We start from the raw sequence: 116,295 nt of genomic DNA, 5'->3' as shown, positions 1-116,295 counted from the left end.
TCCATATACAATTTAAAGGAGTATTTGCTTTCTTGTCAAGACTTAGATGAAAGGATGGATACCACTCCCATGTTTGTGCATTAAAGGTGTAATTTTTAAGATTTAGGAAGATCCGTTTGCAGAAATAGAATATAATATTGTTTTTGTTACCTTTGATTGAGATGTTTATATCTACAGAGAGTGTAGGTTCTCTTCAACAGAGTCTGCCATGTTTCTACAGTGTCCCAGAGAGGACAGACCAAACCTCACATCTTTTGCGAGTTTGGCTGCCGCTGTTATTTCTCCTGTATGCTTGGAAGGGGAAGGTGAGACAAGCAGTATTCAGTTGGTTGCAATCTACAACCTCACCGCTAGATGCCACTCAGTCCTACACACTAGTCCTTTAAATATGACACTACATCTAAGAGATGGACAGCATAGATTAGCATTAAGACTGGAAATGGGGGGAAACGGCTGGCCTGGCACTATCAAAGCGAAGTGACATGGAGTCTGCCCCGCTTACCTGACATCTCATCCTGCCCAAGAAATACTCAAGCACATGACCTTCTGTAAAACCACAAGTTGTTGTTCTTATACTCTTTTGGCAGACTTTGTTGCCATTGGAAAGAGCAGCTAGCAGTTCCCCTTGTTTCCCATATGCCAAAGGTAAGCTAACGGTCAAAAACAATGTAACTAAAGAGGCAAACTCGTCCCTTCGATACTTACGATTTTGCATCTAACTTCTGCTTTACAACACTTCAAGCTGCACTTTACCAACAATAAATGACATTAAAGTTAACCACAGTAAAGTATATTTTAACAACACCAATATAGCCAAATTTAACACAGCTAACATTCTCTCTTAGAACAGACAATAATCAAAATTATTTAACAATTATTCTCATATATTATTTAACCATAAGTGTTTTTTGAAGCCCATTTGGCAAATTGTCTCTTCTAAGTTTTGGCAAGAATTAGAGCAAGCATATTGCCCAACAGATATTTTAGCAGATATTTTAAATAGTCATCGATTAAAATTGGAATTTCAATTAATAAACTATAAAATAAATCAATAGATAAATAAAAAAGCAATAATTGCAGAACCTGCACCGTCTCATCCGTCTTGCTGCATTCTGTTGAAAAACAGTTTTTTGGGATGACGTGATGAGTATTTCTAATCTCAGGATGTCTTTTGTCACATGTTTTTTTTAACAGAGCGTGCTCACATTTTGCATTTCTGTCAAAGATGTTTAAAACATGAGGCCTGTGTTTGCTTGCATAGTTTGCCTCAATGCCACACAATGCCTTGTAACCTGAGGCACTGAGCCAGCTGCATCACTTAGATTAAACTGCATCACTTCACTGCAACACTGACATTTTACTGCTGCAATTACTCTTTATTCCAGCACACTGCAATGCTTCAAAATGCTTTTTTGTTTTCTTGTCTTTATGCCTTTTCCCCTCTTATATCAGTGTCATTTGACCTGTATGTCTAGGCTATATAAACATCTCTCTGTGGCTATGGTATATGAGTTTGCCAACTTTACAGCATCCAGCAAAGTTCACAGTTGAGAATATTCAAACTGTAATGCAAGGAAACAAGAGTAAGGAGCTTACATTCAGTCCCAGGCAGGCTGAAGGGCTTACAGTCCAGAGCAAGGCCACTCCAAAGTAGAAAATCAGCTTGTTGCAGACTCAGAAGTAGTTTTAGGCACTTTTCTGCCTTATTTTCCTTTCCCAGCCCCGCCTTTTCACTTATCTACTTTTCTATTAACCCCTTTCCCTCTCTCTTTACTCCTTTCTTTTCTTCACCTCCCCTCCTTTTCTGTGTTTTTACCTTTCACCTCTACCGCTGCTCAAAAAAGACACAAACATTCCCATAAACAAGACACAAAACTGCACAAAGTGTCTCTCTCTGCTCAGACAAACACATTTTAGTTAGAATCTGCCTCTGAATCCACACAGCTCCATGTCTCCATCTTTCTATCTCCCTTTCAGGTCTTTCTTGCTCAGACACCTGATCAGCCCGGTTTCACTCTGAGGTGCTCTCCAGTTACCCTCTCCTCCTGATTGCTGGTCTCAGGGCAGCGCTCCACCTCCACTCTGTGATGTACCAGTACCACAGTTTTAGCCGAGGACCCTGAGCCAGGATCAGTTGTTGGTGTAATAGTTGTAACAGCCAGCCAAAGACTTTCTCATAAGCCTCCTGCATTATTCACTGGCACCTCAGAGCACATGCACAGGACGACACACACAAGCATGCACAAAACTAGAGAATAAAAGAGGATAAATAATCTGAAAATTACAGAATTTAATGATGCAGGTATTTATATTATTAGAGCTAAAGGACTTCATCATACTTGTTGCAAAGGCTGGTTTTCAGTTGAGCTAAAACACTCAACTACTGTATAAAGAGGTCATTCAGTAGCGTGCAGATCCCTGCCAGGCAACAGATCATGAAGCACCTACTGCAATTTCACCCCAACTGCTAGATGAAACCTGTGGGGATTTGCAAAGTTCTAACAAGATTAACATGACCCCCACATACGTTGTCCCTAAGCGAAACAAGATTTCAAACTGATGCAGATGTTGATCACTTGTGCCCCCTAGTGGCCGGTTAATAAAAGTGAGACGTCGGCTGTCGATGGTTGTATTAAACAGAGCAGTCAAAAAAATAGAAGTACTGCCTCACAGTTGTATGTCTCCACCAGCCAGTGAATTTACAGTTTACATCCACGTCTGTCCGGACTAAGACTATTATTATTATTATCATTATTATTATTATTATTATTATTATTACTATTATCATTATTATTATTATATTACTCATATAATGTAAGTAGTTATCTGACAGTTGTGGTGGTATTGCAGTAGTTGATTCACCATCTGTTGCCTGGCTGGGATCTGCACTTCCCACTTTCTGTTACTGTGAAACTGTCAAATTTTCTTTAGTATCCAAAAGGGGAAATGTATTTGGTCAAGGGTACATGCAAGGGTGAAAACAGTACAAAAACATAACAAAAATACATAGAGACGAAGACCTTTAATAGAGAGCATACCTGGTTCTCATCCATTGTTTTTTCTCCTGCATGCAGCACCTTGTATGAGGACAAAAACATACATTTACATACAGCGTAACTGTGTCAGTAATAGTTAGTGATTGCACAGACTGCTATGGATGTTAGATACAATGATAACAGCAGGAAGAGAGTATTGATTTGATCTTGCAGCCTTGATATCACACTCTTCCTCTGTGACTTAAGTCAGATTTCTAGTGAAATTGATGAGTTTGCAATAACTACACAGCAGCTCAGCAAGGAAACTGTCTACTAGGAGGAAGTTTATAAATGACTGTAACATGCATTACACACTCTGTCATTCATCTTTACTTATTTGTATTTAATGCAGTAACAGCAGTGTGTGAGATTCAGGTGACTCTATCCATACACCCCTCTGTGTGTCCATGTTTAAAGCTTCATTCAGCTGTAATGTGAAGTCATTACCACACAGAGGCAGTGCTGAATCAAGCTGATGGAGTAAACAGGATCTTCCTGTTTTCTTAGAAAAGCAGACCGGTGCTTAGAAAAGCAGACCAGTGCACTGGAGGTCATCAACTGTTGCGGATGACTTGTTGCCACGCACGTCGCAAGGCTCTTCTTAAACTAAAGCAAAGAGGACACGCTTGATATACTGTATATTAATAGAAATTTCTGCATCTGGAATTAAAGTTGTCATTTCTCAAAAAAAATGTACTTGCAAGTCCTGTAGAGAATGTACAGAAAATAAAAGTACTCATTCTGTGGGTAGAGTCCATTTATTCTGACACATGCTAATACTCTACTCTGTAACAAGAATGCCGTAAAAGTTTCAGTAACTTAGTGGCAGCAATTAGCTGCTAAGTTGCTATAAATACATTTCAGTGTTATTACTATACTTTACGTTTTTTCAAATCTTTTTTTTTTCCCCAAAATTTAATTTTGTCTGAAATTATGTTTGAAAATACACATCATCATTTTAATGAATGCGTACAAATGGGATATCTAAGGCTAACAGAGATTTTCCAAATGCAGATACTGTTGTTAAATGCAGTTTACTTTCACATACAGTCGGTCTTGGATCACCCTTAAAGTGTCTTTGAAATAACACAAATTGTATTCAGTGTGTTGTGCCAAATGAGAATAAAACTAAATAAAAATAATTTTCCTTTATGCAAATCACACCACCATTTACTTTTAATGTATTCTGCAATATATTGTAAGACAAATAACTTTTCTGTCTAACTTACTGAAACCCCACTGAGTGTTGTTTTCAAGATTCACTCCAGTCCTGCTGTTTTCTAATCTATTCTGTGTTTATGTGAGCACCATAGTGACCTGACTCCATGTATCACCACCCTAGAGCCTATAGCTGTTAGTTTGTTGGCCAAAACAGTAGTGTTAGATGACAAAAATACTAATCTAGCACACCCCCTGGCTACCCAGAGGTGGAGACTAGAAACCCAAGCTGTAGATCTTTATTAACACTAACTGCATCACTGTGACATCACTGGATGCAGGATGAACAACAGATTTTGCAGCATTTAAACTCTTTCTCTGTCAATATAACACACACTAATGAATGTATTGCTTCAGCTGACTACATTTACCATCAATACGGACTGGATAAACACATGAAAAGTGCCAGAGTACCTAAGAATTATACAGTACACGAGTAAATGTACTTTCCTCTGCTGTTTGTATCACTGTGTCGTCTCTATGACTTACTCTTAGGACACTTTTTTCATTATTCAGTGTAATTCTGCAGGAAAGAGACAAATTAAGGCCTTGCACAGTTTATCTTACAATTGCCATGCTTAATTGTTCAGAGCATGTAACTACAGGAAAGCATTTTTGATTTATTGTGGTGAATCTTCAAAAATATATGTAAAAATCCGTATTCACAGCTTAGTACAGAATATATTGTATCTTGTAAGTACTTCAAGTAATACAGTATTGCCTCAGTATAACATCTTTGTACTGGATCAGGTCAGAGGACTTCATCTATATGACAAGCAGCGCTCTCCTTTGCAAAACAATGGGGTGAAAACTCTCTGTGCTGGAGGAAGACTTGACAAAACCCCAAGTCACCTGCAGAAATTTTTCCTGGTATATGAGTTTAAGTCATATTCAACCAGATTTATTCATTTATTTGTTATTTACTTTTGAGCAACTTTTTCCAGTCCTTGTTTTTTCTTAGTTGAATACAAGACAAAAAGTATTGCATTGTATTTATTGATGTTTTACACAACGTCCCAACTTTTTTTTGGAACTCAGGTTGTATAATCAACAAATTAATGATGATTTAAAGATTAAACTAACCAGCATCTAAAGTAAGTGATAGTTAGTTAGTTCCACTTTTACTAGCTGTGACATTAAAATGATGCTTACTCAGTCAAGTGATGTCATATACATTATTCTGAAGTGGGCCAATGTCCATAATGAGTCCTAAATTAAGTATATTTTGATTAAAATAGGCTACATATGTACTAAGAATTTTAAATGCACTATTTTTGTTGCAAGCTGTTGCGACAGTTGACTGTGGTTTCGATATCATTTCAACAGGATATAAACCTGTGTGTGATTATCTCATCTCTGACTTTTTTTTTTTTTTAATAAACTGCAAGTAGAGAGATAGAGAAAGCGCAGGTGGGCGTGTCAGCTGTCAGAGATCACATGACCCGGAAAATGTGGGGCTTAATTCCTGTGTTGGACTGCTCCCAGCTGCTGAAGCTCTGCCCTTCGCAGTGCAAACCTTTCATCTGCCCCATCACGACCCCCGCGGCCCGGGCGGACTTTCCTCATCGCACCATGTCAGGTAGGACACAGAGAGGCTCCGGCGACGCCCACAGCCGCCACACTGACACCAGAACACGGCCGCTCCGGACCGGACCGGGGCTGCGAGAACTGCCCTCTTCTCACCAAATATCGCGAATTTATTACACGTTACGGAAAACAGCAGCGGTTTCGCTCACTGCTGCTTTAATATGGACAGAGACGAGGCAGTGATGTTTGATGTTAGTACAGATGTTTCTGTGAACATCTGTCAGGTTGTGATGATTTATTTGATGAGTTGCTGCAGCGGTTTGGACCACAGTGAAGCGTTATAACAACACACAGAGCACTTCCGGTGACCCATTTCAAAATAAAACCGTTTAGACCGCAACCGATGTTGAGCAACAAAATGTGAAAGAATTCTGATCAGAAACAAAATCCAGGATTTTCATAAAAAGGCATATTCTGAATTGAATTTTGCTATTTCATCTTGGCTCTAGTCTTGAAGAGTTTTAATTATAGCTCATACTGGACTTTTGAGAATGATACTAATATCACTAAATAGAGCTTAAATTGAACTATTATCATCAGGAGTACAACCATCTATTATTTTCATTATTGATTAACCTGTTTTATCAATTAGTCAATCAATTATTTTTTGTCTAAAAAATGTCATAAAATGGTGAAAAATGTCTTGTTTTGTCCACAACAACTATTGATTTTTTTTTGTCATAGAGAACTAAAAAAAACAGAAAATAATCACATTTTAGAAGCTGAAATCAGCTAATTAATTATTTAAATAGTTGGTAATTAATTTTACAATTGACTGCAATTTGATTGCTTCACTGATGAAAATTGTGACAAATGTAGTTGGATATTTTAGTGTTGAAAAAAGCTTGTTTTACTGTCATTTGTCTAATTTACTTTAAACAAAACGTTTCCATGTTTCTACTTCAATTTATTGTACGTTCTCGGTCAACAGTCACAGCACATCAAAATATCTAATAAAATAATGTTGGTTTAGATCTATAGACCTTTTACGTAACAGCCATTTTGACATTAAATAATACAAGTGTTTACCAGTGATACTAACTAAGGTTCAGTTCCATTTAGGTCAAACAGAATCAGAGTGCTGCTGTGGTGCATGTTGCCTCACTGGAGAGTCTCTGCTACATTTAATTAGTATCACTGGTAACTCCTGTGTTTAACTTATTATTTCATGTCAATATGGGTGCTGTGAAAACGGTTTATCACAGACGTGTCGTATGTTCACAGCCACAGAGTCAGAGAGAAGTCAAAATGGAAGTGTAGATTGTGACACTGCACAGCTGGGTGTCACAAAGTGTGTTAGTGGAAATTACTCACTGCATTACCAGCATCGATAATTTCTCCATGTAAATTGCAGAGGTTAGCTTAGCCAGCTCAAAGACAAAGATGAAAAAAGAAACTGCTGGCTGTAGCTTCATATTTACAGCACAAACATAAGAGTGGTATTGATTTACTTTTCCAACTCTTGGCGAGAAAGCAAATAAATAGGTCAGATTAGATTCAGACTTTATTGTCCCAGAGGGAGATCTGTTTTCACAGCCAGTCCAACATAGAAACACACAGATATAAACACAGCAGCAACATCATTTGTTCAAGTATATTATTAGAACTATTCCTTTAAGGTGTCACATGCATCGTTGCACAATCTTGAGGCCCCTTCATGTAGAGCAGCCCTGTATTAAAATGTAGTTTTAAGAACTTTATTATTTCAGTTTAAACACATTTACATGGTGCATTTTTCTAAATATATTTGTGCTTAATCAGATTACAACCTTATGATGGAAGATTAGGGCCACATTAAAGAAAAAAAAGTCTGCTTTTTAAGAATAATGTTGACATATCGAGAATAAAGTCGAACTTTCAGTATTAGTGCCACACATAAGAAAAGAATAAAGTTGAAATACTATACTGAGAGAAAAGTCAGAATACTTAATTCTTGACCTTTCAACTTTATTCTTGCCATTTTCACTTTATTCTCAAAATGCAAAATTTAATTAACCTTCCTTCTCTCATTTTTTCCCCTTATGCCTTGCCCTAATACTCTTCCCTTCATATTAATGCTGAAATGATTAGCTGATTAATTGATTAGTCTAGCATCAGAAAATTCATCATTTTGATAATTAATTCACCAGTAAAGTTATTTTAAGCAAAAATGGCAAATATTAACTTGTTTAAGCCACTACAATGTGAATAATTGCTATGCTCTATGATTATAAATGGAATATCTTTAGGTTTTATACTGACATTGGACAAAAACAAGATATTTAAAGAAATTATCTTGGCCTTTGGGGACATTTTCAAGACCTAGAATTGAAAAAAATTAACTGAAAACAAATACAACTTTTAAATAAAATTCTGTTGCACTGTTGCAGTCCTATTATTATTATTATTATTATTATTATTATTATTATTATTATTATTATTATTATTATGCACAGATAGTGGGAGAAATGCTGACATTAAAGGGTTAATCAGCCAGACCTAGCCATGTTATGAAACTGTCCTTTTTTTTTCACTGTCTAGTCTATGGTCTTGTGCACACCTGCTGAAAAAAGTAGAACTTCTGTCTGTTCCAAATATGTCTAACTTGCCCCAGTTCTTTAAACTTAACTTTTATTCCACAACTCAAGAGTGCTTTTATTTTTTAAAGAAGAAGCCATTAACTTCCTGTGTTACTGTGGTGTATTCGGTTAACTTGACTATTTGTTTCTCTGTGCGTACGTGCGCCACAGTGTGTGGCCTTTCTTTCTTTCTAATTCTATAAACGGCACATATTGTCACATCCTTTACAGTATATTACTAGTAGTGTACTACTATGAAAAATAACTAGAAAAGCTACTCTATGATAAAGGACTGGTAACAGTATCTATATACAAAAATGCATGACATGAAATTACATCCAGGAAACAGTGTTCCTATGTTTTACTGGTCCTTTTACATGCAATATTCATGCATTTTGTTTATATAAAACAATTAATTTGACCTATAAGCATAAGCATATAAAGAAATGTATTTTTTCACGGTTATTCATGAATTTACTCAATTATATTTTAGAATCTGTGCACCATTATCACTATTTTAAACTGATTTACCAGAATTAGTTATTCATAAACGCCTGTCTTCATAATTATGAAACTTATCAGAGCCAGAGGTGTGGAGGTCACATGGTTACGTAGCCACAGATAGCTCAGTGGGAACACAGCACATGCTTCCTGTATGGCCTTGCAGGCGAGGCAGGCCTCACACTCTTTTGATAGTCACTTCATAGTTCCTTGACTCAGATCTTAGCAACCGTACAACACCGCCTCCCCTCCGGTCAGGTTTCCCAGAAGCCCCGTGCAACACACGCATTCAGCCTGATGAATACTATCTGCTGGCTCTGGGCCTACTTTCACTCCAGCAGCGACACACTGTGCCCCCTGCTGTCATTAATGCATGGTGGGGGGGGTGGGGGGGGGGGGGTCATCAGACACTGAGCTACACACAAAAGGCCTGCAGACGAATTGGACACACTGGTACTGGTGGGTTAGACAGTGCAGACAGGACGGGACAGTGGATGTGAGAGTTTTGTTCCTGTTTGCTAAAAGGGGAAAAAATAGGGCTGCAACTAATTAATATTTTCAATGTCAATTAATCTGCCAATTATTTTCTTGATTAATTAATTAGTTTTTTGATTCAGGAAACGGTGAAAAATGTTGATCACATTTATGAGGCTGGAATCAGAGAATTTTGCTTTTTTTCCCCTCAAAAAATTACTCAAACCAATTAATCTCTTTATCAAAATACTTGGTGATTAATTTACTAATCAATTAATTGATTGATTGTGGCAGCTCTAGGAAAAAAAGTTCATAGATTTAATGTAGTTTACTGTCAAATGAAAGGGATACTTATGTTCTGAGTACCTGCAAGGAAGGTGAGCAATGCTGTGGACAGGGATAGTGAAAAAAATGACAAACAATGAAATGAAAATCTATATAAGTGACAACTTATACACCACTTTATCTTGCTGTCAGACAGCCTTTTCTGATGGGGAACCTCTGTTACATCAGTCAAATATTACTCTCTCCAAACCAACCAAACTCCATTGGCAAAATCAATAATTTTACCTCACAGAACACAGGAGTGTTGGTCCACCGCTGCCTCAGCTGATTAGTTTGTTTGCATTATTGTACAATAACGACAACAAACTAACCAATCGAGGCAGCGGTAGACCAGCAACCCCTGTGTTCTGTGAGGTAAAATTTTGTCAATGGAGTTTGGTTGGTTTGAAGAGAGCAGTATTTGTCTTATATAGCAGTGGTTTCTTAATTGAAAAGGCTGTCTGATGGTCAGGTAAAGTGGTGAGAATATTCTAAATATAGCACACACAATCTCGTATTGATTATTTTTAACTGGCCCTTTTTTTAGATGGCTAAAATATGTTTTGTTGAAAGACCATGTCCATAGCAGTAAATTGTTTAGCTTCCAACACCAGCACTCCTGCTGCTTCTACTGTAAATAGCACACTGACTAAATTTAAGTACCTCATACAACCCCACTTAAAAAAAAAAAACTAAACTAAACACTAAACTATCCCCTGAAGAGACAGAGGCACCAGTGGTTTCAGCATCAATGTTATGGTGGAAAGAACACAAAATGCTGCCTTTTTATAATTTCTATGTGAGAACATTTAGTCACTTTAATAGTAAATGTTGATATAAATGCCCGGTCAGTGTCTTTTTAAGTAATGTACACAGAGATAATTGTATATTTACATAACTGATATTTATAAGTCTATCTTAATCATCAGCATGATTAATAGGTCACCCATTGCTGTAACAGTATAGCAGAGAATAAAAGCCAAACAACAGCAACAGTGTGCATGAGAGCTGGGGAAGCACCAGGAGTTCTGATAAATACAGTTTTCATTAACCCTGTCAGTTCCTGCTGGTGTTCTGCCTCCTGTTTATGTGATTATGTGATGTTTGATGCTTAATGGGGGAGGAGGCTGTAAATAATTCACTGCAATTTATTGGTTATCATGCTTTTAGAAACTATCCACATTCCTGGTGTGTGTCTTCGGCCTCAGTGAAAGATCAGCGACCCAGTTTGACTGGAATGAAACCTGAGAAGCCATTGTTGTACTTTGAAGGAACAGTTTGGATTATTTTAAGTCAGGCTGCATGAAATACTTATGCGTCTCCAGTTTGGAGAAGCCGAGAGGAGCACCAGTACAGAAGCTAAGCAATGTACTTGACCTTGATCTGTTTTTTGCATGAAACTGAAATGGTTTAAGACAAGAAAGACATAAAGTCATGGCACTAACTTCTCCATGGCAGCCATATCGATGTGAAATAGCTAAGGCCCCGTTATATGTACTTCAGCAGAGCCTTTTCAGTGAGACAACATGCACAATTACAGAACCCTGACTCTGTTTGACCTGACTGGAACAGAGCCTTTATTAGTATCACTGGTAACACCTAAGTTTACCTACTACTTCATGCCACATGGTCTTTAGATAATAAATGTCAAATGGCTGATGAGTGTGTCCGTCTTTGTGTTTTTCCAAGCAGACCAGGCTTTCGTGACGCTGGCCACAAATGACAACTACGCCAAGGGAGCGATGGTTCTCGGCCAGTCGTTACGAAACCACAACACGACCCGGAAGCTGGTGGCGCTCGTAGGTCCTCATGTTGCAGAACCTTGCAGGTAATCGCTGATGTTGGGTTTAAAAAATCCCAACTCTTTAGCCTTAATTTCAAACACAAACTATATCCAACACGCACGCTGAAATACAAGCTGTTTTTGTTGCAGAGATGCACTGCGGTCCATATTTGACGAGGTGCGCGTGGTGGACGTTATGGACTCAGGAGATTCAGCACATCTGTCCATGATGAAGCGTCCTGACCTGGGAGTCACATTCACCAAACTACACTGCTGGACTCTCACACACTACAGCAAGTGTGTGTTCATGGACGCAGACACACTGGTGAGAAACAAACCTGACAACGGGAGGAAAACATGCACAGCGGCAATGAAAAACAGTGTAAAAACTGTGATCACAACATGAAACGGTCTAAATTTCATGAATTGTTAAAATGTAATCTATTGAACACCTGAACTGCATGTTTCTGCTTTATTATTGCCTCAGACTTCTGCATTTTTCAGCAAATTGCTACTGCGGAAACATGATGAAACTCAAGTAAGTAACCTTTGTTTTATTCAGGTGCTGTCAAATATAGATGAACTCTTTGAGAGGGAGGAACTGTCTGCAGCACCAGATCCAGGTTGGCCAGACTGTTTCAACTCAGGGGTGTTTGTCTTCAGACCGTCCAACGAGACGCACGAGAAGCTGCTCGAGTTCTGCAGCGAAAACGGCAGCTTTGACGGTGAGACACGGGTGTTTTCATCTGTATTTTTTCTTCACCTTTTGTAAACTGGAGGCACGTACCTCATACAACCCCACAAATGGCTAAAATATTGGTATTTTGCATGAAAAGTTGGACATTTTGAAAAAGATAAATAATGGCTAAAATTTCATCGTCTTTCACTAAAGTTACTGGGACTTAGACTGTGCAGAATGAGGAGTTGGACAGAGTTTATTTGAATAAACAAATTGTAGTGTATGTGACTGTATTTGTCTTTTGTTTATAAGCCTTGGCTGTCAGTGGACAGTGTGAACATGAACCGAATACAAGACGGCACCAAACATTTCTACTGTGGCTCAGACCAAAGCAAATCAGCTGCAGGAGCCATCGTGTTTTTGATATGAAGAGTTTGTTTGTAGCTTCCAAAAGTTCCTGTTACCCCTCTCCCTCTACACACGGTCATACGTGTCCTAGTCTTAACTCCGACTCGGTCTTACCTTGTCCTCACACGGCTGGTTCACCTCTGCCCTTTGTCACATACATCTGCCATCTGTTTGTGTGCATAAGGTTCATCATATGTTGTCATTCACTGTGTGCAGCATCCTCTTGTCAACACTTTACAGTTTCTATTTTTGTCAGAAAGGACACAGTCTGTGGGAATGAACAGTATGTGTGTGTGTGTGTGTAGTTGACCATTCAGGTATGTACTCTAGTGTGTGTGTGTGTGAGTGTGTGTCTGGGTTTCAGTAGCCTGAGAAGAAAGGTCAAGAGAGGTAAATGCTATTGCAATTAAACCATCAATTTTTTCCCCAATAAAATTATCTAATTTAATTTATTTGTTTGTTTCATGTCTTTGAAAACTCCCTCTGCTCAATGGAAAAATGCAGAAACAATCTCACATGACTGTTGCTGCCCCAAATGTGGGTTTGTGTATGTTAACATACCAGAGCTCTTAGCTATCTGTGACCTTGTTCCACTTTAGCCAGAAATGTGGAAACGGATCTTCTGAAGTTGCCCCCATAATTCTAAATAAATGATGTAAATGAAAACATACATTTAATAGAACTGACTCCACTTTTCACATATAAATACAACACTTTTTGGTGGTTGTGGTTGTGTCCCCCTCTATGTATCCTGCTCAGTTGTCTGATTTGTTGCCTTTACTAAATCAAAATGGGAATTTAGGGAATTAAGTTAACTGTTTACTTTATCTGATACCTTTGAGGGCAATTCTGGTTTATTTAAACCAGGGACTGTATCATAGAAACTTCTTGCCTTAAGATAAGTAAAGTCTAAGATAGGATTTTTCCAGTTTAATAGAGGCCAATTCTCCTATTTTACTTCATCCTATTATATCTCAGGTTAGGAAATACTAAATACTCAATCTGACATCACTTACCAACATCTATGTGAAGTTGTGAACTTGGAGCTAACAAAAATCTTTCTGTTTCTGATCGTGAACACAACATAAGGAGGTGTGTTCAAATGGGCTCATCTCATAAATACAGTAAACACAACCCCATTTGAACTGTTCATCTGCAATGTCTTTTTGATTAAATTAGATCATAACCCTAATTACCATGGTTACTAAGATAGGATCTGTTAGTTAGGATGTTTCTGTAATGAGATCTGCTCTCTTGGCCAGAAGTGGTGTCTCGAACTATGATTCTGAGCTTATTTGTCTGTGTTTCTGTCCATGTCTGCAGGTGGAGATCAGGGGGTCCTCAACAGTTTCTTTAACACCTGGGCGACGGCAGATATTTCCAAACACCTCCCCTTCATCTACAACCTCAGCAGTATCGCCATCTACTCCTACCTGCCAGCTTTCAAACAGTCAGTGCACACAAACACACACTCATACTGGCTTTCTTCATATGTCCATGTGTAGTCGACTTATTGCCCCGGTTCTGTAGATTTTCTTGTGAAACCTCAGGATGTTTGTTTGTTAGGAGACATAAAGCTTATCCAAGGTCGGTGCAAAGGTTGTGTATTTGTGTGTGTGTGTGTGTGTGTGTGTGTGTGTGTGTGTGTGTGTGTGTGTGTGTGTCTGTGGTCAGGTGTTGAATTACAAGACACTGCTGAAATGTAGGGGAAGCACAACACGTTCAACACAATACATTCTGCCACAACCTGCTTCATAAAAGAGGCCTTACTGTAGCTTGTATACTTTGATTTATTTGAATTTGTGCTGTTTGTGTCCTGTTGTGGGGTTTGTCTCAGTAAGTATTAAAGCAAAATTCCAGGTCCTTAAAATGCGGGTTGGGAACATGGCAACATCAATATACAGAAACTGGAGTAGGCTGAGTATTATGTAGATTGTAAAGGGGTAGTTTTTATTATTTGTAGCGGGGTTGTATGAGGTACTTAGCCATAGTCAGTGTACAGACACAGAAGCTTATCAATTTGTTGCTATGGACAGGGTCTGCAACAAGATGTATTTAAGCCACTTAAATCAATATCAGTTCGAGTGTATTACATATTTATATATATATGCTGACAGAAACTACCATCATATGAGCCAAATATCGCTCTTTCCAAAGCAACCAGACTGCTTTGGCAAAGTAAAAAAGTAATTTTAGCCTGCAGAACATGGGAGCTGCTGGTCTACTGCTGCTTCAATCTGTTAGTTTGTTTTTGTGTGAAACCTGTGTTTTAAAAGTTTAGTTTGGGTTCACCAATGTCACACAATAACACAAACAAACTAACCAATCACGTCACTGATAGAAGCCACTTCCGTGTTCTGTGGAGTGAAATGACTGTTTTTGCTAATGGAGTCTGGTTGGTTTGAAGAGAGCGATATTTGGTTTATATAACGGCGAGTTCCAGTTGGAAAAGGCTGTCTGACGGCAAGGTAAAGTGGTGAAAATATTCTAAATATAGTGTGCAGTTGAACTGATATAGATTTCTTTAGGTGGGCCTTTTTCAGGTGACTAAAGTACGTTTTTCTGCTGACCCTGTCCACAGCAGTACATTGCTTAGCGTCCCACCCTGTGACTACTGCACCTTGTCCAAACTGGGGGCGTGCTGACCACCACTGTAGGTAACAGGTTTGGGCCCATGCCAATATCCATCGCGATGTCATCGGCCACTGCGCCGTCTACCATTGTATAATCATTAAGTTGCGCTTTTGACGTGTGGAGGAGAAAATTAAAAGACGCTCCTGCTGCTGTTCTCTGCACTTCTCCATATCTGGTTGATTATTTTCTTTGTAAATACACCTAAATTGTGGACATTTCCAAACTGACAGAGACCAAAACATGTTAAAGAACTGTCATGTGATCAACAGAGCAATTTTTTACAAACTGCTGAAAGCTAAAGAAAAGCAAAGCAAACTGACCCTTCGCTAAGCCCCGCCCTTCTTAGTTGATGTTTCTACGCCTGTCATGCTATTCATTCTCGCACTGCACAAATGCTGTTTGCAGTGATAACGGAGGCACACACTGATGAAGGCCAGATGGCCGGAAACGCTTTGTGTGATTTTCTGCCAAACATGATCAAGTAAAAGGCTTGTTGGATGATGATATGATTTATTATACTTTTGACACTTGTGTGCCCAGTTTTCCTATGAAATGAGGGATTATTACAATTATTTTCATATTGCAAATCACAGTGTGAAACGGCTTCTGCAAGCGCTTTGTGGTTACATTGTCATTATGACTGATGGTAAACAGATGGAGTAATAATTTGATATCATAAGGGGGAAACTGCATTAGTACCATGTTCTCCAGTCTTTGATGTTGCCTGCAACAACAATCAGTAAGTAGTTTTGGAGTTAATATTGAGTAAAGCTTATTGGCAAATTGTTTTTAGAGACCACAAGAGTGGGTTTGCATGTGTCTTCCACTCTTTTCTGCTGTCTTACATCCTCTTCGCCTGCTGTGTTTTCACAGGTATGGACATGATGCCAAGGTGGTGCACTTCCTGGGCAAAGTGAAGCCGTGGAACCACTCCTACGACGCTCAGAAGGGCGAGGTCAGAGGTCATTCTCTGTCCCCTGAGCCGTCCCAGCTGCATCCTGACTATCTGCTCATGTGGTGGCAGGTGTACGCCAAATCAGTGATGCCTTTACTGCAGCAGGCCTACGGGGACGCTCCCTTCAACAGCGGCTTTGCGGAGCTGAACGAGGACGTAAGTCAGCCGTGGTGCATGTGTTGAAAGATAAACGAGGAGGCTGTGACTGTGTGCGATCGTGTGTTTAGACTGTTGCATAATCATCATGTCCTGACTGTTGAAACCTCTAATTACGAGGTGACCGCTCCTTTTTCTCGCTTGTATTTTGAATGTGTAGATCTATCACGGTTTGCAGTTGCCAAGTGGTGAAAATGCCACATATCCAAGCCTTTTGTTTTTGTTCTTAAGCTCCAGATAAAAATCTTTGATAGTTTTGGTTGTCGCAGCAACAAGAAAAAATCGATTGGTTCCACATTCCTCAGCACCAATCTGTTGCCAAAGTTTGTGTGAGTTGCTGCCGGTATTTCCAGTCGTCTCAGTCGTGTCATGACTGTATGAGCAGCTCGCTGTTGTCTCTGAAGCATGCAGGGTGCCAGTCAAGCATTAAACAACTGTTCAGCGCTTCACAGACGAGCAGGAAGTTGCCATGCTGCCTGTTGTAACAGAGCAGCGGTGAAATAGTTAGTGAAAAAAGGATGGCTGCCAGATCCTCCAGCTTTGCCCAACTGCCTGAAGCTTTGTCATCTTGTGTCACATCGACAAGTTTATACAAGCAAGCACCCCGGCTTTGTTAAGAAACCTTTTACGTCCAAGTGCTGGCTCAGGCTGAAGTTTTTTTCAATTTGTAAGCAAGTCAAACTTAAAACGTAAAACCTTTTTCATTGTTGAAAGTGACACTGTGCCACTTTAAACAACCGAATAGTGCCTCAGTGGCCAAGAATGGCAAGAAAATGTCACATTTATTTAATTTCCCAAAATGTTTTAGGGTCAGTTAGTTTGCAATTTCTGTCTTATTATCAGGACAATATTCTGGGTTGATAAAGCATTTTGAGTACAGGAAAATTGTGAGAAACACAGGCAGAGGGCAAGGTGTCTGCAGCCAAATTCACAGAGGACTAATATTACCCAGGGACCTCTGGTAATTTCTAATAATTGCGGAGGTCATCTGTGAACTTAATCCTGTGCAAACCCACTATGTCCATAATTAGTTAAGTAAAAATTTTACCTTGAATTACCCACCATATTATGTCAAACACAGAGGTCCTGTGATAATATTAATCCAGGTCAGTTTCGCTGTGATTTTATTTTAACAGCTGATCAAGTAGGAAATTTGACCGTGACTTAAAATATATTGAACAGCAGTCAACAGTGTGCTGTGAGACTGACTATATTAATGTTTAAAGCTACTACAATGAGTTTTTAACCAGATATTAAACAGTCTCAGTTCAACACTGTTGCCTCTATATGACCTACATAAGCAAACAAGACCATCAGTGGGAAGGTTGTCTGTTCCTTTATAGGTATTCTTAATGTTTTCTACTGGGACATCAGAGGAAACAAACTTGTGTTTACATTTTTCCCAAGCAAAGTTACCATGAGGACTACATTAGTAAGCTAAAAAGAAAGATGCAGAGATTTTTATTAAGATAATATTATTTTTGATATCATATTTTGTAGTTATTACTACTACCACCTCTGTCCACAGAGGCCTAAAAAATCAAGATATTAAAGTTTATTATAGTAGCTTTGACTCAGATGTATGACCTTGAATTTGAGTTTAAGACAAATAGGTACCAGCATGATTGTGTGACATCTCGGCGGTCTAATACACGCAGCTTAAAAAAGCAGCTTAAAGTCTCCAGTGCACACACACACACACACACACACACACACACACACACACACACACACACACACACAGAGAATGGATTTTTCAGAGAAGTGTGAGGCATCTTTTCAAACTAAAGTTAACAGCATATTTATTGGATTTTTCAGTGGAGAGTGAGTCGAAGTAACTGAAGAATTTCTAATGGGGTTCTAATGGCTTTTTGTGAAAAGAAAAAAAACACAACAGACACAATTAAACAACAGTGTTTTTATATTGCTTAAAATAGTATGTCTAGTAGGGATTTTATACATTTTATTTAATTCTTGTTTGTTTATGTGCTCCCTACTCACTAAAGCCAGTCTTTAGTTTAGTGAAGTGGGCCTTTATTTTACTTCGAAACATGTTACTTGCTCAAGTCATACTCAGGTCTTATCTGCCACAAGTGTTGCAAAATGTCTTTTCTGTACCTTGACTCATCTGATGAAACTCCTGCATGCACTGATTGTGTCGTCAGAGTAAAAAAAGAGTGAGTTCAGTAGAGCAAGGCTGAACTTGGGGAAACCAGTCCTTATAAAGTATTGCTCCACTTTAATGATTCATTCATTCTCCCTCTCTCTTTGTCTCACGCAGGCTGAGCTCCATGAGGATGGGAGAGAGCAGCCGGCGCATTTCGCTCCTCCTCCACAGAAGGTTTCATCACAGGAGAGGAAGCAGCGCTGGGAAGCGGGCCAGATCGACTACATGGGTGACGACTCCTTCGCCAACATCGAGCGAAAGCTTGACTCCTTCTTAAAGTAGCGGGCGGGCGATGACGGAGCGTGACGGACAGAGAGAGCACCAGATGAAGCTCTGTGCGGGTGGGGATTTAAGCACCGCTCAGCCAGTCACAGGGGCTTGATTAGCAGGTGGATGAAGGCATCTGTGCAACGTTCACCCTCACTCTCTGCATCCTGTCAGTGTATGAATGACAGAGAGCAAATCACAATTCCAACCCACTCTTACCGGTCATTGTTCCTCTCGAAGGAAAAGTTTGACATTCTAGGAAAGTATGCTCATTCATTCAAGGGGAAAATTTGCCACACTTTATGTGGATGTTCAGTCAATCAACTGAAGCATTAAATTTGTCAGTGTGTGCTATATTGGCCAAGAGAGATCAGGTTTCCTGCTCGCTGAGCCGCGCCAGCAGTGCCTACGTGTACCAGGATGCATTGTGATCGAGCTCCTGATGCCCACGCAGTTATTACTTTGTTGGTCATAGCGTAGGGTTAGGTGACAAAAATACTCATCCAGAACGCCCCCTGATTACCCAGAGGCAAGCAGCAAACCAAGTCAGAGTCCCAAATTAAAATACGCAACTTTACAAAGAACAGTCAAAAAACGGGCTTTGGTCTCTGTGGGTAATTTTCTCGTTCATGAAAACCATCTGGAGGATGAGTTTTATATGCCTCACCTGTTTAAATATATATCAAGGCTTAGTTATGAATAATTAAGGCCGTGCCAGCTTTGAGTGACAGCTGGGTACTGTCTGGCTCGGCTTCATTCAGCCGCCTCAGCTCCATTCACCTCTTTGTCCATTTTTATGCCTCTGCAGCTGTGGCCTTCAACATGATGTCTTGGGATGTCTGGTTGTCCGTCCTATTCTTGTCTTCAAACTCGGTACAGATGTTCACTTGGACTGGAGGGTGAACTGATTATGTTTTGGAGGTTAAAGGTCACTGTGACCTCAAGTCCGTCCCATTGTCATGAACACCACTCAAGGATGAGCCGATTTGATGAAGACAGCATGTTTCTTATTGGAAATTATTCACACTTAATACATTATATTAATTATTATTCCTTCACTACATGTGAACGCAGGCTGAAACTTGATTAGTCAGCGGAGGCATACAACTTGCCTGTGAGTTAACACAGGCACAGCTAAGATGGCGAGAGCCGGAGCCACATCACTGTGAGCTTCGCTTCAGCTCCTCAGAAACCTGTGGGTGACATCACAGATGCTCCGTCCACTATTTAATTTATCCTCAGTGCCCAGAGGTGTCTTAAGAGGAACAACAGATTTTGCAGCAGAACTCAGCTTTCTCAGTCAATATAGCAGCGCTGAGAAATTTCTTGCTTCGGTTGATTACATTTACCATCAAGTTTGGGTATTAACTAATTACATGTAATCAGGATTATGTAATCAGATTACCAAAAAATAACTGAAATCAGCCCAGATTACATTAAAAAACTGTGTAATTATATCATAGATATGTTATCAAGGATTAGTTGATTATGTTTTGATTACATCTTTAAAATATGGTAATTTTAAAATACTTAAACTTTTTTCATGATAGCCAGTGGTCTGTTTGCTCTTGGAAAGTGCATCTGACATACGGGGTTTCTTAGACAAGTGCTCCACTTTGTGGCTGTGATTTGAGATGTTTTAAAGAGAAAAAAAATATATTCGTGGAACTCAAATTCATGTTTTTAGTATAACATGTAGTATTTTATGCAGTATTTGATTTGGAGTCATTGGAAAGTAAACCAAAAGTGTTCATATTACTTTGCATTTCTTTGTAATCCAAAGCATTACATTACTAATTACAAAACTTGCCGTGTAATTTGTGACTTAATTTCAAAGTAATCTGACCCAACCCTGTTTACCATCAGCACTGACTGGACATCCACTTGAAATGTGGGAAATTTCCTCTTTTAGATGCGAAGATCGACACCCCTCATTTCAGAAGTGAGTGTATAATCTTCCCATCCAACTCTCGGGGAAAAAAGCGAAAAAGCGTGACGTTGCTTCCCAAAATGTCAAACTTTTCCTTAAAGTGTTCTTGTGCATCTGATAGAGATGGATTAAGTCTTCCTAACCTGTGGAACCTTTCAGCAGCAACAGAAACAGAGAAAACGTCTGTGGGAAAACCCTGTGCTTGAAGAGAAATCAGTAAGTTTGAAAGTTGTTTCTGGATTTTACCACTCCTCCGATCCTGCAATAAGTCTATTCAAACCGCTTTAAAGCAGATGCGACTGGCTCACTTCCCTCCTCTCCTCTTCAGCCAGTTATGAAAATCTTGCTTTACTCTGACAGTGTTCACCTCACCTGAGTGCATAGATAAGCGTCCCTACCTGTGCCTCTGACACTCACCAGCTCCCTGTCACTTCAGCTTTGTAACGTCTGGTAATGTTGTATTTGCATGGCACAGAGTTCAAACATGGGTCAGTAATGAAGTCCCCCCATACATCATAAAGTGACGTTGATGTTCAGTTCTGTATGTATTTGTGTGCCCCCCAGACGTCTGCCCTGCATGTTCTCAGTATATCTTTGTGCCATGACCTGTTTTATCACTTCCTGTCTGTAGTGTTACCAGCTGCCTTATTGCCGTTGTACTGTTTACAAAACCTCACTTACTGTAACTGCTGCTAGTAGCACAACAAATTCAACTTTGCAAAGTCCCTCCTTTCCTGTTGCAAATACCTCCTTTTACTTCACTCCAGCTGTGTGCCCTTAAACTAATAATCTATAGCTACTAACGGTCTCCTCACTCCATTAAACACACTCCTCCAAAAGGCAGGCGAGGCTGAGAGAAAAGTTGACATGTGACTTTCTAAATCGTGTCAGCCTGCTAAACCCTGAATATGCATGAGTGTGGAACTGGAACATAATTGTAGTGACATCGGTTAATGCAGGTCTGTCCTACTACCCAGCTGTTAACTGTATGTCCCTGTTGAAGCGCTAATAAAGAACTGGCGAAAAATCACCATTTAGCCATCATGTTTCATTTTCTTCATACTCTGACATATTGATTGAATATATTCATACTATGAAAACAAAATGAATGAAAGTACATAGTTTTTTGCAAGGTGGACCACCACACTTAGCCTTACCATGTCCAATTTCAAATGTGATTACAATAAAACACAAAAAGGATTTTTTTTTTTTTACTATTTTTTCTAAGGGTATGTTAGGCTGCTCTTAGAAAACATGTCCTCCTTTCCATCTTTCAGGGTCATCTGAACTTTGCTTAGTATTTCTCTCGCTCACTGAGGAGGACGAGGCCCATCTAGGGATGTATTAAGGAGAACTGGTTACAACGGGTGCGACCAGCTCTCTTCTGTGCCATGAAAAACATTTGGTGTAGTTAAATTGTTGTCCAGATGGAAACAGTAAACTTTTAGATATTATACGTGCCAAAACTTTGTCATAAAGGAAGGAAATATGGAAGAATTGTGACCCTGAAAGGAAGCGGGGAAAGGGCAATGAGAAGTGGGATCCTCCCAGGAAAATCGAGAGGCTTGGCAAGTCTGGATAGGGCAGCAATTAACAATTTAGTCCCTAGATTCTCAAACAATGATACAAGCACTTAACATTCCTTCTACTGATATCGAGAAATCTTTAAAAATGAAATAAATACCACAAAATTTCAAATGAAAATGCTTAAACTATGAGATTGCTGAAATAAAATATGTTTCGTCTTGCCTGTAATATTTTTGTTTTCATTTCCAGCCTGTTAGTTAGCGCACACATAGCTTTCCAATGATTAGTTACTCGCAAAACCGTGAAGGCAGTTTGGCTACTGTATTTAAAAGTCAGTCATAATGGTGGAACTTGGAGAGCCTAATATTTTCTGAGGTGTTATGTGGTGTCAAAAGTTTGAGAAAAAAAATGGTATAAGTTTTGAGAGCCCAAGTTGACTTTTAAATGTCTCGTTTCGTCTGACCTATGACATAAAACAGGGACAAGCAGCAAGTCCTGACATTTCAGTAGAACTTTCTTAGACCACTTCAATGATTAACTCTCAAAATTGACTCATTTAATTTTTTAAGCAGTACTCAAATGCACAGTATTATTAAACGTTTTCCTCTTTCACCTTCATGTTTTTGTTAAAGTTCTGTAAGTTGCTTTTCATACAGTAGCTACAAATGTACAAGACCAGTAGTCGTTTTTTCTTTAATCCAACATAAGCTAACATACAGGACGTCTTAATCTTCACAGCTGACATGAAAACTTAAAGGGATAGTTTGGATTATTTGAAGTAAGGCTGCATGAGATGCTTAAAGATAACCAGTGTATTACAGACAGTAGATGGTGGTTAACATATTCCCGGTTTGGAGAAGCAGCAGGAGTACCGGTGCAGGAAGCTAAGCTAATGTACTGCTGTGCACAGGATCAGCAACAAAACCTATTTTAACCATAAGGTTGCTCTCTCCAAACCAACCAGACTCTTGTGGCAAAAACAGTCATTTTACCTCACAAGACACAGGAGTGGCTGGTCTACTGCTGCCTTCTGTTTGGTGAATTCAAACTAAGCCTAAGCCACCAAAGTCACACAATAACACAAAGTCAGTCAGTAACAGACAAGTGAACTGATCAAGGCAGCGATCAACCAGCAGCTCCAGTGTGTTGTCTGAGGTTGAATTACAGATTTTGTAACAGGAGTCTGGTCGAGAGAGAGTGATATTTAGCTCTCCTGTTAGAAAAGGCTGTCTGATGGCAAGGTAACGCAATGAAAATATTCTAAATATAGAGTACGCTTAAACAGATTTTTTTAAGTGGCTAAAATTCTTTTTTCAAGGCAGACAGGTCCTATAAATCACAACTGAACAAAAAATTAAAGCTTGCCAAGTGCTGCCTCCTGCCAGGCAATACTGAAATGTCAGTTAAATAGAGGTAGAGATAAAAAAATAATTTTTCAAAATATAAGCAAAGAGTGCAAACAATTTCTGCAGCTGTTAAGATGTGAACTGTGAGACTCAGAAAAAGAGCAGTCAACTGAAAGACAGATCAATATTTGTGTTGCTTCCATGTTAATACAGCAGTTCGGGTCTGCAGTCTACAGCTCCAGCAGAGTTTTGATGTCATTGATGCGGGATGTTTTCCTGTCAGCGTTCGTGGAGCCAAAAGCCTTCTCTATCAGGTCCTGCTTCTGCCTCTGGATCTTCACCATGCTCTCCTCCACTGAGTCTTTCACAATGAACTGCAGCAAAACACACACACACAATAAAAATATAGACACAAGCTCATGTAGTATGAAACGATGGACTATCCAAATAGTTTTTAGCTTTATAATATAAATACATTATGAATCATAAAGAAATAACTTCAACCACATGGTGACAACGTGCACTGCAAACTCATTCAGTTTTTCAGTCGTCACAGTGTTAAATTGAAACCTTATAGAACCTTCTAAGGAAAATTATGCCATACCACAGACAGTGTTGTGCAAGTTCACATTTCACAAGAACCAGCTCAAACTTAAATTCACAGAGATTAAAATGAGCTACTTCATGTTCATACTTCACAATTCTGAATTAAGGGCAGAGTCCTCCGTTTAAAGAAAAGACAATTTAAATAGAAGTTCCTCCTACCGAAACGCTGGAGTCTATATAATGTCATACTAAATGTTGTGTGATATTTATGTTTATTTGTACTCTGTCTGTCTCACTGTAACAGTCCAGTCTGCAGTGTAGCCTAGATCACACCGTGAATGCTGCATGATCAAAGAGGGTTTTCATATCACGTCGACATTTCTGTCCACAATCATACTGAGTGCTCTCCTTACATCTCTGTCTCTGCTGCAAGCCATCACACTTTTTTTTTTTTACCAGTCGACATTAACTTTGCATTCATTAGTTGCAAACTGATTGATTCTGTTCACCAAAAAATGAGCATGTTGAATGATTGGCACTCTTTTTGAGTGTTCATAACTGCACAAGGCTGGCCACGGGCGTGGCAAGCATCACTGCAACGCCTAACACAACACACACAAAACCATACAGAGTCTTTCTGACCTTGGTGACGACAACTTTCCTCTTCTGTCCCAGACGGTGGCAGCGGTCGATGCACTGCTCCTCAGAAGCAGGATTCCAGGCCTAAAACACACAGGTAAATTCAGGCAGAAGTCCTGGACACATTTTATCATTTAATATCTCTCTATTGGTCAAATGCAGTGGTTATTATGATCAAGTTAATTAGTAGATAATGGCCTAAATAATAATCATGTGTGGCATTTGCTATGTGAAACAGTGCTTCTATTCTTGTTTCTTGATTCTGTTCTTTTTCCATTTTGATGTTTTTTGTTTGTGCAGGAAGTGGTCTTTGTTTAAGGTGAGATGACTCACCTCCACTGTAAAACACTGCGGCAAAATCTGAATATGCTGGATAATTAAACACACAAATATGTGCCAGTAAACCTGCAGTCACAATGTACTGTATATAGCTATACAGTAAACCAGGGCACAAACCTGTGGTTGGTATGTGGTTGAACAGTATATGTGAATGTATCTGGTTTCTGGCCAAAATCACTACTTACAGGGTCCATGAGGTAAACATGAGAGGCGGCGGTCAAGTTAAGCCCCACCCCTCCAGCTTTAAGTGACAGTAGCATGATGGTAGGGCTGTCGGCTGCAGAGCTCTGAAACTCCTGGATGACCTGAGTCCTCCTCTTTTGGCTCATGGTGCCGTCCAAACGCACAAAACTGAAACCGTGCTCTCTGGTGAAGAGGAAGGAGCGCAATAATGCGAAGAGGAAAATAACAGAAAAGTAACACAATGGACAATTAAATGGATTAAATTTAGAAATTGTTAAAGAGTGCTGGTGCACTGCTAACAGATGTCTAAAACTGAGCCTGAACCTCTGCTGTGAATGCGTGCTTTACCTGAGTGGAGTCTCCAGTATGGTGAGGAAGCGTGTAAACTGAGAGACGACCAAACACTTGGCGCTGCTGTCTTCACATCGCAGCCTGAGCAGGTTTCCCATCAGTGCCTGCACCTGTGCAAACAAAAACAGATTTCAAAAGGAGGAACTGACCAAGAAAGATGAGTTCTCCTGCTCATGGAGCGGCGCCAGCAGTGCCTACATGTACCAGGATGCACTGCACATGACCTGCTGACACCCACACCATGCTGTGGTGTATCACGCATTTCTGATCATAGATTCTGGAGGACTTAGAGGAAGCAATAGTCATTTTTAAATCAATAAAATAATTTTTGAATCAACATTTTGAGTCAAAGTTGTTGATTCTGTAGTAAGTGACAGTGTAATAAGAGGGAGAAGTGGGCAGTTCCTGTACTTTCCCTTTAAAGTCATTCCACTATGTCTCATACTTGAGGCCTTTTAGAGTTGGCCCTCAACTGAAACCAGATAATTATGGAATGGTGGAATTCCAGGCACTTTGGTATTTGAGTATTACATTTTGTGTTGAGAACTAAAGAAAAGAAATGATCTGAAGAGAAGACCAAAATGATTTGCAGGGAATTTAAAATGAAAGAGTCCAACTCAAGCACATTTCCTTTTATAGTTTAAACAAACGATGTTGTGCATTTTTGTACTATTGTGTGTTTTTGCTATTTTTATCCTCCAGTTGCTTCTGCAGCCTCTCTATGTGCAACGTACCTTCGAGCTTGTCCTCCAGTTCTCACAGTTTGTACTGTTCTCTTCCTCCATTTCCTCCTGTGGAAACTCCACCAGCTCACTGGTCTTAATCTCACTTCGACAGAGGGGACAGCGTGCCACCTCCTACGCACACACACACACACACACACACACACACACACACACACACAGAGCACAGGGAAAAGATGGATCTGTTAATGACTGGCAGCTGAATATCTGAATATAAGGTAATGAAAACGTGCCTTTTAAGTCAACTGTCAAATGAGAACTAAAATACAACCCCTGCCTGTTGAGGACAGCACATGTACCTTCTCAGTGCTGATGACCTGGGCGATGCAGGGCCGGCAGTAAACGTGGGCGCAGTGCGTAATGACGGGGAGGCGGACCGAGTCCAGACACACGGAGCACTCCTCATCAGAGCCGCTCGCCAACACCAACCGCAGCTTCTCTATCAGACGCTCGCGCAGCTCTGCAGGCGTCGCTGCAGCACCTACAAACAAAATATATGCATGTGAAAAGAGGAAAGAAATCTTTCTGAAACATGTACATTCTTTCATATTCTAGCATTACCTACATATTACACATGTTGAGGTGGGATTACATATTCACCTCACGCTCTATATACTTATATAACAGTCACTAAATTATGTGGATGTCCAGTTGGTGTAGTCAGTTTAAGTCATAAACTCCTCAGTGTGTGCTACAGTATATTGACTGAGAAAGCTGAGTTCTCCTGCTCACTCAGATTTCTCGGTCAATAAAGCAGCACCGAGGAATTTATTGCTCATGCATCTGAAGATCTACAAATTAAATCCCCAACACACCCATGGTGCAACCACACAGGAATTTGGAATTTTGTCTGATTAGACTTCTTCTCAGGACGGTCTAACCACAATGATTTACACATTCTTCATAACAAACTGTGGTCCCAACTAATTCCAGCACAGATTCAGCATGAAAAGCTAAAAAAAAAAAAACCCTAGATATTGACCATGCAGTAAACTGTCCATATACTCTGCATATCATCTAAACAGGAGCCATCCTTAAACTGTACAGAAACTGATCCCGCAAACAGCCCTGAAGTGAGCCGGGGTATCAGAATATATCAAAGAAATAAATCATTAGAAACCACCAGCAAGCCTGTTTGCATATCAGGTGACCCCGGGGTTCAGAAGTTATACTATACCGAGGTCTGAGGAAATTTTTGTCAGCAGATCCGGGTGGCAGCAGTGCTGTCGAAGCCTCATCAGGATGGACAACACATCAGCGTAATTCCTCAAGACTGTCCCTTCAGCTACGTACCTGCACACACAAACAGTTTACAGTAAAAAATTCATTCTTCATACACATATGCTCCTGTACTTACACACAGTGACACGTACCTCCTGATGGTGTTTCTTCCCTCGTTGCGTGCCAGCTCGTACTCCTCCCTCTCCGACCGGCTCAGCTCAACCTGCTCCACACACACCGTCTTCTCAGGCAGAGACACCAGGGGGCATCCGTTCACCTCGCTGCTCTTAGTCCGCCGCAGGGTGATGCACTTCACCAGGGTCTGAAGGTTCCTGCATACAGTATCAGTCAGCTGTGTTTATTGACATCTAATCATCAATAATTTAAGATGAAAAATGCTTGTATATTAACCCAAATTTCAAACTTTCATCCAATACTCAGGCTGCTGGGGTTTGTTAGCACAAGCAAGATGTGAGTATATCATCACCTCCTTCAATTCTTAAAAAAAGGAGCTTTAAAATTACCCCCTTAAAAATTTTGAGGGAAAACTCAGAGTCTTTAATAGGAAAAAAAGAGAAGATCTCTTTTCAGAAATGCAACAGATATCTATGTGCAGACAAGACAAAATGAACAGATACAGATATGAAGCATATATTTGGATATGATGACACCTCTGTGATCATTTCACTCAGACTGACTGTACTGCAGTCATCATGGCTCACTTACAACAAAATAGCGCCCTCTGGTGTTGTGTTATTTCACTGCAGTAGAGTAATAAATGTTTCTGTGAGCACTCACTGCAGGCCGCCTCTGTCTCCTTGAGTAACGGGTCTCTGGATCACTCTGTTCCACCACTCTCTCGCATCGAAGGGCTTCAGACGCAGGAAGGCCAGCAGCATCCACAGGTCCTTCAAACTGTTCTGGATAGGAGTACCTGCAGGGATGGACACTCGGTCAAAATGAGTACTTGGTCCCAATTATGTTGGTGTATTGTGTTGGCAGTTGGATCCCAGGCTGCTCCAGAGCAAATAGCTGAACGTGACAGTTGTAAAGCACTTTGAGAGGTCGATAGGCTAGAAAAACACTACGTAAAATTATCATTTATCACCACACTATCTGTGTTAAGGTGCATTAATACCTGACAAAATCCAGCGGCGTTGAGCTTTTAGTTCGAGCACAGCTTTGCTCATTTGTGCATTGGGGTTTCTTACAATATGTCCTTCGTCCAGCACAACCCTCAGCCAGTTGATCCCATGGAGAGGACTCTTATTCTGAAAAGGAAACAAACACATTATAATTGTTATTAAAAGAAGAAAAATGGTGCACATCTCTCAACTGAGTATTACTGAGTGAATTAAACATACAGTCCAGGTTCAGGACAAACATTAATTTGCTGCAATTAGAAGATTTTCCTGATTAAAATACCATGGACATATTATACATAGACGGCACATCGACTGCTTCAGCTTTTTGCACCAACGTTGCTGCCATACTAGACAGGTCCAGACTGACCCGTGAAGAAATATATCGAAACAAGGGACCTTACAGCTACAGATGCACATGTGCCCTGTCTACACTCACCCCAAAGTCAGCAGAGAGGACGTTGTAGGTGGTGATCACGACGTCTTGAGAGGACAGAAACTTCTTGCTCCTATTTCGTTCTGAGCCATAATACAGGTATGTGTTTAGCTTCACGTTAGCACGCAAGTGCTGCTCAAACTGGTCCTGAACACACAAAGGAGAGGAGGAAAACATGACACATGCTGGCTCCAAGGACAAGAAGGTAGCGTTGAATGCGGCAGCCAACATCACTTGTTTTCCTAAACTGTGTAAAATCAACCTGTATCATCAAGCTAATTAGCAGGACAGCACGTTCAAATGCAGTTCAGTGACAGAATCTGTCCTTTTCTGTGTTTTGTTAAGTAACGCTGTATTCCTACCAGCCAGTTGCTGAGCACAGACAGCGGACAGATGATGAGAGTCGCTCTAGCTGATAAGTCCTCTGCACTCTCAGTGATGGATGATTCCACACCTGCACGAACAAAAAAAAGGTTCCCCAACATCTCAAATATCACTGCTACATGAATTAACACGGCATGTAAAACAGAGAGCAGCAGGTAAAAATATACTGTTAAACTCACTGGATGTGGAAGTGGCCGCCTTGGCACTTTTCTTTTTCTTTGAAGCTGTATCTGATGCTAAGCCACCCAGTGCTGCAGCAAAGTCCAGATCCTCCAGCAACACCGGGGCCTCTGCACAGTGAGATTGATGATTTAGTTTATACGAGCCAAATAATAATTCAAGGCAACACTTTATTTACAGCTCAGTAATAACATGGTAATAGTGAGGTAACAGTTTGATAATAAAGAGGTAAATAGATAATAATTAACACCATATAATTATAAAACATCAACTGACGTGCACATTTCACACTGCACAAATATAAAAAGTTCACTGGGCTTGTACCTTTGCTGGGCTTTCGCTTGGTGGCTTTCATCTTTCCTTTGCTTGTGCCTGTAAGTGGAGAAGTCAGGTAAAATCTTAAGTCAGCGGGAAATTCCATGGAAGACAAAAACACGCACACAGCGTGAACAGATATTTAGAGGTTAAATGTTGGTCTACATGAAGGTTACAAATCTTACATGTATCTGATTCCACAATCTTCACTTTGTCCGTTGAATCAACACTGATCACCTCGTCCTGAGGACTGAACCACACAGGAGAAACTCGGTTATGTAAAGACAAACTTATCTGACTCCTGTGAAAAAAGTAAATCACTGGAATAAAATACAAAGAGAAAAGTGAAGGCAGCTTAACAGTAATACCTGAGTAATTACACTTACAGTAACAGAGCAGGCGTGTACATGTGATGTATTCTTACCTTGACCCATGATCAAATTATGCAGTGATGATTAACAAACACAATACTGATATAATCTGAGAATGCCACATAAAATTAAATCAGACTAACCGGCCTGAACATACAGAACCAGCCGCTGCATCACTTCTTCCTGCACCACCACCTGCACTGCTGCTTCCTGAAACAAAGAACCCACATCAACTCTTCTGTTCGTGCTCTTTTTCTGTTTTTCTGATAAAGGATTTCCCTAACATGAGACAAAAAAATTAAAAATCATGAAATCTGCAGGAGCTTATTTATTGAAAGTTGAGTACCTTCCATCTGTGGTTTAGTTTTGGCTTTGAAAGGTGAAGACGGCTTCTCCTGCACACATGTGAGCAAACGCTTTGTAATGGACGAACGCAAATCACTCAGACTGTACATTGAATTAATACAGCACATTTACATGCCGCTATACTTACACATTTCTCCACAGGCAGAGGCTTTCCTTTGTGGAAGTTGGTGAGGATCAGAGCGATCGTTGTCAAAGTTTTCCCCTGGAAAACACAAACAGGAGTTTCAGTGTTGATTCATGTCTGCTTAGATAGCAGCAGTGTGAAGACTGTTAGTGAGGTAAATGTTGTTTTATCTTTCCATCTTTTCACTGGAGAAAACATCAGGTTAACCAGCCTGAATCTCCAGCATCACCACATCACGAGTTAATGAATAAATCAACTGACATTATGTCACATAACTGTCTAGAAGTGTTACTCACCAGTCCCATGTCATCTGCCAGTATTCCTCCGCGGACTCTCTCTGGTATTTCTTTGGCAGAGAAACACGTGAGGCTGTTGTAGTACAGATCGCCTCTCTTCTCCCAGAAGGGAGGCAGCGCAGATTTGTTTTCTCGAGCACACATCCAGGACAGCGCCTGCTTCTGGTGAGGCAGGAGAGGAGTACCCACAGCCTGCAGAGACAGAGGGCTGCGTGGTCACACTGAAGCTGAACTCTGACAGAAATATACAAGAACTATTATTGTTTGGGGTGTTAGATGGTGACTCAGATTCTCCAGAAACTGCCTAATAACAATACAATAATCCTCTTGTAAAAACTTACTTCTGGTAACTATTTTTATTTATTTCACATAATAAAGAAATATTAGTGTAAAACCAGTATTCAACGTATAAGTAACAACATTCAATCATTAGTTATTAACAAACTTTTTGTGGGAGTCAGAAGAAATTCAAAATAAGAGAAATGCTGTCCACAAACAGATACACAAAACACAGACAGATAAACCGATGAAATACGTACCTCGGCTGCTTCTTTCTCTCCATCTTTACTCTCCATCAAGCCTTCAAACAGGTTGTCAAATGCATTCTTCAGCTGAAAGGAAAAAGAGTATGCATACAAAAATGTAATTACAACTACTGGCTTAAGCCTTATTTCTAAGTTTGTTTCACAATGTTAATAACATGAATAATTCCACAGCAACAATAAATTCTTTAACCACTAAAAGGTCCAAACAATAAGGAACTTTGAAAGCCTCAATTACCTAACAGTTTTTTCATACAATCACCTTCATCCACATTTTGAGATCAGATAAGGCGGTCGCTCCCAAACACTGGGTCGGGACCCACAGGTGGGTCACAGGAGATTTTATTTGGGTCGCCAAATAAATAAAAAGACCATGGAAGAAATTTAGGAGTATCTTAATTATATTCTTTTAATTCAGTAGTCTAAAATGTTCTACATCGTTTTCCTGATGACAGGAAATAAAACCAACGAGACGTCCTGTCAGCTGTCCTGTTAACTCGGCCTAAATACATTTATTTCTCATTTATAAAGTTTTTAACATCTGTATATTCTTGCAATAACATGCATCAAGATTAGGGCTGCAGATAATTTATGGACGATCAATCTGTCCATCGTATTCCTGATTGATCAATCAGTTGTTGGTGAAAAATGTTGAAAAATATCGATCTGGCAATTATTTTTACACTAATCAATTAGTTGTTTGGTCCATAAAATGTCAGAAAATAATGAAAATGGATAAATCAACACTGTCACAATCTTGTCAATTGAAAAATAGGTCAAAACGTGAAAACAGATGGTGTGGTCCATTTGATTTCATGTTTGGACCTATCTGTCAACTAGTGATCAATCTGGTAATATCTTTTCCACTAATTGATTAGTTATTTGGTCCATAAAATGTCAGAAAATATTGATCAGTGCTTCCCAGAGTCTAAGACGACGTCCTCAAATGTCTTGTTTTGTCCACAACTCAAAGATATTCAGTTTACTGCCAGAGAGGAGTAAAGAAACCAGAAAATATTTGTATGTAAGAAGTCGAAATTTAGACAAATTGAACTTTTTTTCTTTAAAAATGACTCAAACTGATTAACTGATTGTGAAAATAGTTGCATTTTAACTCAACAACTGATTAATCGATTAATTGCAGCTTTAGTCAAGATAACATAAGGTGATGTGGCAATGGAAGTAAAAATGGTGATTTATACACAAATTAAGTCTTACCAAGATTTATTGATAAGGTCTATTGTGGATTGGATTGTGATGGTTTGTCGTTCTTTGAAAGGAAAAAAGTTTGGGAAACACTGAGATAAGAGATTCTCAAGAGTGCTTCGAAATACAGTATAGCACTGACACCTGACTTTCAGGTTTCCTGACTTGACTATCAATTTACACAAAATGTGAGTTTAGTGAATGTTTTGACAAGACAACAACGCTGCTGGCTACAGACGACACAGACATAATTCGATTCATTTTGTTTTAATATGACAGAATGTCCCTCTGCTATTCTCCTTGACAGACAAATGTACATTAGATTTTTTCTTAAAATAATACCAAATATTGCATTAAATGTTACATAGACGTCATGCTATTCTGTTAAATGTTATATGAACTAAATCTAAGTTGCTTACCTCCTCTGCAGTCAGTGGGGTGGTCAAACCTTTTTTAGATGCCAAAGCGTAAGCACCTTGACTATAGTATGGTTTCTGATTTGCACCTGAAATCAAACACACACGCAAAACAAACAGTGAATTAAGACTGCAATTTTTCATGCAACAATGTGGACTACATGCAAGTGAGACGAGACAGTTGAGTGTGTTTGCGTTAGTACCTATTTGTTTGTTTAGGCCCGTGTTCAGTTTGTATCCGCGGCGTGCCATGCATTCGATCACAGCAGTTCTGTTCTCTTCTTTCCCCCAGAAGGACAGCATCACTGGCATGGTGAACTTGTTTCTCGTCCCTGAGTGTACCACCCTGACACAGGAACAAGACAACGATACACACACACAAACACAAAGTCACATCCCACTACAATCAGCGTGGACCTGCGCTTACAAATCCTCTTAAAAGCACAGAGCATAAATATGAAAAAGGAGAAAGTAAGTAGAAAAAAACATGTAATAAGACAATCAATAACAATCTACCCACCCCTCTACTTTAGCCAGTTTTCTGTCCATGACGTAGGCCATAGCTGCTGCCAGCTCCCGCTTAATGTGACCCACTTGGTTGCCATAAGTGTTGGCGACCATCACAGCGTTGGAGTCGTATGGATTCTGGGGCTCTCGCACTAAACCGACCATTTCTCCTTGATTCACCTGCCCAGAGAGTCGAACACAGATGACTTTAGAGGGAAAGTTCAGAGTGTTTGAAGTCATGCTGTATGAAGTTCTTATTATTAGTCAGTGTATCACCTACAGTAGATGTAGGTCGACACAATCCCGTATGGAGAGGCAGGCAGTGTATGCTTTATTTAGAATATTTTCACTGTTTTACCTTGGTGGTGGACAGCCTTTCCAGACCAAAACCAACCAGACTCCACTGGTGAAATCAGTTATTTTACCTCACAGGACATGGGAGTTGCTGGTCTACAGCCGCCTCGACTGGCCACTTTGTTTGTGTCATTGTGCGTCTAAGCTGTTAAAACATTCAAGTCACACAGTAACACAAACAAACTAACAAATCGAGGCAGTGGCAGACCAACATCTTCTGTGTTCTGTGAGGTAAAATTACTCTTCTTGCCAATGGAGTCTGGCTGGTTTGGAGAGAGAAATATTCGGCTGATAAAACAGTGGGTTCCTGTTTGAAAAGGCTGTCGAACTGCTACGTAAAGCAGTGAAAATACTTTTAATAAAGCAAAAACTTTTTTTTTAAGTGGGCATTTATTTCGTGACTAAAATACATTTTGCCGCTGACCCTGTCCACAGCAGTGCTTTGCTTCCTTCCCCTTCTCTCTGCTTCTCCAAATTGGGGGCATCACTCATAAAACCCCACTTCAAATAATCCGAACTATCCCTTTAAGGTTTTGTCACTCTATATCTGCACTGGCAGATCATGTCAGTTCTGTTTTGGCTCTTTCAGAATAAAGATGACCCTGATGGATGCTCACCACCCCTGTGTAGTATCTGAGGCCGACCACAGTGCCCGTTAGTTGGCCAAACAGCACGCTGCCGTCCGCGTCCGGCTCCTCGGCCGCCGCAGCTCTGATGGCCTGGGACAGAGTCTCTGCACTGGTCTCATCGCGGTCTGCGAAGAGGTCCACCTCAGTGAACCTGTCCCAGCCGAACCTCCACCTGCTGGAAAACATGGTGGCACCTGCAGAATACACACACACACACACACACACACACACAGCTAGCTAACTTAGTTACATGTTAGCTGGTCGTCCGCTATCTTGTCTAGTAATGTGTCTTTATAAGTAATTACAGACCGAGTGTGTGATTTATCTGTAAGTTAATTAAAAGTTGCATACTTCTTCTTCTCGACTTTTCACAGAGGATTATTATTGCGTCTCTGATCACGTCGCTGTTGTTGATGTTGTGCTGCTCGATGAAAGTGTCACGTTAGCCTCCGTTACTTCAAAACTTCCGGTAGTAGCCTTCAAAATAAACTCTTATTGTGTGACATTTTATAATAATGACTACAAATTGTTTGTGGTTGATCTGTAAGACACACGACTTCTGTGGTATTTTTGGTATCTCAATAAATGTTATAATTAGAAATATTGGCAGCTGAAATTAGTTGTTTATTATGCTTTATAGGTATATATATAAAACATTATTATTGTAACAGATGAATATTGCATTACAATTTGTATCCAGTCGAATAAAGATAAGATATTCAATTGAGATCGATTATGAGCATGTAATTCTAATGCTCAGAGTAATCAATATATGATGTGTGCTGGCCAGCATAAGTTATATTTTATTTAATATTTCTCACACAATTAATGACCCTTTAGCAAATGCACATCAAATTTAGTGCTTTGCAATTTAATGAGCAATTTATAGAGTAAGAATGAGTTGATTTACTGTTTACAATAACAATCAAATGATGAATTCTTGGAGTTCATTTTTTTAAGCAAAAATGCTGAATGGAACATTTAAATGTACTTTGGACTATTTTTAAATTACTGTTAAGTCTGAATAACTTTGGGTTTGACTGCAAGAAAAAACTTGTAATATGGGCTCTGATAAACTGTGATCCTCACTGTATTTTTTCACTATTGTCTGCATACTTACTCTATACATTACTCTCCATATTTCTGTGGTGTACCTTCAACGAATACTGTAATAATGGTATTGCATTGCAGTGTTTCCCCTATAGTGTATTTGGCAGGACCCCCACACAGAAATTCAAATTCAAATTCAATTGAAAATAAAAGTTAAGAAAATATATGTTCTCCCAGTCATTTAAGGTGGGCCAGGCCCGTTAAGCCCACCCACCCCCTAACCCTAACGCCGCACCTAATGGATAGCTACATAAATAAATAAATGAATGTATAAATGAATAAAAACAGTTCCACTGCTAAAATAAAAAAATGTGAACACAAATCAGTGTTCACTGTTTTTTCAGTCCAAATGCTCTGTAATCATGGCAATTGGGTCCTTTGGCGAGAGGGTCAAATAAGGTAAAATAAACTGTCATTAGAATGCTCCATAGTTGAGATGTATTTTATTCTGAAATCAATGTCACCTTGCTTCCGGTGTTGTCTCGGTTTACCTTTACAGCTCAAGGTAGTCCACTCAGGAAACTGCAGCTTTCTGCCATCCGTGTTTTCCGCGCCCTTTGCGTTTTGCCCAATGAGCGCTACGGAAGCCGTGAGGTTCCGATTCCGCTCCAGTTTGTTTCTACGACGTTCCGCTTCCTCTCCGCCAGGCTCCTCCCCGGGCCAACCTGAGAGCCAGACTGGGAGAACAGAAAGAAAAGAGACAGGGATAAAGTGTGTGTGATAAAGGACGATTTTTTTGCACCGTCCGGGGGAAGTTTGTCAAATCTCAGCGTCAAATCTTGGCTTCAAACCGGGAGGAAACCAGCACAGACGGGGCGGAGATTTGGGAGTTTGACCGGAGTGCGGTTGATATTTTTGCGGTTGACAGCAACCGGTGAGTTTAGATTTGCTCATTCAACACATATAAGTTACTTTTTACGGTAATAGTGTGACTCTTACTAACTTTTTATGGTACGGGGAGCTTTCAGTCTGAGTGACATGTTCCTCCATAACTGTTGTGGAGACTCTTCTTGTCTGTTAAGGGGATAAAAATAATGTACAGCAGGGACCAGATTCAGATCCCAGTGTTTGTGGGATTCGTGGCTTGTCTGCTTTTTAATTTTAAGTAATGACAGTCTACAGGGACACTGTGTTATTGTAACAACATGTGACGTTAATACAAAACATCTGCGACAACATCCAATGAAGTCAGGTCAAATTCACTTAAATGGGGTTATAAATATCTGGCAAGCAGCTCAGAACCAGGTTTATCTCATAAAATGTGATTAATCTTAAAGTTACTCTGTGTTAAAGCTACAGTACACACCTATTTATGGTTCCAGTGTGGTTTAAGTGATATTTTTCTGCTCAGGGGTTGGAAATGATCACTTTCCTAACCAGAATTGGGGAAACTATACTTTAAAACTCCTTGCTGCTTCACAATGATAAGCAGTTACATTTGAACGCCTCAAAAAACTACTTTCAAAAAGTAGTTCAACTTAGCAGGCGATATACTCGATAAATACAGTAATATGTCAGTATTTTTAGGCTATGCTGTAATATATGGTATATATCTTGAGACAAGCATTTCCTCCTCCAAAAAAAAAACAAAACAAAAAACTTACCATAACTTCTCAAATAGTGATGATCTTCCCAACAGTATATAAAGTAGAGCTGGGTGATATGGACAAAACCAAATACATGTCCACAGTCTATTGTAAAACTGCCTGTAAAACCAGGAAAAGACAACACTTATGCTATATCACAATATAGCAAGGTCCAAAATCCAAGACGATGTCTAGTCTCATATCACAGTATTCATATAATCTTAATATGTTGGCAAATTCTAGGTCAGCTACATCCAAATTATGTCACAGGAAATAATCACAAGCTGAGTCAGTAATCTCATATTGTTAGATGGAGGTACATGGACCAGGGCATGTCAGTTCTTACTTAGGCAGCCTGATGTTGTGTTTTAAGGACATTATAGGGAGTGGTTGTTGAGGTGGAATCAAGAAAACTATACATAATTAGGGAAATTCATATTTGATCGCAGGCATCTTGGTCTCAAAAAGTCATGAAAATGCTTTGTAAGGGATCATGTACAGTGAGCAGGTCATTATTTTGAATTATTAGATGGCTTTGATAGAAACTCAGTTCTGATTGGTCAGTTGCAGCATTCTAAAGTTATTTCTTTATAGCAGACCACTGCTAAGAAGAACAGATCGTTGCTATGGTAAATGGCTGTAAATCCATAAAATCATTTGAAAAGTAATATTTTGCACCAAATTATAGATTTTTTTGGTAAGTAACTATCTAATAAGTGGGATAATGTGCAGTGAACAGGTCATTATTGCGAAATATACCCCTTCAGAGTGACTCAAGTGATCCTACACCATCTTGTCAGGCTTTATTTCACAATAATGACCAGCTCACTGTTCATTATCCCTCACATAAAACCTGACATGGTGGTGCAGGGTGTTGAATCACCCTGAAGTGGTTTATTTCCCAATAATGACCTGCTCACTGTACATTATCCTGCTTATTACACGGTTGCTTGTGTTTTATTGCTCCTCCATGGTCTACGATCAGAGCTGCATCCATAGCAGCGGTCAGTTCTTCATAGCAACAGTTTGCTATACTGAAATAACAAGCCTTAGAATGCCAAAATTGACCAATCAGAATCTAGTATTTAACAAAGTCATTTAATAAGAACATTCAGTTTGCAATTAACCACCTAAACTACATGACAAAAGTAGTTAACGAATGAAAAAGATACTGAAAATTTTAATGCATCACCCAACTACATGAACTGCATGCAGTTAACTACACCCCAACAGTTTATAAATGTGTAAACATACTGACACACTTCTTGTTTCATAGTTTTATTATTTCAAATTCTCTGATTTCAGCTTCTCAAATGTGTATTTTCTGGTTTCTTTAGTCCTATATGACAACAAATGGAATGTTTTTGAGTTTTGGAGAAAATAAGACATTAAAGGACTTCATCTTGAGCTTTAGGAAACAGTGCTTCAAACTTTTTCACAATTTTCTGACATTTTATGGACCGAACAACTATTCGATTGACAGATTAATTGATTAGTTGCCAAGCTCTATCGTTGTTTTTCTAAAAGATGTACATGTGTTAAGTTGCTTGCCACTTCTGCCAAATGCTGACTCCCTGCAAACAGATCCGTAGCTCCCACTGAAATTCATTCAGACACCAGACTTTCCTCCTAGATTCCTGGCAGTGTGGAAGGCTTTAACCATCGTGGAAAGGTGATAATACAATGAAACAATGAGACAGTTTTGACTCATAGCCACTTGACATCTAAAATCTTGATTACGACCTCGCCTGTTAATGCATCAGTGTATAAATCTGTGTCCGTCCACCTCGCCTGTTAATGCATCAGTGTATAAATCTATGTCCGTCCACACTGGTAATCTGCAGCTACACTGAACCGTTCATTCATACACCGACTGTACCCTGAAGCTAACAGACTTCAACTGTGAGCTCTGAGGATGGTTTTGTACCTGATCCAACTTTCTGACAGCGGCCTGGGACTTCACTGGCTGCCAGGTTGGTGATTTGATTGGTCAGTGTGTTGACACAGGGGTGAGGCAGCTGTGTGAATAACAGGATAAGGTGTTCAGTCAGTGTGGGTGTGCAGCTGGGCAGTGTGTTTACGCTTCATTCACCGCCAGAGACCTGTAATCAGTGGAGTGACTGTAGAAGGTAGTGAGTTTAGGTTGTGTGTGTGCACATATATAGTGCATATGTGTATTTTTATGCCTGGCTGTGTGCATCTATATGTGTCTGTGCTAGTGAATGAAAGGGGGTAGAGTGTGTGTTTGTGTGTGTCGACTTCATCACTCCTTCCAGGAAGTCCTCCGCAGAATTTCCTTTTATAGAAGCCGAACACAAAAGGCTTGCTGTCCACTTCCTGTAAACAGCTCGGCGGCTGTGTTTGCCGCGCTCTGGTTGGCTGGCCTCTGGGCCTCGGGGAGTTCCAGGATGAGGAAGTGGGCTTCCCTTGATGGCGGTCAGCCACAGGGAATAGAAAGTGTTCTGATGCAGCGGCAGGGCGGAGAATGAGGAATAGAAATCATAAAGGGCAGAGGGTTTCTGGCAGGCGCAGAGGGACAGCAATGATGAAGAGAGTGTCTGTGATTAGAGAACGGATGAGAGATGTAGTCGGACGCTGTCTGGATAAAAAAAATAGTGTGTGTGGTAACCAAGCATGCAGAGTTGGAGGGAATAAATCAGACAAAATAAAGCATAGAGAGAGGAACATACGTTTTTACAGGGCAGCTGAAGATATGACAGGAAAGGGGGATAAAGATGACATGACATGCAGCAGGAGTCGAACCCACAGCCACTGCAGAGGACTCACAGAAATACCAAACATTTGCTGGTTCCAGTCACTTAAATTTGCTGCTTTTCCCTGTTTTATACAGGGCTCAACAAAAATGGTTGCCAGGCAGAAGCTTTTGGTTGCCAAACTGAAAATATTGTTTTTAGTTACTTTACTCTTTGGGTAATTAAGATACTATGCAGCTATATATGTCACCTTAATATGAAAATGTGATGTCAAAGAAGGTTTAAAAGCTTTATTACTGTGGCCTGTGGTTCTGTAGGTTGTTATACCTTTGAACTAGTGTCACCTTTCGAGTTTTAATGTCTTGTGCACCAAATATTAAAACTTTATTTAGTTTTAGGGTGCATGTTTTGTTGTTTGGAGTCCCTGTTTTTATGTGTTAAAAAGTGGTAGCCAATAATGCCAACTGAAGGCCAAGAATTTAAATGCCAGTTTCTCAAAATGGTTGCCAATGGCCACCTGGCAACAACAGGCAGCAGAGCCCTGCTAACATTATGTAGTTGAAAATTTGTCATTTGGTTTTTGATCTGTAATTTGATGGGCATTTTTGTCTCATTTTTTCAGCTGCCCCCTGAAAGTTGAAGAATCAAATAATCAGTCGGAGGCATCTCAGTCAAGTGAGATTCTAAAATTCGAGCTTTCGCTTTGTTTTGTTTTTTTGTCAGTCAGTGTGCATCACAATAATAGGATAAAACAGAAACTCTGAAAAATGCACAGGTATAACTTTTCAATGAGGAATTATAAATGGGGAATCATAAATGTAGTTTTATATTAGCTGGCACAAAGTGTGACAACATGCATTGGTGGTTAACTGATAAGAGAAGGGGAAACGAGTGTTTGACTTTGAGCCTTTGTTTTGTTTTGTTTTGTTTTGTTTTTTAGCTGCGTTGTACACAGAGCGAGGCAAAAGTATAGCAGGCGGTAAAATATACACTACATTAGCACAAACAACAAAAGTAGGACTATAAGTAGGAGGATGAACACTTTTACTTTCGCTGACTTTGTGAAATTATCATCACAAACGATGAAGATAAGCATCAAAATCCGGGTCTGACTGGTAAAATGTACTCATGTAAGCTGATGTAGGAGTTAAGTGTCGCGTGCTGAAAAGATAAAACAAACTGTTGAAGCTTCAGACTGATCGTCCAATTCCAATTCTACTGTCGAAATTTCAAATCAGGGTTTTGTGTAGACTAAGTTTGATGAAATTTGACGCGGTGCTATCGACACATTTTGGTCAGTACCAAAAAAAAAGAGGTCTACTACCACTCCATGGGCTTGAAAGGTTTAAACACAATATTATGTTAAAAGAATATGTTTTTTACTCTCTTTTACTGCTAATTGTCTTGTGACCTCTCAGATATATCATGTGACCTCTTTGGAGTCATGAACCTCCCCTGAAACTGTTTGGAGACCCCTCTTGGAGAGGCCTGCCCACCACTTAAAAAGATGTCTGATCTAAATGATCAGAACTGTCTGTAGATAATTGATTTTCAGTTTTAGGGAGTGTGCGCTTGTATAAACACAGCAGCATGTAGCCTGCAGCACTGATGTGTGTGTGCACCTGCCTGCTCCCCTCAGACTGAAGTTTTTTCTGCTGCTGCGCTCAGAAAGTTTAGCTCGAAGCTACATGTGAGATGTTCAAGTGCTCACAATGCAGCCCCTGTTGGCAAGAGGAGTGTGTGTTTTAGGGCAGGGAATGTGTGTGCGAGAGGAGGAGCCTCGGGTGTGCAAGTGTGTGTGTGTGTGTGTGTGTGTGTGTGTGTGTGTGTGTGAGAGATGAACAGGAGAATACGCCCAACCCCTGCAGCCCTGTGGCTATGGAATTCCTACTGAGAGACAACTTGTCTCTGCCTGGCCAGCCAGCACCCAATCCAACACACACACACACACACACACACACACACACACACACACACACACACACATACACACACACAGCCTTTGAAAATGCACATTAAGGCTGGACTGGCTCTAATTTTATCCTGTCGGGGCAAGAATACACTTGTCCCATCCAGGATGGCTGAGGAATGAGGCGGCCTGCTAAGACCTGCCCCGGGAAGGCAGAAAAGAGAAGAAAGAGGGGTGAAGGAAACAGTGAGAGTAGATAGATAGATGAGCACTAGAGAAAGAGCTGCACACGCTTACTGGGAATACAAAAGTTTTCATTGTTTACCTGATCTTCTGTAAGACGCAGAAGAGGCAACAAACAGGTGAGTACTGAGCAGCTTTATGAAAGAGGAGAAGACATTAAAATGATGAGAAGACCGGAGGCTTAAAGACAGTTAGGAGAGTGTCTCATTCTCTCTGTAGGTGGGATAGCTCATAATGATGTGGCCCATGCCACATTGGGAAACCTAAAGGAGAGATCTCCAATATATTTATTATAATAAATCATAAAATGACCGGGATATGTCATCAGAGATCAAGGAAGTTGAAATACTTGCTTCTCTGACAACAATGCTACAGAATCCTCTTTTGAGTTCATTTGGAATAACTGCTTTAGTTTGCTTGTTTCACATTAATTAGAGTTAAAAATAAATACTGAATGCTTGCAAAAGTATCTGTCTATGAGTTGTAAGACATCATTAATAATCTTATAGAAGGAGTAGATGTTTGTAATGGTTAAATAGCGCAAAACGTTAATGGAGTTTGGCAGAAGTCACTGAACGCCAACTCTTGAGTCTGTATTTTCTGAGCAGTGGGCATTTGTTTTCAGGATAATATGCTTCGCTTTACATTGACAGACAACTGACAGTTATAAACGGCTGATCAGTTTACAGTGGGACTCAACGTCGCTTGTTGTTGTCAGTGGGGGAAACAACTCGCTCCAACCATAGAGCTTATATTAAATAAGATTTCAATAATATTTAATACAACATCTGCAGCTTAAACTAGCTGTTTGGACTGCTGTGCTCATTCTTGCACGCCCTTTATGTTTACAAAGTCTAAATATTTGTCATAATCATAATGGTGCATAAATGTATCGTGAATTAAACTAGTGAGGGAAAATATAATCATGAATGTAGTTTGTGGCCTGAGGTTATTACACTGGACCAATCGGCTTGTGTGAAATGGCTTTTTCGACGACCTCAAAGGTCTTAATGTTGTGTGCGCTGGTTAACACGTTAGAGAAAGGACTCCGGAGCCCGATTTGTTGTATTTTGCTGTGCTTTGTGTCAGAGTTGAGTCAGGTCAGCAGAGCTGTTGCTGCAGGAGTGTGTTTTACTGTACATGTGAAAATGAGGTCAAAGCAGATCTACCTGAGCCACGTCTGTTATCCAGATATGATACGCGCTGTGTCATCAGCGGTCAGACACAGGAAGTGAGGAAACCTTTGTTTGCTTCCTGTTTCCTGTCTGTGATGTCACCAGGCAGCAGCTCAGTGTGGATCGAACTGCTTGCTCTGCAAGACTCTGGAAGAGGTGCTGTTGTGGTTGAGAGTTTTTTGTGTGTGTTTGCATGTGTGTGTGTCTACAATCTTAGTTTTCACCATATTAGGATAAATGACAACACTCAGTAGCTGCCGGTGGTGGAAGAAGTATTCAAATCAAGAACCAGTACAAAAATGTAAAAATACTTTATTCAAGATCCAACTTCAGTAAAGAAACAGAAACATTGTCATATAATTGATATTATATGACAATATAATAATGTAATTTATATATATGACATTATTAGGTTATAAAAGGGATACTTCAGGTTATTTGAAGTGGGGTTGTATGAGGTACTTATCAATAGTCAGTGTATTACTTACAGTGATGGTGGTTGAAACACCACCAGGTAGGAGAAGCAGCAGGACTACTGGTGTAGGAAGCTAAGCAATGTACTAATCAATATCAGTTAAAGTGTCTACTATATTTAGAATATTTTCACCACTTTATCTTGCTGTCAGACAGCCTTTTCTGACAGGAAACCAGCGTTATATAAGCCAAATATCCCTCTCTCTCTCATTTAACCAGACTTTATTGTCAAAACCAGCAGTTTTACCTTGCAGAACACAGGAGTTGCTGGTCTACCGCTGTTTTGATCGGTTAGTTTGTTTGTCATCAGCTCCAGTGTTCTGTCAGGTAAAATTGCAGATTTTGTCAGTGGGCTTTGGTTGGTTTGAAGATTGTATTTGGCTTTTATAATGTCAGTTTTCTGTCAGAAAAGGCTTTCTGACGGCAAGGTAAAACACTATAAATACAGCCAACACTTTAACTGATATGAATTTTTTTTATGTAGGCTTTTATAGGCTAAAATACATTTTGCTGCCGACCCTGTCCACAGCAGTACATTGCTTAGCTTCCACCACTGGCACTCCAGATGCTGTAGAAGAGTCGAGAGTGGTCGTGAGATGATTAATAGAAGAAAAAGTTCTGCTACTATATCTATATTCATTTATCTTTTATTATTTTTGTGAAATATTGGATGTGAATGTGTAGAGGTGAAATGTCTTGTTTGAACATCTAGCAACCCAAAAGGACAAGGGGACCGTAGACGCTGGGTTTTGTCATGGGTCGCATGCCAAAAAGACTAGAAACCACTCTTTTAATATATAACAATCATTGTATTTTTGAAGCCTCTTACAGCGGCAGGACTCAAGTCTTTCCACCCAAGTCCTAAGTCAAGTCCCAAATCCTAAAAAAACCTTGAGTTTCTAGTTCTAAAGTCATAATATAACAGTTACTTTCCAGCCTCATTGAAGTTACTTAGCTGTTAAGCTAAGCTTTACAACCAAACAAAACTGTCTTTGGTATCATTTTTTTAACGTTAGTTCTTCATGGTTCTCTTCTGCAACTTGATTGGAAGTGTCAACTTGCTGACAACAGTGTTAATGTCAAGAAATTTAAATTTAAATAACATACTGGGGCTGCAACCAACTATTACTTTCATTATTGATTAATCTGTTGATCATTTTCTCGATTAATCGACCAGTTATTTGGTCCATAAATTGTCAGAAAATGGTGAGAAAATGTCGACCACACTTTGTCACAGCTCAGGTTGACATTGTCAAATGTATTGTTTTGTCCACAACCCAAAGATGTTCAGTTTGCAACCATAGAGGTGTAAAGAAACCAGAAAATATTAAAAATAGGTGGCAATTAATTTAACAGTTGAAAGACTAGTCAGTTAATCAACTAATCGTTGCAGCTCCACAAGATACTTTATCATCTTTTGACTTGGGAGAAAGTATCAAATATTTTCGAGTCAAAAGTTCAAGTGAAGTCAAGAGTCATTGGTGTTAAAATCTAAGATCTAAAGCTGAGATAAGATCTAAAATCTAGTCATGTTGTGAGTCTTTTTTTTTTTACTTTGTCAAGTCAAGTCTTAAGTCATCAAAGTTGTGACTTGAGTTCAAACCAAATGACTCCAGTGCAAATATCTGTCCTCTCATAGTTTTTCATGTAAAATCAAAATATGAAAAGTAGTAAGTGACTGCAGCTTTCAAGTAAATGTAGTGGAGTAAAAAGTAGAACATTTCCTCCTGAAATGTAGCAGAGTAGAAGTGTGAAGTGGCATGAATTGGACATTACTAAGGTCAAGTACAAGTACAAGTAATAATTTCTCTTAAGCACAGTACTTGACTGTGGTCTGCATCATGTTTCTGAGGTTTCACACCGTCCAGCTCCTTCCTCACTTCTGTCCCTTTAACTTCAGCTGTCATACCATTCTCGGTCACCCACTCTCTTTCTCTCTCTCTCTGTATGTCTCTCTGCCTCCTTTCCTTCCTCATTCATTTGTAACACTGAACGAGACTCAACACGTCACTTTGCCCGTTCAGCGCTGCTTCCTGTTCACGCTCTCTGTTCCCTCCGCTCCAAAAGTCAATGCCGATCCACAGATTGTGGCATGGACGGATTAGTTTGGTCTGTGTGAGTTTTTATTCATTTGTTGTTGAGTTTGTTTCTCTTTGTAATGCAGGCTTCATTTGTTTCTCAGTAGCATTTTTGGCTAACTTGCAAAGCTTTGGCTAGCATTGTGAAATATGAAAAAACAGGAAGAAGCAAGCCAGTGATTGAGCGAGCGGCAGCCTCGCTGTGTGTCTTGTCTGCATTGTCATATGTGCATCTCATCCCACCTGTGCAGGTGCACGTGTGTGTAGATGTGTGACAGCGGAGTGTGTGAGGACAAGCCCCCCGCCCCCCCTGTCAGGATGAGCAGCCAAGGAGGAGGACCCAAGGACTCCCAGTCAGCCAATCATAGCTCTCGGCCGCTGCCGTCTGTACCAGAGGAGAGGAAATCCAGAAACAAGATCATCTCCATGTTTGCCTCAGAGAAAGGTGAGAGACATGAAGAACTGACTGATATATGTGGACACACATACAGTAAAAAAAAAAACGTTGCAATGGATGACCAACACACTGACCCTTGACCTTTTCCCACAGGAGGCAGGAAGAAGGATCGGGACAAGGACAGGCCCGAGATCTCCTCCCCCTCAGACTTTGAACACACCATCCATGTGGGTTTTGATGCTGTCACTGGAGAGTTCACTGTAAGTATCATGACTGTGCAATGTGTTTGTTCATATTTGAGACATTTTTCAGACCAGAGTTTGTTTTGCACCGCCAAGTTGTAATTCCAAAATCAACATAATTAATAGTTTCAGTCTAGAGAGTTACAAAATTTTGCTGCACCATTAGTTTGACATTTTGGGAAATATGGTTATTTTCTTTCTTTTGGAGAGTTAGATGACAAAATTCACATGACTCAAGTATATACGCTAAATATGCAGCTGGAGCCAGCACCAAGCTTAATCTTAACATAAAGAAACAGTTGCTTTTCTCCGCATGCTTTATGGAACAGGCCTCTGGCTCTGTCCAAAGTCTCAACTGACCTCTCAAAAAGCAAACAGTGTATTTCCCAAAGGGCCAAACTATTACAAAAAATGGAAAAAGCATCACATCTCAAGCCTTCAAGTCAAGGAGGACAAAATACAAGTGACGTGTAAACCTCCACTTGCTAAACATTTGTTTGAACTCACAAAAAGCTGGTGCAACAGGCTCTTACAAAAAAGCTCTAGTTGTATTAGTAAATGCATCAAGGGCAACATGGGGGGTGTGGTCTATTTCAGACGCATCAAACTCGAGACCTGCGTCTTTTTCTGCATAATTACCCTGAATATTACCCCCCTCTCCAGTTCCATAATTTATACACAATCATAATTATGTAATATGATAAGAAGCAGATACATTTATATAGTCTTAGATTTACATCCCGCCCTTTGAGGGCAACCATAATGCTGATGAAATTCAGTTTGACACCCTGGTCTATTTAAAGGCAAACCATTATCTTTTCCTAAACCTAACCAAACTGCAACAGACAATAATAAGTCAACAATAAATTCTCCACATGGGAGTCGATCCCTAATCCTGTGATTAACACAGTCATCCACCACAACCTGCTCTCAGTGTGGACATGTTGCTCTTTATGCTCTGACTTCCTTCATTTAAAAAAGGGTGTTTTTAATGTTTGGATGTTGAATGGACTAACAGTTAACTAATTAAACCTGACGCCAGGCTACAGGAGCTCCACGTGTGCCATTTAGGTGCATGACCTGAGCTCACAGCGTCTTATTTTCTTTGTTTTATGGGTAGATCTCTTCATATGTTTTTCACCGTGTGTGCGTGTTTGTGTGTGTTTGTCCAGGGCATGCCGGAGCAGTGGGCCCGTCTCCTTCAAACCTCCAACATCAGTAAATCAGAACAGAAACAGAATCCTCAGGCTGTCCTCGACATTCTGAAGTTCTACGACTCCACCAGTGGAAAACAGAAATACCTCAGTTTTTCCGCCTCGGGTCAGTTTTCCTTCACTCAACAGATGGATAAATAAAATATCCAGTGTTGTAACTGCACAGACTCACTGATCTGTCCTTACACTTTGTCTCTTTCAGATAAAGACTCACAGTCGGTGAGTGGCTCCATTCATCACTTCCACTCACGTTTTATTCATTCAATACATTCAGCAATTTCTGACTGAGACTTTGTTTAATCTACGTGTGTTCAGCCAGGCAAGCAGGGTACAGTGACCTCCCCGTCAGGTGGCAAGGACGGAGACGACGACGATGATGACGATACTCCACCTCCAGTGGTGGCACCGCGGCCAGAACACACAAAATCAGTGAGTCAAGACGACAACACTGTGTGTCTGAAAACTTGAAAATACAGAAATCCACCCCATGAGAACACATTGTTATTCTGAAGCATTATATTAGAAAATATAAAACTAGTTGTACTGTATGTTAATGCAACCTAGTTCAGTGGTTCTCAAATAGGGGTACATGGCACTCTGTCAGGGGGTCCATGAAAAGTTTATAGATTAATTGTAACATTTCTACATCTAAATGTTTAAATGATAGACATATGCTATATATTTTGCTGAGTTGCAGATGTTTCTAATAATGTTCAGATGCAGAAAAATCCCTAATTTATACAAAGTAATGGTGTGTTTTTTTGTTAGCTGCTAGTTAACTTCTGGGAAATGATATGTGATTAGTTAAGTTACTCGTTAAATTACCTTTGTACCTCGTTGTCGGCCTTGTTGCGTTCCAAAGTTGAACCGCTGATCCAGTGAACAGTCAACACCCGGAAAGCTTTTGTTGTTAGCTGTCCAGATGTTGGCTGCGGTGGAAACAAAGTCGACCTCTGCGTGCGGCCTTCAAATTAGATTCCATCATCACGTATATAATATTACTATATTGTTATACTATTATACAATCTTGGAGGAGCCAAACAAACTCAAAGTAATGACAGTTCTTCCACCTGCTCTCCCTAATCCTCGATTCTCTGTTTAGCTTTTTTGCTGCAGCTGACGTGACCTGCTGCACGTACATGTCATTAGATAACCTACATAGGTCAAAAAGTAAAGTAAAAAAAAAAGTAACTCAGTTAATTGGATAAGTAACTGTAATATGTTAACAATTTTGGAAATTGTAATCTCTTACACTTCTTATTACTGGAAAAAGTAATAATATAGATATATATACATATATATATTACTGATTAATGTATTACTGCCCAACACTAGTTATGTCAGATGTATATCAGCTGTAGTGTTTGTTTAAAAGTGAAGAAACAACTCCCATGATCGCTCGCTACTTTGTGACATCATCAAACTACATCTTTTGTTATTGTTTTGATGTGGGAGAGACACCTAGTGGCATAAATTAAACTGCCATGATATGTATTCTATTAATTCATTCACAAAAGACTTCACAGTTCAAAAATAATGTATACTGTTTATTTATTACAGAAGGGCACGATCACTCGAGGTCAGTATTCATGAATGTTTTCTTTCCTGTTTCGTGTCAGGTGTACACGAGGTCGGTGATAGACCCTATTCCAGCTCCGGAATCAGACGCCGCCTCAAAGGCAGCTGACAAACAGAAGAAGAAGGGAGGCAAGATGACCGATGAGGAGATCATGGAGAAACTCAGTATGTTAAACACACAGTGGAAATGACACATCACAGGCAGAGCCATGGCTATTTTTGGGTCCAGTTGTGCTGACTTAACTGGGTTTTTTTTATGATTCATAGGAACTATTGTCAGTATTGGAGATCCTAAGAAGAAATACACTCGCTACGAAAAGATCGGCCAGGGGTGAGTCAGAATTGAGGATAATGTCATTTTGAAACTTGGCAGGAACTTGACTGAGGCTGTTTAGCAGGTTGCTGTTCCAAACTGCCCAAAAATGGGAAGTTTAACCAACCTTGAATTGTGTGGGACAAACAGAGAAAAAATAGTTGCAAAAGCAGAAAATAAATGAGAGAAAGGTCTTTTATTTCACCTCTTACTGTTTTTGATTTTCAGGGCGTCTGGCACCGTTTACACAGCCATAGATGTTGCCACAGGACAAGAGGTAAGGTTGCTTCATCTTATGTCTTTGCTATTATAAAAATCTGCGTCCCCTCGACTTCATGTCGAGGTTTGGCTGAGCTGCGAATAAAAACGACCTCAGTGCAGTGGCAGGGTGAAAGGATTATATGTTCATTAGCTCATGTAGCCGGATGAATTAGTCTGGAATCTCTCAGTTCATTTTCGATTCACAAAAGGGCGTTACAACAGGTGCAGACCAAAACGCCTCTGTATGCAGCTGGATAGATCTACAACCAGTCAGCGCAACAAAACGTGTGATGTAGCGTTGTGCAGCACATGCAGTTTGTGGGGGGTGCGTGGTCTGTCTTCAGGCAGGCAGAAAAATGTCGGCCTGGTCACAAACTTTCTCAAATTGCAGCTTAACAGTATGCTAAAATGTTTAAACATCTGAGGCAAGAAATAGGCAATGTAGCGACAGAATCAGTGTCATGAGTCTGGTGTGTTGCAACAGAAGCGTGTGATGTCTCTGGCATTTAAATCCGGACCTTTGAGGCTCCTCTGTCAGTCATTGTATCAGACCGGCTAAACCAGATAAACAGTTCTAATCAAATCCAGGAGAGATGGAATCCTGCCTGAAAGAGAGGGTGATCAGACGTATCCGCCAGAGCAAATGAAAGATTTGGCTATAGTTCATGTCGTAATAGATAAACAATTCCTCTTAAAAGTTTGACACGACAATCACACAAAACCGTATCAGTATATACTCTCAGCGATCTTAGTCTTATTTCATCAAAGTAACTCTAAACTGGTGAGAGGCAGAAAAAGAAAAAGCAGTCACATGAAAACATGTCGCTGTGTTGCTTCTGTGGTTAAAGTAATGGAATAATTTACTGGGTATTTACTTGTTGCACTCTGCTTTCTTCACACATATTGACCACACAGCTGACCGTTTTAGCAATAAAAGTAACAAGAAGAAATTGCTGTAGGTTGAAGCGCTGATCCTGTTAATTACGGCATTTTAAGGTCAGCCTACAGCAGACTGGTGAAACATTTCTGCAGTTAGGATTATTCATTTTTGTTTCAATTCAGGTGTTTTTCCAGGCGGAGTTTTTTTCCCTTTGTAAAAAGTTCTCTATTCAGAATGCAGACTAAAAACCTAATTTATCTATCTGTCTTTTCTCTTTGGGAGATAAGTTAGAAGAATACTAACTGTATAGACATGTACCATCTCACGTTGTAACTTGCAGATCCCCCCAGAATGATTGCTTGTATCAGTGGTACCACATTTACAGGATGTTGTGTTCTGCAGGTGGCCATCAAACAGATCAACTTGCAGAAGCAGCCAAAGAAAGAGCTCATTATCAACGAGATTCTGGTCATGAAGGAGCTGAAGAACCCCAACATCGTCAACTTTGTAGACAGGTAACGCAGACAGCAGACAAGAGTCATCATCCACGGCTCCAGCTGTTTTGTAACTGTGACTGTGTTTGCGTGTATTTTCAGTTTCCTGGTAGGAGACGAGCTTTTCGTGGTGATGGAGTACCTGGCTGGTGGCTCACTAACTGATGTTGTGACGGAGACGTGCATGGATGAGGCTCAGATCGCCGCCGTCTGCAGAGAGGTAGGATTCTTTTCAGACATTAGCTTGCAGAAGTGGTTAAAAAAATCCCATGAAGGCATCTGTATCACATGATCAAAGCCTCATGTTTCCAGTGAAGGGTTCTTATGTGACTTTAAAGAACAATAGAACACATGCATTTTTAATACAATATGACTCATAAACCGCTTACATCCTCCCATGGCCTGTTTTTATCAAGTCTGAGTAGTAGGATAGCAAGCTTCACTGGCCAAACACTATCAGGGATTTATTTTTGTCCTGCTAAATACTAGAAATAAAAGCACTTTATTAACTTTGTTAAATTATGAAATTTGTTCTACCTCAGCCAGTAGTATTTAGAAGAGCTCCAGCAGTGTCCTAACCTGTTAGGAGTTGCCAGGAAATAGCAGAGACTCTGTGCACAGGCAGGTTATTATAGTTATACTCTTAAACTGGGTGTGGAAAAAAAACATTTCAGTTCACTGAAATCAAAATAAAAACTAGACTTTAGGGGGAAAAAAAGCTTTAAGTGATTAATTAAATGTGTTGAATACATTTTGTTTCTCAGAAAACATTTGCAAAAAATTTTAAATGTTTGCAACTTGCATTATTTACACTAAAGTTTACTAGCTTGCAGTCTTCTTTGTCTTTGCTGGCACATTGCTGTGTTCTTTTGTGCATTAGCGCCACCTGTAGGTCAGTTGAATAGTGTGAAATTACTGGCCATGATGTACAGTATAACTTCACTCAAGTGGGTCCCTGTTTTTGGTTGTCTCATGCCTGAACTCTTCCATAGCTGTACTACAGGTTAAAAACTCCACAAAGTATCTTTAACTGTGTTAAATAACTAATAATTGAAGCTCTTAAGTTATGTGAAGTCTACAAATTAAGTGTTGCTGTTTTCTGCATTTCAGTTTATGAATAAAAAAATTCATAACTAAGTGGTCTTTTTCCAAGATTAACTTTCTGTGTGATTTTGATGCTTGATAAATCCGTGATGTTTTGTTGCTCTCACTGGCTAATATGACATCTTTTAGCCATTAAGTCATCAGTGAATGAGCATCCAGCAAGCATTGTATAAATTTCACAGTTTGTGAAAGGTAGCCTGCAGTGGTAATCTGCAGTATTTGCACACTTTTAAAAGATAGCTTTTTAGCTTTGTATTATTATAGACAAAAATCCATGAGATGAAGCTCTTATCTGTTTGTATTCCCCAAAACATATGGAAATATCAAAAATCTGTGTAGATTTTTAATATATTTGTTTGTAATTCTTGTGTGCACAGTGCATTAACTTTGAAGGGATCCTAACCATCCTCCCTCTCTGTGTCCAGGTCCTCCAGGCTCTGGAGTTCCTTCATGCCAACCAGGTCATCCACAGAGACATCAAGAGTGACAACGTGTTGCTGGGGATGGACGGATCAGTCAAACTCAGTGAGGGACAGCACACGCAAACATGAACACATCCACAGAGACATAACCGACCGATTCTTAATCTTATCTTCGGTGAGGACGATGAATAAATTGATCTTAACGGATGTTTCTTTCTCTCTTTGCAGCCGACTTCGGCTTCTGTGCCCAGATCACCCCGGAGCAGAGCAAACGCAGCACCATGGTGGGGACCCCGTACTGGATGGCTCCTGAGGTCGTGACCAGGAAAGCCTACGGACCCAAAGTGGACATCTGGTCTCTGGGCATCATGGCCATAGAGATGGTGGAGGGAGAGCCTCCATATCTCAATGAGAACCCTCTCAGGGTGAGTGTTTGCGGGGAGAAAGAACAGACAAGTGGCAGCTTTGGTATTTGTGCAGTATTTGCAATTAGTCAGTGCAAGTAACAATGGTTTATAAGACCACGTTTTTTGCCTTGGAAGATTTATACATGGCATTTATTCTTGATTGTATGTTTTAAGAATTAGAGAAGAATTGTATCATTCTTAATTCTGACAAAAATTTTAAGATTTTTTCTTATGTGATGTTGTTCTGGTCTTAGGCTTTGTATTTAATCGCCACCAATGGGACTCCTGAGCTGCAGAGTCCAGAGAAGCTGTCTCCTGTCTTCAGATCCTTCCTGTCCCGCTGTCTGGAGATGGACGTGGAGAAACGAGGATCAGGCAGAGAACTGCTGCAGGTAGAAGAAGCCGACACACTCATACTGCCTTAGTACAGGAAGTTATCCCTTTGAAATGTATACCAAACATGAGGATTGCTTTATTATCAATTAATAAGCTACGTTGTTGTTAGAAAATGTCAGAAAATTGTGGATAAATTGCAATTAAAATAACTTGGAGCCCACGGTGACATATTTAAATAATGTTTTGGGTCTGACCAACAGTCCAAAACCTAAAGATATTAAATTTACAATCACTTAAGACAATGAAAAGAACATTGTAAAATGACAAGCATTTGGAGTTACAGCATCATTTGTCTTGTCCTGTATGTTGGTAGCTTATGTGGTCATTCATCAGAGTTAATCCTGAAAAAGGCGTTCATTCTCTGACTTGTTATATTCCACGTGTGCTCTCCTTTGTCTGTAGCATCCATTCCTGAAGCTGGCCAAGCCTCTGTCCAGCCTCACCCCACTCATCCTGGCAGCCAAGGAGGCCATGAGGAGCAACCGCTAATCCCCAGTCTCTAAAGACTATTAAGTGCTAACGCCAGTGACACCAAAACCAGTCAAACCAACCATCATCACTTACTGGTCTACGTATGATGACCATCAGCAACCTGCTTGTGTTTGTGTGTTTTTCAGAGGGTCACAAAACGCCCCTCTGCTCTTCTCAGTGTTTCTGTGCTGATGCCAGATTAATCTCACCTCTGTGCCTTGTTCTAAAGCCGCACAAAGCCATAATGTGTTTTGTATCTGTTGCAGCCGCACTACAGTCTGCATATCAGGAATACAGGATCTCTGTTGCAAAGGTTCAGGACTCTTTGCACATTCAGGACCACATTCACAGAAGATCTTATCTTACTACTAGGACTCCTCCAGAAGGCACTAATGTTGTTTTTCCACTGCGTGATACAGCTCAACTCGACTCAACACACTTTTGGTACCTGGGGAGGAAAAAAAATCAGAAGTTTCCTAAATCTTAACTTAGAAAGGAGAAATCTTCTCTTCCTGTTACAGAAGCAATTCCTAAACTCATGGCTACATCCTATCCAATAGGACACGCACATCCTGAAGGCCAGTGGGCTGGGTGTGAAAAGTGTAACACATAAAGGGAAAGGAAAAAAATACACACACCTGAGGAGCTCCTGTTTGAACAATCGATCTGCAGTATCTGCAGTCTGAGGAGGAGCCGATAGCTTGAAACGTCACGCCGATAGATTGTTCTAATGGGAGCTCCTTTGGTGTGCAGATTTTTTCCTTTCCTTTTGTCTGTCCTGTCCTATCGCTAACCCCCTATCGTATCTTTAAAAAAAACAATGCAGCTCAGGCAATTCGAATATCGCACTTGGCCACATTGCAATTTCAATGTCGGGATGAACTGTTCAGCTCTAGTGTGTAGAGTCGATGCGAGCCGTATCCTGCGATGGAAGCACGGCATAAAACTTCCCAGCTAAGAGTCTCTTCTCAAAGAAACCTGTTCACAAAGCTAAAAGAAAGGCTGATTGACCCTGTTGCCATGGTAACGGAATCACTTGCTCATGAATTGCTTAAAGTGTGGACAGACACAGCCTTTATTTTTAGTTTTCCTCTAACTTTTAGCCATGTGGTGTTTGGTGAATACGGAAACCTTTAAATATTTTTGATTTTGTGTAACATCAGGAGGATTCGAGAATGTTGGTCTGTGTGGAGCAGCTGGAAACTTTGCAGCTGGTTTCTATGGCTGCTGTTGCCATGGTTACACATGTGCGTTCTGACAGGGTCCGATAGTTTTTGAGATTGGCATGAAAACTATAGTGCACCAGTACTGTGCTGTACTGTGGCCCAGCACTGGACAGTGCAGTCTTTGTGCAGTGGAAAAAAAAGCCATAACGGTGTCCTTGTTGGACTCTGTGTCTCACTTAAAATTAAATCATTCCAGGACAAGGAATGGGACTGAACTGTTTTTTTGTTCATGAAACTTTTTAGAATAGTAGTTTAAAAATGTTCGGTTCTTTTCTGTTAAGCGTTTCAACCCTCTGGTGGCAGTTTGGGGTGTTCACAGGCATCGAAACACACACCTCTGCTATCAAAATCTCTGTGCTGACTCTTCTGCAAAACTATGCAAACCCATCTCAACACTCTGATGTTTACTGCATCAAAAATTGCCTTGAATCCTTGAACTTACTGTGCCTAAAATCCACATTTCTATCTCTATGATTTTTCTTCTACGTGTTCTGTTTGTCTTTAGCTTTGCCTTTTTGCAATAGACGCCTTACTGTCGGTATGTTGGTGCGAGTACAACACAAATACTGTATGAAATTGTCGGTCTGAATGTTTTGAACTGGAGGAAGACTTTGCATTTTTTTTTGTATATTATGTATTGGTGATGTCCTGTATTTTTTAACGGCTTTTAAAAAGTATGTATATCGTTGTTTTATATTTGTAACTAACACAGCCGAAGACAAACTTGTTTTTGTTCACCAATTCATCGTCAGTTCCCTGAACTGAAGACTCAAACCATCAAATGTATTGACAAGCCTGAGACACTCGAGCCAGACCTGAATCAAGTGGTATTTGGAAATAATTGTTTGTTTTAACCTGCTTGGAGTACCAAATGAGATTGAAATCAGATTTTTTAAAAATCAAGCAAGTTTAGACAATCACTGCAAAGCAATTCAAAATGTTTATTAAATGTGCCTTTAACAGATGTATGGTACTCATTCAACAGGTTGACACAAATACTGAGTACTTGCAAATACTATTAACAGGCTGGAGTACACTGTTGTGTGGCGTTTCAATAAGAACACACATTCCAGTTGAATGATTGCAGAGTTGAAAATGAATGTTTGTTGTTCATCATGAAACCAACAACTTGTGGCGCTGAATAAAATCCATGCAATACGTAAATTATTATTAAAGGTGGACCTAAATACTGTGCACGTGTCTGGATCACTGAATGGACCCACAGGGCGCAGGGGATGAAGGGGGAGAGTTTCTGTTTGAAGTGACAGCTAACATTTTCAATTGGAATGGCAACTACAAAGAAAAGCTTAATGACAGCAAAGAGATGAAAAATCAATTACAAAATAGCACAAAGATGCAAAACAAGTGCAAAGAGACACAAAACAACCACAGATCAGTCAATCAATACAAACAGATGCACACAGACACACAACATTGACCACTAAGAAAAGCACCATGACTGAAGAGAAGCAAAATGTACCAGACCACGAAGAGGAACAGAACAACTACAAAGAGACACAAAACAACTTCAAAAGACAAAACAATTACAGGGAAGTGCCAAATAATGTCAGATAGAACCAAAATTAATCACAAAGATGCAAAACAAATGACAAAATTATTCAGAAGACTGAAAGATGCAAAAAACAGACCACAGAGAGACACCAAATAAGAGATGCACGCAACTGCAAAGGGACCAAACAAAAAAGAGATGCAAAAGAAAAATGTCTTCAAAGAGACACATAATGACCACACGAGGACATAAAACAATTTCAGAAGATGCAAAATAAAGTCAAAGTGACTTTGAAGAGAGACAAAACAATAGAAATACAAACTGACAGACAAAATAGTTACAAAGAATATGAGGATCTTTCTTCTATACAGGAAGGTTGGAGGGACTTGTGTCCAGGATTCAAATGAACTGACATTTTACCTGTTTTGACACAAGAGAGCAGCATTCATCTTTATGAGGCAGAAACACACAGACAGCTCTCACAGGAACAAGACATTATCATTTGAATATCTGTTGTGCTTCTCTGCACATTAGATATTTTGAAAGCACAAAGGCTCATACCAAGTAATACACAATTTTATTCTTCATTCAGGATGAGATACTGCTTTGATTTACAAGACTTTTTAACTAGTTCACTAACAACTTTATCTAAAATTTTTACATTGCAATTGTTGGTTTATTATATTACATGCAGTAGTCATACTTCATTTTTTGCAGGATTGCAGTGTATCTGTGACTGCATCAAAGTCTGTTGCTGTGAGCTGTAGAGTCAGTTCAGGAGTTGATGTTGATGTCAGCTGATACCTGCAGAAACCTGGACAGCCTCCCACACTGCTGTTTTACAAAATAAGCAGATGTTACTGTGTCATTTCAGCCATTTCAACAGCAGTGACTCTGACCCTGAATTGACTTTGATAATCAGTGGACTCCAGGGTGAAGATGCAGGAGATTACCACTGTACGGGAGCAAACGAATTAGACTGCGCACAGATTGCTGTGTTGCAGCAGTGACCTGTTGCAGGAGGTTCAGTTTTGCACCGCTGATCATCTAAACATAGCACAGTCACCCACAGCACAACCACAACTTACAGAAACGTCTGTAGCTTCACACCCAGTCGACAGGGAAGTGAAACTCAGATTTTCATGTCCCTGACGGTCAGGTTTCGTTCCTTTTTACAGCTCCAGATGTTCAGTTATCCACCCAGTCTTCCTCACAAACTAAAAAAGGTGGTTTAGATCAGAAATTAATGCAGAAGAGATTAATTTCTCTTTTAACACATAATCTAAAGTTTGTGACATTTGGCTATTGCATTTTTGAGGAAATAGGAAAGAATGTTGAATCTTAATTTTAACCTAGTTTAAAAGTTTGGTGCAACATAAATGAAAGTTAAATCATGATTTAATCAGGTTTAAAAATGCAAATTTGTGAATACACATGGTAAATAAATACACAATTACTATTTTTAAGAAATCAGAGTAACTGAGCAGGCTTCCACTAATCTTAGTGACAGTGGGTTTGTATCTTTGCCTTTCTGCAACTGTCCTTATGTCTTTTTGTTTGTATATTATTCTAATAAATGTAGCACCTGGATCCATTTCATCAGCGCAAGTTATGAAGTCAAGAAGAGAAATCAAAGAAAATCAAACAGTGTTAGTTGATACTGTGTTCAGTGTTGATCTATTTGCCAGCAGGGGGAGTCATGAAACGAGAAAGAAAAGGAGAATAGAAGTAAGACCGACAAAGACTGTAAAGTCAAAGTTTTTAGATGGATTTTTAATGGCTGAATGATCTTCAAGATGATGAACTGTGACTCCACCTCGCCTCTGCTTTTTCTGTTTCACAGGAACAGGTGTGTGTTTGCCTTCTTAAATATATTTTGCATGACTGTTATGCATCTCTGCGCCTCAGAGTTAAAGTCCTCATGTCACAGACAGTCTGAACCATGTTCATGCTGAAAACTTCATCAGAAAGAAATCATCAATAACTCTGATTGTCATGTTGGGTTTTCTGAGTCAGGGTGAGAAATTTTAAAAATGCTTGTCACCTCGCTACCTTTACTTTTGTCTAAATCTGTTTATTATTGTCTTCTGTTAATACTCAAACTTTCAAATGCCTTTGGATATTTTTTATCAAAGTTTTTCCTCTGCTAAAAACTTTGTGACTCAGACCAACCAATCTAAGTCTGTCAGTCTTGGAGGGACTGTGACCATCAGCGCCTCAGCGAGTTCAAACATTGGTCTTGATCTCAGCTGGTACCTTCAGAAACCTGGACAGGCTCCCAGACTTCTCACATACAAGCTGTCAACTCTAAACTCAGGACGTTCAGGCAGTGTGGGATGGCACATAACAGAGTTCACACAGTGATTCAGAGGTGTTCAAAAACCTCCTTCAGTTTGACTGAAGTGAAAACGACCTGCTGCAGGAGCACAGGGTCCGTCATCAAGCAAAACCCCAATTAATCTAAATAAAATGGGGGAAAAAATGTCACAGACGCTTCTCATTATACAGTTTAAAACTTTTTTGGATTTGGTATCCATAGCTTGCCCAGGAAGACTCAAGACGAGCCACCAGCAAAATTTAGAAGAAAAAGGCACTGAGCTGTAGACGGGCTATGACACATTTTACACATATTTTAACTGACAAAGTTTTTTTTTTAAATGCATTCAGTGCACACCAAGACCAATATGGGATTTTTGAGACCAACTCCGATTCCAGAGAGGAAAAATTCACCAATGTGGTGGCTGATGTAGTGACTTTTTCAAATTATTATTTTATTGCAATAATTAAAAGTTTGTCATTCCAGATGATTATTTCTTTTGAGTACATTGCAAAGTTTTAGAACTAAAATACATATCTAAGGATGAATAAACTATCTCATGCTCACTTTACAAGCAAATTCTCTCAGCTGCATTGTATTTCTCCTGATATCGTACACCACCAAATGATTTTATATGTAAGAATCATTGAATATTATTAAAAATAAAAAGTACATGTTATTTTCTGCCTGTTAAAATGATCCCCAGAGAAATTCTACAACCAAGTTTTGTGAAACAAATATTTGATTGCAGAGAAAGAATTCTTTTTTTAAAAAAAGTATATATTAATGTTTATTATCTATAATACTAAAATAATCTTAATATCTGCACTGGGTTTTTCCAAAGTGCTCCATCAGACCAGATTAATAAATTACGAAAAATATTCACAATATAAAATATATCCAAAATAAATGATTATTTTATCTAAGCAGAATGTAGTGCAAAATTTTACTTAAATGTTAACTTTACTACTTTAGTCTCTTGAACATGAATTCATTGTTTTTGTTTTCTGTTTATTTGTATTAACAGTGCTTATATGTGTGTGTTTGTGTCTTATTGTTTTTTTTGGAAAATAAGAAAACAAAGTCAAACATGTTTGTGTGAATGATTTTCTTTGGGATTTGAAATGGAAAAAAAAAAATCTCTCCCCACACAAAATGCAGCTCGTAGTTTGACTATAAAGGTGGTGTTTTGAATGACTGCTGTGCATCGCTGCTCCTAGATCAGTTTAAGATGAACCACTGAGACCAGTCTGTGCAGACTCTGACCCTGACATTAATCATAATGATGATGTTACTGCTGACCGCGCTGCTGTTTGGACTTCGAGGTGAGAATCTCGGCTTTGAGGTTAAACATTAAACGTTTACAGAAATATTTTTTCATGGTTTGGCTTTGTGCATTATACTTTCCCATTTCTTAAAATTGTATTAACCTTTCATTTTATTTCCAGGATCAGGTGCCAGTCCCTCTGTGACTCAGTCTCCTGTATCAAAGTCTGCTGGTGTGGGAGAGACGGTCTCTCTGAGCTGTACAGCCAGTACAGGAGTTGATGATGATCTCAGCTGGTACCTGCAGAAACCTGGACAGACTCCCAAACTGCTGTTTTACAAAATAAGTCGTCGTGAGTCTGGTACTCCGAGTCGTTTCAGCAGCAGTGGATCTGAACCAGAATTCACTCTGACCATCAGTGGATTTCAGGCTGAAGATGCAGGAGATTACTACTGTCTGGGTGTATACAGCGGCCCGGTGTAAACACAGTGATTTATTGTCGTACAAAAACCTCCCACAGTCAGACTGCAGAGACACTGAGCTGTTACTGCAGCTGCTGAGGAGGAAGAGACTCTGACACAGACCACTGAACACAGAGCTGACAGGAACCTCACCAAGCACCAACTGAACATTCATACTCATACATAAATTAAATAAGAAAATTCTTAAAAATCTAATGACACCACATCATGTTCTGTTCACATTTACTCTCAGCAACAGAGACAAATGTTGCCTCACACATATTTCAGCGTTGATTTTTGCCTCAATAAAGAGGCAAATTTATAATAATGTTTTATCATGATAAAAACAGATATAAAAGGAGAGATATTAACATTTATATGATCAATCCTAAGCTTTTAATTTTTTCACACAAGGACTAACTCGAGGAAAAAAAAAAGTTATTTACAGAGCCATAATAAATTGGAAGAATTTACCCCTCAATATTTGCCTAATGAAAAATAAATTAAAATTTAAAAAGAATATGCAGAGGAATGCAGATGATCAGTGTTGGGCAGTAATAAATTACTCAGTGACGTATTATTGTAATATTATTACTTTTTCCAGGAATGAGTGGTGGAAGGGATTACAAATTCCAAAACAGTGATTATATTAAAGTTACCATTTCAGGTAACTCTGACTTACTGAGTTACTTTTTGATAAAGATAGGCTCTCTTATGACATGTATGTGTAGCACGTCATGTCAGCTGCTTGCTAAAAAGCTAAACGAGGGATGAAGGATGAGGGAGAGGTATAGAGTCATACTTTCCACAGCTGAAAGTATTGTCATTACTTTGAAACTCAGAGAGGTCGAGTTGGACAGTCAACAACGGAAGCCGTCTGAGTGTAACAGTTTACTGGATCAGCAACAAGGTGCAAAAGTAATATAGTAATCTAACTAGCAGTGTAGCTGATTACTTTTGACACCAAGCAATAAGTAAAGTAATATTATTAGTTTTTAAAGGAGTAATAAGTAAAAAGTAACTTATTATGCTTCCTGAGTAACTTGCAAAACACTGCAGACTGAGTAATAGGATGTGTTACTGTGAGCTAGTTGTTGATATTGTTTTTCTTCATATGAGCTGCAAAATTCTTCCTCTGTTTAAGAAATTTAGTCACGTTTTTGTTGCCTTTTAACAGTATTTTTTTTAACAGTGTTGACTGGCTTTAATGTATTGAGGTACAAATGTAATTTTATGAAAATTAACAACATTAATGTTCATTATGTAATGTGTATTTGTATTTTAGGTACTGACTCCAGGAGGACTAGCTGATTGTCATGGCATCAGCTAATGGGGATCCTTTAAATAAACAAATAAACACTTGATAAAGTTATTGATCAGTTGAAGCTTTATTGGCAGAAACATCAGTCATCAACATGAAAGTTATGAAGCGCACACACGTCTAGCCGCTGAGCTACACACATGAACTGTTTTTGCTCTCTTTAGTTTCAAAAACTCATATTGATGAGAGCAGCAGGTGTGTTCCTCCTGCCCCCCCCCCCCACACACAGCTCCTTCAGCCCTCACACTGGCTCCTACGGAGGGACTGGATGAGGCTGTGGTCATGATGGACGACCTTGCAGGAGTACAGCTCTCCTTTCACCCAGCGCTCCTGGCTCAGGCTCAGGGTGCTGCTGCTGCTGTAGCTTCCGCTCTTCTCCTCCTCTGAGCTGCTCAGGACCCCCTCTGTCACCTCTGTACCGTCCACCTCCCAGCTCACCACGGCTCCCTGAGGAGAGTAGCCGCTCAGCAGGCAGGCCAGCGTGGCCGAGCCCCCAGAGAGCTGCTCAGGGGACGGGGGAAGCAGAGAGACTGAGGGCCTGACCGTGAGACCGGCTGGAAGGGAGAGCAGAGACAGATTAATGTCCACTGTAAGATACACAGCTGGACATGAGACACTATGAGACATGACAGAGGTGAACACTGCTGTGGATCAGCTGTGTGCAGGACATATGATCAGACAGAGGAGAGAAACTGGAGGAAACGAAGGTTTAGCAAAGTGATCAAACTTGTGTATTGATATAGTTTTAGTGATGAATCTTCTACTCATCATAAATCACTAAAAATTAGACAATATCCAAGTAACTTAGGCGTAAAAGTGATTTATGTTTTCAATAACCAATCCACAAATTAAATGTTCACACCTGCTCTATAGTGTGCAACAGTAAATAAATCATTTTCCAGTTTAAAAAATGTCAAGTCTGTACAGACACTGTAAGGACTTTCTCATCTGTCTGTTTCACTTCCTTTTCACCACTTTAAACTAACGAACTGTGAACGCAAACTAAGCTATAAAACTATGAACTCACTTATTTTTAAAATATTTATGGGCACATTAGATTTCATTTCAACAAATGTTTGAATGTAAAAATTCTAAAATAAAAAGCAGGATGTTATTTTTGGAGCATTAAAGTGTTCCACAGACAAACTGAGCAACCACATTTTGTTGATTAAAAAAACAGTTGAAAATAAAATGTAAGTAAATGTGTTTTAGCATATCTTTATAATATTCTCTACAATACTAAAAGAATAATAATTTCTGCACAATGCTTGAGTAATAACTTAAATATCAGCCCAGCTTGTTAAATATTAAAAAAAAATCACAACATATAAATTATCCAAATTCATGTCTAGTTTTATCACATTTTAATGCAAAATGTATTATAGTCATGTTGTAGAAATGATAAATCTGTGATACTTACAGTTAATGATGAGTTTGGTTCCTCCACCAAAAGTGTTCCACAGTGATACAAACTCATTAAACGGCCGTACAAAAACCTCCTGCACTGTAAACAAGCATTTTTCACCAAAAATTCACATCTTTTTCTCTCAAAACTGGATCATTACAATTTAAATTAATGTACAATTTATTTTGAATGATCTAAATGCAAATTTCTTCTTGAATTGCAATAATTTTATCACTTTTACATGCATGTTTACAGCAAAACTGTTATTTTCCTTTTAACAAATTCAGATTTCAAAGTTTACAGTTTTACATAATTTTAGACAATGTTCAAAGCATATTAAGTTTCTAAATCATCATAAATTACAAGCTGATTTTATATTGTATTTGTAAAACTGTGAATGTGGAGTAAAAAGAAATACCAACCACTCCCACGGTAACATAAGTTGTTAATCCTCAGCTGTATTTCTAAAACATTTTCTTCTACTCCATTAAGATCATATAAAATGGTTTAAATCCAAGCAGTATTTCTCCTAATGTTGTGTCTCATGCTGCTGTCAACATGCTGAGAGCAGAGAAATCATTTCCATAGAGAGGAGGCTTTGCATCGTCAGCTGATCCTCCGGTGACCTGAGAAGGTTTATAGTCCTGTGAGTTCAACACTGCAGGACTCAGATCTGTCAGTCAACACAGCAGAAACCACAACCACCATGACTCTCATCACCATCCTCATCTGGACGCTGGCCTGCTGCTGCTTTGCAGGTTCATTCACTCAGCGAACATGATGTGCTGCCTTTTCTCTCACTGATCTCTGCTGATTAATGAATGATTTTGTTTTGTCTGCAGGATGCAGCGGTCAGGTGACTGTGACTCAGCCTCCACAAGTGACATCTACTCCAGGATCCACTGTCACTATCACCTGTAAAACCAACCCAAAAGTTCATGTTTGGCCAGATGGTGCTAATAGAGTACACTGGTATCAACAGAAACCTGGAGGATCCCCTAAAATGCTAATTTACCATAGCATACACAAACCGTCCACTGGTGGAGTTCCAGCTCGATTCAGTGGAAGAGGAGACGGAGTGAACGCTGAGATGACCATCAGTGGAGCTCAGACTGAAGATGCAGCCGTTTATTACTGTCAGAGTACCCATGACATAAACAGTGCTTGGGTGCTCACACAGTGATATGTTGTCATACAAAAACCTCCCTCAGTCAGGCTGCAGATCCACTGAACTGTTACAACAGGAACTGACTGCAGCTGTTGAAGAGGAAGAGACTCTGACACAGACCACTGAGCACAGAGCTGACAGTAACCTCACTAAACACCAACTTTATTCTCATGTCTCCTTCTTTCCTCCAAGTATTAGTTTAACCATTTTCAGATTGGAGAAGGGAGTGCTTCACTGTTTTCTTGGTTTTCTTTGTTGCAGAACACCAACAATCTCCCATACTACCATTGTCTCACTCCTGCCAGCACAGGTGCTTTAAAGCGCCTCACTCTGGCCAGGTGCACCTCATGAGCAATCAAGGCAGAGCTGGGGACAGAAAGGAGAGGACAACAGCAAAAGGAACACACACAGCTGGAACAATTCTTAAAAATGACACCACACCATGTTCTGTTCATATTTAAAGTGACAAATGTTACCCCAACACATATTTCAGCCTTTATTTTTGCCTCAGTAAAGAGCCAGATTTCAAATAGTTGTCCATAATTGCTTGTTATGATAAAATCAGATGAATCAAGTATGTATTTACATTTCCCAGGCAAAGTTACATTTCTTATTTTATGTTCAGTTCATTTTTTATATTATATTTTGTGGTTATTCAGCAAGATAGAAAGTTGCTTGTAGTAATTTTAGATTATTATATTATAGTTAACCCAAGTTTTGCGAAATAAGTCAGTCAGAAAGAAAATATTCATATCACATGTGCAGTGTTCATTAAACTCAGATATTGCATCCATATGAAACCAGTGTAGGGGAAAACAATGGAAATGGTGACATCTGCTGGCAGGAAGCAGCTACAGCTGGAGCTGCAGAACATGGATTGTAATAAGACAAGATAACTTTTAATCAATCCCGAAGGAAATTCTTGTGCCATAGATTGATTTTTTAAAAAAAAAATTATTCAATAATTAAAATAAAAAAAAAACGTAGTTTGATTTTTTTTTTTTTTTTTTTTTTTTTTTAACAAACGTGTTTATTTTATGTGCAATATTGCTTTTTCTAAATACTTTTTGCTAAATGTATCTTAAGTTCATTATGATCCTATTTAGTAGTGGTTTACTCCTCAAACGCTTTACATTTATTAGTCTATTGTTTCTATTCTTACATTGCTGTAATGCTGTCTTTAAACGTCAGATTTTCATAATTTAATTTATATAATTTAAATGTAAACTTTCTTAACAAACTCACGTAATTGATATGATATGATATGATATGATAGATGATGAAACTGAATTGAGTTTTGGTAAGTTTTATCGTTTGAATTTAAATTTAAATTATATTAATCAGATTACCTAAATCTGACGTTTGAAGAGAAAGAAAGAAGAGATGGAGAAAGAAAAAAGAGAAAGAGAAACAAGATTGATACGTAATTTCGATTCTTCTGTCCTCAAGATTCATTGGTGGATTTGTTGTTTTCGTCAGTACGTCACGAACATGGTCGTCACGCTCCGCCCTCATGTTCACCCTGTTGACTTGGTAACCGTCTGAGCGTTGTTGGCTGGGGAGCACAATCACTGCCAGGTAAGTTAGATACACGCAGCTAGCCTTCGCCACTTCCTATCTAGAGCTAGCTTTTTAAGAACGTTTCTGTCAAATTGTTTTTATTGTTTGTTGAGGAAGCTAAATCTCACTGTGCCGAACGTAGTAAATTAACAATGCCAACAAGGTTAGCTTACGCTAGCATTTAGCAGGCTAACTGACGCAGCTAACGCTAACTGTTAGCTTCTCACAAAGATTGTTTTTCCGAAGACTGTTTAACGTCAGGAGATATGCCATAAAGTAGGATTGTTAAACTTTCACGAAACATTTAGCGGTTTGCTGAACTACTTGCGCACATTACAGTTCAGCAAAGTATGATCCAACGGTTGTTTTGTTGTTAGTGTTAAGTTATCTGTGTTTTGTATTTTTAGGATGAAAAAACTCCTCCTCCCTGGATTACTCTCCTTTTTCACTCAGCATGAGAGACATTACGGTGCTTGAGAATGCCAGCAGGTGAGTGTCCCGTTAATACACCAGTGGTGTATCTGGATCCTTTACTTAAGTAAAAGTAGTAAATCCCCATTGTAAAAATGTTAAATTCAGTTAAAAGTCCTGCGATCAACTTTGGACAGAAATGTTACTCACAAAATATATTTAAAGTATCAAAAGTAAAAGTTCATATAATGCAAAACACCTTCTTCATTATTATATATATGATAACAGTGCATTATTATTATTTAGTAAGGGTGGACAGTGAATAATGAAGTTATAGATGATAAATGTCAGTTATAATAATATCCGATTTGACAGATTATGTCAAAGCAATTGATTTGAATTTTTAGGTAGTATCCTCTCTAAAAGTTTAAGTATATTTATAAAGAAAAAATAAAAGAACATGTGAAGAGCCAGAGCTGCTCTCTGCTCTTGTTGTTAGTGATGTCAGATTTGGTAAGGTCAGAGCAGTTTTGAAAAAAATATTTACTTGCAATATTTTTGACTGATATTGCAATTGGGATGTAATTTGTGACATAAAATGGAATGATAATCTTTACATCAGTATTGTCATCTTCATTTTCATTAAATTTCCAATTATGGTGTGTTTTACACATATGTTTTCTTAATTCTATAGAATACGAAGGCCAGGGCATCTCTGCAGTATGACAATATGTAATTTAAAATGTTTTTTTTTAAATGCATTTTTCCTTTCACAAATATTGTATCTCCTGAGATTTGAAAACTGTAGTAGATTATACTGCGATTTCAATAAAAATTTCAATTCGATATTTCAGTCTTAGTCAGAGCTATGGGATGTTAAATCATCCATCTTTGTTCACTAGATCTTAGCCTTTTTAACCCTCAGGTATGGAAAAACTACGGGTTAAATGAACTTCAGCCATGAGAAGGATGTAATTACCGGTTACCAGTATCCACTGAAAAAATCCTTAGCATGGATCACTACAATTATGGCATTAAAGTTTAAGCAGCATTTTATTGTTGCAGCTGATCGAGGCAGGGCTAATTTTTATTATTTTGTAGACTGTTGGGCAGTTTAATCTATAATCTTACTTGTTGATCATGGTTTTGTGAACATGTTAATAAATTTGAAGTAAAAAAAAACACAATATAAAGCTAAAATGTGGTGAAGTATAAATAAAATACAGATACAAGTACGTCTTAATAGTGTAACCTTTTTACAGGTGAGAGTGAAGAGCGGGCAAAGACCCGGGAAAGATTCAATGAAGTGTTCAAGAAGTACACTGAATCACAGAAGAAAAAGGTGAAAAAGAAGAAAGACACTGAAGCTCAGGAGACAATTGTGGTATGTGTTCTAATAGGTGCAGTTCTGTCTGCAGTGGTGGAGAACATCACATCAAACTATAAATATCTGATAGTTTAGTGTTCAAGATACTAACATATCTATTGACATTTCTTTGTTTTCCCTTCTCCATGTTTCCTTCAGCTTCAGAATCTAAAGAAGAATCTTAACCTTGAGAAGGACACAGAAGATGACGAGACCATCCTCCAAAACACATATCACCCCGAACAGGGCAGCCCTCGCTACACCAAGAATAAGCGAAGAGAGAAGGAAACGGCTGAAAAGGTTAATATCAACAACAGCAGAAACCAAGATGAGATTCAAACTTCAAAGGGCAAGAGGAAAAGCAAGAGGGAGCTTCCCTCCATCCCTGTGCCTGAGGACTCTTCTAGTTACATCCAGGAGGATGGAGATGCTTCCAAGTCTGAGATTGCTTTGGAGACAGATGATGTAGATGGTGGAAAGGAACCGAAGCAAAAAAGTAAGAAGGGGAAAAGCAAAGGAGCTGCAGAGGCCAAGGCAGAGAGTCAGGTGGAGGACGCAGAGGACAAGCTGCTGCATGAATACCAGCAGCAGATTGCACAGGAGGAGCAGAGGACTTTGAAGAAGACAAGAGCAAAGACTGAGGAAGAGAGTGTCATCTCCCAAAGTGTTACACTAAATAATGATGTTGGGAAGAAGAAAAAGAAAAAGCTGAAATCTGTAATCACACAATCAGATGCAGGGTGTGTATATCTACTAATATGATATAGATTTGTGTCTTTTCTAAATCTGTTTTTGACATTTACGTGGGTCCAACACTCAAGAATGCAAATTTTAGGCCTTAAAATGTCTTGAATACGATTTTTGACTGGTCAAAATTGATTGGTTTATGAAGGTAATGTTAGTAATAAAATTGCATTAGCTTAAGTCTCATTGCCAAGTAGGATTTGGAGGAAAAAACTGTATTTATCACTCTGCAGAAACCCTGATTCTGTTATTCTTAGAAAGATATGATATATTGATATAATATGATTTTCCTAACATTTTTTTTTTCAATCTGCAAAGTGTAGTCAACAAATTTCGATGTTCCCTATTCAAAATATTGTCTCCAGAGCTTGTGTACATTGTATAGTTTGTATGTATGTAGACAGATATTTTGATTTTAGTTACACAGATGTTTGTCTTATTTTAATATGCCAAACTTGTTAAAATCATGTCAGTAACCTTCTAAATCAATTCCTCATACCTAAATTGCACAGAAAATGTGTAATTTGTCTCTGCATGATGTGTAGTTTAACTGATGTAGATTTTAAATTCTTGTCAGAAATCCAACATGGCCATCAAACTCACCCTCAAGACAATATTTCAATTTGGGATTTGAGGATTACAAAAAACTAAGTTAGAGGAATGTATCAGTGGGGCGCATGGGGACCCCACCTGCCTATCTAGCCATTATAAGGCTACAGGCTGCAGTTTTTAGCAGGAGCAGTGAGATTTAATACTTTTTTGTCCACTAGGGATCAAGAAGAAGATGCTGACCAGGATGCTGATTTGGAAAACGAAACAGAATCCAAGGGGAAGAAGAAAAAGAAGAAGAAAAAACATGGTAACCACAAGTTAATTGTCAGGAAGTCATTATAAAAAGGACCATGGTGATGAATTTCATGTTTTTTTTTTAATATCCATTTTACAGTTGTCAAAGAGGAGAGTGAAGCTGAGCCAGAAGGACCACAGCAACCAACATTTGATGACAGCCTTGTCCTTGGAGTGTATGTCCACAGAACAGATCGCCTCAAGAACGCCCTGCTGATCTCACACCCCATGGTGAAGATCCATGTTGTGGATGAAAACACTGGACAGTATGTGAAGAAAGAAGACTGGTGAGGACAAAATCTTTCTTACCCAATAAAAACTGTCTATCTATGTAGATATTCTTTCTGTAACGTTGTCAGGCATTTAATAATAATCTTAGCTTGTCAGTGGCAAAAAGAAGTACTTGTAGTGGGCACACTTTGACCGTGTGCAGTTACCCTTAAGGATTACACTGTAGCTACGTACAAATCATAGGAAAATAGGGTCCAGGATGAAAAATACAGAAGTTGAGTGTCAATATTTTATGTATTCACTTAAAAATTAAGTGTCTTTGTCTTGTTTTTCATAGCCATCGTCCAGTCTCTTCATTCTATGAGCACGAGAATGTGGACCACATTCTCCCCATCATGACTCAACCTTTTGACTTCAAGAAGAACAAATCGATCATCCCCGAGTGGCAGGAACAGATCATCTTCAATGAGCGATTTGGTTACTTTGTTCAACAAAACAATGAAAGCCCCAGAGTTTTATTCCTCTTTGAAGTAAGAGACAGTTAATTTAGGCATATTTGTCCCATTTGAATGTAGCTTTCAGTAACTGTTTTTATTTAAATATTTTGTTAAGATCCTCGACTTTATATCTATGGAAGAAGCAAGAGCCAACATTGATGTTGACAAGCATGAGCGAGGATTCAGAAAGATTGCATGGGCATTCCTCAAGGTACAACATTATATTTGATGTAGTCATTTAGAAGGAAAACACCAGCCTGAATTTGTTTAAAATGTCTCTTTTTAATACTTATTTTATACTTTCCCTGTATCATTTAGCTTGTCGGCACAAATGGTGTGCTGAATATCGACAGTAAACTTCGCCTCCAGCTCTTCTGCCCTCCACCTCGGGCAAAGAGACAACCTAAAACAATCGAGGTGGTCGAATGGTGGAGGAAGTACCCCCGAAACAAATACGCATCCACCCTTTATGTTACAGTGAAAGGCATTAAAGTCCCTGAACATGTAAGTAATCACTGCTTTCTAGCCTGTAATTAATTGTGTTTATTTTTATAATGAATACTTCCATCTCACATATCCATTGTAAATATATAGATTTGTAAAGGTTTGACATGTTACAAATTAGTAATACTGCAGATAAAGTTGTTTTATATATTCTGGTTTAAAGTTGAAATCAAGCCACAATTGCATTCAGTTATATGTTGTAGCTAAGATGGCTTTTGTCTCACAGGTGGACCCCAGTATTCGATCCATGATGGCGCTGCAGGAGGAGAGGGGCAGCACCTCCTACAGTGAACTGCAGAATGAGGTCACCAAGAGGACCCTGAAACAGCCACAGGACAGCAAGCCGCCAGTGTTGAGATGGAGCAGGCTGCCTGGACAGGTTAGTGGAAATATGACTTGTTTGATTTATTTAAGATGATTTATTTAATATAACAGATTCCAAAACAATATCTTAATTTTCTGAGTATAATAGCATCCCCTGATCCCCTGACAAATCTGACAAGTATTGTCTTTATATATTGTATGTATACATAATGGTAGATCACAGGGAAATAGCACCTTTTAGGGTAGAGTGAAGTGAGATCGTCCACTAGTTAATTGATCATGGATGGTGTTCTCTTAAACTGATAAAAAAAACAATACAAAAATGCTAAAATGAGTCACCACATGTACTTCGTAGGCTGTCTGTATACCTGGGTATACCGTCCAAGTAAAGTCTATGTGTTTGAACTATGCATCAACTCGCATCACCTTACACACAACTAGGGGTGGGAATCTTTGGGCACCTGCCGATTCGATTACGATTACGATTCAGGGGCTACGATTCGATTATAAAACGATTATTGATGCATCTTTATGTATATTGATGCACTTTTTCACAAACACATTTCTTTTTGTCTCACTGAATAAGCATTCGTCACTTGCAATTTTTAAAAACAGCGCATTTGTAATAAGAATTCATTTCGATTATATTTTATTAAACTATTGGAAATATGTGCAAACTGGAAAGTACCAACAGTAGCCACTAGTAGCCGCAGCAACAGCAGCCTGCCGTCTCCCCGAGTCCTCCGTCGGGTGGAATCGAGTTACGGCTTCTCATGTTTGTTGTGTTGCCAAAGTATTTTATTTTAGCTCGACACAGCTTACATATAACGTGGCTCTTGTCCAGTTCGCTTCCGCCGTCGACGTTGTAGAAGCCGAAGTGTTTCCACACGGCTGCTTTTAAATTAGAAGGAGCTGTTCGGACCTCATGGCGAGGTGGCTGCCGGTCGGCCATGTTTGTTTTCCGCTGTGCGCGTGTCGCTCCAGGTGCGCGTCCCAAAGTGTCCCGGCGATGACGCGTACCGCGCTTCTTAGTTCCACATTATTTAGAAGCTTCTGTATCACTTTAATTAACAGATTTAAATAATCGAAATTTGGACGTTTGTGAATCGATTCAGATTCGTCCACGTCCGAATCGCGATGCATCTAAGAATCGGAAATTTCCCCCACCCCTACACACAACCAAGTGGCTCAGTCTATATGTCGCACTGCATAGCTGTGGTTAGCTGGCACAAAACCAGCCAATCACAGTGACTCTGAACAAACCATCCAGGTCATCGCGTTGTGCATCAGGTTGTACATGTCTTGTTGCCTTGTTCTCTTTTTTACCTCTGAGAACAGACTTCAGTTTTCGAGTTAGTTGTGAAAGTTTACAACCTTGTTGTTGTGTTTTGTTTTGTTTGGTGCATCAATTGGTGGGAGGGGATTATTGGAGTGATATGAGACAGCAGAGAGAAGAGTGGAAGGTTTTGCATCGTGTATGTTAAAACTGCATACTGCAGCTTTAAAACTGTTTCTGGTCACTGTGATCATTCCTCCTGTCCATGAATCTACAGTCCATGTACTGCAGTTCTATATGTAAAAATGATGTGTAAAGTTTATCTGATGCTAACTGGAGGCTTCAACAGCCTGAGTTACACAACTCAAGTGGGTCTTTTTGATACAAAATTCCCTCTTGACTTTTCAGCCCACCGAGGAAACACTGTCTGGGGAAATACACATAAGAAATATCAGTATGTTTTGACATAGACTTGAGAAAATGTGAACCTATCCTTGAAACATGGCTCACTGTCTCTGTTAAAGGTCTGTCGGATTCCTAACAAGCCCATGCTGTCATTCCGTGGTGGTCAGATGGGCTGCTACACAGTGCTCTTCTCTCATGCTGGGACGATACTGGCCGCTGCTTGTGCTGACAGAGACGCTTTCCCTGTTGTAGGTGAGCAACACCTCGTCTGTGTTAAACTCTCCCTGCTGATGCTCCTCTTGACACCTCAGCAAATTCTCCAGCTAATTAACTTGCTGTTTATACACAGTAGAGATGAACAGCTCTGGGGAAAACCCAAGGAGGAGACACCACGCATATAGAAAGAAAATTAAAACACTGTGTTCAAAGACTAACTTATTCCTTTACTGTTTCAGTGTATGAGATCCCCTCTGGCAAGGTTTTGGCTGCCTTCAGCGGCCATTTGAAAATAGTCTATGATCTCTGCTGGTCGAGAGACGATCGGAGCCTTTTGTCTGCCTCCTCTGATGGAACTGTCAGGTACGTTTCTGTTTGTGACATTAAAAACAGCAGTGAATGAACAGTTGTCTAGGCGTTGCTGCTGGTGAATGAATTGCTGTTATAGCTGTTTCTTGTAGCGCCTCTAGGGGGAGTAAGTACTCTTCCTGGTGAGTGCCCAACCATGTCTTTATTTTACCAGTGACACAGCATGTTTTGGGCTATAGTGGTGACTCGGGAGTATTATTATTTAAAGAACGCACTTTCTATGCACAGAAGAGTGTTTGCATTATTCAGTTTTTCTTTCCCTGCTCCCTCAGAGAGTGGAACGTGGAGAGGCTTCTGGGAACAGCTCAGAAGGTGCTTCCTCATCCATCCTTTGTGTACTGCTCTCAGTACCACCCCACAGCCCAAAACCTGGTGGTGACCGGGGGCTACGACTGTCTGGTACGAGTGTGGAGACTCGATGTTGATGATGTGAACGGCCAGCTGCTGCAGGAGTTTGAGGGTCATAACAGTTTCATCAACACAATTTGTTTTGACTCTGAAGGTACAGTGTTTTTGATGTTGTGTGTGAACCCTATCATAAACCATATCATAAAGTGGCAGCGTGCCTGTGGTGTGTACCTTTCACCAAGTGCATGATGAGATAGGTTCAGAGCCACCCGCTACCCTGCACAAGATAAGAGTGATTGCCCTATATGCATGTAAGAAGTACTGAATGATATAAAGTTTGTATGAAGGCATGAAACACATACACTGTGTTATTGAACTGTTTTCTTTGTCATGTCTACTGGCCACCAAGATGTAATTTGTTTGGATTTTAATATAGGATTTATAGTCATAAACTAAAGTCCACAGGCAGTAGACTCTTTACCTTATTCTGAGGACTTGAGATATCCCCCATTACTAATCTTATTTAAATCTAAATTGAAAACATTTCTTTTGTTTATACAAGGGCAGGAATTTTTATGGAGTCAATGAAGGCTGTGGCTGCCATGCCCCCACAGTTTGGCCTTCTGCCCCTCAAAAAAAAAATCTGCCCTGAGGCTAAGAGCCTCAATGTCACACTCTCACTGTTGCAGCTGATTTGAACATTTTCTCCCATGCCTATTTTCTGTCAATGCAGTTTTTAGACACAAGTGTCTTTTGTTGAGCTTGTAATGTGAGGTGTGACTAATTCTGTAATGTAAATGAAGAATATGCTACATGTCTCTTCTTCTAACTGATGTTCCCTTTGTTGTAATTAGGAAGAAGAATGTTCTCTGCTGACAACACAGGCCTCATCATTGTGTGGAGAACCTCAGTACATGATGGCAGGCAGCGTCAGCCATGTCATCGCTGGTGTATAGAGAAGGTACAGGAGATTAAATTTGTGATATTCTGCACATACATATCATACAGTATACTTTAGATTTGTCAGAGTCGTCTGATGAGGTAACAGCATGGCTTGAGAGAAATGAAATTTGAAAGAAATGTGAAACTCTCCATGTTTTCTCTTGGCAGAAAATAGATGAGACTGACCTCAGCGGTATCCCCATCAACATGCTGCAGCTCCATCCAAATGGACGCTGCCTGCTCATCCATGCCAAAGACAGCGTCCTGAGGCTGATGGACTTGAGAATGTAATTAATATCAGACTAAACCTTAAAAAAATACCATCTGAGCTTTTAGTTTGCTTTTTGCATGCTTGCTTTTTTGTTGCGGCTGATTTTTGTGGTTTGCTCTTCAGCCACTTAAATTGCCCAGTACATCACTCTAAGCTATGGCGCTAACTTACTGTCTTGGCCCTGGATAAGCATCAGTATTTAAAGGGTTTATTTGAAATTCAGTTGTATAAGGGGAATTAGTGATAGTCAGCGTATTACCTACAGTAGATGATGATTAACACACCCCAAGTTTGTAGAAGCAGCAGGAGTATGAGGCTGGAGTAATGACTGTTTCCAGTCGGAAAAGGCAGAATGATGGCAAAGTAAAGCAGTGAAAATATTCAGAATATAGTGTATACTTAAACGGACATTGATTCTTTTTAATTGGCCTTTTTAAAGTGGTTAAGATACGTTTTGCTGCTGACCCTGTCCACAGCTGTACATTGCTTACCTTCCCACACCAGTAATCTTCTTTGTTTCTTTAACAAAACGATGAGATTATGTACATTGAGATATCACTGAAATTCAGTAAACCTATACTCACTATTTCTGGGTTAGACAGAATACATGACAACAATAGTGTTGCATTTTTGTAAGGTGCTGTTTCTCAAAATTACTTTAAAACTTGAAAGCTATTGTATTGCTCAGGACAGCTGTTGTTACAGTCCAAAAACTTGTCACCTGCCCCTTTCAGCCTGGCAGTGAAGAAGTACACTGGAGCCACAAACTACAGAGAGAGGATCTATAGCACTTTCACACCATGTGGGAACTTCATCTTCTCTGGTAGCGAGGATGGGATGGCGTATGTCTGGAATACTGACACAGGTGGGAGTCATGTGTTTTTTTTCCTGTAATGAAGAAGCCAGTCAGTTTGACAGTATTCTGCGCAGTGGCTCCAGCTGTCAGCCATTCTGTCTCCTCAGGTGACCAAGTTGCAGTCTACTCTGAGCTGTGTTACCCCACCGCTCTCCACGGCGTGTCATTCCACCCTCACGAAAATATGGTTGCTTTCTGTGCCTTCAGTCAGAGCCAGCCTGTCCACGTGTACCTGTACGATCGCAAAGGTTTGTGCAAATTTTTTTCTGCGGCTCCAACCCCTGAGTCTCTCATCTGCTCACTGTATAGGCATTAAAATACAAAATAAGCTAAGACTATGTCATGCTCTGTCACACAGTGTCCCAGTTGGAGGTGCACAATCTAAAAGCAATGTCAACCACGAGCAGATCAGTTTCTGCAGACACCAAAACCATCCTGAACACACCTGACCCCGCAGCTTTGCAGGACACATCTGGTGCTGCAGCCATGGATCAGTTTGCCCAGGCAACAAGACTTGCCCTGAAAATGCAGTGTGTGAAGGAGCAGCTGGATTCTGTACTTGTAAATACTCATCCTCTATTATATTGAAATAAGTTTATACGCAAATAAAGAAATTAAGTATGCACCAAACCTCACCCTGTCAAACCATTTTCAGGAACCACATCAGAGGTCTTCAACATCTGGATTCATTTATGAGCAAGGTACTGTTTGTGTTTCATCTGTTTTTTAATTTAGTGAATCTGTGATGTGCATTACATCTGGATTAACCCGTGTTTGTGCAAAAGTACTGTCACCTTTTATTTACATGAATAATGTTCTGTCTGTTGTGTGTTTTGTTTGCAGACAAAATGGGGATTAGTCACACAGGGAGGAGCTTGAGATCAGATTCTGTCACAGTGAGTATTTGATCAGCACTCCTTAAACACACCTTTGTATGCTCAGTCTTTATTCAGGTCAGAGATGATGATGTAACTTGTCGTGCCCTTCATGCCAACACTGATTTTGTTCACTAATCTGTCTTAAACCGGTTTGTTCTTAGGTATTCTCTCAAGTGCTGAGAACAGAAACACTACAAAATAAGTCTATAAAATTATAGATTGTGTATTTGTATTTGTGTATTCTCTCTTATCTGTTATTTTGCTGGTTGCACCCTGTATTGTATTTGATGTCATAGGAAAGAGGGCTGTGCGATACGACCAAAATCATTCAGAAAATTTCCCCCACTTTACCTTGCTGTCAGACAGCCTGTTCAGAAGCGAAACTGCAGTTATGTAAGCCGAGGCAGCTTCACATTAAATAATCCGAACTATCCCTTTAATCTTGACCTCAAATTGACCTCTGTACTGTTCATGAAATTAACCACTGACCAGAAGATTGCATTAGAAAGCCTGAGCAGGTCTGCATGAAGTAGAAAGTAGTTATTAAATTACTGCTATTTTGAAATGACACAAACTGCTGTGCAACTAAAGTCCACTTTTTCTTTTTAGACGGGATTAAATCCCTCATTACCACCTCCATCTCTCTTGTCGCCGCACTCCAAGCTGCAGCTGTCTGGTTCTCTGGCAGAGCAGCTTATCCCCCAGGCAGCCCTTAGCACCCAAAACCGTGAGTGATTTGTACAGTTAATCACACTGTTGTGCGTCTTTGACCAATGAATGGCTTTTACTGCAGCTCTGTGATACTGTGGGGTCAAATATTTTCTAAGATTATAGCTGCGCTACGTACAGCATGTGGTGACAAGACCAAATGCTTCAAGCATTGAGGTGTAGACTCTCCTGAAGCATGTACACTGTACACAGAGACAAAGATGGACCGCTTGTGATTTATACTTGTGTCCGTAAGTGATAAACACAAGTCAGTGGATTTTTACAGCTCAAGATGAAATATTAATGCCTGTTTTTTTTGGTGTTGTTTTCTTGTCATTTCAGGCGGGTTCAGTCCGGTCGGTCACCGTATAAAAGGAGCTTCATCTTTAAGGCTACAGTCGGTGAGGCTGCTAACATTTTTCTTTTTCATCTGAGAATTAAAGGGATAGTTTGGATTATATGAAGTGGCTGGTACTCCTCTCCACTTCTCTAAACTGGGGGTGTGCTGACAAGCATCTTCTGTAGGTAAAACACTGACTACACCCACATCAAATAATCCAAACTACCCCTTTTACCATATGAACATTACTGCACTTATTAGTCAGTCGTTATTTGGATTTGCCACAGAGCATATATCCATTAAAGTTGCCACCACAGGATTAAAATAATGCTCTTTGTCTCCATCAGACCCTTCCTGACCACCTTCCCGCAGGCATCCATGTTGAAACAGACTCTGCTCCTGTTCAACAAGTAGTAAGTATCAACTGTATTGTAGCTGTAGGTTCAGTCACATCCAACCTTCCCCCTCTCATATACAACCCCTCCACCTTTGTGTTCCTTTTCTAGGTCGTGTCGCTCTACGACTACAGAGCTAACCGTTCTGATGAACTGACCATACGCCGCGGTGATGTCATCCAAGTGCTGTATAAAGACAACGACAACTGGTGGTTCGGGCGTCTGGCCAATGGGCAGCAGGGATATTTTCTTGCTTCTTATGTAGCAGATCAGAGTAAGTGGATTATATTTTTCCCTCACTGTGTATATATGAAATGTACAAATGTTGTGCAAGATGCTGAGTTACTTTACGTTGCAGGAGATTACAATGAAGAGGCGACTCAGTCTGTAGAGGCACACGCAGGCCTGTCTGAGGGGATTGTTGACAGGTCAACACCAACCAGGGTAAGGAGACAAAATAATAGTGTTGTCTGTCCTGTGAGTTGTATCCTTTTTTCATCTGTAATGTATCTGGGCTAAAAGGTGAATCACGGTGTGGCTGCACATTTAATCTGCTCCTGGTGCAGATTTTCTTTCTCTGCTGTCTTTGGTGCCCCTGTTTCTGTTTGGTAAAGTGATACTTCACCCCAGCCTTTCTTTTTTTCGTGATCATCAAACACCCTCTGCAGGCCTGAAAGGCAGCTTTGATTAAAAAGTTTGCTGTTGGCACCTTTTGGAAAAACTGTAGCTCTGGTCAACTTGAATTCATTTTGGCTACATTGAGATTAAGCAACAAAAAATACCTTCACACAGCTGTCTTCTTCTTCCCAATTTCTCTTTAAACCACATACTGTAGATGTTACATCGTTACAAACAAAAATGTTTGTCCACATGGCACCCTTTTTGCGTGCTTGTGTTACATCAAGTCACCTGAGAAAAATCATTTGTGGTTGAAAACATTGTTAGGTTATAATTTAATCAACGTTTTATTCATTTAAATCCCAGGAAAACACATTGAGGGAGGACGCTCATTCATCATGCAGAGGTGCAGACAGTATAAGAGAAGTAAAATCAACTAAAATCAACAAAGACAGCTTGGAGAAATGTGCTCGAACAGACAATAAGACAAATAAACAGATGCTAAGATCAATTAAAAATTAAAAGCAGTAACAATTATATTCAACACAATTAGCAATTAAACCTTTGACTTATCTTAATAGTATTAATGAGGTCATCTTAAAGGGACATTTCACCCCAAGCCGAGAGCGTTCTAGTTCTGCTATAATCCAGAGAAGGCAGATATCTCCAAAACTCATTAACTCACACAAAACAATCTAGATGGATAAATAACACTACAGGTAAGAGGAAAAATATGTACTGTTACTTTTTTTTTTTTTTTTTTTTTTTTTGGAAGTAAATTCCAAGTATGTGCGGCACAGTAACAGAAAGCAGATCTCAGAATTTTTGGCACCTGCAGAGTGAGCCATGACTGTGAGTGGGTACAGTGGCTACCGGTATTCCAAGAAAGCAGGGCTCAGAGAAATAAACAAAAGAAAAATAAAGTGCCAGTCTCTTTTCGCTGATTGAGAAGGCACATTTTTTGGTAAAGTGGGCAATGGCGTGTCCCATAACTATCTCCAGTGGTAAATCAGAGTGATAAACTGCATCTAAAGGTTTTAGAGGGGGACTGGCTGCCCGTCCATAAATAACATCGCCGTAATGCAATACAGAGGAAAACTGCTTCAGCAATCGCTTGCTTTTGCATTTTTCTGCTTCTACGCCCATAAAGAACAGAAGAAGGATTGTGAGCTACACAGGAATGTGTCACCGTTTGTAGCCACGTAAATGCTCAGCTTCAGTAAGTTACAAACAGCTTTCATTGTGGCAGATACTGCTGGGAGCAGTTTACTTTGCCATACTTAAGTGGACATACTTTGCCACTTAAGGACTGTGGGATTTTGGGATGAGTATCACTTTAATGTATATTTTTTTAGTGCATAAACATGCATGATGATTGTTATTTTTGCTCCTTCCTTACTTTTCCAAGGTATCTGCTGCTATCAGTTCTTCTGGGGAACTTCAGTTTCTTTCTGAGCCGACCCTCTCCGACACCGAGCCTGAGCTGACTGATGCCAGGTAAAAGGCTCGCTGTGTTTAAACTCCTCCCGACTACATTCCCAGGGTCGTGTTATTGGACGTACTGATCGTGAAACTATGGTTTTCCCACAGAGCTAGAAGGAAGAAGAAGGTGAAAAAGCCAGCTTCGTCTCACGCCACGTTTTCAGACACAGATCCTTCGGAGTCGACCAGGAGGAGAGGCAGGTCAAAAGACAGACCTCTCCCCAAGAGACCGACAGGCCGGACTAACGGTGCCTTCGAGCCTGATGCATGAACCCATGGACACATGATTGTTTACAACTCGAGTGCTTTCATCTTTATTCTTTTTTTCATAAGAAATAAATTTTTACAATGATAAAACTGTTTGTTTTTTTTATATATTTGAATCCCCATTATGTTTATATTCTGTATTGTATTTAATACAGATTGAAATGCTAAGAGTTGTTAATTAAAAAAAGTCTTCACAGAAAAAAATTTACAATTCTAGGAGTTCTTTTGTATGTTTTACATATTTATTGACATAAGCATTAAATTGTGTACATTTTTACGGATGATGTAGAAAACATTTCTGTAATATTGTAGGTCTGTTTTCTTAGCTTGTAAGAGATTAAAAGTTTGTATATGACACAGCTATAAAAAATACAGATTTTCAAATATTTTGTCTATACATCACTAAAGTTACACTTTTGATATCTAAAATGTTTAAATAAATATGCTTATGGGCTATTTTGTGTTGCATTAATGGAATATACTTGTGAAATGAAGCAAATAGATTCTAATATCAATAGGTAAGTAACTAAATACATTTACTTTCATTCTTGTACTTTGTACGATTTTGATGTATCTTATTTTGCTGCATTTATTTGATGCATTTAGTTACTAGTTACTTTATAGATTCAAACTATGAATACAAAATATGATCAAGAAATAAGATATTGTTATTATATATTATAAAATTTGGACCACCTTTAACCAGCTCCAAAGTGATATGTATATTAATCTTATCAGGATCCATTCATATATATTTTTCTGATATTGGCCACCCTGCATTTACTTCACAATACTTCACAAGTATACTTTGTTGCTAATACTTTTGTACTTCTACTAAGTTTTGAATATAGGACTTTAAAACGAGTATTTCTACACTATGGTGTTACTACTTTTAGTAAATTACCTGAGTACCTTTTCCACCACTGCCAGCAGGATATTTAGTTTTCAGTGTGACACTTGAATTATTTTAGAAAACAGCAAACGTTTCAGTGGACAGCTGGGTAATAAATGAGCAGGCTATGGAGTGCATGACGTCAGCTCAGGTTAACATCATGACTCTTGCATGGCGTGCACAGAAATGGTGCGGAGGGAGTGAATGAACGCAAAGGGTTTTTTCATATACATATTTACTGTTTTTATTCAAATCAGTGCAAAAATCTTTAAGATTTTTCAATCAGAAATTAAGGTACAACTACAGTGAAATGTGACATAATGCTCCCTGGTATACTGAATTATACTGTATATTATAAAAATCAAGTTTATTAGTTACATGCACAGTTATACACAGTACAACATATAGTGAAACACGTTCTCTGCATTTGATCCATCATAAGTTAGGACTGCAGTTCTACACCAGCACCTTGGTCAAGGGCACTGATAGAAAAAAATAAACCAAACATTCATGTTTTTGTAATGTTATGAGAGGTTCACTATATATAATCTATAATATAAGACTTAACATGCTTATTCATGTTATTATGAATGAGGTCAGCAGCTCTTGACGTGTAACACGTCAACATGAAATCCAACTCATGTGATGTACAAACGTAAGATCACTAATACAGGAGAACAAAAGGCACATTTAGTTTGTGATCTAGATTTTGTGATTTTCAGTGGTTGACTATATTCATTCACGTTACATTCACCCAAACTTGAAAGCTGCACAGTATGAAACAATCTATTAAATCCCAACGTACCTACATAAAATCAGCAATAAAGTTGTGTGCTTTGTTTTTAGACTGTTAAGAAGTATCCACTACAAGCATGTTTTAAAATGTTGCATAAAAACATTAACAATACTACAACGGGGTATTAAGGTCACAGGTCAAGGAATTCAAGAATGAAGGCAAACTTTTAAGTATTAGTGCCAGGCATAAGAAAAAATAAATCAGAGGGGAAGATTTTTTTTATATTTTTTTAGTGTTGGGGATACTCAACGTTTCCCCTTTGATTCATTATGTCCTTATGCCTCACACTTTCTTCAGTACAATACAGTTACATAAAAACTGGCAAAAAGAAATGTTTCCTTGACCCAGATCAAAATCATTATAATCTCTGCAATTCCAAAAATGATTAATTTTAAACGTTAGAAAGCAGTTAACAATGATAAAAAATAAACACAGTTTGTGTAACCTGAAGGCTGATTCGGACGTCCCTCCAGATGTTGCTGAGGTTTCATTCAGTCAGGAGAGGAGTGCTTTCATCAGTTTTTTGTCTATCTTCTCGAGCCCTTAAATTCAAATAGAAAAGTGAGCGTTACACCCAGCAAGTTCTTGAAAACATTAAGTACCTAAAATTAAGTACCTAAATAGCCTTCAACGTAGTATAAATATATGACATAAATCTGATTATCTTAGTTTGAGGTTAATGATTACCTTGGTTGTTGTGGCCGTTCGCAGAGATAACACAGACCCAGGAGGAAGGCCTGAGGACAGAGTGGTCATTGAGTTTCATGTGTGTAACTGGTGGGAAACGAGAATGACACGCTTCTCGCGCTATCAGTCTTCGACATGAGTTTAACCCCTCAATGATAAACAGGCTTGGAATCACATTTCTCCATCCTTAAATAAATGTGAAGCAAGAAAAGCAACAACTGTGACAGCCTCATGCTGTCTCCGTCACACATTTTACAGGCTTGAAAATCTGCCAAGTGGCCAGTGTCTCAGCATAAGACCGAGCACTTATCGTTTATTCTCGATGATAAACTGTAAACCGGGTCCCTTTAAATCTCAAGAAGACAATAAAAATGCTAATATGCCATCAAGTGAGTCATGCAAGTACCTGAAAACTGAACAGATACTCACACCAAGAAATGCCAAGCTTCCCTGGATTGCAGCTGCCCACTTAAAGTTCAGATGTTGTGTGAGAACGCCGCCCACCACTGGGCCATAAAACATCCTTAAAAAAAAAAAAAAGAACAAATTTCCACTTTAAAATCATACTCAAAACATTCTAGGAATAGTGGGGTTGTATGAGGTACTTATCCACAGTCAGTGTGTTACCTACAGTAGATGGCGGTTAACACACTCCAAGTTTGGAGAAACAGCAGGAGCACCAGTGTAGGAAGCTAAGCAATGTGCTGCTGTGAACCAGGTCAGCAACAAAGTGTATCTTAGCCACCTAAAAAAGGCCCACGTAAAAAAAAAATCAATATCAGTTTAACTGTACAGTATATTTAGAATATTTTCACCACTTTATCATGCCTTTTCTGACAGGACCCTGCCTTTACATAAGCCAAATATCGCTCTCTCTAAATGTACCAAACCCCACTGGCAGAATCAGGAATTTTATCCTGCAGAACACAGGAGTTGCTGCTCTATTACTGCCTCTATCTGTTAGTTTGTTTGTGTTATATTGTGACTTTGGTGTTTTTAAAGGTTAGTTTAGATTCACCAAAGTCACACGAACACAAACAGACCAACAGATCGAGGCAGTGGTAGACCAGCAGCTTCTGTGTTCCTGCAAGATAAAATGACTGATTTTGGTAATGGAATTTGGTTGATTTAAAGAGAGTGAGATTTGGCTCATATAATGGCAACTTCCCATGGAAAAGACTGTCTAATGGCAAAGTAAAGCAAAGAAAATATTCAAAATATAATGTACATTTAAACTGATGTTGATTTATTTAGGTGGGCCTTTTTTTTAGGATGCTAAAATACATTTTGCTGATGACCCTGTCTATGGCTGTGCATTGCTTAGCCTCCTGCTGCTTCTCCAAAGTGGGGGCATCACCACAGGTAAGACTCTTTTTTTTCTCGGTTCAGATGTTTACTGAAAAAATGGTTTCTGGATGTCAGTAAAGACCAGTGGGACATAATTACCCCAAAGACCAAAATGCCCCAAATAGTCCAGACACCATTCCAAGAGTGCTTAGTCCCTCTTCATATCCTTGTTCACTGCAAAGAAAAAAAGAATGTGTTCCACCTTACAATACACATATAACAGAACTACAGGTCATGAATGTCAGAGAACACGTGAGGCCACTCACTATGCACATGTGATGATCTCAGGGAACGTTGGGATTGCAGTCATACCCAGAGACAACCCAATTAGACCAAGCATGAGGATCAGCAACCACAGCTGACTACAGACACACACAAGCAAACAAAAACAGACAAATATATATATGATTTGAGTACAATGAAAAGCAAGATATATCAACTTGAGTTGTTAATTTAAAAAATAATATAAGTTCTAGACGGTGTGTGGGATTTCAGTTGAGGAAGAGGTAAAGAAAGGGAAAGTTATGCAGTACAGGTGGATTTAATTCTAACAAATGTGTCATGAAGCTAAACAAGACTGTTTTTCACATTCACTGAAAAGCTGTTATGAGGGCAGCGTAAGTGCAACGGTATATTAAGGCTATTGTAGGTTTAAAAAAAATACATTTACAGAGTCATGGGAGGAGGGAGAAAGAAAAATGTGGGGATTATAAAGTCATAAATATGCAAGACTAAACTCAGGCATTCTCTGTGATTTAAGTGGTATATTTACAAGTGAAAAAATTTATTTCATAATGAAGGTGAAATGTAAATGCTGTACAGCAAAAAGTTAATACATGTATTCCAAGTTAAAGCCACTGTTTGACATTTTGTGAAATATGCGTATTTGATTTCCTTCCAAATTTGCCATGACTTTTTCTTTTTGAGACTCCAGTTCTAGAGGTGCTGGTGGGTGGATTCTGTTACTTTCCCACTGTTCCCATCTCTATTTTCAGTCTTTATGCTAAGCTAAGCTAACAGGCTTTAGCTCAATATCTAATAGACAGATATGAGAATGGTATTGATCTTCTCCTCTAACTCTCAGCGAGAACAATGATGAGCGTATTTAGAACACTATGGGGACTATTCTTTAAAAGTAGAGTCTTTGTAACGTTCTGTCTTAACCAGATGCTCACCTCTGGATGTTCAGGAAAGGGACGGGACCAAGCAGACAGAAGCCCAGCGCTGTGACGGTACCTCCTACGACCATGAACCAACTCCTGGTGACCTGATGAACAGCAACACATTTTATTTCAAATGACAAACTTTTGGCTATGAAAGAATTATACACTTTTGTTTTCATACTCACGGGATATTTATCGGTAAAATACCCCAACAGCGGTGATGCCAGACAGTATGGTAAGGACAAACCAAGCATGATGAGTCCCACTTGACCAGTTGAGATACCAAACTGGACACAACAGAGAGAGGAAAAAACTTATTCTCACAGAGCACAATGAACTTAATTTCTATATCAAGCTGACTTTTTCAGAATAAAGGAAATTACCGTGCTGATAGCAAACAGGGACAGCGTGGCGTCCAAGAAGCCCAGACCTGCACTGAGAGTGAATATCACATAACAGATGAGGACGACCTTCGCTTTGGTGAGAAGCCGAAAGAATGAATCCTTTGAGGGGTCTGCCTCTGAGCGGACAGAAACACAAAACAGAGCTCACAGTCACAATGAGAGGGAAAAGGATTACTTTATTGAAATGACTGAAAATGAACAAATAAAACCGGGTTGCACCAACAAAGATTAATTTTATATAAGAATAGTTCTTCAGCAAAACTAGGCTGAAAATGAGTTAATCCAGCAGAGCCCTGTTGCAAAATTAAAAAATAATCTCTCCGTTTAGTAAATCCAAGTTGACTGACGCAAACCAAAATTTAATAAAGTTTAATCAGTACAGACAAGTCTGCTGCCCCAAATCAGAATAAATGAATAAATAAAAAATACATTTGAGTACTGTCGGGACCTAGGAAGTATAGAAGGGAGACAACTGTTTACTTTTGGCTGCTTTGTACTTCTTAACAAAATGTTAGCTTGTTCATTAGCTAGCTAACAAGTTAACTGAACATTACTTTGTTTGTTATTTAGATACAAAGTGAACAAAATGTTACATAAAAAAAAAAGTTACATTGTTTGCTAGCTAGGTAAAAAGTTGAGTTAGATTACCTCTCTTAATCTGGGTTTAGAGTAAAAACTAAAGTGATGACAAAGAGAGGTTTAAATTTAATTTTCTTAGTTTTAAACTAGTTTAAAAGTTTGCCACAATATTACTTCAAACTTAAACCCTGATTCAGTTGGGTTTAAAAATTAATCCTTGTCGTTGCACCCCAGCCATAATATGCCAAAATCTCCAACTGGTACCGATGGATGGGAGGACGTAGATGTTGAAAGGAACCATAATCAATAGCAAACATCCAAGAAGCATGAAGGGAACTTCATATCCAAATGACTGATAGAACCACCCTCCGACCGGCGGCCCCAGAATAAGACCAAGTCCTGTGAAAATCTCCAAACTACCCTGAAGAGAGAATCACGGCATGTAAAATATGCATTTACATAAACAGTGCTTTACAGATACAAGCAAGCAGAGTCTGAGCTGAAGTATCATCACTACACACTGTATGCCAGAAGTTATTAGGAGACTGACACACTGGGAGAAATGTGACATACAAAACAGCCCTAACCATAATGCTTTTTTTGTTGTGCTCGTGATTCTTACGTCTAAACAACACACCCGTCGCACAAGACTTGCCTGCACTCACCAAAACAGTCGCCACATTGTTTGGGAATATTTTTGCTGTCATGGCAAAAGAGGAGGTCATCGCACCAGCAAACCCCACTGCGTCGATGGACCTCACTATAAAGCACAGGGCGATGAAAGGGGCTCCTGCAGGAACCCGATTGAGTAATCTGCAAGAAAAGGAAAGAAAATCAATTCGTGTCAAACAGGAATCGAAATAGGAAGATTGAAACGAATGCAGACTGACTAGATGGGCTGTTAGTTTGGTCTTAAACAGTCCAGCTTAAGACTTTATGACTAAGAATCATCGTTTCTTACACACAAATTGAATCACAAATCTGCATTCATCCGCATTCAAATAAAAAATATCAATAAATTCATAAAGACCTATGTACACTGAGAATACTACAGTCACACAATTTACCAAATTACATTAAAGTTTTTTTTTTTTTCACAATTATATTAAAGATAAGACTGGTGCTGCAGCCTTACATGGCAGTCGTCATGGATAAAAACACCACAAGAAAAAGTAAAACCACAAGAACAACCTATCCATTCATCCCAACCCGGCTACCCAGAAATCCTATGACTATTATAGAAATAAGCTGTGAGACCTGCAAACAAGAGGCGCCTGTCATCCGTATTTAACTCCAAAGAGGAGGTGTTACTAAGTAATAGCAGACGCTGTGAGTGAGGGAATTCTATATTTTTCTTACGGTCAGCAAATCCCATAAAAAGACCAACAATGTCTGCATTTGTCTGTCTCTTAATACTTTTCCCATCCTGTCTGTGGTCCTCAGCCCCAGTATCACTCATTCCCACTGAAGACATACAATAGTAAAAACAGGTTACAAATATATTGTTTTACCTTTAAAAAAGTTTTTAGCAAATGTTACTCAAACAGGAGTAGGTTATTTGAACTATTTTCATCAACACATTAATACACACGGTGCTCTATTGAGTAGCAGGATGGTCTATGTGGATTCTACTCACAACAAACTTCAGTACAGCGGAGCGATCTGACTCTTTTTTGTGCTTTTATTAGTTCTGACCAACAATTGAGCTCTTTGGCTCAGAGAAATAAGCTCTATCAGGCTGTGACTTTACAGACAATAGTCTTACAACAGCCTTATCCTTTAAAGACTTCACTGATGTGCGGCCAAACGCCTAAAATAAAAAGTTCAACAAGTGCTAAAATGAAAATACTGAGAAAGCAAAAATGACTTTTGAGTGAGTGCATCAGGTGATAATGTCTACTGTAAATTCAATTCCGTATTAGAGCTGCTCCCTTGCTGCATTCAAAAGCTCGAAAAACTTGCTTGACCTGCTCTCTATGCCGATATTCTCTCGGAATAGTTTTTTCGCTTCTCTTATCACGCCAAAGGCCAAGAGTTGACATTTAAATATGAATCTACCACACTGGAGAGACTGTAAAGTACTAGATGCAGACCACTCACATATATATTTGATGTTCTGATACTCTGAATGAGGGTGAAGGCTGGAGTTAAAAATAAATTTCAAAGTCAATAAAGGGTCAATTAAAGAGATGGAAAGAGCATATCTGTCATGTGTAATATTAACAAATAAGTCATGAGTGTGTGTGTGTATGGTTAGGCATAAGCATGTGTATGTTTGTGTGTATAATTCATGTGCGTTTACATGATATGACTACGTTTAAATATGAAAATGTGTGTCTGTATATGGATATTTGAATAAGAACATATATATGTGTATAATATATGTACAGTCATATTTGCTGATATATGGATTTATTGTTTGGTCTGAATTGCATTCTTTAAAGTAACAAAAGGATTTTTAATCTAGATTTCTACTTCTGTATGAATGTATCCCATTTGACGTTTGTAACAATATTAAAAAAAAAAACTTTGCTAAAAATACTACTGTATGATATCCATATGAGCTACATGCTATAAAATGTACAAATACGTGAAAATCAAAATATTGTTAATAGCTATAGTAAAAAACAGGTATCACAATGAAAGTAAGTGGATTCCTCTACCCAGGAATAACAGATAGAGATATTAGAGGAGAGTTACATAATGAAAAAAAAAAAGTCACATCGTTTGAGATTGCAAGAAACACAGCTGGAGGACAAGAGAGAAAAGCGGACATTATTTAGGACCCAAAACAGCGACTAAGACTATGAGAAGGACAAGTGATTTAGTTCATGAAACACTACTAAAACTGCAACTCCCAACCAAAGCTTTTCCTTTGTTGTATTATTTTATTCTTGGGTTCGTTTTTTGTTTCATCTGCTGGCTTTATATTACTTTGCGAGGCAGCTGGGTTTGCTAGATCAGGCAGGAATCCATCTCGCCAGGCTTCAACTTATCTGTTTGTGTCCACAAAAGTAGTGCAGCGAACCAGCGTCCCAGGAGGGACTACTGGCAAGTAAGGGTGTGACGACGAGCGAGAAGCGTCCATGAAAGTGATTTGCCTCGAACAAACAATGACGGCCCCTGAAGAGGTTAGCGCAGATACTGTGATGAGATCAGCTACATCAGAACCGAGAGTATTTCTTAATTGAAAGAGGAGCAAAGAACCGCAGTGAGGGGTTTTCTTGATGGAAAAGATGTTGTCGCTGTTTTCTTGACTTGCTTCGGCAAGAGCTTGATCTGATTGGTCGAACGTGATAGACAGATGGTTCATCCAATCAACTCCCAAATGTTTTTTAAAAGTGCCTGCCCTTTTCCAAACTGTTTCTAAGGACGTCTTCCCAGATGGTTCTGTGTAACAAACCATCTATGTCCGGTTAGATATGTTTATAAATAAAACACTAAAATGAAAATGTTCCTCTTAGGTTTCTTTATTATGCAAGTTACACTGTATATAATATGTTACATATATGACATTCAGTGTCACACAGGACCAACTTACCCAAACATAATGGTGCAGCCTGACGACACAAAAAGCCCCATAACAAGCATGAACTTTGCACCAATTTGGACAATCTGATAAAACAACGCAGAGAGATAAAATCACAGGGCTGCCAATCACACTTCACACAACACGATCTGATAAGAAATTACGCCTGATACTTACATATTTTCCCATTATCAAGGAACCAATCAAATTGCAGACAGCGTAGCAGCCAAATATGAGACCAATGACAGTCTGACTGGCTCCCTTCTTCACTGCCTGTGGAGAAATATTAATGCATTTATAGGTCTGAGGAGAAACAATCACTATCTAAGTAACAAAAGCAATAAACAAGGACATGTAAAATAAATTGTACAACATAAAGTGAAGACATGTTGAGATAACAGACATAAATAAATACAGATATCAGAGAACTTTGCCTATGTATTCATCAGTACTGTGTCATATAGTTATTACTCCACTGTGACCTGACCTGACCTCTGTCTGACAGTTATTACACATGACATCAGCTGATCGTACCTGAGACCTTCTGTCCGATGAGTATAACACAGCCAGTCATTCACTGACCTTTGGGGAGTCTCTTCTGATGTCTGTCACATGATTACTCATAAATTCCACTCAGAAAACACAACTACTACTGAGCTGTTAAAACTACACAATACAGGCAAAAAAAATTAATTTATCACGCACTGATCAGTTTAGAGATTCTGGGGCTATTTTGCCTCTTTTTAGTTGTATTATTACTGTTTATAATATTATTGAAAGTTTTGTTCCATTTCTTACTTTTTATATTGTTTTAATTTCGTAATTTAAGTTTATCATCAGTATTATTAGACTAGTGGAAAGACAACACCCAAAATACACATTTAGATTGTATTTTACTATCTCTATTTGTGTCTGTAGGTTTCTCCTTTAATATAAATAAATATGTATATTTACTACATATATAGGATATTAAATATAAGGTATAAGATGCTAAGGATTTTATTTCAATGATATCATTCATATCCTGATATATATAACATTTTATTCCAAAAAACATGGCAAAAATTATTTTTTTTTATGACTGTTGATATTATTTTCTGATTTATGCAGTGATTAAAAAAAGGGATAAAATTCTCTCTGTAAAAACATTTGTGATAATATGTCTACAAAACACATTTAATGAGATAATGCCTCATTTGCATAATTAAATATAAAATTCCTTTTTGCAGCTTTACAACATCCTGTTTACAAAAAAAACGAAAAACAAAAACAAAAAAAAACCAGGGTTCACAAAAGGCAGATAGAGTATATCATGACCTCTGAGCTGCCAGTTTTAATGGATAACTTTTAATGGATTACTAACAGTTGTAACTGCATAATTAACAAATAGAGGGATTAAACACCAGTGGGGTTTTTTTCCAATAAAGGCAAAAAGCCTTAAAAAAAAAAGCCTTTAAAATGTTAAATTAACAATATTGATTGATTGATAACCAAGGTGTTATTATAATCATCTTTGCTTTAAAATAGATTTTTAAGAAAATGCTGGCCTTTTTAAGTTGTGCCCCAGATTTCCATCAATTCCATCAGATTTTTACTTAAACATGATTTGATCAGGCATGAAAAGGGTTAGCTAGACCTTTAGCCCCACTAACTTCCTAGTTTAAAAAAAAGGCAGGAATACTGCTCATGGACTGGTAAGCTGTCCATTTTATTTTTTTTATTTTGTTTTGACAAATTCATAAATTGTGTCTCAACCATAATATGTCAACTCCATAACCCTTCTTAATTAAAGTTGAATATGAATTATGGTTTAAAAATGTGTATCTTTATTAGCATTAAGAGAAAAAAATGGCTACTCACTCCGACTATGCTGTCAAATTAAATAATATAACATTTTGTCAACAGTGTAAGACGTCAAATTTGCCCTTTTTTTTGTCTTTTTTGTCGGGCTGGTTTTGAACTGACATTTGGATGGTTTTGTCTCAAACCTGGCAACCCTAAGCACAAGCCTCTCCCGCCTGAGTAGATGCAGCTTCCTTCTGCACTGTAATACAGTCAGTGAATTGTGCAAAAGAAAACAGTTCCCACATGAAACTGCTCTCAACAAAGTCTGTGGATTATCTTGAGTAACTGGGTCAAGATTTCTGGAAAGACACATTGCTGTTGAGTTTTTCATATGTATTCTGAGTGCCATTTAGTCCCATTATTATTTGAGACACGGCCAATATATCCAAAACTCTGGGTGCATAAATAACACTACAGCTAGGAGTGAAAAATTGTAAACTGGCCCTTTAACTTGTCATGTGCGCCCTGTAATGTGGGCTTGTTTTAACGTACCTCATTGGGGAAAAATGGGCCTAATATTGAGTAGCAGATCATTGAACTGAAGTTGACAGATGCTATTGATATTAAGGTGAGAATCTGCTGTCTGGTCATTCTCGGGGGAGGATCCGTTGACTCAGCCGGAGTGCTGCTATCTGTTATGAAAAAAGGGAAATGAACAAAAGTAAGGGAACAGAAATAAGGATAATGAGGTTTGGCAATGTTGAACTTGAAGAGCATAAAGTTCATGATAGAATTACTCCCGGTCAAATGGCAGTTATTAATTCACTTTTACCCGCTGATTCAATTAAGTTCAATAACTGCCATGAATTATGGGTACCAGACATTTCTGACAAACTTATAAAAGTCACCAACCTGTTGGCTGAAGATCAACGTGCGGGTCCATTTTTAATTTTCGGGGTTTCGTGTCCAATTATCGGTATTCAGGACAAAAAGTCAGACGGTAACATTACGACACAGAGGAGAGGACGAATCCTGAGAACATCGACAGCAGACAGTCAGTCGGCTCCTGTTTCAGCGTCCACAAACCACAGTCTTCAGACAGACACGCTGACTGAGAGTATTTCCTCAACGTCCTTCAGCGTCAAACGTCAAAACACGCATACAACGCTTTCAAAATAAAAGCACCGCTACGCAGTTTTTTGGGTCGTGTCCAGAAAGTAACCCTTGACTTGCAAAAATCTCGCGAGATTTGTACGCGATTTTCTTCATTTTGCAAGTTGGACAATTATGTTTTATACCGCGAGAATGCTGAGATTAAGTCCTAGGTAGGATTAGGGACAAAAACACAAGCTTAAGGTCAGGAAAAGATCATGATTTGGGTTAAAATGATCACTCTCACGAGAGCTTTCGTGGATCTGGGGTTCCCTTGTAGACATGACGAGCTTACGGTGTCTAAATACGCAAGATACGCTATTTTTTTATTATTCAATATCTAATTTATTTTTGTATTTATCGTTTGAATAAATGTATGCTTGTTTGCCTACATATTTTTAACTGTAATGTCGTTTCATTTGTTACATGATATATTAAAAAACAAAAGTTTCTTGTAATAATGTGACAAGTTTTTATGTTGTAGTAATGTGAAAATATCTTGTTATATCATAAACATATATTGTAATAATGTAAAACAAAACCCATCTTGTTATAACAATAAACTTTTCACATTATAACATAATGCTGATATTTTTTTCTTTTTCAGTCAGGGCAGGAATACATTTTTGTAATATAATAACATATAATTATGATTAATACAGTTTATAAAAGCAAAATAAAAGTGTTATGACCATTTGCATTTTGGATTTTTTTTCCAGATCTCCATAACTTCTCTTCATAACTGCAAAAAAGACACATAATAAACAAGGAGTGTGGGGGTGTGGGGCCTGGCATCAGAGAGGGAAAGAGCCAAACTGTGAGTGAAAGATAACACCAAAAAAATTTGGAACAATTTAATTTTATTAGAGTTTGGCCAGCCTATAGGTCCTTGTAAACCTATGGTCACATCATATTTGTTTCCTTCACAAAATAAGAGAGAAAAAAAAAATCAGGCAACCAACTATTCATTAGGCAGTATTGCTGATAACTGACACACACTGTCGCTGAATCTCTGCATTAAATGAAAAGCTGTTAAATGAAAACTCTCTGTAGCCTCTCTCAAAATACTTTCTTCATAATATACTTATCTCATACTCATAAAATAACCTTCTATTTGCAAATGACAGATGTCCAGACATTTCCACAGTTGTTTCTTTATACATTAGCACCAAATCTACATGAATCTCACTCCTACTGACAGTTAATCTTAAAATTTATGAATATGTTGCATGTTATACCTTTTCAAGTTTATTGTTCTCATTCTTTTTTCTAGTGTAACATCAAAAAACTCTTGGTACCATGTCAAAGCAAAGGTGAAGTACAAAATTACTGAAATTAGCAACATATAAGCACAATTTTCTAAGCATATAATGATGTTAAGTCATTTACTAAATACACAGTGCAAGCAGCTTCGTATTTTCTTTTGCAAGTACAACATCAGTTCTATGTAGTAGCATTATTGCACACAAGCTCTATCTATCTAAAGCAGCACTGATTTCCAACGAGGCAAACTACTGATGTCGTAGCATCATAAACACCCACTGAAAACAACACAGAGCCAACCAAGTTTGAGATTCATCGAGAGGATCTCGGTGTTTATGGATTTTTTTTTTCTTCTTTTTTGGTGGAGATGGTACTATCTCCTACCATTGTCCCCACTAACTCACTTTCAGCCAAAAACATTTGGCTGTTCGTCTGTATTTGGCACACATAAACTTACTGTTGACCATAACTGACAACTAACCCTCCCTAAGCCCCGCCCCTTTTTGCTCTGTGCTCCAGTAACAGTTGAGCAAGCCTGGCACCTTAGTCGACTTTCTCTTTTAACTGTAAAAGTGTCATGTAAAGTCACAACTTAGGTTAGCTAATGCTCACAAAACTCTAGCTAACGATTTATATAGATCTAGTTAGCTTGTGTTTTGCTAACTTAGCTAACTTACGATATGTGAATTGTTTTCTTTTACAGGTCATTCAGGAACATCTTTTAACCATCTTCAGCCTTGCACACAGCATATCTCAGTACAGCAAAAACAACATTGACCAAGGTACCAAACTTGCTCAACTGTTATTGGAACACAGAGCAAAAAGGGGCGGGACTTAGGAGGCGTCAGTTGACCTTTCTTGAGTCCTAGCCCTTTTCGCACTATGTTTGTTTCCCTACCTGTTTCCTGTACTTAGATATGCTGTATGCTCATCTGTGTTGAAAACCAAACCAGATTTTGAAGATGATTAAAAGATGTAGCTGGGGGACATGTAACAGTGACATATATTCACATCTTAATTTAGCTAATGTTAGCAAAATTCCAGCTAAAAAGGTAGCAAACCTACATCAATAATAGAGAGGCAAAGTCAGTCTTCTGGTGTGCCCGATTGGACCTAACTTTGGAAAAAATAGGAACAGTAGTCTATGACCAGCAGTGTTGCCAGATGTACAATAATTACTACATTTGTACCACAATTTCAATAACTGTATGATACACAATCAATAATTCCAAAAAAGGCCAAATATATGATAATTTTGACATTTTCCATAATGAAACCTTGTTTGAGAGAAAACAAATCACATTAGCATTGCACTGATCCAGCAGCTGGCGGAGCAGTGACACAGTCTGGGGCTTATATTTTGACAGGTGGGAACAGAAGGAGTGAGGAGCTGCAGCTCTGCATGGCAAAGTGTGCAGCTTTATATAAATATAAAAAAAAAATAAAATTATGTTTTGAATTGAAAAACATCATATGTGTAATTTGTGGTACAATTCAAATAGGATTTTTTTTAAAAATTGTCTCTTGCCATTTGCTAACATTAGCTCACTTGAGATGTGATCCTTTAGTAAAAATAGGAAGTTGACCGAGGTACCAAGTTTTCTTAACTGTTATTGGAGCACAGAGCAAAAAGGGGCGGGACTTAAGAAGGGTCAACTGTAGAGGGAAGTTTTGGAAATGAAAAGGATCATGTAAATTTACACATGAAAAAATGAAAAATACATTGTCAGATCATAACAGCTCTGGCTCAATAATGATTTGCAGTACTGTGGCCAAAATAATATGATTTATGTTCATTGCACCACTTCATAGAAGTTTCATGAATAGAAAATATACAAACTATGGCAAACTGTACTCAACTCTTCATGTTGCAGTTGCAGAATCAATATATTCTTCTATTGCACTTTCAGCAATTTAAACATATAATGTAGACATTTAAGAAATAACACAAACTAACAAATTACTGCCCTGAACAAAAGAGTTTTGAATGAAGAATAAAGCTACAAATAAAGGAAAAACTAAATAAATTGCTTGATATTCATGAGAAAACCTTGCAATTTATTTACTTAACACTGAATTAAAATAGTGCAGTGTTTGTATTAGATATGGTATGGCTTTATGAACATTTATTTGCAATTTTGAATGTCACCATACCTCACAATGACATTACATATGAAATATTTATTAATTTGAAATATATTGAATTAGCCAACATTTAGAAAGGGGAGTCTTTGGCACCAGACATGGTACTAAACCTCCATACTTCTTTTAAAATCCATTCCAACATGTATGTAGTTTATTTATCCAGGGAAGGCTGACCTTTTTTATATAACTTACTAAATAATATCTGAATAATAAATAATATTAGCATGAGTACATTCAACATATGAGCTAGAAATGATGGAGCAACTGGTTTAGTCTCCATGACTACTGACCTGCACTAACTTTGCCTTCAACAGACTGATTGTAAATCATCTGCATGTGCGAGACCAACTTGTATATTAATCTCCTCTTTAAACAAAGAACCACCACAACAACACAGACGTTTTCCCAGCTCTAGCCCCAAACTCACTGGGGTGTAAGACCTTTGTGGCTTCTCTTGAGTTTGTTGACAACAACACAAAATAACCTTTTCACTTCAGCCTTTGAGTCACATTCGCCAAGGCAACAGCAAATGCCTGCACTGCTGAGAAAGGATACTGGAAATCCAAGATATAAGCATTTCCATCAATTCGTCCAAACTGCATCACCTGAAGAAGACAGGAAAGAGGAAGACATTTCAGAAAGCATGCATTTATCAATTTACAACACTTATTTTCATTTGATTTAGTCATGTTATGACGTGTTAGAAAGACATCCAGGAGGTTAACTTTAAATGGTTTATCTGTCAAACCATTTTTCAGACAATCTTCTTGATACAGACACCACATCACTTTTAATAATTCTTTTATATCTGGCTAAAAGTGTATCTTGCTGCAGTGATCTTGCCCACAGGTCCCCACAGTCAATATGTGGATATCACAGATATTGTCCCTTCTCCCTCTGGAGAAACTGATAAATGACAAATTCTGAAAACTTTGCAAACCCCTGGATTCTTTGGTTTCTTACAGAAACTCTGACTCACTTGTCCTTGTAAGGCACAGGCTGATTTCTTTATCCGTTTGAGCTCTTTATTTATTTACTATCATATTCCTGTACAAATTATTTATTTCCAGTCATGTTCTGAATATGACTGTAAATAAATAAATAAATTAAACAGGATTTATTTATTTACAGTTACATTCCTGTGATATATGTTTATTTCCATGTCATATTCCCTCCACAAATTATTTATTTACAGTCATACTCTTGTAAAAAAACAACCAACAGTCTAAAACCCAAAGATATTCAAAGCAATTCATTACATTTGAAAAGCAGAAACTTTGAAAATTTGAATAGAAAAATATTTGCAAATCATTTCAGCTCTACATTCTTTAGGATTCCTTATCACATTACCTGTCTACCGTCCAGCTCTATCTGAAAGTTCTTTGCTGACTCCTGCGTGACTCGTCCTCCAAAATCGAGCTGGTAGACCTGGGTGGCTTCATTCCACAATGGCTGTTTATTGGCCATAACGTAGACAAATCCTTGGCTTCCCAAACTACGGTCCTCTCTTTCATTGGCCTTGCGGCACTTTATCTCCTCCAGCTCGCTCGCCATGCGCATGCTGCGCTTGTTCTTCCAGCTCTTCTTGCTGCTCTGGTTCTGATTCATGAGCTCATCGCCGCTGATAAACAGCTCGGGCTCGCTCTCTGAGCTGTCCTGGAACTCATTTGTGGTCCTGCTCATCTTCTTGGTTTTATTGAGCTGCTCTCTCTGCCCCTTGGGCTTCTTCTTCTCTCTGCTGCCGAGCCTCGGGCTCGAAATGAGGGTGTTGAAGTCGGAGAGCGCGCGGCCCTCCTTTCTGGACTTGCCCTCAGAGACGGTTGGCATGTTCGCCTCCTCGGCTCTGCTGTCCAGCCTTTTACGGCTCTTCTTGTTGAAGCGCTCAGACTCCTGCGGTACGGGGCTTTCATTCAGAGAAGATGGCTCTGGAAAGTTGTTGGCAGACTCTGCAAGATCCTCTGTGGCACTTTTGGATGGTGGTAGCTCAGTGGGCGGAGGAGGAGGAGGGAGAGGGGGCGGCGGAGGTGGTGCAGTAGGAGGAGGTGGTGACAGAATCGGCTTTTCTAAAATTTGATGAGTTTTGGTGGGGAGGGGAGGTGCAGGGGGGTCTTGCATTGGAGGTGGGCAGGGGTAAGGGTTCCATGGGTGGAGGTTGACAGGGTGCAGCTGGAGTCCGGCACATGAGCTGGCGCCTGGGTACATCGGAGGGAGAGGGCAGCACGCCAAGTTAGCTAGATTTGGAGGATAACCTGGTGGCAAGACCAAGTTGGGATCCTGCTGAGCAAAAGGAACTGAACCAACTACGTCATTTGGAGAACACTGAGGTGGAGGGTTCTGTAGCGTCTGAAGCGGAGGACCGCTGTGACCTACACCTGGAGGAAAAGGTGAGAGGGATATCTGGTAACCTGATGGGAAAGTGAGAGTGCTTGTGCTCGGACTCGTTGGAGGTTTAGTGGTGAGGACAAACGGCAGCCGAGTCATGTCCAAATGCTGAGCTTGACTGATGATTAGAGGTGGCGGTTTATGAGGTCCGGGTGGAGGAGCTAGCATTGTTTGCTCTGGTGTGAGCCAGAACTCCTCCGTTGTGGAGGTGTCCCACTGGTAAGGCGGAGGGCGTTTAACTGTCAAGCTGACATCGCCGAGAGTCAGCTGACGTACAGATTTTTCAAGGTGACACTGCTGATTTAAAGTCTCGTCTTCAGTGAAGGCAGAGTTAACGTACACCGTCCTGTCCCTGCTGTTATCGACAGCACCCAGCAGGCTGTAAGATGACTGCGAGGCCAGGGGGGAGGCACCTTTAGAGTGCACGATAATGGTGCTGTGATGAGCTCCTTTTCCTGGTGGGAAGTCCTGCCTCACCACCGTGCCGCCTGCGATGCCACTGCTTGTCGTCCCACCTCCGCTGACACTCACACTGGTGCTGCTGCTGTTGCTGCTGCACTGTGTGCATGTGTACAGAGCTGTGGGTACCCTCTGCTGGTAGGTAAGCGCTAGTGCACTGTTTATCTTAGCCTTGGAGGGAAGGGTTCTTGAGCTTTCCATCATCTGTGGCACTTTAAGCCCAACATCCCTGCGGTCACGACGTAGAGTGGCGTGAATCAGGCTGCTGTCGATTCTCTGAGGAGGAGGAAGTGTAGCGGTGACTTGATTGGCCGGATCAGGGTAAGGAGGAGGGTCTCCACTTGGTATTGAATATCGAGGGACAGAGAGACGGCTCAGTGTTGCTGAGCTGTAGGGTAGCTGAATTTTTTTATTCTCAGAGGACGTGACTTTGAGTGTGGCCGAGCCATGCATGGCATATGCATTTTGGTTGCGAATGAGGCGCCTGCGTGGCCGACAAACCTCCTCCACGTTCCCACTGCTGTCAAAGGTCGTGATCCTTTCATACCCCAGAGGTGTTGGGTACTGTAACGTGACAGGGTGAAGCAAGAATTCATCCTTCTTGAGGCAGGGGTCTGGCGCCAGGACACTTGGGCTGTCACAGTTCGTAACGAGAGTTTGAGGCGTGGTGGCGGCTGTAGCTGCTGCCGCTGCTGCAGCTGCGGACACTACAGTGCCCGGGTATGGAGGAGGAGGATTAGCCTTCCTCATCTGGATCTCCACAGATCCGTCTATGTCAGTGAAGGGAGGTAAAGTCCGTGGCAGACTCGGCTTCAGAGTGTGGCCGTGCTCTGCCCTGCTGAGCCCCGGCTCAGTGGTAGGTGGAGGAATCTGAGGCAAGAGATGAATCTGCTGTAAAGAGATGGTTGGATAGCCGGTCGGAGGAGGGGGCAGCGACATTTGCATCTTCAGCTGCTGCTGCATCTGTTGGTGCTGCCTCTGCATCTGTTGGTGTTGCTGTTGGATCTGCTGGTGCTGCTGCTGGAGCTGCTGCTGCTGCTGCCTCATCTCCTGGATCTGCTGCCGGATCTGCTGCTGCTGCTGCTGCATCTGCTGCTGCTGTTGCTGCATCTGTTCGTGCTGCAGCTGCATCTGTTGCTGCTGCTGCTGGATCTGATGTTGATGCTGAAACTGTTGGGACGTCACTTGCTGTTGATTTTGTTGCATTTGTTGGTGCTGCTGAACCTGGTGTTGTTGATGTTGATGCTGCTGTTGATGGAGCGTCTGCTGGTGGTGCAGTTGCTGTAGCTGTTGTTGATGTTGCTGCTGTAATTGCTGCTGTTGCTGCTGTGATTGGGACGGATGGTGGTGTTGCTGCTGCTGTTGCTGCTGCTGTTGTTGATGATGATGCATTTTCTGCTGCTGCTGCTGCTGTTGCTGCTGCTGCTGCTGTGTCTGCATTTGTTGCGCCTGCTTGGACTGCTGTTGGCGAGGCTGCTGTGAATGAGACCGCTGCGGGTGAGGCTGCGGTGGGAGATGGTGAGGTGGAGGTGGAGGAGGAAGAGTACCAGGAAGAAGAGGACCCATCTCCAGCCCGTTGAAGATCACTTGACCAGGGTTTGAGTATCTAGTTGGCACTGGGTACGGTGTTGCAACTGCATCCTGCCCATGATCAGTGACGGGGACAGAAGCAGCAGCTGCTGCAGCTGCGGCTGCTGCAGTGGCTGTAGGGTTGGTCAGGACGTCAAGCTGAATATTCTGATTGGCCAGAAGAGACTGAACCAGGCCGATGCTTTGAGTTGGAGACATGGCCTGAGCTGGGCTGTGGATAGGAGCGATGGGAATGTTGACAGTACAGGGAGGATTGTCTCCTGCCACTCCAGATGGCCCCATCACTTTATCAAAACACAGAGGAGAACTGTGTCGGTGACGTTTAACATATACAAAAACTGAGCAAGATGCATTGAGACTAAGGCTAAGGTGCACCAACAAGGAATCATTTTAAGATAGATTACATCATAATTTAATTTTAAATTATGTTGCAACAAACTTTGTGCTTTTATTCATCCATACCTGGTAAGTCATCCTCATCCTCACTGAAGACATTGGGGTTGAACACAGGTAGGCTCATGAAGTCATGAGAAATCTTTCTCACTTCTGGAAGGTAGATTGTCATCTGTCTCGGTTGCAGATGAAGCAAACTTGTCTTATAGATGACTGAAACATAAAGTAGAAGAAATTTATGGTGACTTTTACAGTAAATTAACCAGGACTGTCAATGTGATGTGTATGTGTGGCTTTTGTGACATTTACCTGCACCAAGATTAGCAGGGAGAAAAGTAGCAAGTCCAACAATTTTGAATTTTGTCCCCCAGATGTTGGATGTGACTTGAGCAAGGTAGTTGTGCTTTGAAGCAGAAGATAAGGAAAGAAAGATGAAAATTATCAGCGTGAGAAGAAAAGGCATACAGAACCTACAAGTGTGATTTATCAGGTAGCAGGGAAGACAAAGACATATAGATATATAGACATATAGATAAAAAAAAAAAAAGATACGTATTTGTTTGTTCGTTTTGATTTTTTAAAAATTGGATTACTTTGACAAGACAAAGTACTAATGCAGTGGATAGTGCAGATTCACACCTCTGTGATCCCATCCATTGAAAACTCTCGACGTGTCAGACTGGGAGACCGAACTGGAGGCTTCTTTGTTGGTAACCGTGGCGACCGTTGGCCTTCCTGATTGGCACGTGAAAGTTTGGGAGATTTTCTCGATTCCATGTTCATCCTTTGAAACGCAGGCACGAATTATTAAACTGTCTTTTTCCTTTTTGAAATATGACATTTTCATCTGAGATCAATTAGCATGGTGAAACAAATGCTACGGAAATATCTTCAAACGCTCTGTGGTTCATGCCTGAGTGATGTGTAAAAAAAAAAAATTAAAAAGTTTATTTATATAATCTGTGACATGAAGAGTTAGGGTGACCTGTTTCCTCGGGATAACTTTGGCGACTTCTTCCCAACCCACTCATCGCTCAACTCAATGTCACTGGAGTCAGAGCAGTTACAGCTGTCAGTGTATGAGATCATGGGATTCACACACACCTCCTCTGGGAAAAAAAAAAAAAACACAAAACAAAAAAAGGTGAGTTTGAACTGGCCCTGCTTAAAGATCATTATTAAAAGCACGCACGTTTCCAGAGGCTAAATGCAGCCCTCGTCCAGCTAGGTCATACAGGCTATTCCGGTATCAAGCCTCAGACTATGTTTCATCAGAAGGGAGCAGTCATCACCAGAGTCTGTATTTGTTCTTACTCAAGGTGAATTATGAGCACACTGCATGAATATGTGCAGTCATTTTAAAATGGAGCACAAGTTTAAAGAGATAAACCAGGTGCAAATGTTCATTTCAAGGTTCATTTTCAAGATTTCTGCCCTTTGGGCTGTACTCTATATAATCCATTTGAAATCTTTTAAAGAACGTTTTGGGACATAGGCTTAGTCAGTTTTCTGTGAGAAGATCAATACCACTCTAATGTTTGTATGGTAAAAATTAAGCCTATGGTTAACAACCAATTAGCTTAGCCTATTAAAAAGACTGTTGTTTAAATGTCGCATCTTTTGTGTCAATGAAACATATGCAAAAAAAAAAAAAAAATGTATTTAAGTACTGAAATCCCTCTCTTGTTGTCATGGCAACTCAAGGACATATAGTGTCCAGTGTCTGCCCAAGACATAGCCTTAACGTAACTTGTCATTCTGCTGCTTGTAACTTTGGACAAAGTTAAGCTAGCTGTTCCCTTTGCTTCCAGTCTTTATACTAAACTAAGCTAAGCTAACGGTCTCCCAGTGTTGCCAGATTGGGCATTGCAGTGTGCAGGGTAAAATCAGATTGGGCAAGTGGACAGAGTTTGGGCTTAACATGAGTTGGGCTGGTTTTTAAACATATAAAAATTACAGTATATTCATAAAATGCAGTTCTTGGTTTTGCCAACACATTCAGCACGACTCTGATATGACATATTTTTTATTCAGTCTGCTGTGAGGAGATACCATCATTACCACCCACCCACGGCTTACTCTATAAACACTCACAAGCTGTGGTGTTTTTGCAAATCTGTATTTTCATTGTAACAGAAACCTCTACGCTTGTAACATTATAACCCAATTATTTCTTTGGCTTTTTGATAGCATGAGATTGTCTTTTCTTCTATTTTTAAGGCAGAGGGCAGAAATAGAAATAGATATATAGTTGCACTGTGCGATGTAGCTTCCTATCTATGTTCTGGCATTCTTGTGAACTCTTGAATTGTTGTTGCACTATTAATTCATATGTATTATTTATTGTAGATCATTTTGGACCATTGTGATCAACTCCTGGCTTTAGTCACATATTACAGACATGATAAGAATATAAATATAATCTTCTAACTCACAATAACAAAGCAAATAAGCATAATTCCCAAAATTTCTATTTTCAGAAATATGCTATACTTTATACTACTTATTTAGCCAATCAGTTTACCTAGTTTACATAAAAGCACTGTAAGCACTAGTGATTCGTGGGCTGTAGTTAATCTGTGTATTGGGCGGGGCATAAAAATTAACATTTATTAGGGGATGGGTTGCAGGTGAGAGATCAGGTGTCTCCTCACTACAGGAGAAGTTGTGTGCACATTTTTGTGCGCGATTAATTCTGTTTCCTCTGGAGATTTTCCTCTGCCATGTCAAGTTTATAAAAGATAATATAAGCTACAAGGACCAGTAGAGGTGCAGATGCGAAATAGGGTGTGTCTCCCCAGCTGTCTGCGCATCTACACACAAGGCACAGAAGCACAACTTCTTTCATTATTTAATTCTGTAAGCACCCTCTCTAAACAGTTCTAGTAAGCAGTTTTCACTTTTTATTGGAACTTCAGTCAGTCAAAGAAATATTCTCTGTAAGGCTCACGCCCACCTGCTTTGCTGTCTGTTTTAGGATCCATGATGACAAACTCTGGCCGCAGTTTACTGATGCGCCTTCCTTTGAGAATCGGCACCAGTCCTCCTAAATATTCTAGGTAGAGAGTGTAGCAGGGTCCGCCTGCCTCCGGGCTGTCCTCTGCTCGCTTCATGGTGCAGTGGAGCCTCTCATTCCCAGCTGTGGGATAGCTGACAAAGTCGCGGATGTTGTTGGGGTCAGGGATTGGGGGCTAGAACAAAGAGAGGAAAGGGCTGAAGAATCGCTGGACACTCAAATGAAAACACATCTCAGTCAGCAGTTTTGCAATATCACAGTGTAACAAAGTTGGCAAGAAGCTGTCTGTGACTGTTACCACACAGCAGTTAATCAGGGATCAATGCACCTTGATGGTCGGTATGAAAGCAGTGGTGACGTAAGAGCAGAGCAGCGAGGGCATGTTCAGTTTGCCCACATCTTTCTCCTCTCGCAGGGCGCTGGCGATGCCCTGCTGGCATAAAAGTTGGAGGCTGGCCACCCGGTGCTCCACGCGCACCACGTACAGCGCTGGTCCACATGCAAGGAACAGACGAGAGTCTCTGTGACCCCAACAGATGGTGGTGATGGGCCTCTGGAAAACAATTATTGACCAGTTAGTAATCAATCAACATTCTTTGGTAGTGAAGTGACTCACTCATAACAGGGATATTTCATGACCTATCTCTTATACGACTGTTTCATCTGCTGTGAATCTTTCCAGTCCTGTCTTTTGGCAATATCTACTCGATTTAATATAATGTACATCATATTACAGTATATTACTATCATTGTTTAGTGTGCATTCAGTCCACGCTCGAGATCTCAAGGTTTGTATATACCTTTAATTTTGTCATTTGTTTTTGTGATTTATGTGTAATAGCTGCTGTGACACTGCACTTTCCCTTTGGGTTTAATAATGTACACTATCCATCTATTGGATTCTCAATTCTGTCTAATTGTGTTGTGCTAATTTCTCTCTTATCTGTTATTTTACTATTTACCATTACTATTCAAGCTTTTAATTGTAAAGTGCTTTTGTTTTGAAAAGTGCAACAGAAATAAAAACATTAAACATTATTTTCACTTTTCAGTTGCGGTTTGGTTAGGCAAAAAAACTACTGAGGTAGGTTCAGAAAAAGATCACGTTTAAAGGTTAAAATAGACCCTTTTCATGATGTTAAGCTTTCTGGCAATCACATGGCCAAGGCAACAGGTACTAGCTAATTACAGTACATTAGTAGTAGCCAATCACAGCACACTGGGGTGGTGCTAGTACCAAATCTTGCAAGAGTTTCGCAAAGCTGGACACAACCCTTCTGGACACGACCGCATTTGATGGACATTTTTGCCATGTTTACTCACCTCAGCACCACAAGTGTTTTTTTTAAGTATGAGTGACTCCAATAGGACTCTTAACATTGTTAAAGCTCTACTAGGGCAGAGAAATATAATGATAATATTTGTCACAAACATAACGTATTCGGTGAAACACATTCTCTGCATTTGACCCATCCAACGTTTTTGGAGCAGTGTTCAGCCACCGTGCAGAGCCCGAGGACCAACTCCAGTTCTAAGCCAGTGCCTTGGTCAAGGGCACTGACAGGAGGATTTAACCTAACATGCATGTTTTTTTATGGTAGGGGAAACTGGGGCACCCGGAGGAAACCTAGGCAAACACAGGGAGATGACACGAACTCCACAGGGAAAGGCTTAGCTGGGATATAGTTGATATAGAAAAACAGACACTGACAGTCTTATGGTTATTGTGCTATTTATTTTATTCTGTTGACCTGGTTATTCCTGCTGTGTAACTCAGTTTACACAGGACTAACCTGTGCCGGTGTTTCCAAAGTGTAGATGTGCTCTCCTTGGACATTATAGAATTTAACAAGGGCGTTCCTCATGATGGAGGCGCAGGCAGAGTCAGCGGGAAGCCCGTGTCTCTCCATGCCGGCCACAGCCAGGAGGTCACCCTGGGAGCACCACTGGGCTTCAACATCTGTGGAGTGAAAGTGGACATAAACGTTACTATTATGGGTCATATTATTAACACAATTCATGAGCATACCGGTAAATGTCACAGTGAAGCATTTTCATACCTTTCAGTCCTGAGCGAATTACAGCAGGAGAGAGGTCATCATAGTTGTTCATTAAGCTGATATCTCCTGATAAGAAGGTGACGGTCAACAAAGGCTTGACTCTGCGTACTTGGAGGAACAAAGAAAAGTAAGTACATTAGATTTCCACGGCTGACAGAAGGTAGCAAGCTGTCATATGAGCCGTGGGGTGGGGGCTGTGTTTGTACCTAAAGGCAGAATATTGTCATCAGAGTCTGTGTCGCTCTCTGTGCTGTCCTCCACCAAGAAATCAGGACAGTTCCAGGACATGCTCACGATCCCGTCAGACTCGTGTAACAGAACGTGGGCGAGCATTCGTCCGTGGCAGTCCATCACTATCACCTGACCATCTGCTGTACCAAACAAGACCTGAGGGGGCATTGTACATTAAACTTTAATAGATGAAATCATGAAGATGCTCTGGAGCACCAAGTACTTGGCAGAAAAAGTGCTGCAAAAAAAAAAAACCATTATGTAAGTTGTTTCATCTTGTGTTTGAGGAAAGCATTCAAAGCAAGGAGAAAATACCTCACCGCAGGTGTATTTTTTTTATTTACAGATAGTTCGGATTATTTGAAGTTGGGCTGTGTGAAGTATTTAACCATAGGCAGTGTATTTCCTGCAGTGGATTGCAGTCGACATGCCAGTTAACAGTATAGCAAGCTAAGCAATGCACAGCTGTGGACAGGGTCAGCAGCAAAATGTATTTTAACCACCTAAAAAAATCTATATCAGTTTAAGTGTACGCTATATTTAGAATATTGTCACTGCTTCACCTTGTCGTCAGACAGCCTTTTCCGATGTGAAACTGCTGACACACAAGCCAAATATTGCTCTCTGTAAGAGGGATGCACCCAAATCCGAATCCATTGTTTAGGAAAGCACAAATAATGCAATGTAAACAGATATTTCTTCTATCCAAAGCTTGTCATTATCATTCAGCAAGTGATGTTTCGATATGCTTGTATATATTTATAGTTTCCAAAGCAAAACAGAATCTTTGTATTTATCATTTAACATTTTTTCAGTTTCAGATTTTTCAATAGTGAAAGAAGGAGGTGGTGGTGGGCTTCAGACAGTTCATAAAACTTAGTTTAGTTAAAAAATAAAAGATAGATGAGAGATACAAGAAAAAAGTGCAGTATGAGGAAATATATCCTATAAATAATTTTATGCCAGGAATAAATCATTTTGATGCTTTGGAAGCAATAATGACCATAAGGTTAGAAAATAAAACATTTGCCCAACAAAAGAGTGAATTCTAGTTTAAACCACATGCACTTCTGGTCTTTTATGTGGATGCAGATACAGAGACAGACACCATTGTTGGTTGAACAGACACAGAGAATGACATCCCTGTGCACCTCTACTTTCCAAAGCAACCAGACTCCTTTTGCGAAAACAGCGATTTTACCTCAAAGAACACGGGAGCTGCTGGTCTACCACTGCCCCAATCTGTTAGTTTGTTTGTGTTATTGTGTGACTAGTGGGTGTTTTCAAGGGTTGGTTCAGAGTCAACAAAGTCACACAATGACACAGACGAAATTAGCACATTGAGGCAGAGGCAGACTGCAATATTTCGCTTAATTAATGGTGGTTTTCCATCGGAAAAGGCTGTCTGAGGGTGTGCAAACCACCATCTACTGTAGGTAATACACTAAATAAATAAACTATGGCTTAGTGCCTCATACAACCCCCCAAAAATATGAACTATCCCTTTAAAGCTATCTTGTATATGCTGTAAGACATAAAGAAAGGTTAAAATATAAAAAGACAGTCACACAAGTTAAAGCAGACAACGCGTACCTGTTGATCATCAGGTGTCCAGATGCCACAGGTGATCTGACTCTCCAGGTTGATCTCGGAGGACCAGTGTCTCTGTCCGCTGACCGAGCCAACTAACACAAAGCCGTCTCTGTACGCGATGAGGGCCTGAGTGCCATCATGTGACCAAGTGAAGTCACTCACCTGGAGGAAAGAAATGTTCACCGTCAAAATATTTGTGTGCATATAAAGGAGGACGCTACCATCAAAATACAGTATTTGTGCTTTGTGAGGTAGTTTTTCTGTGTCATCAGTTGTATTTCAGGCTTCTTCTTGGATGCATATCCTTTAGTGTCTTAATGATGCTGTAACTAAAGCTTTTATTCTATGTCCCTACCATAAACACCTATTTTTAGAATGCAATTTGGTTTAACAAGGTGTCCACTTGAAATACTGCAGAGCAAACCCTTTAAAAAAAATCGGCTAAAACCACTTCTTTTCTAGTTCTCTTGCAGAAAAGATAATCAAAATAGAGACAGCTTCCACCCCCCAGGTCCAAGTGGGAAAGTCCAGGGCTGACGCCACTGTACCCTCTTAAGTTGTAGTAGAATCTGCACCCTTGGATCTCTTATATAACGTTATGAGCAATCTATATTTTCAAGGCCTCCGTGTCACTGCTACTCACTGTAACTGTCATTTTAGGTGATAGCAGAAAACAGTGTGTACCTGTGCTCCTCTGTCGTTCACTAACTCTACAGACCATCTTCCTTCATACTGGATCCAGACAAAAATACCTCCTTCCATATCACAGGTTGCCAGCTTCTGGAAGGGTTCATTCCAACGCACCAAGACAACCTGCGAAAGCCCAGAAAAAACGCTGTTAATACTTTTCTTTGCAAACACGGGTGGCTTTCTGCAGGAACATTCATGATTAATACATGGACAATAATGCTAAATAAAGCCAAGCTAACGCCATTGCAGCTGGACAGAAAGTCACACAGACAAAACACACATAAAGCTGATATCATCTAAATCTGTAAATTGTTGTTGGATGTATTTGATCTTAAAAAAATTAATTTTCAAAGCATGCCATCTACATGTGTTCTGACACATCTATATGTATTCTGATGTTATTCATTTACTTTTACAGTAATATTTCTGATTTATATTGCATGCAACAGAACTTAATAAACATTTTTTTATTTTTCTATGCTACATACATATGTCATAATTTAGTTCTATAATATCTTGCATACTTTCTATTACGTTTTTACTATATAATATAATTGCAATTGTTGGCTACTAAACCTGGAATGATTAGTCGACTAATTAACTAGCGAATCATCAGAAAAATAATCATCAACTATGATGATAATTGATTGGTCACTGATTTTTCAAGTGAAAATGGCTGAAAATGCTGTTTTCAGCCCCTCAAATATGAAATTTTCCTGCTTTTCTCAGTTTTACATCAAATTAAACCGAATAACTTTGGGTTTAGAGCTTGCAAATCAAGACATTTAAAGACATAAACTTAGACTTTGGAAAACTAAAACTTGATTAATCTAGAAAATAATCAGGCAGATTAATTGATAATGAAAATAATTGTTAGTTGCAGCCCTACTGGCTGCATTTCTATATTTCTGCAGATTTCTTGATCGATCTTAATACTCTTCACTGCTGCAACGATGAAATTTCCCTGTGGAGATCACTATAGCTTTATATCCATTTGTCTTATCTTTAAAGACAGTAAACATCGATTTTTAGATCAAGACAGAAGATGCTCCAACACTAAGTTAGATATAAACACATACATGCATCAGTTTTGTCAGAAAATGTTTTCAAAGTGGGAAGGAGACTGCATGAAAGTGGGAAATGAGAGAGAAAATGAAGTTTTTCTTTGGGGAATGGCTCTTTATGTGCGTAACTCTCTTTCAATAAAAACTTATTGTATTTTAATTTATTTTTTTTGTGCCTAATCTGCAAGTTTTGTCACATTGAATTTATTAACGCACATGCAGTTGTTTATTAAAATGATTCTGTTTGATTATTTGATCACTAAACAGTACTGTAGCACTATAACAGGGATAGGTCTGTGTTGGAGCAGAAAAATAAATGGGTATATTGTGGTTATCCAATATATCTGTGATTTATTGCATTTTGTATGACTTGAGATACCAATAAAAAAGACCCTGAGTAAAAAGAGACATATTGCAAAAAAAAAAAAATCAAGCAATATTCCAGAGCTAAAACCCCACCTCGCTGTTGTGTCCTCGCAAGTTAAAATTGATTCTCTGAGGTGTAGTCCTGTCCCTCCTGCAGTGACTCGATGTAAACGTCACCCCAACAACTCCTCTCCCGTTCCCTGTGGCGAGCCAGCCCTCCTCATAGTACCGTCTCCGGCACACCGGCTTGTCTTTTTCGCTCTTGGGGACCCGGCCTTTCCACGAAAGGCAGAGGATGTTGGAGTCGCTGCAGAGGATGGGACCATGTTCCACGGCAGCCAACATCCCTACTGAGTGACCAGGCTGGGTGGGTGGGGGGGGGGGCAGAGGAAGAAGCAAGTTTTTTTGATCTTATCATAGAACGAGATTCAATGTACATTATCAGTTTGTGTCAGCCTGTGAATTTACTTAAAACTGGCTTCTGTTGATCAGGATAATTTGGGACGTACTCTGTTGGAAATGGTCAGCAGGAAGCTGCGCTGTAGTTAGTCAGATAGGGAATCCATTAGCAACAACAATAATGAGGAAAAACATTACGAGAAGAAGTACAGCAAGACAGACCATTAAATAACTGAGATGGAAAATTCATTCTCAGGTCTTGTGGTGACTCAAGCTGCTGAGGAAGATTGGGCAATAGGCCTCGGTGACTAAATGGACCTTGTGGCGAGATTATTCTGTCAATAACTCTCAGCAAGGTCAAAAATGAACTTTCAAACTCAACTTTTGAGCCATCATGGCTTAAACTCTCACTGCTGAGAAAAATAATGATTTCAACATCTACAATTCCATGTGGGCAAACTGTAATATGATCAGAAAGGTCCAGAGCAGACGGTAAATGGACCTTGTGGTGAAACTGTTCTGTCAGTAAATGAAACAGAATGAGTACTGTGATCAAATGAAGACCATGAAGATGGATTTAAAGGGATAGTTTACATGTTTTGTAGTGGGGTTGTATGAGGTATTCATCCATAGTCAGTGTCTTAGCTACAGTGAATGGCAGTTGGTACATTTGGAGAAGCAGCAGGAGCACCAGTGTGGGAAGCTAAGCAATGTTCTCCTGTGGACAAGGTCAGCAGCAAAATGCATTTTAGCCACCTGAAAAAATCAATATCAGTTTATGTGTACGTTATATCTAGAATATTTTCACCGCTTTACCTTGTCGTGAGAAGGTCTTCCCCAATGGAAAGCAGCCATTATATAAGCCAAATGTCGCTCCCTTCCAAGAAACCTGACTCCTTTGCCAAGAACAGAAGATTTTAACTCACCAAACATGGGAGTTGTTGGTCTACCAGCAACTTCCATCGAGGCAGTGGTAGACCTGCTAGCCCTGTGTTCTTCTTGCAAGATAAATTACTGTTTTTGCCAAAGGGGTCTGGAAGCTTTGGCTTATAGAACATAGCTTTCCCTTCAGAAAAGGCTGTCTGGTAGCAAGGTAAAGTAGTGAAAATGTTCTAAATATAGCATGCACTTAAACTGATATTGTTTTTTTTGATAGCTAAAGTAAGTTTTTCTGCTGACTAACCAAAAGGAGCTCAAAGGTTCGAAAAGATCAATAATGCACATATGCTACTTTTAGAATATTTCCAGTGCTTTACCTTATTGTCAGACAGCCTTTTCCAGCGGCAAACTGAAGTTATTTAAGCCAAGTCACCAGACTCTTTTGGCAAAGTCAGTCATTTTACCTCACAGAGCACCGGAGTTGCTGGTCCATGACTGCCTCAATCGATTAGTTTATGTGTTATTGTGTGACTTTGGTGTCTTCAAGGGTTAATTCAGATTCACCAAAGGGACATAACAACACAAACAAACTAATCAATCCAGGCAGCCGTAGACCAGCGACCCCCGTGTTCTGGGAGGTAAAATTGCTGTTTTTTGCTGACATTTGGCTTATATAACATTGTTTTCCTGTTGGACAAGGCTGTCTGATGGCACGGTAAAGAGTTGAAAATATTCTAAATGCAGCGTACACTTAAACTGACCTCTTTCTGCTGACCCTGTCTGCAACAGTACAAGGCTTCGCATCCACACCAGTTCTCCTCCTGCTCCTCCAAACTGGGAGCGTGCCCACTGCCATCTACTGTAAGTAATACACTGACTTATATATAAGAAAAAAGTGAAAAAGGTGAAACAAAACTCCACGCTGAAAGAAGGGCCATAAATAACTTATAATGTAAAGTCACCAGCTACAGTAGGTACGCAGATACAAATGGGCGTCACCTCACTGAGCTGGTTCAGAGGCACCAAATTAGTGACTGATAAAAAAAAAAAAAAAGGAGCTCATACGCTCTTTGTTTGAGATGTTCCATCCAAATGAGCTTCCTGTGACTGAACAGAGCTCGCAACAGTGAATCACTAAATGTGCCCTTATAGCAGTAAAATCACCATGGCTGCTGCTCATAGTGTTCTAGCTGTTGTTCTATTATTCACTGTCTGTGGAGCAGCTCCAGATGACATCATCTCAGCCATCACAGTCTGTCTTTCATTTCTACAGATTCACAAAGTAAAACTGAAAAGTATCATTGAAAAAAAAATATCACATACGTTCTATTTTAGGACCTTAACAAAAAAAACAACAACAAAAAACTGCAGCGTTGTGATGTCTGTTGAAATACTGTTTCCAGAGTCATATCACAGACTGAGAGCATTCATTTTCAATCCTGTCAAATCTACTGACACTGGACTGACACTGTCTGAAAACAAAATGTCCTCAGGGGCTCACGTGTATATCTTGAATGAGCAGATACATTTCCCAATAACAATATCGACCGTAAGGGAATATTCACTCACAGATCAAACCTTTTAACCCTTTAAAATACAGCTTTGCCATTTTATTTCACATCCAGCGCAACATAGCTTTATGGTACGGATGCACAATATGGATTTTTTTTTTGGATAACAAATTATAACCAGACATCTAGGAGTGAGAAGAATGGATAACTGATTTGAACTTATTTGGGGCTGCAGCTACTGATTATTTTCATTATTGATCAATCCTTTTGTCTATAAACACTGAAAAAAACATTCAGTTGATTGATCGACTAATTATTTCAGCTCTGGATTGCTTCTCATTGCCGATACAATAATATAAGTGATAATTTTTACATTTTTAGATTTTAAAAATAAGTTCATGTAATCTGCAGTTTATACACACCCGAGGGTGTGAAAGAAAGGCTAAGATGCAATGAGCAAAGTCGGATAATTTAATATTCCACAGCTCTGACTGAAAAAAATCTGACGTGACTATTACAACTAAAACAAAGAACAGTTCAACCTCTTCAAATGTTCATTTATTTTATTCTAGCAAAGTTAATCAAAACACTTCACAAATGTACTTTTGCTTTTGTAGAGCATTTTGCTCGAGAATTCAAATTAAAAACCTGCCAAATCTTATATTATTATAGCAGATATGTAGGTGATAATTTCATTATCAGAATAATAAATAATAATATAAATTTCCCATTATCACCAATAATTTTTCTGCCCCAATATTTATCATACAACCCTACTTTATGTTTGTTGAAATCATCTCTCTTATTCTAGGGTTGTATTTTCAGCAGGACAGATGCTATTGAATGATCATCAAAACATTATGGGAATACTACAGGCAGCAATGTGGCTCTTTCATTACAATGTTGTTACTCGGCACAAGGACCATAAAAGTAGAATGTAGAGGTTACAATATAGTGTAGAAATAGTATCTATAATATATATTTTAGAGAATATTACAGAACCAAGACAAAGCTGACAAAAGGGTGGGACAGAGAGAAAATGATGCTATCACAAATCTGTGTGATGCTTCACCACAGACAGCGCCATGGATTTCAGAGCCATGGTCGGGGCCATAGATTCTAATAGAAAGGGTGGATGGCAGGTTAACGAGAGGGACGCATTTTGATCATTGTGCTTAAGAGAGAGATGCTTTGCCTCTTCAGCACCCCTCAAATCACCTACTGCTTACATCTCAGACTGAGTTCAGTCTGTCTCGTCAAATCTACTGAAACTGGACACTGTCTCAAGTCAAAATGTCTTCAAAGGCTCACATGTGTATTTTGATGTAGAAAAAGCTGAATTTCCCAGTAAAAACATCAACTGTAGGGGTATTTCCAATGACATGTCAAACTTTTTAACCCTTTTACATACAGCTTTGCCATATTATTTCTCCTTAGCTTTATGGTTGCTAAAATCATCTTATTCTACTACTACTACTCTACTTTATTGTTTCAACTCTTAATTTATGTTAAATTATGTTTGCGCTGAGTAAAATAGTCAGCCTCCATGTTTTGGGATGCAAAGTTCCATTAAATATATTTTTCATGTCTTGTGCATCATGTGCAGGGCCCAACAGATACATTGGCCTAATATGCACCAAATGTATTGTGTTTTGTAAAACTTTTTTTGTTCTACACAAACACTATGGGCAGCATTTAATGTATATATTTTTAATGCAAATTTAACATTTATTATTTGTGCTATTCATTACTTTCTTCATTTACAATTATTAAAAATACAGTGGAAGTTTACTGTTTCAGTGCTGTGATATTTTGAACAATAAAGTTTGTTTGAGGGATCATTGCACAATATGCAGCTTTATGTATGTATTTTTGCATAATACAATCTGTATGAAGAATATCATTCAATATATTGATATTAAATCAAGTAAAATAAATCAAGTTCTGTGAATTGGAATGATGTTTGGTTGCACAGAATGATTTACACTGACTGGCCCACTGGGAAGTAAATTGTGTATGAGAAAATATTTTATCAAATGTCTAAATAACCTGAAAAATGACTGTACACGTACTGTATTTTCTGATATGACAGGAATACAACATACCTCATAGTTCCTGGGCATGTTGAGTCAAAATTCCTCCATTGAAGGTGTCCATATTTCCATTCAGATGATGCACTGAAGGGTAATGGCTGCTCTGCTCTTGGTGCTTACAATAAAATCTAAGGGGAAGTAAAATGCATCATACAGCCAGATGTTGTCCAGCTCTGCATTCACTTTAAATCAAGCAGCTCTGCACTTCAGAGTTGGCCATGAAATGATGTGAGGCTTCTTTGATGACCAGTGGCCCACCCCATGTCCTCCTGATGTGGCTCTGGAGAGTTGTGTAATCCTGTTGCAATGAAGAAAAGGAGAAAAAGACGAATAAAAACAGCCTTGTTCAACAAGTCAGGTAATTTTAAAAGAGAGACTGAGAGAGGGGTGGCTCTTTGCTTAAAATAGCCGCGTTGTCATTCAGTGCATCAACCTTGAAATTCACAGTTTTTCTCAGTCTCTATGCAACAGCAACACTGCATTGGAGATCAGTGCACTCGCAGTCTCCATGGGTACTGATACTGTCCGTTCTTCCTATTTTACGTCAAACAGCAGAGCAGACAGGCAGGGATGTGAACTCATATATTCAAATTTCTACATGAAAATGACCACTAATGTCTTCCTATGCAGATAAAGGGAATAGAATAGTAACATTTCAATTACAACAGTTAAAACATCAATTTGCCTCTTGCTTTGAATAACAGATGAACAACATCTCATAAAAAGTCTTAGTATAAACCCTATCATCTCCTCTGTGAAGGTCCCTCACTACATTACACATTACATCAATTACATTTCCCATTCAAAGGCGCGTTGTAGCCCATCTGACCGCATGCAGCAGTCTGAATTAGACAATGCTGACGAGCCCAATGAGCTGCGGTGGAAAATGAAGAAGTGCTTTCATCAAAGAGATATATATGGACAGATCGTATTGTGCAGTTTGTACGTACCTGACACCGCTAGAACAACGTTAATCCAGAGGCAGTCGGCG

The 116,295-nt window shown here is 39.4% G+C and overlaps 6 protein-coding genes, 1 long non-coding RNA gene and 1 gene segment (V, D, J or C); 4 read left to right on the top strand and 4 right to left on the bottom strand.

Moving 5' to 3' along the window:
* Window positions 1-5,675: 5,675 nt before the first annotated feature.
* Window positions 5,676-19,149, top strand: LOC146311094 (glycogenin-1-like). Its single transcript, XM_084742983.1, has 7 exons — window positions 5,676-5,832; window positions 11,390-11,525; window positions 11,631-11,805; window positions 12,043-12,205; window positions 13,891-14,017; window positions 16,075-16,312; window positions 18,594-19,149. The coding sequence occupies exons 1-7, from the start codon at window positions 5,691-5,693 to the stop codon at window positions 18,759-18,761; spliced, it is 1,149 nt and encodes a 382-aa protein (XP_084599109.1). The 5' UTR covers window positions 5,676-5,690; the 3' UTR covers window positions 18,762-19,149.
* A 4,630-nt stretch (window positions 19,150-23,779) lies between these two features.
* Window positions 23,780-36,511, bottom strand: hltf (helicase-like transcription factor). The gene is made up of 25 exons (XM_084743280.1): window positions 36,441-36,511; window positions 34,828-35,033; window positions 33,870-34,036; window positions 33,553-33,695; window positions 33,353-33,438; window positions 31,725-31,796; window positions 31,186-31,377; window positions 30,893-30,967; window positions 30,746-30,794; window positions 30,543-30,609; window positions 30,214-30,278; window positions 30,038-30,085; window positions 29,713-29,823; window positions 29,512-29,603; window positions 29,153-29,296; window positions 28,710-28,842; window positions 28,370-28,505; window positions 27,724-27,903; window positions 27,528-27,643; window positions 26,650-26,831; window positions 26,342-26,464; window positions 25,605-25,717; window positions 25,259-25,439; window positions 24,738-24,818; window positions 23,780-23,923 (listed from the first exon to the last, which is right to left on the bottom strand). Exons 2-25 carry the CDS (start codon window positions 35,023-35,025, stop codon window positions 23,780-23,782), a joined length of 2,898 nt encoding a protein of 965 aa, XP_084599406.1. The 5' UTR covers window positions 35,026-35,033; window positions 36,441-36,511.
* Window positions 36,512-36,653: 142 nt separating this feature from the next.
* LOC146311092 (serine/threonine-protein kinase PAK 2-like) lies at window positions 36,654-56,726 on the top strand. 4 transcript variants are annotated; one of them, XM_084743275.1, is made up of 15 exons: window positions 36,654-36,823; window positions 46,380-46,573; window positions 46,679-46,785; window positions 47,940-48,087; window positions 48,184-48,200; window positions 48,297-48,410; window positions 49,601-49,724; window positions 49,827-49,890; window positions 50,101-50,149; window positions 51,416-51,528; window positions 51,610-51,727; window positions 53,037-53,136; window positions 53,262-53,458; window positions 53,695-53,832; window positions 54,239-56,726. In XM_084743275.1, exons 2-15 carry the CDS (start codon window positions 46,396-46,398, stop codon window positions 54,323-54,325), a joined length of 1,554 nt encoding a protein of 517 aa, XP_084599401.1. In that variant the 5' UTR covers window positions 36,654-36,823; window positions 46,380-46,395; the 3' UTR covers window positions 54,326-56,726. The 4 variants fall into 4 exon arrangements, with proteins under 4 accessions (XP_084599401.1, XP_084599402.1, XP_084599403.1 ...); XM_084743276.1 differs by lacking the exon at window positions 36,654-36,823 and adding an exon at window positions 42,362-42,520; XM_084743277.1 differs by lacking the exon at window positions 36,654-36,823 and adding an exon at window positions 46,019-46,159.
* A 3,792-nt stretch (window positions 56,727-60,518) lies between these two features.
* On the top strand, window positions 60,519-61,220 carry LOC146311091 (immunoglobulin kappa variable 1-6-like). The segment is given in 2 exon segments: window positions 60,519-60,685; window positions 60,809-61,220. Coding segments are annotated over 2 exon segments (345 nt in total).
* Window positions 61,221-62,647: 1,427 nt separating this feature from the next.
* LOC146311090 (uncharacterized) lies at window positions 62,648-65,185 on the bottom strand. The gene is made up of 3 exons (XR_014772297.1): window positions 64,846-65,185; window positions 63,830-64,729; window positions 62,648-62,963 (listed from the first exon to the last, which is right to left on the bottom strand). It is a non-coding gene; the product is annotated as an uncharacterized LOC146311090 (long non-coding RNA).
* A 1,351-nt stretch (window positions 65,186-66,536) lies between these two features.
* On the top strand, window positions 66,537-81,292 carry ahi1 (Abelson helper integration site 1). Its single transcript, XM_084742834.1, has 27 exons — window positions 66,537-66,560; window positions 66,950-67,031; window positions 68,216-68,337; window positions 68,479-69,059; window positions 69,834-69,922; window positions 70,010-70,196; window positions 70,478-70,670; window positions 70,753-70,848; window positions 70,956-71,141; window positions 71,368-71,520; window positions 73,266-73,398; window positions 73,602-73,725; window positions 74,004-74,233; window positions 74,934-75,040; window positions 75,190-75,308; window positions 76,027-76,157; window positions 76,256-76,396; window positions 76,507-76,709; window positions 76,804-76,849; window positions 76,992-77,044; window positions 77,636-77,753; window positions 78,077-78,135; window positions 78,422-78,487; window positions 78,581-78,743; window positions 78,828-78,913; window positions 80,496-80,584; window positions 80,678-81,292. Exons 2-27 carry the CDS (start codon window positions 67,022-67,024, stop codon window positions 80,838-80,840), a joined length of 3,648 nt encoding a protein of 1,215 aa, XP_084598960.1. The 5' UTR covers window positions 66,537-66,560; window positions 66,950-67,021; the 3' UTR covers window positions 80,841-81,292.
* Window positions 81,293-82,671: 1,379 nt separating this feature from the next.
* On the bottom strand, window positions 82,672-92,732 carry slc18b1 (solute carrier family 18 member B1). Its single transcript, XM_084743058.1, has 13 exons — window positions 92,571-92,732; window positions 90,411-90,506; window positions 90,246-90,319; window positions 87,370-87,517; window positions 86,969-87,125; window positions 86,105-86,241; window positions 85,907-86,008; window positions 85,734-85,825; window positions 84,825-84,920; window positions 84,658-84,732; window positions 83,641-83,734; window positions 83,212-83,261; window positions 82,672-83,066 (listed from the first exon to the last, which is right to left on the bottom strand). The coding sequence occupies exons 1-13, from the start codon at window positions 92,667-92,669 to the stop codon at window positions 83,012-83,014; spliced, it is 1,275 nt and encodes a 424-aa protein (XP_084599184.1). The 5' UTR covers window positions 92,670-92,732; the 3' UTR covers window positions 82,672-83,011.
* Window positions 92,733-96,019: 3,287 nt separating this feature from the next.
* Window positions 96,020-115,596, bottom strand: tulp4b (TUB like protein 4b). The gene is made up of 15 exons (XM_084743093.1): window positions 115,317-115,596; window positions 110,516-110,785; window positions 108,987-109,115; window positions 108,303-108,464; window positions 106,685-106,865; window positions 106,479-106,586; window positions 106,212-106,378; window positions 104,747-104,971; window positions 104,359-104,593; window positions 102,388-102,511; window positions 102,042-102,186; window positions 101,712-101,805; window positions 101,472-101,615; window positions 97,929-101,293; window positions 96,020-97,183 (listed from the first exon to the last, which is right to left on the bottom strand). The coding sequence occupies exons 1-15, from the start codon at window positions 115,332-115,334 to the stop codon at window positions 97,067-97,069; spliced, it is 5,484 nt and encodes a 1,827-aa protein (XP_084599219.1). The 5' UTR covers window positions 115,335-115,596; the 3' UTR covers window positions 96,020-97,066.
* Between the last annotated feature and the right edge of the window lie 699 nt (window positions 115,597-116,295).

This window comes from Lutjanus erythropterus, chromosome 18, assembly GCF_056507025.1.
Source record: "Lutjanus erythropterus isolate fLutEry1 chromosome 18, fLutEry1.hap2, whole genome shotgun sequence".
Lineage (NCBI taxonomy): Eukaryota > Metazoa > Chordata > Actinopteri > Lutjaniformes > Lutjanidae > Lutjanus > Lutjanus erythropterus.
The sequence above is the reverse complement of the archived record's forward strand: the minus strand, read 5'-3'. Positions and strand labels throughout refer to the sequence as shown.

Coding starts and splice junctions, on each gene's coding strand:
- hltf (XM_084743280.1), bottom strand. CDS start 35,025: ATGTTTTCCAGCAGGTGGAGGTTCGGCTGGGACAGGTTCACTGAGGTG. Junction 26,465..26,649: donor AGGTCATCAGCACTGAGAAG/GTACATGTGCTG, acceptor GTGTGTGCGTAG/GAGGTGGCACGCTGTCCCCT. Junction 25,718..26,341: donor ACTGGAGGACAAGCTCGAAG/GTACGTTGCACA, acceptor TTGTTTGCACAG/GTGCAGGCACTGATGGGAAA.
- ahi1 (XM_084742834.1), top strand. Junction 76,397..76,506: donor GTACCTGTACGATCGCAAAG/GTTTGTGCAAAT, acceptor TCTGTCACACAG/TGTCCCAGTTGGAGGTGCAC. Junction 76,850..76,991: donor TGGATTCATTTATGAGCAAG/GTACTGTTTGTG, acceptor TTTTGTTTGCAG/ACAAAATGGGGATTAGTCAC.
- LOC146311092 (XM_084743275.1), top strand. CDS start 46,396: ATGTGTGACAGCGGAGTGTGTGAGGACAAGCCCCCCGCCCCCCCTGTC. Junction 46,574..46,678: donor CATGTTTGCCTCAGAGAAAG/GTGAGAGACATG, acceptor CTTTTCCCACAG/GAGGCAGGAAGAAGGATCGG. Junction 53,833..54,238: donor CAGGCAGAGAACTGCTGCAG/GTAGAAGAAGCC, acceptor CTTTGTCTGTAG/CATCCATTCCTGAAGCTGGC.
- tulp4b (XM_084743093.1), bottom strand. Junction 109,116..110,515: donor TGCGAGGACACAACAGCGAG/GTGGGGTTTTAG, acceptor GGGCTTTCGCAG/GTTGTCTTGGTGCGTTGGAA. Junction 101,294..101,471: donor GGATGAGGATGACTTACCAG/GTATGGATGAAT, acceptor GTTTTGATAAAG/TGATGGGGCCATCTGGAGTG.
- LOC146311094 (XM_084742983.1), top strand. CDS start 5,691: ATGACCCGGAAAATGTGGGGCTTAATTCCTGTGTTGGACTGCTCCCAG. Junction 11,526..11,630: donor CATGTTGCAGAACCTTGCAG/GTAATCGCTGAT, acceptor TTTTTGTTGCAG/AGATGCACTGCGGTCCATAT. Junction 16,313..18,593: donor TTGCGGAGCTGAACGAGGAC/GTAAGTCAGCCG, acceptor TGTCTCACGCAG/GCTGAGCTCCATGAGGATGG.
- slc18b1 (XM_084743058.1), bottom strand. CDS start 92,669: ATGACCAGACAGCAGATTCTCACCTTAATATCAATAGCATCTGTCAAC. Junction 83,262..83,640: donor GAAGCTTGGCATTTCTTGGT/GTGAGTATCTGT, acceptor CTCTGTCCTCAG/GCCTTCCTCCTGGGTCTGTG. Junction 83,067..83,211: donor GAACGGCCACAACAACCAAG/GTAATCATTAAC, acceptor TTTGAATTTAAG/GGCTCGAGAAGATAGACAAA.